General features: G+C 41.3%; 3 protein-coding genes, 3 long non-coding RNA genes, 1 other non-coding gene and 1 pseudogene across 11 annotated transcripts; 2 read left to right on the forward strand and 6 right to left on the reverse strand.

Moving 5' to 3' along the window:
• Positions 1–1,000: 1,000 nt before the first annotated feature.
• On the reverse strand, positions 1,001–13,713 carry LOC115122199 (zinc finger protein 271-like). 2 transcript variants are annotated; one of them, XM_065006328.1, is made up of 2 exons: positions 13,157–13,713; positions 1,001–2,681 (listed from the first exon to the last, which is right to left on the reverse strand). In XM_065006328.1, exons 1-2 carry the CDS (start codon positions 13,473–13,475, stop codon positions 1,633–1,635), a joined length of 1,368 nt encoding a protein of 455 aa, XP_064862400.1. In that variant the 5' UTR covers positions 13,476–13,713; the 3' UTR covers positions 1,001–1,632. The 2 variants fall into 2 exon arrangements, with proteins under 2 accessions (XP_064862400.1, XP_064862401.1); XM_065006329.1 differs by lacking the exon at positions 1,001–2,681 and adding an exon at positions 10,397–12,390.
• A 31,172-nt stretch (positions 13,714–44,885) lies between these two features.
• Positions 44,886–47,575, reverse strand: LOC135563495 (zinc finger protein 239-like; annotated as a pseudogene).
• A 14,490-nt stretch (positions 47,576–62,065) lies between these two features.
• LOC115122201 (zinc finger protein OZF-like) lies at positions 62,066–68,063 on the forward strand. Its single transcript, XM_065006324.1, has 2 exons — positions 62,066–62,673; positions 64,675–68,063. Exons 1-2 carry the CDS (start codon positions 62,307–62,309, stop codon positions 65,802–65,804), a joined length of 1,497 nt encoding a protein of 498 aa, XP_064862396.1. The 5' UTR covers positions 62,066–62,306; the 3' UTR covers positions 65,805–68,063.
• Positions 68,064–68,071: 8 nt separating this feature from the next.
• On the reverse strand, positions 68,072–71,230 carry LOC135563545 (uncharacterized). Its single transcript, XR_010460365.1, has 2 exons — positions 69,202–71,230; positions 68,072–68,761 (listed from the first exon to the last, which is right to left on the reverse strand). It is a non-coding gene; the product is annotated as an uncharacterized LOC135563545 (long non-coding RNA).
• Positions 71,231–71,829: 599 nt separating this feature from the next.
• On the reverse strand, positions 71,830–75,007 carry LOC135563542 (uncharacterized). 2 transcript variants are annotated; one of them, XR_010460360.1, is made up of 9 exons: positions 74,830–75,007; positions 74,678–74,739; positions 74,509–74,595; positions 74,380–74,421; positions 74,138–74,311; positions 73,373–74,058; positions 73,189–73,303; positions 72,981–73,092; positions 71,830–72,886 (listed from the first exon to the last, which is right to left on the reverse strand). It is a non-coding gene; the product is annotated as an uncharacterized LOC135563542 (long non-coding RNA). The 2 variants fall into 2 exon arrangements; XR_010460359.1 differs by having other exon boundaries at positions 74,138–74,421.
• Positions 75,008–80,800: 5,793 nt separating this feature from the next.
• Positions 80,801–91,848, forward strand: LOC115122198 (zinc finger protein 239-like). 2 transcript variants are annotated; one of them, XR_010460358.1, is made up of 3 exons: positions 80,801–81,336; positions 88,836–90,913; positions 91,054–91,848. XR_010460358.1 is itself a non-coding variant. In XM_029651391.2 (2 exons), the coding sequence occupies exons 1-2, from the start codon at positions 81,030–81,032 to the stop codon at positions 89,711–89,713; spliced, it is 1,185 nt and encodes a 394-aa protein (XP_029507251.2). In that variant the 5' UTR covers positions 80,801–81,029; the 3' UTR covers positions 89,714–91,024. The 2 variants fall into 2 exon arrangements, 1 of the variants encoding a protein (XP_029507251.2); XM_029651391.2 differs by lacking the exon at positions 91,054–91,848 and having other exon boundaries at positions 88,836–91,024.
• Positions 81,865–81,937, reverse strand: trnak-uuu (transfer RNA lysine (anticodon UUU)). The gene has a single exon. It is a non-coding gene; the product is annotated as a tRNA-Lys (tRNA).
• A 5,308-nt stretch (positions 91,849–97,156) lies between the features above and the next one.
• LOC115122202 (uncharacterized) lies at positions 97,157–103,449 on the reverse strand. 2 transcript variants are annotated; one of them, XR_003862430.2, is made up of 5 exons: positions 98,634–103,446; positions 98,112–98,159; positions 97,870–98,000; positions 97,704–97,783; positions 97,157–97,569 (listed from the first exon to the last, which is right to left on the reverse strand). It is a non-coding gene; the product is annotated as an uncharacterized LOC115122202 (long non-coding RNA). The 2 variants fall into 2 exon arrangements; XR_003862429.2 differs by having other exon boundaries at positions 97,704–98,000; positions 98,634–103,449.
• Between the last annotated feature and the right edge of the window lie 13,542 nt (positions 103,450–116,991).

Genomic DNA, 116,991 nt, shown 5'->3' on the forward strand with positions numbered 1-116,991 from the left:
ATATCACTACTAAATGTTACATGAAATGTAAATATGAAATATTTGGTTGCATAGTCATATTTTCAACGTCTTTTCAATGACATTTTGCTAGATGGGAGAGGCCACTGTCAAAATACAGTTTTAACGTGTCCAAATCAATAACCAATATGCAGAAACAGTTTGGGATACATTGAAAACCTAAACATAACATGTGCTATTTACACAAACATCTGCCACAATAATCATATTTCTTGTATTTATTTAAACAAGCTCCTTAACTGCACAAGCACCAAAAACACTGTTGTTTTGACAAGTAGCAATAAATCACTTATCGATTAGGGGGGAAATCAGGTTGTACTGAAACTAACACAACAAAAAAAAACATGGAAATGGGAAATATCTTTTACCTCACTGATTAGAGGACAACCTGCAGAAGACAGTCAGCTACATTTTGGAGTGATGCATTTAAATGTAGGGGTCACTAAACAAAGGAACACAACACTTATTTGTCATAACTCATCGATATCATGTTGAAATCAATTGTGCCAGAGGAGAGAGATGAGGTTGCACGTCCTGTTAAAACTAACAGCTCAAAAACATCCTGGTGTACCCACCAGGTACAACCCTAAATCTGTAAACAAGGGCACCCTCATAGACGTTATTCTGGCCCTATTCTGAACAACTGGCCCTCCAAATACACCTCCGCTGTCTTCAACCAGGATCTCGGCGATCACTGCCTTATTGCCTGTATCCGTTACGGGTCCGCAGTCAAACGACCACCCCCCATCCGCTACAAGACCATGGTGCTTGCCTACGGAGCTGTGAGGGGAACGGCACCTCAGTACCTCCAGGCTCTGATCAGGCCCTACACCCAAACAAGGGCACTGCGTTCATCCACCTCTGGCCTGCTCGCCTCCCTACCACTGAGGAAGTACAGTTCCCGCTCAGCCCAGTCAAAACTGTTCGCTGCTCTGGCCCCCCAATGGTGGAACAAACTCCCTCACGACGCCAGGACAGCGGAGTCAATCACCACCTTCCGGAGACACCTGAAACCCCACCTCTTTAAGGAATACCTAGGATAGGATAAAGTAATCCCTCTCACCCCCCCCCCTTAAAAGATTTAGATGCACTAGTGTTCCACTGGATGTCATAAGGTGAATGCACCAATTTGTAAGTCGCTCTGGATAAGAGCGTCTGCTAAATGACTTAAATGTAAATGTAAAAATGTAAAACCACACGGAATCTGGGAATGATGTGTACATCACTGGTTAGAGGACAATTTGTAGAAAACAGCTAGCTACATTTTGAAGTGTTGCATTTTGATTCCAGTGGGTCACCAACGTGGTAAGTGTAACAGTTCTTTTTTTGTTAGTCAATTTTTGTTAAATCATATAAATAGTACTCTTTCAATTCAGAGCCTAGAATTATCCCCTGGGGCTAATATCCATATCATGCTGAAATCAATAGAACAGGGGGCAAACGTTTAGGGTTCTACATTGTGACATCATTAAAATACTCCTTCTACAAAGTAAAAAACTTTCTAAATTGTGACATTAATTCATTGAAATCTTGAAACAACTCCTTCATGTATGTATTTTCTAATATTTGATTAGAGATCTTTAATCAGATTATCTCTGGTCACAGCTATAACCTTTAACTCCTGTGTGTTCTCTGGTGTATAGTCAGATTGCTAGATGTAGTAAAACTCTTCCCACATTGATCACAGCTATAAGGTTTCTCTCCCGTGTGTGTTCTCTGGTGTAAAGTCAGCTGGCCAGAAGTAACAAAACTCTTCCCACATTGATCACAGCTATACGGTTTCTCTCCTGTGTGTGTTCTCTGGTGTATCTTCAGATGGCTAGATGTAAAAAAAAACTTCCCACATTGATCACAGCTATACGGTTTCTCTCCCGTGTGTGTTCTCTGGTGTCGTGTCAGGTTGCTTGGCTGAGTAAAACTCTTCCCACATTGATCACAGCTATAAGATTTATCTCCCGTGTGTGTTCTCTGGTGTGATATCAGGTTGCTTAGCTGAGTAAAACTCTTCCCACATTGATCACAGCTGTAAGGTTTCTCTCCCGTGTGTGTTCTTTGGTGTACAACAAGATGGCCAGATGTATTAAAACTCTTCTCACATTGATTACAGCTATAAGGTTTCTCTCCTGTGTGTGTTCTCTGGTGTAATGTCAGCAGACCAGATCCAACAAAACTCTTGGCACATTGATCACAGCTATAAGGTTTCTGTCCTGTATGTATTCTCTGGTGCACTGTCAGATCGCCAGATTGACCAAAACTCTTCCCACATTGACCACAGCTATAAGGTTTCTCTCCTGTGTGTATTCTCTGGTGTTGAGTGAGACTGCTAGATGAGGAAAAACTCTTCCCACATTGACCACAGCTATAAGGTTTCTCTCCTGTGTGTGTTCTCTGGTGTAGAGTCAGGTGGCCAGATGTTGTAAAACTCTTCCCACATTGAGTACAGGTAAAAGGTTTCTCTCCTGTGTGGATTCTCTGATGAATTTTAATGCCTGCTGAGGAGGTGAATCTCTTCCCACAGTCAGAGCAGCAGTGAGATTTATTCCCTGTGGATCTCTGCTCGTGTTTCTTGAGGTGTTCTGATGTGGAGAGACTCTTCTCTGCCTTGTCAGCATCATGAGGTGGTTGAGGCGCCTCAGAGGACCCATGGTAGTCAGTTCTATCTCCTGTGTGAACAACAAAGTCAGACAGATGAATAAAGGCCCACAACAGCGGAAATCCATTGTAGAAGGTATGGCTAATAGCGTAGCCAGTCTGTAATGAATGTAAAAAGTATTTGACAATTGGCAAGAAGTCAAATGTGGTCTTGTTTTCACATTAGTAGTGACATCGATGATTGTAGGCTAGAAATAAGTTATTCATGTTGTTGAAACTTGAAGCAGTGTGCCAGAGGTAAACCCAGGCCCTGCATGTCCCCAGGCACCCTCATTTGTTTACTTTTGTGATCGAAAAGGCCTTGGTTTCATGCATGTCAACATCAGAAGCCTCATCCCTAAGTTTGTTTTACTCACTGCTTGAGCACACTCTGCCAACCCTGATGTCCTTGCCGTGTCTGAATCCTGGCTTTGGAAGGACACCAAAAATTCAGAGATTTCCATACCCAACTGTAACATTTTCCATCAAGATAGAACTGCCAAAGGGGGAGGAGTTGCAGTCTACTGCAGAGATAGCCTGCAAAGTAATGTCATACTTTCCAGGTCCATACCCAAACAGTTCGAACTACTAATTTTAAAAATTACTCTCTCCAGACATGTCTCTCACTGTTGCCGCCTGCTACCGACCCCCCTCAGCTCCCAGCTGTGCCCTGGACACCATTTGTGAATTGATCGCCCCCCCATCTAGATTCAGAGTTTGTTCTGTTAGGTGACATAAACTGGGATATGCTTAAAACCCCGGCAGTCCTACAATCTCACCTAGATGCCCTCAATCTCACACAAATCATCAAGGTACCCACCAGGTACAACCCTAAATCTGTAAACAAGGGCACCCTCATAGACGTTATTCTGACCAACTGGCCCTCCAAATACACCTCCACTGTCTTCAACCAGGATCTCGGCGATCACTGCCTTATTGCCTGTATCCGTTACGGGTCTGCAGTCAAACGACCACCCCTCATCACTGTCAAACGCTCCCTAAAACACTTCTGCGAGCAGGCCTTTCTAATTGACCTGGCCCGGGTATCCTGGAAGGATATTGACCTCATCCCGTCAGTTGAGAATGCCTGGTCATTCTTTAAAAGTAACTTCCTCACCATCTTAGATAAGCATGCTCTGTTCAAAAAATGCAGAACTAAGAACAGATATAGCCCTTGGTTCACTCCAGACCTGACTGCCCTCGACCAGCACAAAAACATCCTGTGGCGGACTGCAATAGCATCAAATAGTCGCCGCGATATGCAACTGTTCAGGGAAGTCAGGAACCAATACACGCAGTCAGTCAGGAAAGCAAAGGCCAGCTTTTTCAAGCAGAAATTTGCATCCTGTTGCTCTAACTCCAAGAAGTTCTGGGACACTGTAAAGTCCATGGAGAACAAGAGCACCTCCTGCCAGCTGCCCACTGCACTGAGGCTAGGTAACACGGTCACCACTGATAAATCCATGATAATCGAAAACTTCAACAAGCATTTCTCAACGGCTGGCCATGCCTTCCTCCTGGCTACTCCAACCTCGGCCATCAGCTCCGCCCCCCCGCAGCTACTTGCCCAAGCCTCCCCAGCTTCTCCTTTACCCAAATCCAGATAGCAGATGTTCTGAAAGAGCTGCAAAACCTGGACCTGTACCAATCAGCTGTCTTGACAATCTGGACCCTCTATTTCTGAAACTATCCGCCGCCATTGTCGCAACCCCTATTACCAGCCTGTTCAACCTCTCTTTCATATCATCTGAGATCCCCAAGGATTGGAAAGCTGCCGCAGTCATCCCCCTCTTCAAAGGGGGAGATACCCTGGACCCAAACTGTTACAGGCAGGGCAGGATGGATATAGGTCTAAGGTCTTCGAAAGCCTAGTCAACAAACAGATCACTGACCATCTCGAATCCCACCGTACCTTCTCCGCTGTGCAATCTGGTTTCCGAGCCGGTCACAGGTGCACCTCAGCCACGCTCAAGGTACTAAACGATATCATAACCGCCATCGATAAAAGACAGTACTGTGCAGCCGTCTTCATCGACCTGGCCAAGGCTTTCGACTCTGCCAATCACCATATTCTTATCGGCAGACTCAGTAGCCTCGGATTTTCTAATGACTGCCTTGCCTGGTTTACCAACTACTTTGCAGACAGAGTTCAGTGCGTCAAATCAGAGGGCATGTTGTCCGGTCCTCTGGCAGTCTCTATGGGGGTGCCACAGGGTTCAATTCTCGGGCCGACTCTTTTCTCTGTATATATCAATGATGTTGCTCTTGCTGCGGGCGATTCCCTGATCCACCTCTACGCAGACGACACCGTTCTGTATACTTCTTGGCCCTTCCTTGGACACTGTGCTATCTAACCCCCAAACGAGCTTCAATGCCATACAACACTCCTTCTGTGGCCTCCAACTGCTCTTAAACGCTAGTAAAACCAAATGCATGCTTTTCAACCGTTCGCTGCCTGCACCCGCACGCCCGACTAGCATCACCACCCTGGATGGTTCCGACCTAGAATATGTGGACATCTATAAGTACCTAGGTGTCTGGCTAGACTGTAAACTCTCCTTCTAGACTCATATCAAAAATCTCCAATCTAAAATCAAATCTAGAGTCGGCTTTCTATTCCGCAACAAAGCCTCCTTCACTCAAACCGCCAAACTTACCCTAGTAAAACTGACTATCCTACCGATCCTCGACTTCGGCGATGTCATCTACAAAATAGCTTTCAATACTCTACTCCGCAAACTGGATGCAATTTATCACAGTGCCGTCCGGCTCTAGGTCATCTACAAGTCCATGCTAGGTAAAGCTCCGCCTTATCTCAGTTCACTGGTCACGATGGCAACACCCAACCATAGCACGCGCTCCAGCAGGTGTATCACACTGATCATCCGCCTTTCCTTCCAGTTCTCTGCTGCCTATGACTGGAACGAATTGCAAAAATCGCTGAAGTTGGAGACTTATCTCCCTCACCAACTTTAAACATCTGCTGAGCAGCTAACCGATCGCTGCAGCTGTACATAGTCCATCGGTAAATAGCCCACCCAATTTACCTAGCTCATCCCTATACTGTTTTTATTTATTTACTTTTCTGCTCTTTTGCACACCAGTATCTCTACCTGCACATGACCATCTGCTCATTTATCCCTCCAGTGTTAATCTGCAAAATTGTAATTATTCGCCTACCTCCTCATGCCTTTTGCACACAATGTATATAGACTCTTTTTTTCTACTTGTTTACTCCATGTGTAACTCTGTGTTGTTGTCTGTTCACACTGCTATGCTTTATCTTGGCCAGGTCGCAGTTGTTAATGAGAACTTGTTCTCAACTAGCCTACCTGGTTAAATAAAGGTGAAATTAAAATAACATTTAAATAAAAAAGACAACTTTTGGTCTCCAATATAGGCCCCTTTCTGTGCTTGCTAAAATTCAATTCAAACTCAATTTACAGGTTGTGTATGAGTGCATTTCACACTACTTTGGATTATAATTGTAAGGCTCGTTTGAATGTCCTGCTTAATATAATGTTTGTGTCATCCTCGCAAATCAACTGCTTTATATTTAAAAAACACTTCAACCAGTAAAATGCTCTTTGGCTAGCTTTTCCATCAGCCTGACAATGAGGGTTTGTAAACTAAGTGTTTGCCAAATTGGCCCATAACTTCACCTAACAACAACATAGACTTACTGTAGGACCCATAACTTCACCTAACAACAACATAGACATACTGTAGGACCCATAACTTCACCTAACAACAACATAGACCTACTGTTGGGCCCATAACTTCACCTAACAACAACATATACCTACTGTAGGACCCATAACTTCCCATAACGTGGGCCTGGCTCAAGGCTAGCTGGTGGCAGCTGTCTGAGCTGTTTGACTTTTTAGCCCCCACATCCTCTGGGGTGAGATACATTTGGATTTGAAAGGCATGTGTGTTAATGAATCAAAAGTGGCCATTTTAAGAGACGCACACCCAATTCTAAAACAGCCTCATACACCTTTTTGGTTTCAAACGACCCATGCAGAGACACACACCCCCACACCTTTGTTTTTGAAACACACATATCTCCTGGCCCGGCACACCCGCACACGCACACGTCTTTTCAGAAATTAGTTTTCTCCGAGACATGCATGATGATAGAGCCCCTTTGTTAAAGGTGAGATACCTCTTTAAAACCATTTATTTAATTCAAAATATTTAGTACAGACCTTTTAAAACACGCTATAATTAACCAATTTTACTGCCCAATATTGAAACATGCAATAATGTTTTTATGTTTAAACATTGTTGTACAACAGTTATACATCATTACCAGACACATTACTACACTTTTAATAACATTTAAATGTTTATAACTATCTGTTGTAGGAAAGCCTGTATTCGTATAAAATAAGACATTGTTTTGAAACGCACATGCCCATTTTCCCAGAAAAGCCTTTCTCCGCGACAGACCGGGGCGAGAGAGAAAACGAGAGATTCCCGTTCGTTAAAGGGTGAGATACAATTTTAAAACAATAGTACAGACCTTTTAAAACATGTTATAATTAAACAGTTTTACTATTCCTTTCTTACAGATAAAGGGCCTGGTTTTGACACACGTCTGTTTCCAATTCCACCCAAGCCCCAGCTCCGTAAGTTTTCCAGGCATATAGTTGTTCACATCCAGACAGGCTTTGGAAAATTCATTCGAACTAACAGATTTTTGTAGCATCTCTACTATATTGGTCATGTTACTGTGGTCTTTTTTAAAGTCAATAAACATGTGTGTAAAGTGTACACTTTTGTTTCACAGTAGATTTGTTTAAGCCCACCAAGAAAAACCTGATTTATCCTACAGCATTAATTAATAAGAAGGTAGAAAATTAATAAGTAAAGGCCTTTCAAAAAGAGGTTGTCATGATTGACTGTGACACATATTTAACACGTATTGCTTGTTACAGAAGACTACTGTTGTACATTGAATATCCCTTCATCCCTGTTACACCTTGATGTGTTGGCTCTCTATGTCTGTACACAGTGTGAAATGCGGTTTTCCTAAAGTAATTACCCCCTGAACCTGAATCTGAAATTAACTTTGTGATCTTTTCTTAACCCTATTACTATGGGGTTCTAATCTACCTCTTTCAAAATCCCCCTGGTGTACATGCACCAAACATCCATAGGCTGGGGCCACCTGGAAGCTCGGTGCATGTACAAATAAAGATAACTAAATAGGAAACTCAACAGTGTGTTAGGCCGAGAAACATTATTTAGATGGTTGTTTTATTGTTGTTGAAGGCTTGAAATGTACACAATGAGAAGGGACCTTGTTTCTAACACCCCTGTAGACACACACACACACACACACACATACACAAACACACACACACACAATCCCCCTCCCAGACATTCCTGCTTCATAGACAACAACCATAAGGGCAATAAAATAGGGTGGGGCCATACTCTTTGAAATGTTCAAATACATCCCCCCCAATTCAATGAGGTCCCTAGACATCAATCATCATGATATCTTCAAATGAATAGATGCATTATATACATAAATTAACACACACTCTAAGGTGTGAGAACAGGATGTCCTGACAGGATGTCCATTTATGGGCATAACCAAGTGATAACTTCCCACCAGGATGTCCTGACCGGATGCCCAAATATGGGCATGCACACGTCATCCGGACATAGGGTCATAAATCAAACGTTTGACGTGTGCCATCTACTTTATTCTCTCTAGTGCATGTCAGAGCAAAAACCAAGCAATGAGGTTGAAGGAATTGTCCTTAGACCCCCTGAGACAGGATTGTGTCGAGGCACAGATCTGGGGAAGGGTACCAAAAAAATTCTGCAGCATTTGAAGGTCCCTAAGAACACAGTGGCCTCCATCATTCTTAAATGAAATACTCTTCCTAGAGCTGGTCACCCAGCCAAACTGAGCGACTGGGGGAGAAGGGCCTTGGTCACTCTGACAGAGCTCCAAAGTTCCTCTGTGGAGATGGGAGAACTTTCCAGAAGGACAACCATCTCTGCAACACTCCACCAATCAGACCTTTACGGTAGAGTGGCCAGATGGAAGCCACTCCTCAGTAAAAGGCACATGAAAGCCTGCTGGAGTTTTACAAAAGGCACCTCAAGGACTCTAAAACCATGAGAAACAAGATTATCTGGCTTGATGAAACCAAGATTGAACTCATTGGCCTGAATGCCAAGAGTCACGTCTGGAGGAAACCTGGCACCATCCCTACGGTGAAGCATGGTGGTGGCAGCATCATGCTGTGGGGATGTTTTTCAGCAGCAGGGACTGGGAGACTAGTCAGGATCGAGGGAAATATTAACGCAGCAAATTGCAGAGAGATCCTTGATGAAATACCTGCTCCAGAGCGCTAAGGATCTCAGACTGGGGCAAAGGTTCACTGTCAAACAGGAAAACGACCTTAAATTCCACCTCCTGTTTTTTTTTCTGGAGCAAGATATGGATGAGTTTTCACTTCCTACACCTTCCACTAGATGTCAGCAGTCAATAGAACTTTGTCTGATGATTCTAATGTGAAGGGGGGTCGATTGACACAGGAAATAGTCACCACAGCCATGAGTGGACCATGCTTTCACAAGGCGCGTTCACAGTGGAAGAACTTACGTTCCACCGCTCATCTGAAGTAATTCTAATTCTCCGGTTGGAACGTTATTCAAGATATATGTAAACAACATTCTAAAGATTGATTCAGTACATCGTTTGACATGTGTCTACTGACTGTTACGGAACTTTTGGACATTTCGTCACGTTATAGTGGACGCGCTTTGTGACTTTGGAATTGTTTACCAAACGCCCTAACCAAAGTAGCTAATTGGACATAAATAACGGACATTTTCGAACAATTCAAGCATTTATTGTGGACCTGGGATTTCTAGGACTGCATTCTGATGAAGTTCATCAAAAGTAAGGAAACATTTATCATGTATTTTCTGGTTTCTGTTTACTCCAACATGAAGGCTAATTTGGCTACTGTTCTGAGCGCCGTCTCAGATTATTGCATGGGTTGCTTTTTCCGTAAACTTTTTTTGAAATCTGACACAGCGGTTGCATTAAGGAGAGGTATATCTATAATTCCACGTGTATTATCATCTACATTTATGATGAGTATTTCTGTTGAAACGATGTGGCTATACAAAATTCACTTGATGTTTTTGGAACTAGTGAATCTAACGCGCCAATGTAAACTCAGATTTTCTGATATAAATATTAACTTTATCAAACAAAACATGCATGTATTGTGTAACATGAAGTCTTATGAGTGTCATCTGATGAAAATAAAATTATCTTTATTTATGCTTTTTGTGAATGCTATATTTTGAATGCTATATTTTGCTGGAAAATGGCTGTGCTTATTGTGGTTTGGTGGAGACCTAACATAATCGTTTGTAATGCTTTCGCTGAAAAGCCTATTTGAAATTGGACACTTTGGTGCGATTAACAATGCGAATAGCTTTAAAATGATATAAGACACATGTATGTTTTAGGAATTGTAATTATGACATTTCTGTGGTTTGAATTTGGCGCCCTCTATTTTCACTGGTAGTTGTCATATCGATCCCGGTAGTGGGATTGCAACCATAACAAGTCTCTCTTTGGAGAGACGTGAAAATATCTGTGCAGTGATGTTCCCCATCCAACCTGACAGAGCTAGAGAGGATCTGCAGAGAAGGATGGGAGAAACTCCCCAAATGCAGGTGTGCCAAATAAATTAGTCAAATGAAAGGGTGGAAAAAAGATTTTAATCCATTTTAGAATAAGGCTTTAAACAAAATGTGGGAAAAAAATCAAGGGGTCTGAATACTTTCCGAATGCACTGTATACAGTAACACCTCCCCCATAAGCATTCCTGCCTTTTCTGTAGATATTATATCCCTGTATTGCTACTGCTGTATCAAAGGAATTATCTCAGTGAGTTTCAGAGATGAACAGTACAGTGCATTCCAAATTCAATAGGCAGGCAAGAAAACAAAAATGTTTTCAAATCAAATCTATTCCAGAAAATGTCAAAGCTAACGCTCGTCCAAGAGACTGTCGACCAATCACGTTCACATTGCCATGCTGTGACACACAGTTCCTAAGCTAATTCTCACCAAAATCCCTTTTTAAAGTCAGGGTACGAGTCGAGAAATGCCTATTTTCCTTTAAAGTACGTAATGTTACGATTGCAAAGCTATACGATATTACAGAGAACAAGTTAATTATCTCACATCTCTGAAAATATTTGTAATGTTGTCCTTCTTGTTCACAGAGGGTAATTCATGCCAACGTTATTTTCTTTAAGCTGTTAATACAAATAGAAAGGAGTTTTCAATATCCTAATTTCTTAAAGTATTTCTGGTGATGGCAAGTGAAAGTGATACACAAGCTAAGTCTATTTTAAACATTGCCATCCCATGGCAGCATTTACCAGCCACCAGGTTCAGAAGCTTTAAAACCACATCAAAAGATATTTAAAACACAATTATATTTTTATATATTTTATATTTTATATTATCAATTATTCAAACTGAACATAATTCATGCTGGTTATTATTTTAGGCTATTTTAGTTTTGGAGTCAAAGATAGTTTTGGAATAGTTTTCAAACAGGTTTGTTATTTTATTTCAGTTTACTAAATAGTTTCCCCTAATTATTTTTTCTATAATAAGCGTGGAGGTTTCCCCTATCAACCAGTCATAAGTATTGGCGACAAAGCGCCTCGTAACCTAGCTGGGAATGGGACAGACTGAACCCTTCTGTGGTAACAGACAGGGGCGATTTGTAATCAAATCTAATTCCCAGGAATGGGGTTCATATGAACCACAGAGACTGTGTGTGGGATAATAACATGGCCGTGTCCAACCCTGCTTGTTCCCTCGACTCCGCTACCAACCACCAATCTCCAACAGGGCCCTTAACCTGTATCACTAGACACCTCATAGTGAGCTACAGGTAGGAATCAGCAATGAATCCCAATAATGAGACACCTCTGGGGAGGGGTGTCAGAAACATAAAAAAATATATATATATAGGGTTTTATGACAAAGCGTTTTTTACAAATCCGTCAAGACAACAACTTAGACTTTACCAAGAAATGCTTTACAGAGTCAGTGTGCGGGGGTACAGGCTAGTTGAGGTCATCTGTACATGAATGTAGGGGCGTAGTGATTATGCATAGGTAACAACCAGCAAGTAGCAGCTGTGCACAAAAGGATGGGGAGGTCAATGTAAATTGTCCGGTGGTGATTTTAGGAAGCTTTTGGTCCTAGACTTGGCGCTCCGGTACCGCTTGCCGTGCAGTAGCAGAGAAAACAGTCTATGACTTGGGTGACTGGAGTCTCTGACAATTTTGTGGGCTTTCCTCTGACACCGCCTATTATATAGGTCCTGGATGGCAGGAAGCTTGGCCACAGTGATGTACTGGGCCGTTCACACTACCCTCTGTAGCGCCTTAGGGTCAGATGCCGAGCAGTTGCCATTCCAGGCGATGAGGCAACCGGTCAGGATGCTCTCAATGGTGCAGCTGTATTACCTTTTGAGGATCTGGGTACCCATGCCAAATCTCCTGAGTGGGAAAAGGTTTTGTTGTGCCCTCTTCATGCCTGTCTTGGTATATACCCATGTGGGTCATTGAAAGATGAACTGAGGTCCATACTTCAGTCCAGTTGATGGTGGTAATGCACCTTAAAGTTGGTTGCCAACTGCCATATAAAGTCCAAAGAAGAAAAAGAAGCCTGAAGGAAGGAGAAATGACAAGAATCCAATTTGGTTTACCATCGTGACTGGTTACCTATTTTTATATGATATGAAAGTATTGTGTGAACTTATGTTGATGTGATATGAAAGTACAGCTATTTATGTTTCTAGAAACGTATCGCAATTGAGAATCGATTCACATTTAGATGGAATATAGAGCCAGTCTACCTCTGAAAATAACATACAGTCCTTGTACCTTGTGGGGGCAGCAATCAGCAGTAGAAACAATAACAAAGCGTACTACCTGCCTGTTTTGGTAAAAAGCTGAGGGATGGGGCTGGAGAAATGCAACCATCCATGATATCAACATGATAGTTTTAACCATGTTTTGAGGATATTGTTTGTTTATATTTACTGACAAACATTGGAGTAAAAGAAAAGCTTATATTTTGAGTTCTGATGGGGTACGACAGTTGAACTAAGCTCATAAGTCATTTATATGGGATTTCTTCAAAATAACAATGGGTACATATCATTAATGTATAAGTCCCAAAATGTATGTAACAACTGCTGATTGGCCCTTTAAGACTACATATTGGGCTAATCTAATAAGATATATTAATGACTTCAGTATTTCAGGCATTGTCATATGATACATTTGATCAATTGTTAACGTTTTGTTGATGGTCCACTCTTGATGTTCTACACGTTACAGTGTAGCTTCAGCCATTCCTACAGAACAACATTAAAGTGTAGAACCCCTTTACTGCATATTGGTTCAAAGACTGTAGAGACGGTACTTACTGGTGTTAAACAGATCTCCAACCTCCCTTTCTTCCTCCAATGTGACAGTCATCTCCCCCTCCTCCTCTTTCACTCCAAAAACGGAATCCTCCTCTTTCTCTTCTTTTACTGTATCATCCTCTTCCTCTTTCACTCTGAACGCGTCTTCCTCTTCTTTCACTGAAACGTCTTTCTCTTTTTCTTTCACGGTAACAGCCTCACCCTCTACTTGTTTTTGTATTGTAACAGCCTCCTCTTCGTCCTCCTCTTTGACGAGGGTTTCTTTCTCCGTCCAGCAGACCCCCTCTTCTTTATCAGGAGAGTAACTTAGTGAACTCATGGTCGGGGATGTTAGCTAGTTAGCATTAGCGACTAGCCTAGTTCTAAGCTAACTTAGCAAACCAGCTAGCTGACAAACAACGTAAATATATAATTAAATGGCCCAACAAGTACATACAACAGAAATGTGATTAATACACAGCGACTAATATATAACAAAACAGTGTAAAGAGCGTGAATGTGTTAGCTATGCTAGAACGCTACCGAGGTGTCTGACTAGCTGTTGTTGTTGAAGGAATGTCCCGTCCATTAGATAATACGTCACACTGGCAGCGTCGCCTGAACCTAAAAGACGCACATCGCCATCTGCTGACTGGAGTGGGCAACGCAGTTGAGGAACCAAACGTTTATTTTTCATTTATTTCATAAACGCTTAATATTATATTAAGTCGTTCAAAGAGACGCATGTGTTGATTGATTCGTGTTTAATGAGTGAGAATTTAAAATAAACTTTACACACCACTCCATATTTGCATTGAACCACACTTCTGACATGAATCATTTTGACCCCAAAGGCATATCTTTTATCATAGCCAAAATGTGGTTAATTTAATTCTTCCAATTTTTTCATGACTTTGTCAAGCAAGTTGTTCCTAATAAATCTAAATCATGGTTTAGTGTTTCTGTATCAAAATGGACTTTTAACATATTAAAATCCTTTGGGGTCATTTTGGACACTTATTTCAAATCAAAATCGTATCACATTTTATTGGTCACATACACATGTTTAGCAGATATTATTGCGGGTGTAGCAAAATGCTTGTAGTTCTAGCTCCGACTGTGCAGTAATATCTAACAAGTAATATTTAACAATTTCACAACATATACCCAACACACACAAATCTATGTATTTGAATCTAGGCTTCTCTGTAGACATGATCCATCCCACCAGAGGGTGGAGGGGCACCTGAAATAGTGGTTTTGACCAGATAGACTCCTGCAGACACACAGTATAGTATATCCAATGTACTCTCCTAAGACTGGATTGTTCTTTACCACGTATCACATGACCATGTACAAAACTGCCAAAGGTAAAAAAGTCTGCCAGTGGTCGAAAAGTCTAGTGCATTAGTACTAGCTATAGGGTGTAGGGTATTGGTATTAGTATTAGCTATAGGGTGAAGGGTATTAGTATTAGCTATAGGGATTAGGGTATTAGTATGAGCTAAAGGGTGAAGGGTATTAGCTATAGGGTGTAGGGTATTAGTATTAGCTTTACAGTGCAGGGTATTAGTATTAGTATTAGCTATAGGTGAAGGGTATTAGTATTAGCTCGAGGGTGTAGGGTATTAGTATTAGTATTAGCTATATGGTGTAGGGTCTTAGTATTAGCTATAGGGTGTAGGGTATTAGTATTAGCTATAGGGTGCAGGGAATAAGTATTAGCTATAGGGTGCAGGGTATTAATATTAGTATTAGCTATAGGTGTAGGGTATTAGTATTAGCTCTAGGGTGTACGGTATTAGTATTAGTATTAGCTATATGGTGTAGGGTCTTAGTATTAGCTATAGGGTGTAGGGTATTAGAATTAGCTATAGGGTGTAGGGTATTAGTATTAGCTATAAGGTGTAGGGTATTAGTATTAGTATTAGCTATAGGGTGTAGGGTATTAGTATTAGCTATAGGGTGTACGGTATTAGTATTAGCTATAAGGTGAAGGGTATTAGTATTAGTATTAGCTATAGGGTGTAGGGTATTAGTATTAGCTATAGGGTGTAGGGTATTAGTCTTAGCTGTTGGGTGTGTGGAATTAGTGTTAGTATTAGCTATAGGGTATTAGTATTAGCAATAGGGTGTTGGGTATTAGTATTAGCTATAGGGTGAAGGGTATTAGTATTATCTATAGGGTGTAGGGTATAAGTATTAGCTATAGGATGTAGGGTATTAGTTTTAGTATTAGCTATAAGGTGTAAGGTATTAGTATTAGTATTAGCTATATGGTATTAGTATTAGTATTAGCTATAGGGTGTAGGGTATTAGTATTAGCTATGGGTGTAGGGTATTAGTTTTAGTATTAGCTATAAGGTGTAAGGTATTAGTATTAGTATTAGCTATATGGTATTAGTATTAGTATTAGCAATAGGGTTAGGGTATTAGTATTAGCTATAGGGTGTACGGTATTAGGTATTAGCTATAGGATGTAGGGTATTAGTTTTAGTATTAGCTATATGGTATTAGCATTAGTATTAGCAATAGGGTTAGGGTATTAGTATTAGTATTAGCTATAGGGTGTAGGGTATTAGTATTAGTATTAGCTATAAGGTGTAGGGTATTAGTATTAGTATTAGCTATAGGGTGTAGGGTATTAGTATTAGCTATAGGGTGTAGGGTATTAGTATTAGCTATAGGGTGTAGGGTATTACTCTTAGCTTTTGGGTGTGTGGAATTAGTGGTAGTATTAGCTATAGGGTATTAGTATTAGCAATAGGGTGTTGGGTATTAGTATTAGCTATAGGGTGAAGGGTATTAGTATTAGCTATAGGGTGTAGGGTATTAGTATTAGCTATGGGTGTAGGGTATTAGTATTAGTATTAGCTATAGGTGTAGGGTCTTAGTATTAGCTATAGGGTGTACGGTATTAGTATTAGCTATAAGGTGTAGGGTATTAGTATTAGCTATAGGGTGTAGGGTATTAGTATTAGCTATAGGGTGTAGGGTATTCGTATTAGTATTAGCTATAGGGTGTAGGGTATTAGTCTTAGCTTTTGGGTGTGTGGAATTAGTGGTAGTATTAGCTATAGGGTATTAGTATTAGCAATAGGGTGTTGGGTATTAGTATTAGCTATAGGGTGAAGGGTATTAGTATTAGTATTAGCTATAGGGTGTAGGGTATTAGTATTAGCTATGGGTGTAGGGTATTAGTTTTAGTATTAGCTATGTAGGTATTAGTATTAGCTATATGGTATTAGCATTAGTATTAGCAATAGCGTTAGGGTATTAGTATTAGCTATAGGGTGTACGGTATTAGGTATTAGCTATAGGGTGTAAGGTATTAGTATTAGTATTAGCTATATGGTGTAGGGTATTAGCCATATGGTGTAGGGTATTAGTATTAGCTATAGGGTGTAGGGTATAAGTATTAGCTATAGGATGTAGGGTATTAGTTTTAGTATTAGCTATAAGGTGTAAGGTATTAGTATTAGTATTATCTATAGGGTGTAGGGTATAAGTATTAGCTATAGGATGTAGGGTATTAGTTTTAGTATTAGCTATAAGGTGTAAGGTATTAGTATTAGTATTAGCTATATGGTATTAGTATTAGTATTAGCTATAGGGTGTAGGGTATTAGTATTAGCTATGGGTGTAGGGTATTAGTTTTAGTATTAGCTATAAGGTGTAAGGTATTAGTATTAGTATTAGCTATATGGTATTAGTATTAGTATTAGCAATAGGGTTAGGGTATTAGTATTAGCTATAGGGTGTACGGTATTAGGTATTAGCTATAGGATGTAGGGTATTAGTTTTAGTATTAGCTATATGGGCATTAGTAGCAATAGGGTTAGGGTATTAGTATTAGTATTAGCTATAGGGTGTAGGGTATTAGTATTAGTATTAGCTATAAGGTGTAGGGTATTAGTATTAGTATTAGCTATAGGGTGTAGGGTATTAGTATTAGCTATAGGGTGTAGGGTATTAGTATTAGCTATAGGGTGTAGGGTATTAGTATTAGCTTTTGGGTGTGGGAATTAGTTAGTATTAGCTATAGGGTATTAGTATTAGCAATAGGGTGTTGGGTATTAGTATTAGCTATAGGGTGAAGGGTATTAGGTATAGGGTAGGGTAGTATTAGCTATAGGGTGTAGGGGTATTAGTATTAGTATTAGCTATAGGTGTAGGGTATTAGTATTAGCTATAGGGTGTAGGGTATTAGTATTAGCTATAAGGTGTAGGGTATTAGTATTAGGGTATTAGCTATAGGGTGTAGGGTATTAGTATTAGCTATGGGTGTAGGGTATTATTAGTATTAGCTATAGGGTGTAGGGTATTAGTATTAGCTATATGGTATTAGTATTAGTATTAGCAATAGGGTAGGGTATTAGTATTAGCTATAGGGTGTACTATTAGTATTAGCTATAGGGTGTAAGGGTATTAGTATTAGCTATATGGTGTAGGGTGATAGGGTATTAGTATTAGTATTAGCTATAGGGTGTAGGGTATTAGTATTAGCTATAGGTGTAGGGTTTAGTTTTAGTATTAGCTATAAGGTGTAAGTATTAGTATTAGTATTAGCTATATGGTATTAGTATTAGTATTAGCTAATAGCGTATAGGGTATTAGTATTAGCTATAGGGTGTAGGGTATTAGTATTAGGTATTAGCTATAGGGTGTAAGGTGTAGGTATTAGTATTAGTATTAGCTATATGGTGTAGGGTCTTAGTATTAGCTATAGGGTGTAGGGTATTAGTTTAGCTATAGGGTGTAGGGTATTAGTATTAGCTATAGGTGTAGGGTATTAGTATTAGTATTAGTATTAGCTATTATTAGTATTAGCAATAGGGTATTAGGCTATTATATTAGTATTAGCTATAGGGTGTAGGGTATTAGTTTTAGTATTAGCTATAAGGTGTAAGGTATTAGTATTAGTATTAGCTATATGGTATTAGTATTAGTATTAGCAATAGGGTTAGGGTATTAGTAGTAGCTATAGGGTGTACGGTATTAGGTATTAGCTATAGGGTGTAAGGTATTAGTATTAGCTATATGGTGTAGGGTATTAGCCATAGGGTGTAGGGTATTAGTATTAGCTATAGGGTGTAGGGTATAAGTATTAGCTATAGGATGTAGGGTATTAGTTTTAGTATTAGCTACAAGGTGTAAGGTATTAGTATTAGTATTAGCTATATGGTATTAGCATTAGTATTAGCAATACGGATAGGGTATTAGTATTAGCTATAGGGTGTACGGTATTAGGTATTAGCTATAGGGTGTAAGGTATTAGTATTAGCTTATGGTATATGGTGTAGGGTATTAGCCATAGGGTGTAGGGTATTAGTATTAGCTATAGGGTGTAGGGTATAAGTATTAGCTATAGGATGTAGGGTATTAGTTTTAGTATTAGCTATAAGGTGTAAGGTATTAGTATTAGTATTAGCTATATGGTATTAGTATTAGTACTAGCTATAGGGTGTAGGGTATAAATATTAGTATTAGCTATAGGGGGTATTAGTATTAGTATTAGCTATTAGTATTAGCTATAGGGTGTAGGGTATTAGTATTAGCTATAGGGTGTAGGGTATTAGTTTTAGTATTAGCTACAAGGTGTAAGGTATTAGTATTAGTATTAGCTATATGGTATTAGCATTAGTATTAGCAATAGGGTTAGGGTATTAGTATTAGCTATAGGGTGTACGGTATTAGGTATTAGCTATAGGGTGTAAGGTATTAGTATTAGTATTAGCTATATGGTGTAGGGTATTAGCCATAGGGTGTAGGGTATTAGTATTAGCTATAGGGTGTAGGGTATAAGTATTAGCTATAGGATGTAGGGTATTAGTTTTAGTATTAGCTATAAGGTGTAAGGTATTAGTATTAGTATTAGCTATATGGTATTAGTATTAGTACTAGCTATAGGGTGTAGGGTATAAGTATTAGTATTAGCTATAGGGTGTAGGGTATTAGTATTAGTATTAGCTATAGGTGTAGGGTATTAGTATTAGCTCTAGGGTGTACGGTATTAGTATTAGTGTTAGCTATATGGTGTAGGGTATTAGTCTTAGCTATAGGGTGTAGGGTATTAGTATTAGCTATAAGGTGTAGGGTATTAGTATTAGTATTAGCTATATGGTGTAGGGTATTAGTATTAGTATTAGCTATAGGGTGTACGGTATTAGTATTAGCTATAAGGTGTAGGGTATTAGTATTAGTATTAGCTATAGGGTGTAGGGTATTCGTATTAGTATTAGCTATAGGGTGTAGGGTATTAGTCTTAGCTTTTGGGTGTGTGGAATTAGTGGCAGTATTAGCTATAGGGTGTTGGGTATTAGTATTAGCTATAGGGTGAAGGGTATTAGTATTAGTATTAGCTATAGGGTGTAGGGTATTAGTATTAGCTATGGGTGTAGGGTATTCGTTTTAGTATTAGCTATAAGGTGTAAGGTATTAGTATTAGTATTACCTATATGGTATTAGTATTAGTATTAGCAATAGGGTTAGGGTATTAGTATTAGCTATAGGGTGTACGGTATTAGGTATTAGCTATAGGGTGTAAGGTATTAGTATTAGCTATATGGTGTAGGGCATTAGCTATAGGGTGTAGGGTATTAGTATTAGCTATAGGGTGTAGGGTATAAGTATTAGCTATAGGATGTAGGGTATTAGTTTTAGTATAAGCTATAAGGTGTAAGGTATTAGTATTAGTATTAGCTATATGGTATTAGTATTAGTACTAGCTATAGGGTGTAGGGTATTAGCCATGGGGTGTATGGTATTAGTATTAGTATTAGCTAGGGTGTTGGGTATGTATGTATGGTATTAGTATTAGTATTATCTATGGGGTGTAGGGTATTAGCTATAGGGTGTAAGGTATTAGTATTAGTATTAGCTATATGGTATTAGTATTAGTATTAGCAATAGGGTTAGGGTATTAGTATTAGCTATAGGGTGTACGGTATTAGGTATTAGCTATAGGGTGTAGGGTATTAGTTTTAGTATTTGCTATAGTGTGTAGGGTATTATATATTACTATTAGCTATAGGATGTAGGGTATTAGTGTTAGCTATAGGGTTTAGGGTATTAGTATTAGTATTAGCTATAGGGTGTAGGGTATTAGTATTAGTATTAGCTATTGGGTGTAGGTATAGTATTAGCTATAAGGTGTATGGTATTAGTATTAGCTATAGGGTATTAATATTAGCAATAGGGTGTAGGGTATTAGTATTAGCTATAAGGTGCAGGGTATTGATATTAGTATTAGCAATAGGGTGTAGGGTATTAGTATTAGCTATAGGGTGTAAGGTATTAGTATTAGCTATAGGGTGTAGGGTATTAGTATTAGCAATATGGTGTAGGGTATTAGTATTAGCTATAGGGTGTAGGGTATTCGTATTAGTATTAGCTATAGGGTGTAGGGTATTAGTCTTAGCTTTTGGGTGTGTGGAATTAGTGGCAGTATTAGCTATAGGGTGTTGGGTATTAGTATTAGCTATAGGGTGAAGGGTATTAGTATTAGTATTAGCTATAGGGTGTAGGGTATTAGTATTAGCTATGGGTGTAGGGTATTCGTTTTAGTATTAGCTATAAGGTGTAAGGTATTAGTATTAGTATTAGCTATATGGTATTAGTATTAGTATTAGCAATAGGGTTAGGGTATTAGTATTAGCTATAGGGTGTACGGTATTAGGTATTAGCTATAGGGTGTAAGGTATTAGTATTAGCTATATGGTGTAGGGCATTAGCTATAGGGTGTAGGGTATTAGTATTAGCTATAGGGTGTAGGGTATAAGTATTAGCTATAGGATGTAGGGTATTCGTTTTAGTATAAGCTATAAGGTGTAATGTATTAGTATTAGTATTAGCTATATGGTATTAGTATTAGTACTAGCTATAGGGTGTAGGGTATTAGCCATGGGGTGTATGGTATTAGTATTAGCTATAGGGTGTATGGTATTAGTATTAGTATTATCTATGGGGTGTAGATTAGTATTATTAGCTATAGGGTGTAGGTATTAGTATTAGTATTAGCTATATGGTATTAGTATTAGTATTAGCTATAGGGTGTAGGGTATTAGTATTAGCTATAGGGTGTAGGGTATTCATATTAGCTATAAGGTGTAGGGTATTCGTATTAGTATTAGCTATAGGGTGTAGGGTATTAGTCTTAGCTTTTGGGTGTGTGGAATTAGTGGTAGTATTAGCTATAGGGTATTAGTATTAGCAATAGGGTGTTGGGTATTAGTATTAGCTATAGGGTGAAGGGTATTAGTATTAGTATTAGCTATAGGGTGTAGGGTATTAGTATTAGCTATGGGTGTAGGGTATTAGTTTTAGTATTAGCTACAAGGTGTAAGGTATTAGTATTAGCTATATGGTATTAGCATTAGTATTAGCAATAGCGTTAGGGTATTAGTATTAGCTATCGGGTGTACGGTATTAGGTATTAGCTATAGGGTGTAAGGTATTAGTATTAGTATTAGCTATATGGTGTAGGGTATTAGCCATACGGTGTAGGGTATTAGTATTAGCTATAGGGTGTAGGGTATAAGTATTAGCTATAGGATGTAGGGTATTAGTTTTAGTATTAGCTATAAGGTGTAAGGTATTAGTATTAGTATTAGCTATATTGTATTAGTATTAGTACTAGCTATAGGGTGTAGGGTATAAGTATTAGTATTAGCTATAGGGTGTAGGGTATTAGTATTAGTATTAGCTATAGGTGTGGGGTATTAGTATTAGCTCTAGGGTGTACGGTATTAGTATTAGTATTAGCTATATGGTGTAGGGTCTTAGTATTAGCTATAGGGTGTAGGGTATTAGAATTAGCTATAGGGTGTAGGGTATTAGTATTAGCTATAAGGTGTAGGGTATTAGTATTAGTATTAGCTATATGGTGTACGGTATTAGTATTAGCTATAAGGTGTAGCGTATTAGTATTAGTATTAGCTATAGGGTGTAGGGTATTAGTATTAGATATAGGGTGTAAGGTATTCGTATTAGTATTAGCTATAGGGTGTAGGGTATTAGTCTTAGCTTTTGGGTGTGTGGAATTAGTGTTAGTATTAGCTATAGGGTATTAGTATTAGCAATAGGGTGTTGGGTATTAGTTTTAGCTATAGGGTGAAGGGTATTAGTATTAGTATTAGCTATAGGGTGTAGGGTATTAGTTTTAGTATTAGCTATAAGGTGTAAGGTATTAGTATTAGTATTAGCTATATGGTATTAGTATTAGTATTAGCAATAGGGTTAGGGTATTAGTAGTAGCTATAGGGTGTACGGTATTAGGTATTAGCTATAGGGTGTAAGGTATTAGTATTAGCTATATGGTGTAGGGTATTAGCCATAGGGTGTAGGGTATTAGTATTAGCTATAGGGTGTAGGGTATAAGTATTAGCTATAGCATGTAGGGTATTAGTTTTAGTATTAGCTACAAGGTGTAAGGTATTAGTATTAGTATTAGCTATATGGTATTAGCATTAGTATTAGCAATAGTATTAGCTATAGGGTGTACGGTATTAGGTATTAGCTATAGGGTGTAAGGTATTAGTATTAGCTATATGGTGTAGGGTATTAGCCATAGGGTGTAGGGTATTAGTATTAGCTATAGGGTGTAGGGTATAAGTATTAGCTATAGGATGTAGGGTATTAGTTTTAGTATTAGCTATAAGGTGTAAGGTATTAGTATTAGTATTAGCTATATGGTATTAGTATTAGTACTAGCTATAGGGTGTAGATAAATATTAGTATTAGCTATAGGGTGTAGGGTATTAGTATTAGTATTAGCTATAGGTGTAGGTCATTAGGTGTAGGATTAGTATTAGCTATAGGGTGTAGGGTATTAGTTTTAGCTACAAGGTGTAAGGTATTAGTATTAGTATTAGCTATATGGTATTAGTATTAGCTTAGCAATAGGGTTAGGGTATTAGTATTAGCTATAGGGTGTACGGTATTAGGTAGTAGCTATAGGGTGTAAGGTATTAGTATTAGCTATATGGTGTAGGGTATTAGCCATAGGGTGTAGGGTATTAGTATTAGCTATAGGGTGTAGGGTATATATAGGATGTTAGGTATTAGCTATAATGTGTAAGGTATTAGTATTAGTATTAGCTATATGGTAGTATTAGCTAGCTAGGGTGTAGGGTATAAGTATTAGTATTAGCTATAGGGTGTAGGGTATTAGTATTAGTATTAGCTATAGGTGTGGGTATTAGTATTAGCTCTATTACGGTAGCTTATGTTAGCTATATGGTGTAGGGTATTAGTCTTAGCTATAGGGTGTAGGGTATTAGTATTAGCTATAAGGTGTAGGGTATTAGTATTAGTATTAGCTATATGGTGTAGGGTATTAGTATTAGTATTAGCTATAGGGTGTATGCGGTATTAGTATTAGCTATAAGGTGTAGGGTATTAGTATTAGTATTAGCTATAGGGTGTAGGGTATTATATTAGTATTAGCTATATGGTATTAGTATTAGTATAGCTATAGGGTGTAGGGTATTAGTATTAGCTATAGGGTGTAGGGTATTAGTATTAGTATTAGCTATAGGTGTAGGTATTAGCTATAGGGTGTAGGGTATTAGTATTAGCTATAGGGTGTAGGGTATTAGTTTTAGTATTAGCTATAAGGTGTAGGTATTAGTATTAGTATTAGCTATATGGTATTAGTATTAGTATTAGCAATAGGGTTAGGGTATTAGTATTAGCTATAGGGTGTAGCGGTAGGGTATTAGTATTAGCTATAGGGTGTAAGGTATTATAGTAAGTTAGTATTAGCTATATGGTGTAGGGTATTAGCTATAGGGTGTAGGGTATTAGTATTAGCTATAGGGTGTAGGGTATAAGTATTAGCTATAGGATGTAGGGTATTAGTTTTAGTATTAGCTATAATGTGTAAGGTATTAGTATTAGTATTAGCTATATGGTATTAGTATTAGTACTAGCTATAGGGTGTAGGGTATAAGTATTAGTATTAGCTATAGGGTGTAGGGTATTAGTATTAGTATTAGCTATAGGTGTAGGGTATTAGTATTAGCTCTAGGTGTTAGTGTCTTAGCGGTATTAGTATTAGTGTTAGGGTATATATGGTGTAGGGTATTAGTATTAGCTATAGGGTGTAGGGTATTAGTATTAGCTATAGGGTGTAGGGTATTAGTATTAGTATTAGCTATATGGTGTAGGGTATTAGTATTAGTATTAGCTATAGGGTGTAAGGAATAGTTAGTATTAGCTATAAGTATTAGCTTATTAGTATTAGTATTAGCTATAGGGTGTAGGGTATTCGTATTAGTATTAGCTATAGGGTGTAGGGTATTAGTATTAGCTTTTGGTGTGTGGAATTAGTGGCAGTATTAGCTATAGGGTGTTGGGGTATTAGCTATAGGGTGAGGGTATTAGTATTAGCTATAGGGTGTAGGGTTTAGTATTAGCTATTAGGATGTAGGGTATTAGTATTAGCTATGGTAGGGTTTAGTTAGCTATAGGGTGTAGGGTATTAGCTATATGGTGTAGGGCATTAGCTATAGGGTGTAGGTATTAGTATTAGCTATAGGGTGTAGGGTATATAGTTTTAGTATAAGCTATAAGGTGTAAGGTATTAGTATTAGTATTAGCTATATGGGGTGTAGGGTGTAGGTATTAGTATTAGTATTATGGGGTGTAGGGTATTAGCTATAGGGTGTAAGGTATTAGTATTAGTATTAGCTATAGGTATTAGTATTAGTATTAGCAATAGGGTTAGGGTCTTAGTATTAGCTATAGGGTGTACGGTATTAGGTATTAGCTATTGGGTGTAGGGTATTAGTTTTAGTATTTGCTATAGTGTGTAGGGTATATGATGGGGTAGGGTATTATTAGTATTAGCTATAGGGTATTAGCTATAGGGTGTAGGGTATTAGTATTAGCTATAGGTGCAGGGTATTATTAGTATTAGCAATAGGGTGTAGGGTATTAGTATTAGCAATATGGTGTAGGGTATTAGTATTAGCTATAGGGTGTAGGGTATTCGTATTAGTATTAGCTATAGGGTGTAGGGTATTAGTCTTAGCTTTTGGGTGTTAGTGGAATTAGTGGCATTAGTATTAGCTATAGGGTGTTGGGTATTAGTATTAGCTATAGGGTGGGTAAGTATTAGCTATAGTTTAGTATTAGTATTAGCTATAGGGTGTAGGGTATTAGTATTAGCTATGGGTGTAGGGTATTCGTTTTAGTATTAGCTATAAGGTGTAAGGTATTAGTATTAGTATTAGCTATATGGTATTAGTATTAGTATTAGCAATAGGGTTAGGTATTAGTATTAGCTATAGGGTGTACGGTATTAGGTATTAGCTATAGGGTGTAAGGTATTAGTATTAGCTATATGGTGTAGGGCATTAGCTATAGGGTGTAGGGTATTAGTATTAGCTATAGGGTGTAGGGTATAAGTATTAGCTATAGGATGTAGGGTATTAGTATTAGTATAAGCTATAAGGTGTAAGGTATTAGTATTAGTATTAGCTATATGGTATTAGGGTATAGCTATAGGGTGTAGGGCTTAGCCATATTAGCTATAGGGTATTAGCAAGCTAGGGTTATTAGTATTAGCTATAGGGTGTATTAGGTATTAGTATAGGGTGTAGTATTTGCTATAGTGTGTAGGGTATTATATATTACTGTAGCTATAAGGATGTAGTATTAGTGTTAGCTATTTTAGCTATAGGGTAGGGTAGGGTATTAGTAGGGTATAGGGTATTAGTATTAGCTATAAGGTGTATTGATATTAGTATTAGCAATAGGGTGTATAGCTATTAGGTATTAGTATTAGCTATAGGGTGTAGGGTATTAGTATTAGTATTAGCTATAGGGTGTAGGGTATTAGGTATTAGTATTAGCTATAGGGTGTAGGGTATTAGTTTAAGCTATAGGGTGTAGGGTATTAGCTATTAGTATTAGTATTATTTCTATATTAGGGTGTGTTTATTATTAGCTATTGCATAGGGTGTAGGCTATAGTGGGGTGTAGTATTAGCTATAGGGTGTAGGGTATTAGTATTAGTATTAGCTATATAGGTATGTATTAGGTATTAGCTATAGGTGTATGCTATAGTATTAGTATTAGCTATAGGGTGTAGGGTATTATATTAGCTATAGGGTGTAGGGTATTAGTTTTAGTATTAGCTATAGGGTGTATGGTATTAGTATGGTATTTAGTATTAGCTATAAGTATGTAGGTATTAGTATTAGGCTATGGTAGCTATAGGGTGTATGTAATTAGCTATAGGTATTAGTGTATTAGTATAGGGTATGGGTATTAGTTTATATAGGGTGTAGGGTATTTAGTAGGGTGTAGGTATTAGTATTAGTATTAGCTATAGGGTGCCATAGGGTAGGGTATTAGTATTAGCTATAGGGTGTAGGGTATTAGCTATTGTAGGGTATTAGTTTTAGTATTAGCTATAGGTGTAAGGTATTAGTATTAGTATTAGCTATATGGTATTAGTATTAGTACTAGCTATAGGGTGTAGGGTATAAGTATTAGTATTAGCTATAGGGTGTAGGGTATTAGTATTAGTATAGGCTATAGGTGTAGGGTATTAGTATTAGCTCTAGGGTGTACGGTATTAGTTAGCTATAGGGTGTAGGGTCTTAGTATTAGCTATAGGGTGTAGGGTATTAGAATTAGCTATAGGGTGTAGGGTATTAGTATTAGCTATAAGGTGTAGGGTATTAGTATTAGTATTAGCTATATGGTGTAGGGTATTAGTATTAGTATTAGCTATAGGGTGTACGGTATTAGTATTAGCTATAAGGTGTAGGGTATTAGTATTAGTATTAGCTATAGGGTGTAGGGTATTCGTATTAGTATTAGCTATAGGGTGTAGGGTTTTAGTCTTAGCTTTTGGGTGTGTGGAATTAGTGGCAGTATTAGCTATAGGGTGTTGGGTATTAGTATTAGCTATAGGGTGAAGGGTATTAGTATTAGTATTAGCTATAGGGTGTAGGGTATTAGTATTAGCTATGGGTGTAGGGTATTCGTTTTAGTATTAGCTATAAGGTGTAAGGTATTAGTATTAGTATTAGCTATATGGTATTAGTATTAGTATTAGCAATAGGGTTAGGGTATTAGTATTAGCTATAGGGTGTACGGTATTAGGTATTAGCTATAGGGTGTAAGGTATTAGTATTAGCTATATGGTGTAGGGCATTAGCTATAGGGTGTAGGGTATTAGTATTAGCTATAGGGTGTAGGGTATAAGTATTAGCTATAGGATGTAGGGTATTAGTTTTAGTATAAGCTATAAGGTGTAAGGTATTAGTATTAGATTTAGCTATATGGTATTAGTATTAGTACTAGCTATAGGGTGTAGGGTATTAGCCATGGGGTGTAAGGTATTAGTATTAGTATTAGCTATATGGTATTAGTATTAGTATTAGCAATAGGGTTATTAGTATTAGCTATATGGGGTGTAGGGTATTAGCTATAGGGTGTAAGGTATTAGTATTAGTATTAGCTATATGGTATTAGTATTAGTATTAGCAATAGGGTTAGGGTATTAGTATTAGCTATAGGGTGTACGGTATTAGGTATTAGCTATAGGGTGTAGGGTATTAGTTTTAGTATTTGCTATAGTGTGTAGGGTATTATATATTACTATTAGCTATATGATGTAGGGTATTAGTGTTAGCTATAGGGTTTAGGGTATTAGTATTAGTATTAGCTATAGGGTGTAGGGTATTAGTATTAGTATTAGCTATTGGGTGTAGGGTATTAGTATAGTATTAGCTATAAGGTGTATGGTATTAGTATTAGCTATAGGGTATTAATATTAGCAATAGGGTGTAGGGTATTAGTATTAGCTATAAGGTGCAGGGTATTGATATTAGTATTAGCAATATGGTGTAGGGTATTAGTATTAGCTATAGGGTGTAAGGTATTAGTATTAGCTATAGGGTGTAGGGTATTAGTATTAGCAATATGGTGTAGGGTATTAGTATTAGCTATAGGGTGTAGGGTATTAGTATTAGTATTAGCTATAGGGTGTAGGTTATTAACTATAGGGTGTAGGGTATTAGTATTAGCTATAGGGTGTAGGGTATTAGTGTTAGGATTAGCTATAGGGTATGGGTATTAGTTTAAGCTATAGGGTGTAGGGTATTAGCTATAGGGTGTAGGGTATTAGTATTATCTATAGGGTGTAGGGTATTAATATTAGTATTAGCTTTCAGGTGTAGGGTATTAGTATTAGCTGTGGGGTGTAGGGTATTAGCTATAGGGTGTAGGGTATTAGTATTAGTATTAGCTATAGGGTGTAGAGTATTAGAATTAGCTATAGAGTACAGGGTATTATTATTAGCTATAGGGTATTAGTATTAGTACTAGCTATAGGGTGTAGGGTATAAGTATTAGTATTAGCTATAGGGTGTAGGGTATTAGCCATGGGGTGTTTGGTATTAGTATTAGCTATAGGATGTATGGTATTAGAATTAGTATTATCTATGGGGTGTAGGGTATTAGCTATATGGTGTATGGTGTTAGTATTAGCTATAGGGTGTAGGGTATTAGTATTAGATACAGGGTGTATGGTATTAGTATAGTATTAGCTATAAGATGTATGGTATTAGTATTAGCTATAGGGTGTAGGGTATTAGTATTAGCTATAGGGTATTAGTATTAGCAATAGGGTGTAGGTTATTAGTATTAGCTATAAATCAAATCAAATCAAATCAAATGTATTCGTCACATACACATGGTTAGCTGATGTTAATGCGAGTGTAGCGAAATGCTTGTGCTTCTAGTTCCGACAATGCAGTAATAACCAACAAGTAATCTAGCTAACAATTCCAAAACTACTACCTTATAGACACAAGTGTAAGGGGATAAAGAATATGTACATAAAGATATATGAATGAGTGATGGTACAGAGCGGCATAGGCAAGATACAGTAGATGGTTTTTAGTGCAGTATATACATATGAGATGAGTATGTAAACAAAGTGGCATAGTTAAAGTGGCTAGTGATACATGTATTACATAAAGATGCAGTAGATGATATAGAGTACAGTATATACGTATACATATGAGATCAATAATGTAGGGTATGTAAACATTATATTAGGTAGCATTGTTTAAAGTGGCTAGTGATATTTTACATAATTTCCCATCAATTCCCATTATTAAAGTGGCTGGAGTTGAGTCAGTGTGTTGGCAGCAGCCACTCAATGTTAGTGGTGGCTGTTTAACAGTCTGATGGCCTTGAGATAGAAGCTGTTTTTCAGTCTCTCGGTCCCAGCTTTGATGCACCTGTACTGACCTTGCCTTCTGGATGATAACGGGGTGAACAGGCAGTGGCTCGGATGGTTGTTGTACTTGATGATCGTTATGGCCTTCCTGTGACATCGGGTGGTGTAGGTGTCCTGGAGGGCAGGTAGTTTGCCCCCGGTGATGCATTGTGCAGACCTCACTACCCTCTAGAGAGCCTTACGGTTGTGGGCGGAGCAGTTGCCGTACCAGGCGGTGATACAGCCCGACAGGATGCTCTCGATTGTGCGTCTGTAGAAGTTTGTGAGTACTTTTGGTGACAAGCCGAATTTCTTCAGCCTCCTGAGGTTGAAGAGGCGCTGCTGCGCCTTCTTCACCATGCTGTCTGTGTGGGTGGACCAATTCAGTTTGTCTGTGATGTGTACGCCGAGGAACTTAAAACTTACTACCCTCCACTACTGTTCCATCGATGTGGATAGGGGGGTGTTCCCTCTGCTGTTTCCTGAAGTCCACAATCATCTCCTTAGTTTTGTTGACGTTGAGTGTGAGGTTATTTTCCTGACACCACACTCCGAGGGCTCTCACCTCCTCCCTGTAGGCCGTCTCGTCGTTGTTGGTAATCAAGCCTACCACTGTTGTGTCGTCCGCAAACTTGATGATTGAGTTGGAGGCGTGAATGCCACGCAGTCGTGGGTGAACAGGGAGTACAAGAGAGGGCTCAGAACGCACCCTTGTGGGGCCCCAGTGTTGAGGATCAGCGGGGTGGAGATGTTGTTGCCTACCCTCACCATCTGGGGGCAGCCCATCAGGAAGTCCAGTACCCAGTACCCAGTTGCACAGGGCGGGGTCGAGACCCAGGGTCCCGAGCTTGATGACAAGCTTGGAGGGCACTATGGTGTTAAATGCCGAGCTGTAGTCGATGAACAGCATTCTCACATAGGTATTCCTCTTGTCCAGACGGGTTAGGGCAGTGTGCAGTGTGGTTGAGATTGCATCGTCTGTGGACCTATTTGGGCGGTAAGCAAATTGGAGTGGGTCTAGGGTGTCAGGTAGGGTGGAGGTGATATGGTCCTTGACTAGTCTCTCAAAGCACTTCATGATGACGGAAGTGAGTGCTACGGGGCGGTAGTCGTTTAGCTCAGTTACCTTAGCTTTCTTGGGAACAGGAACAATGGTGGCCCTCTTGAAGCATGTGGGAACAACAGACTGGGATAGGGATTGATTGAATATGTCCGTAAACACACCAGCCAGCTGGTCTGCGCATGCTCTGAGGGCGCGGCTGAGGATGCCGTCTGGGCCTGCAGCCTTGCGAGGGTTGACACGTTTAAATGTTTTCCTTACGTTGGCTGCAGTGAAGGAGAGTCCGCATGTTTTGGTTGCGGGCCGTGTCAGTGGCACTGTATTGTCCTCAAAGCGGGGAAAAAAGTTATTTAGTCTGCCTGGGAGCAAGACATCCTGGTACGTGACGGGGCTGGTTTTCTTTGTCTAATCCGTGATTGACTGTAGACCCTGCCACATACCTCTTGTGTCTGAGCCGTTGAATTGAGATTCTACTTTGTCTCTATACTGACGCTTAGCTTGTTTGATTGCCTTGCAGAGGGAATAGTTACACTGTTTGTATTCGGTCATGTTTCCAGTCACCTTGCCCTGATTAAAAGCAGTGGTATGGGGTGTAGGGTATTAATATAGTATTAGCTGTAAGGTTAAGGGTATTAGTATTAGTATTAGCAATAGGGTGTAGGGTATTAGTATTAGCTATAGGCTGTAGGGCATTAGTATTAGTATTAGCTATAGGGTGTAGGGTATTAGTATTAGCTACAGGGTTTAGGGTATTAGTCTTAGCTATAGGTTGTAGGGTATTAATATTAGCTATAGGGTGTAGGTTATTAGTATTAGTATTAGCTATAGGGTGTAGGGTATTAGTATAGTATTAGCTGTAAGGTTCAGGGTATTAGTATTAGTATTAGCTATAGGGTGTAGGGTATTAGTATTAGATATAGGGTGTATGGTATTAGTATTAGTATTAGGATGTAGGGTATTAGTTTTAATATTAGGGTGTAGGGTATTAGTATTAGCTATTGGGTGTATGGTATTAGTATTAGCTATAGGGTGTATGGTATTAGAATTAGTATTAGCTATATGGTATTAGTATTAGCTATAGGGTGTATGGTATTAGGTATTAGCTATAGGGTGTAGGGTATTAGTTTTAGTATTTGCTATAGTGTGTAGGGTATTATTGTTAGCTATAGGGTGTATGGTATTAGTATTAGTATTAGCTATTGGGTGTAGGGTATTAGTATAGTATTAGCTATAAGGTGTATGGTATTAGTTTTAGCTATAGGGTGTAGGGTATTAGTATTAGCTATTGTAGAAAAGGCCCATGGAGTTGTTGGAATAATCCTTTAATTCATTGCCATTTACTCAGCTGGGCCAGGGGCGCTTTAATTAGGTCAGGAGGAAATGTCCGACAGATCTCAACTCCATAAAAGGAGGAAATTGAAATCGCCTGATCTCGCTGCTTTCTCTTCCTTAACTCCATCTGATCCAGAAGTTCTGTGCGTCCATGAATCCACACTACTCAGTAAATATACCACTCTATGGTTAAAGGAATTCCTGCCTCAGTCTCATCCATTCCTGTCACCTGACACGTGACTACCTGTTCACCTTCACTGTCAGTCATCCTACCTGTCCAGCTACCCACACAGATTCCACTGATCTTTCAATGGTCCTTCAAGCCGGATGATGACTGAACCAAAGACAGGTGAAAAGGAAATGGAGGCGGAGAGGGAAGAATTGTCTCCACTGGAAGGAAGAAGAGGGGAGGAGAGAGCAGCTGATGGAAAGGTCTTGGAACAAAGGAAATATCCAGGAGTTAAGCCTAAAGCAGCAAAGGCTTCATCCTCAACCACCAGCAACACCAGAATAACCAGGCAAGCACCTGGTTATCTTAAGGATTATGTGGTCGAGTTTCCGACATCAAAGGGCAAGCCCACCAGAGCTCAAAGTGTTGATGGATCAACTATACGTTTCAGCCATCAACCATCCCCTCTGAGCCAAGGACCGGAAACTGCTTTGGAGCAGGAAAGTGGTCTACATGAAGAACCTATGGAAGAGGTAACTCCCACTGCACAGGTCGACCAGCTTCGAGAGGCAGGCTCCGCTCACCCCTTAACTAATGGGAAATCGTCGAAGCACTCTAGACGGAGTGGGAGTTCGACCAGTGGATACCCCTTTGGAAGTGGCCATGGCAGCCGCCATTCACTAGCCCTCAGCGATTCACAGACCGCTGTCCTACAAGAGAGGATGAAACTATTAGCTTTGGAGGAAATTGAGTGTCAGATTGAGGAGGAACGACAGGCTGACGAACGATGTCACCAATTGGATGTGCAGGCCCGTAGAGCTCTACAGGAAAGGGAATTCATTGCCAAGGACCTGGCACAGCAGCGACGGCACCGTCAAGCCAGAAGGGAATTGGAGGAGGCACGGATGGTCTCATCCTTCCTGGAGAGGAACGAACAGGGAATTGACGTGACCACCCCTCCACATGGACCTGACCTGTCTGCCTTTCTTTCCCAATCTGCCCCTCTGGTACAGCATGGCACACAGTCCCCGGAGGCTCCGGGGTCAACAGCCAACACGGAGCATGCGAGACAGGCAGCTCCACCAATGCCCTCTATGCCAGTGACACAAGTTAGCATTCCTCCATCTGGACAAAGCATCACTCCTTCGCCTTTCCGCCAATTACCAACCAAGGCAAATCGTTCCTTTCGTCCAGGGCCAGGCCAGTCCTCAAACATCAGGTCGGAGGGCTCTCGCCCAATTCCGGCTACCACAAATGGAGGGTCTGGGACAGTAGGGGACCGGCCCAATGAGGCCACAGTGGGCTCATCAGAAGTCCCGGGTTTATCCTTCACGCAACCAGAAGAGGGAGCCAACATTATGAAACTTCTAGTAGCCTCAGCCTATGGAATTCCCAGACCCAAACTGCCATACTTTGAAAACGGAAAGGAGAGTGAATTTGTTCTTTTGGAAATGGCATTGGAGAGCCTGCCGGGTATTCACAGTCATCTGTCAGAATGCTACAAATACCAAGTACTAATGGATCATTTGCGGTTTCCCAGTGCATACAGGCTGGCCCAATCCTTTATGCACTCCGCAACACCATACACTGCAGCTCTCCAGGCCCTGAAGGCGAGATATGGTGAGCCACGTCAGCTAGTCCAGAATGAACTAAACAACATCCTGAACACGTCTCCAATTAAAATGGGAGACCATGCTGCCTTCCAAGAATTCTCCCTGGCTGTCCAATCCCTGACCTCGATGCTCCAATCCGTTGAAGGAGAAGACGGGAACGAGCTGAAATGTGGCTCCCACGTGGACAGGCTTCTTAGCAAACTTCCAGTGTACCTCAGAGACAGTTTCATTGAACATTGTTTGAATAAGGGCATCCTGAAAGAGGGCTCGAGAAGCACCTATGCTCTTAGAGACCTGGCCGCATGGTTGGAGGTGAAGGCAAAGGCGAAGAGCATCGCTCACCAGGCCACAATCTCAGCCATAGCCACCGGGGGAAGGAAGGAGTTTGAACGCCAGGAGGGACAGAAAAGGCCAAATCCCACTACTATGTACTTAAATAGTGAAGCCGGGGAGGAACCCGGGAAGAAGACCCCTCTCAAGCTCAAGAACATCAAATTCCAGACTTTTCTGCCCATATTGCAATAGTAAGGGGCACTTCCTTGGCTCATGCCCCAGAGTAAAAAAACTCACTCAAACTCAATTGAAGGCCTGGAAAGCCATGTTTCATCAGATTTGTTTACTGCCTTCCGACACCACACTGCTCTGGTTCATATGGCGAGATATGGAACGAGATGCAGAGCCCACAATCAATGAATGGCAGGTACTCCCATTTGGCACCACCTGCAGTCCTTGCTGTGCCATATACGCTCTGCAGAGACACGCACGGGAGCATCCAGCCAGTGACCCAGAAGTATTGGATTCAGTGGAAAATGCCTTCTATGTGGATAACTGCTTACAGAGCATCCCATCCACGGCTGAAGCGAAAGCACTCCTTGATAAAGTACGGAATCTCCTGTCCAAAGGGGGATTTGAGGTCCGACAGTGGGCTAGTAACAGAGCGGAGGTTATCCAGCACCTCCCGCCACAAGCTAGGTCCAGTAGCAGTGAACTATGGCTAACGCAGTCTGGTGCTAACCCAGAAGAGCCCACTCTAGGACTGAGGTGGAGCTGCATACCGGATACCCTGGGGTATAAGCACAGCTCGGCTGACCTAGTGGAACGATGGATCTGTTGGGAAACAGAGTTAACGGAGCTCTCTGATGTCCAAATGCCAAGATGTTATGTACCATCCTGTGCTGACCAACTGGGATCATGCCTGGAACTGCATGTATTCTGTGATGCTTCGGAGCGAACTTATGGGGCTGTTTCCTATCTTAGAGTGGAGGATAAGGCAGGCCACACCCATGTCTCCTTTGTCAAGGCCAGGTCCAGGGTCGCACCCAAGAAGCAGTTGTCAATGCCTAGGCTGGAACTCAGTGCTGCCCTTTCCGGAGCCCAGTTGGCCTCTACCTTGCGAGCCGAGCTCACCTTGCCAATCCAACGGGTCATCTACTGGAGTGATTCGACCACTGTATTGACCTGGCTCAAGTCGGAGTCCTGCAGGTATAAGGTGTTTGTCGGAACTCGCATTGCGGAAATCCAAGACCTAACAGAAGTCCAGGACTGGAGGTATGTTGATAGCATAAACAATCCTGCTGATGACGTTACTCGCGTTAAAACCCTTCAGGAACTGGCTCAACCCCATCTCTGGAGCTTGGGACCACCATTCTTGTCCCAACCAGAGAACGAGTGGCCGACAGCCCCCAGGCGTACGGCCCCTCCGCAACCAACTGAAGCTCATGAGTTAAGGAGGTCCGCCCAATGCTACAGCATCTCTACGGAACCAACAACGGCTCTCCCTGACCTAACACAATCCCAAACACTGACGGATCTGATCACCGCCACAAACCAGACCTCAGATGGGGTGGCTTCTATACCCACCTCCCTCGCGGCAGAGACACTACTCCTCCAGCAAGCACAAGCAGTTAGCTTCCCCGAGGAGTTAAAAGCTCTGAAAGCCGGTAGGGAAGTGGCTAAGGACAGCCGTCTTCTCTCTCTTGCCCCAGAATATGATCCAATCCTTGGTGTGATCAGAGTCGGAGGGAGGCTGCGCCAAGCAGAGGTTTTGGACCCAGATGCTATCCACCCAATTATCCTTGACTCCAGACACCCTCTTACCAGGCTCCTCATCAAGAGTTATGATAAGAGGCTTCTCCACCCAGGGCCAGAGAGGGTCTATGGGGAGATGAGACGGAAGTACTGGATAATTGGAGGACGAGGAGCCATTCGTAAGCACCAATACGCCTGCGTAGAATGTCAGAAATGGCGGGCCGGAGCTACGGTGCCCAAAATGGCAGATTTACCCCCTGCTCGCTTGCGCCTCCTTAAACCACCCTTCTGGTCAACAGGAGTAGATTGCTTTGGCCCCTTGATGATCAAGTTAGGTCGTCGTGTGGAAAAGCGCTGGGCCATTCTATTCAAATGTTTGACAACCAGATGTGTCCACCTGGACCTACTGGAGAGTTTGGATACTGAAGCCTTCCTCATGGCCCTACGGCGGTTTATCTCCCGACGGGGGAAACCCTACGAGATCCTGGCTGACAGAGGTACGAACTTCAAGGCAGGAGAAGCCAGGTTGGAGGAAGCCCCAATCCGGTTACACCGAATATGCTCTTGATGGGACGCCGAGATGCGTCACTTCCTCAAGCCAGGTATGCTGATACCAACCTCGTAGGCAGACGCCGGTGGCGACACAGCCAAATCTTAGCTGACCATTTTTGGGCCCGATTCATACCTACCAAGTCTACAGCACAGAGGGAAATGTTGGAGACAAATGGCTAGCCTGGAAACTGGCCAAGTAGTAATGATGGTGGACCCTCAGCTGCCTCGAGCCTCCTGGCCGGTGGGCCATATAACTAAGACCATGCCTGGGACCGATGGTCGTGTTAGATCAGTGGAGATCCAGGTGAAGAACCGGACATATATCCGGCCAGTTGCCCGACTAATTCCTCTCCCTGAGATGACAGAGGACGGGGAGCAATGAGCCTTTTTTGAGGAGTGTGGAATTTAACAAATTCCCGGGGTGGCTGTAGAAAAGGCCCATGGAGTTGTTGGAATAATCCTTTAATTCATTGCCATTTACTCAGCTGGGCCAGGGGCGCTTTAATTAGGTCAGGTGGAAATGTCCGACAGATCTCAACTCCATAAAAGGAGGAAATTGCCATCGCCTGATCTCGCTGCTTTCTCTTCCTTAACTCCATCTGATCCAGAAGTTCTGTGCGTCCATGAATCCACACTACTCAGTACATATACCACTCTATGGTTAAAGGAATTCCTGCCTCAGTCTCATCCATTCCTCTGTCACCTGAAACGTGACCACCTGTTCACCTTCACTGTCGGTCATCCTACCTGTCCAGCTACCCACACAGATTCCACTAATCTTTCAGCTATAGGGTATTAGTATTAGCAATAGGGTTTAGGGTATTAGTATTAGCTATAAGGTGTAGGGTATACGTATTAGTATTAGCTATAGGGTATACGTATTAGTATTAGCTATAGGGTGTAGGGTATTAGTATTAGTATTAGCTATAGGGTATAGGGTATTACTATTAGCTAAAGGGTGTAGGGTATTAGTATTAATATTAGGGTGTAGGGTATTAGTATTAGCATTAGGATGTAGGGTATTAGTATTAATATTAGGGTGTATGGTATTAGTATTAGCTACAGGGTGTATGGTATTAGTATTAGCTATAGGGTGTAGTGTATTAGTATTAGCTATAGGGTGTAGGCTATTACTATTAGCTAAAGGTTGTAGGCTATTAGCTATAGGGTGTAGGGTATTAGTATTAATATTAGGGTGTAGGGTATTAGTATTAATATTAGGGTGTATGGTATTAGTATTTGCTACAGGGTGTATGGTATTAGTATTAGCTATAGGGTGTAGGGTATTAGTATTAGCTATAGGGTTTAGGGTATTAGTATTAGCTATAGGATGTAGGGTATTAGTATTAGTATTAGCTATAGGGTGTAGGGTATTAGTATTAGTATTAACTATAGGGTGTAGGGTATTAGTATTAGTATTAGCTATTGGGTGTAGGTTATTAGTATAGTATTAGCTATACGGTGTATGGTAGTAGTATTAGCTATTGGGTGTAGGTTATTAGTATTAGCTGTAGGGTGTATGGAATTAGTATTAGTATTAGCTATATGGTATTAGTATTAGCAATAGGGTGTAGGGTATTAGTATTAGCTATAAGGTCTAGGGTATACATAGTAGTATTAGCTATAGGGTATACATATTAGTATTAGTATTAGTATTAGCTATAGGGTGTAGGGTATTAGTATAGTATTAGCTGTAAGGTGCAGGGTGTTAGTATTAGTATTAGCTATAGGGTGTAGGCTATTAGCTATAGGGTGTAGGGTATTAGTATTAGCAATAGGGTGTAGGGTATTAGTATTAGCTATAGGGTGTACGGTATTAGGTATTAGCTATAGGGTGTAGGGTATTAGTTTTAGTATTTGCTATAGTGTGTAGGGTATTATATATTAGTATTAGCTATAGGATGCAGGGTATTAGTGTTAGCTATAGGGTGTAGGATATTAGTATTAGTATTAGCTATTGCGTGTAGGGTATTAGTATAGTATTAGCTATAAGGTGTATGGTATTATTATTAGCTATAGGTGTAGGGTATTGGTATTAGTATTAGCTAGGGTATTAGTATAGTATTAGCTATAGGTTGTAGGGTATTAGTATTAGCTATAGGGTGTAGGGTATACGTATTAGTATTATCTACTGGGTGTAGGGCATTCGTATTAGTATTAGCTATGTAGTGTAGGGTATTAATTAGTTTTAGCTGTAGGGTGTATATTATTAGTATAGTATTGGCTGTAAGGAGCAGGGTATTAGTATTAGTATTAGCTATTGGGTGTATATTATTAGTATAGTATTAGCTATAAGGTGTAGGGTATTAGTTGTAGTTTTTGCTATAGTGTGTAGGGTATTATTTAGTAGTATAGGGTTTAATGTGTTAGTGTTAGTATTAGCTATAGGGTGTAGGGTATTAGTATTAATATTAGGGTGTAGGGTATTAGTATTAGCATTAGGATGTAGGGTATTAGTATTAATATTAGGGTGTATGGTATTAGTATTAGCTACAGGGTGTATGGTATTAGTATTAGCTATAGGGTGTAGGGTATTAGTATAAGCTATAGGGTGTAGGTTATTACCTATAGGGTGTAGGGTATTAGTATTAGCTATAGGGTGTAGGGTAGTAGTGTTAGGATTAGCTATAGGGTGTAGGGTATTAGTATTAGATATAGGGTATTAGTATTAGCTTTAGGGTGTAGGGTATTAGTGTTAGCTATTGTGTGTAGGGTATTAGTATTAGTATTGGCTATAAGGTGTAGGATATTAGTATTATTATTAGCTATAGGGTGTAGAGTATTAGTATTAGTATTAGCTAGGGTATTAGTATTAGTCTTAGCTATAGGTTGTAGGGTATTAGTATTAACTATAGGGTGTAGGTTATTAGTATTAGTATTAGTTATAGGGTGTATTGTATTAGTATTAGCTATAGGGTGTAGGGTATTAGTATTAGATATAGGGTGTATGGTATTCATATTAGTATTAGGATGTAGGGTATTAGTATTAATATTAGGGTGTAGGGTATTAGTATTAGCTATAGGATGTAGGGTATTAGTATTAGCTATAGGGTGTAGGGTATTAGTATTAGCTATAGGGTGTAGGGTATTAGTATTAGCTATAGGGTGTATGGTATTCGTATTAGTATTAGGATGTAGGGTATTAGTATTATTATTAGGGTGTAGGGTATTAGTATTAGCTATAGGATGTAGGGTATTAGTATTAGCTATAGGGTGTAGGGTATTAGTATTAGCTATAGGGTGTTGGGTATTAGTATTAGCTATAGGGTGTAGGGTATTAGTATTAGCTATAGGATGTAGGGTATTAGGTATTAGCTATAGGGTGTAGGGTATTAGTTTTGGTATTTGCTGTGTTATTACCTATAGGGTGTAGGGTATTAGTATTAGATATAGGGTATTAGTATTAGTATTAGCTTTTGGGTGTAGGGTATTAATATTAGCTATAGGGTGTAGGATATTATTATTAGCTGTAGGGTGTAGGGTATTAGCTATAGGGTGTAGGTTATCAGTTTTAGATATTGGGTATTAGTATTAGTATTAGCTTTAGGGTGTAGGGTATTAGTATTAGCTATTGTGTGTAGGGTATTATTATTATTATTAGCTATAGGGTGTAGAGTATTAGTATTAGTATTAGCTAGGGTATTAGTATTAGTCTTAGCTATAGGTTGTAGGGTATTAGTATTAGCTATAGGGTGTAGGGTATTAGTATTAGCTATAGGGTGTAGGTTATTACCTATAGGGTGTAGGGTATTAGTATTAGCTATAGGGTGTAGGGTATTAGTGTTAGGATTAGCTATAGGATGTAGGGTATTAGGTATTAGCTATAGGGTGTAGGGTATTAGTTTTGGTATTTGCTGTGTTATTACCTATAGGGTGTAGGGTATTAGTATTAGATATAGGGTATTAGTATTAGTATTAGCTTTTGGGTGTAGGGTATTAATATTAGCTATAGGGTGTAGGATATTATTATTAGCTGTAGGGTGTAGGGTATTAGCTATAGGGTGTAGGTTATTAGTTTTAGATATTGGGTATTAGTATTAGTATTAGCTTTAGGGTGTAGGGTATTAGTATTAGCTATTGTGTGTAGGGTATTATTATTATTATTAGCTATAGGGTGTAGAGTATTATTATTAGTATTAGCTAGGGTATTAGTATTAGTCTGAGCTATAGGTTGTAGGGTATTAGTATTAACTATGGGGTGTAGGATATTAGTATTAGTATTAGCTATAGGGTGTATTGTATTAGTATAGTATTAGCTGTAAGGTGCAGGGTATTAGTATTAGCTATAGGGTGTATGGTATTAGTATTAGTATTATCTATGGGGTGTAGGGTATTAGCTATAGGGTGTATTGTATTAGTTATTAGCTATAGGGTGTAGGGTATTAATATTAGATATAGGGTGTATGGTATTCGTATTAGTATTAGGATGTAGGGTATTAGTATTAATATTAGGGTGTAGGGTATTAGTATTAGCTATAGGATGTAGGGTATTAGTATTAGCTATAGGGTGTAGGGTATTAGTATTCGTATTAGCTATAGGGTGTAGGGTATTAGTATTAGCTATAGGGTGTAGGGTATTATTATTAGCTATAGGGTGTAGGGTATTAGTATTAGCTATAGGATGTAGGTATTAGGTATTAGCTATAGGGTGTAGTGTATTAGTTTTGGTATTTGCTATGTTATTACCTATAGGGTGTAGGGTATTAGTATTAGCTATATGGTGTAGGGTATTAGTGTTAGGATTAGCTATAGGGTGTAGGGTATTAGTATTAGATATAGGGTATTAGTATTCGTATTAGCTTTTGGGTGTAGGGTATTAATATTAGCTATAGGGTGTAGGATATTAATATTAGCTGTAGGGTGTAGGGTATTAGCTATAGGGTGTAGGTTATTAGTATTAGATATAGGGTATTAGTATTAGTATTAGCTTTAGGGTGTAGGGTATTAGTATTAGCTATAGGGTGTAGAGTATTAGTATTAGTATTAGCTAGGGTATTAGTATTAGTCTTAGCTATAGGTTGTATGGTATTAGTATTAGCTATAGGGTGTAGGTTATTAGTATTAGTATTAGCTATAGGGTGTATTGTATTAGTATTAGCTATAGGGTGTAGGGTATTAGTATTAGATATAGGGTGTATGGTATTCGTATTAGTATTAGGATGTAGGGTATTAGTATTAATATTAGGGTGTAGGGTATTAGTATTAGCTATAGGATGTAGGGTATTAGTATTAGCTATAGGGTGTAGGGTATTAGTATTAGCTATAGGGTGTAGGGTATTAGTATTAGCTATAGGGTGTAGGGTATTAGTATTAGCTATAGGATGTAGGGTATTAGGTATTAGCTATAGGGTGTAGGGTATTAGTTTTGGTATTTGCTATGTTATTACCTATAGGGTGTAGGGTATTAGTATTAGCTATATGGTGTAGGGTATTAGGAGTGGCTTCTTCGTAAGAACCATTTCAAGGTCCTGGAGTGGCCTAGCCAGTCTCCAGATCTAAACCCCATAGAAAATCTTTGGAGGGAGTTGAAAGTCCGTGTTGCCCAGCATCAGCCCCAAAACATCACTGCTCTAGAGGAGATCTGCATAGAGGAATGGGCCAAAATACCAGCAATAGTGTGTGAAAACCTTGTGAAGATTTACAGAAAACGTTTGACCTCTGTCATTGCCAACAAAGGGTATATAACAAAGTATTGAGATAAACTTTTGTTATTGACCAAATACTTATTTTCCACCATAATTTGCTAATAAATCAATTAAAAATCCTACAATGTGATTTTCTGGATTTTTTTCTAATTTTGTCTGTCATAGTTTAAGTGTACCTATGATGAAAATTACAGGCCTCTCTCATCTTTTTAAGTGGGAGAACTTGCACAATTGGTGACTGACTAAATACTTTTTTGCCCCACTGTATATACTGTATTCTATCCTATTCTACTGTATCTTAGTCTATGCATTACTCATCTCAGATGTATATACTGTATTCTATCCTATTTGACTGTATCTTAGTCTATGCATTACTCATGTCATATGTATATACCGTATTCTATTCTACTGTATCTTAGTCTATGCCGCTCTGACATCGCTCGGCCAAATATTTATATATTCTTAATTCCATTCCTTTAGATTGTGTGTATTGTTAGATATTACTTGTTAGATATTACTGGACTGTTGGAGCTAGAAACACAAGCATTTCGCTACACCAGCAATAACATCTGCTAAACAAATGTATGTGACAAATAAAATGTGATTTGATGTATATACAGTTGAAGTCGCAAGTTTACATACACCTCAGCCAAATACATTTAAACTCAGTTTTTCACAATTCCTGACATTTAATCCTAGTAAAAATTCCCTGTTTTAGGGCAGTTAGAATCACCACTTTATTTTAAGAATTTGAAATGTCAGAATAATAGTAGATAGAAGGATTTATTTCAGCTTTTATTTATTTCTTCAGATTCCCAGTGGGTCAGAAGTTTACATACACTTTATTAGTATTTGGTAGCATTGCCATTAAATTGTTTAACTTGGTAAAACATTTCAGGTAGCCTTCCAAAAGCTTCCCACAATAAGTTGGGTGAATTTTGGCCCATTCCCCCTGACAGAGCTGGTGTAACTGAGTCAGGTTTGTAGGCCTCCTTGCTCGCACATGCTTTTTCAGTTCTTCCCACAAATGTTCTATAGGATTGAGGTCAGGGCTTTGTGATGGCCACTCCAATACCTTGACTTTGTTGTCCTTAAGCCATTTTGCCACAACTTTGGAAGTATGCTTAGGGTCACTGTCATTTTGGAAGACCCATTTGCGACCAAGCATTAACTTCCTGACTTATCTCTTGAGATGTTGCTTCAATGTATCCACATAATTTCCCTCCTTATGGTGCCATCTATTTTGTGAAGTGCACCAGTCCCTCCTGCAGCAAAGCACCCCCACAACATGATGCTGCCACCCCTGTGCTTCACGGTTGGGATGGTGTTCTTCGGTTTGCAAGCCTCCCCCTTTTTCCTTCAAACATAATGATGGTCATTATGGCCAAACAGTTCTATTTTTGTTTCATCAGACCAGAGGACATTTCTCCAAAAGGTATGATCTTTGTCCCCATGTGCAGTTGCAAACCGTAGTCTGGCTTTTTTTATGGCGGTTTTGGAGCAGTGGCTTCTTCCTTGCTGTGCGGCCTTTCAGGTTATGTCGATATAGGACTCATTTTACTGTGGATAGAGATACTTTTGTACCTGTTTCCTCCAGCATCTTCACAAGGTCCTTTGCTGTTGTTCTGGGATTGATTTGCACTTTTCGCACCAAAGTACGTTAATCTCTAGGAGACAGAACGCGTCTCCTTCCTGAGCGGTATGATGGCTGCGTGGTCCTGTGGTGTTTATACTTGTGTACTATTCTTTGTACAGATGAACGTGGTACATTCAGGCATTTGGAAATTGTTCCCAAGGATGAACCAGACTTGTGGAGGTCTACAATCATTTTTCTGAGGTCTTGGCTGATTTCTTTTGATTTTCCCATGATGTTAAGCAAAGAGGCACTGAGTTTGAAGGAAGGCATTGAAATACATCCACAGGTACACTTCCAATTGACTCAAAAGATGTCAATTAGCCTATCAGAAGCTTCTGAAGACATGACATAATTTTCTGGAATTTTCAAAGCTGTTTAAAGGCACAGTCAACTTAGTGTATGTAAACTTCTGACCCACTGGAATTGTGATACAGTGAATTATAAGTGAAATAATCTGTCTGTAAACAATTGTTGGAAGAATTACCTATATCATGCACAACGGAGATGTCCTAACCGACTTGCCAAAACTATAGTTTCTCTTAAAAATAAATTTGAGGATTGGTTGAAAAACGAGTTTTAATGACTCCAACCTAAGTGTATGTAAACTTCCGACTTCAACTGTAGGTCTGGTGTTGGAGGTCATTCTACACTCTGTGTTATACAACCCAGGTCTGGTGTTGGAGATCATTCTACACTCTGTGTTATACAACCCAGGTCTGGTGTTAGAGATCATTCTACACTCTGTGGATCTCCTGCATGTATTTTCTGATGTTTAATCAGACCACTTGAATGAGAGTATCTCTTGTCACATTGATCACAGCTATAAGGCTTCTCTCCTGTGTGTGTTGTCTGGTGCTCTTCAAGGCTTTCTCCCTGAGAAAAGTTTTTCCCACACTGATCACAGGTATAAGGCTTCTCTCCTGTGTGTGTTCTCTGGTGTGATACTGTTAAAAGATTTTATCAAGGTTTAAGATAAATTATTAAATAATTCTACCTGGAAACTTAACCATTAGAGATTAGAGGTTATCTAGCATGAACAAGGAGTAATTAAAAATAATAAACAAGAGAGGAATGCATGTGTGTGTCTAACGAATACAAAGAGGGTCCTTAACCTATGTTTCAACCGACCCAGCTATAACTCTGGGGAGATAAGATAGGACAGGGAGAGCCCCTCCAGGGTTCCCTTATCTGGGGGGGACTGGAACTGTCAGCTGGGTGGTAATAAACTGTGGTGAGACTTCAGGAGAAAAATAGAGAATCCAAATGTTAGTGTGTATGTATGTGCATATGAGAATGTCATTGTATATGCACAGGAGCGCTCTCGTAAATACATTTTCGAACTATCGTAGCTGGGCCTCCGTCTGATTCATTTCAACCAGTTTCCTACAAATTCTGGGTTTCAGGCTGAGTAGTTAATTGAATTGGGTTTATGAACATCGAGAACATAATTCTCATGACAGATACCAGGTTGTTTAACTGAGTAAAACTCTTGCCACATTGATCACAGCAATATAAGACTGCTCTCCTGTGTGTGTTCTCTGGTGTGATACCAGGTTGCACGACTGAGTAAAACTCTTGCCACACTGATCACAGCTATAAGGTTTCTCTCTTGTATGTGTTCTCTGGTGTTTTTTTAGATAAATTGAATGAGTAAAACTCTTCCCACATTGATCACAGCTATAAGGTTTCTCTCCTGTGTGTGTTCTCTGGTGTCCTTTAAGGTGTCCTATCCAAGAAAAGTTTTTCCCAAGTTGCTCACAGCTATATGGCTGCTCTCCTGTGTGTGTTCTCTGGTGTGAAAGCAGGTTGGTTGACCGAGTAAAACTCTTGCCACATTGCTCACAGCTATATGGCTGCTCTCCTGTGTGTATTCTCTGGTGTGATACCAGCTTTCTTGAATTAGTAAAACTCTTTCCACACTGATCACAGCTATAAGATTTCTCTCCTGTGTGTGTTCTCTGGTGTGATAGCAGGTTGCTTAACCAAGTAAAACTCTTCCCACATTTATTACAGCTATAAGGCTTCTCTCTTGTGTGCAGTCACTGGTGTATTTTAAGTTTTGATGAATATGTGCAATGTTTCCCACAGTCAGAGCAGCAGTTAGATTTCTTCCCTGTGGGTCTCTGCTGGTGTGTCTTGAGGTGTTCTGATCTGGAGAGACTCTTCTCTGCCTCATCAGCATCATGATGTTGTTGAGGCTCCCCAGAGGACCCACGGTAGTCACGTCTCTCTCCTGTGTGAATGACAAAGTCAGACAGATGGTTAAAGGCCCACAACAGCAGAAATCCACTGTTTATGACAGTCAAGTGAGCAACAATAATCACATTTTGTCTTGTTTTCACATTAGTAGTAACATCAATGAATGTAGGGTAGAAATAAGTTAACGTTGTTGAAACTCTAAGCAGTGTGCCAGATTACTTTTGGTCTCCAATACAGACCCCTTTCTGTGTTTGTTAAAATTGTGGCACGTGTGCAATTTGGTTGTAGAAACTCCTCCATGCCAACAAGGAAACCTCTAGCTGCGTACCCCCTCTAGCTCCAGGGTCAGCGCACTCTCAAGTGTTGTTTTTTGCCATTATTGTTAGCCTGCCACACACACACTATACACTACATTTATTAAACATAAGTTTGTCACAACCCGGGTGGTGGAAATTGACAGAGGACCAGGGCACAAATAATAATATAAATCAATCATTTTGCTCTTTATTTAACCATCTTACAAATAAAACCTTCTTTGTTCATTGAAAATTGTGAATAACTCACCACAGGTTAATGAGAAGGGTGTGCTTGAAAGGATGCACATAACTCTGCAATGTTGGGTTGTATTGGAGAGCCTCAGTCTTAAATCATTTTCCACACACAGGCTGTGCCTATATTTAGTTTCATGCTAGTGAGGGCTGAGAATCCACTCTCACATAGGTATGTAGTTGAAAAGGGCATCAGTGTCTTAACAATGCAATTTGCCAAGGCAGGATACTCTGAGCGCAGCCCAATCCAGAAATCTGGCAGTGGCTTCTGATTAAATTACATTTTCACAGAACCGCTTGTTGCAATTTCGAAGAGGTTCTCTTGTTAAGATATCAGTAAGTGGACTGGAGGCAGGGCATTAAAGGGATAACGAATCCAGTTGTTTGTGTCATCCGTTTCGGGAAAGTACCTGTGTAATTGCGCACCCAACTCAGGTGCTTTGCTATAACACATTTGACATTGTCCGTAAGCTTGAGTTCAATTGCACACAACAAATCATACAATGATGGAAAGACCTGTGTGTTGTCCTTGGTAATGCAGACAGAGAAGAGCTCCTACTTCTTAATAATAGCCTCAACTTTGTCCAGCACATTGTCCAGCAGATATAGTTGCGGAGAGTCCCTGTAATCCTAGATTCAGATCATTCAGGTGAGAAAAAACACCACCCAGATAGGCCAGTCGTGTGAGAAACTCGTCATCATGAAAGCGGCCAGACAAGTGAAAGTTATGGTCGGTAAACAAAACGTTAAGCTCGTCTCTCAATTTCAAAAAAAGGTGTCAATACTTTGCCCCTTGATAACCAGCACACTTCTGTATGTTGTAAAAGCTTTACATGGTTGCTGCCCATATCATTGCATAGTGCAGAAAATACACGAGAGTTCAGGGGCCTTGGTTTAACAAAGTTAACCATTTTCACTGTAGTGTCTAACACGTTTTCCAAGCTGTCAGACATTCCCTTGGCAGCAAGAGCCCGTCGGTAGATGCTGCAGTGTACCCAAGTGGCATCGGGAGCAACTGCTTGCACGCGCGTTACCATTCTACTCTGTCTCCCTGCGCCATCAGTACAGATACCAATATGAGCAGCAGCTACGTTTGGCTACATACATTAGTGGAAATCCCGTGAGAGAGTAACGGTTAATGTGATTGGAAGTAAATTATTTGACAAGGCTACCTGTATTTGACATTGTCTTGCTAATTCGCTGAACACTAGATGGTTTAATTTGATTTTTTGCAAAGAAACGAGGCTACTCAGGTGAGAAAAAAACCTCACCCAAATGTATAGCCCCGTTGGAAAATATAAATTGACTGTGAAAATGTGAAGAAAATGTATTATTTGCACATTTAAAAAAATATGAATCACATTATTACTTGGAGTACCCCTGACGGCATACTCCGGTTTGGGAATACATGCCATAGACTTACTGTAGGACCTATAACTTCACCTAACAATAACATAGAACTACTGTAGGACCCATAACTTCACCTAACAACAACATAGAGTTACTGTAGGACCCATAACTTCACCTAACATAGACCTACTGTAGGATCCATAACTTCACCTAACAACAACATAGACCTACTCTAGGACCCATAACTTCACCTAACAACAACATAGACCTACTTTAGAACCCATAACTTTACCTAACAACATAGACCTACTGTAGGACCCATAACTTCACCTAACATAGACCTACTGTAGGACCCATAACGTCACCTAACAACAACATAGACCTACTTTAGAACCCATAACTTTACCTAACAACATAGACCTACTGTCGGACACATAACTTCACCAAAACATAACATAGACCTACTGTAGGACCCATAACTTCACCTAACAATAACATAGACCTACTGTAGAACCCATAACTTTACCTAACAACATAGACCTACTGTCGGACACATAACTTCACCAAAACATAACATAGACCTACTGTGGGACCCATAACTTCACCTAACAACAATATAGATCTACTGTAGGACCCACAACTTCACCTATTCCCACCTATTCCCACTTAGCAAAATGTAATTCAACAGACATTGAAAACAAGACTATGCCCAACATCCAATATATGTTCGGTTGTAGTTGAAAGTGAAAGTTGAAAATATGTATTTTCGCGTTGTTTTTTCAATGATTTGAAAACAACTTAATTTCAACATACTTGCAGCCTAAACACATGGACGCAGTATAATAAATTGGTCTATAATCAATTTTATTAACTATCTTACATCACTCCAGCATTTCTTTACAACATCCAAGTGCTAATTGTCTTTATTCCTCTACTGAAGAAGCATGACTCAAATCACCTCATATTTCAAACATATTTCAAACATTGGGCAGATTTAGTTGGTCTCATGGTGAGTGTCTTTTAGATCCCAGTTGTTGTTACTAGTCAATTTTCAGTTGATGCCCCCATAGTGTCTTTCAGAGCTCCTCCTAAAAAACAAGCTTATATTTTGAGTTGTATGTTACATCCAATTAATATTTGAATCAATGGCATTTCCCTAAAATGTTCATTAGTCTTTCAGTTGTTATTCTTCTGTTTTTTTTATCCTCTTATGTTTGTGTACTAAATATTTATGTTTATTTTCATTGTTTTTTCCTGTGAAGCCATTGCGTTGCATCCATGTCTGAAATGTGCTGTATAAATAAAGCTTGATTTGATTTGAACATATTGCAAAACAAATTAACCCAATGACTGACCAATCACTGACACTGACTCAACTCCAGCCACTTTAATAATGGGAATTGATGGGAAATGATGTAAAATATATCACTAGCCACTTTAAACAATGCTACCTTATATAATGTTACATACCCTACAGTATTCATCTCATATGCATACGTATATACTGTACTCTATATTATCTACTGCATCCTTATGTAATACATGTATCACTGGCCACTTTAACTATGCCACTTTGTTTACATACTCATCTCATATGTATATACTGTACTCGACACCATCTACTGTATCTTGCCTATGCTGCTCTGTACCATCACTCATTCATATATCTTCATGTACATATTCTTTATCCCCTTACACTGTGTATAAGACAGTAGTTTTGGAATTGTTAGTTAGATTACTTGTTGGTTATTACTGCATTGTCGGAACTAGAAGCACAAGCATTTCGCTACACTCGCATTAACATCTGCTACACCGCCTGGAGGTGAGTTTTGGGGTTGGAGCGAGCCGGTCGCATCCGCGCTTCGGTCTGCAGGTTGTATAACTTTTTCATTACATTTCATTACATTTCATTATAGTACAACGGTCTGATTTGTCTAATCTTAGCAATTTCTTCTTAGCTAGCTACATAGTCGTCGTTGTATCAAAGATAATTGCGTAATTATCGTATTTCGTCGTCTCCTATCTGCCCAACACGTTCACCGTCTACCGTAGCACTGTAGTAACTATCACACTCAACTGAACGACTTGATTAGTGTAGTGTTAGCTAGCTACATAGTTGTCTTTGCTGTCTTCGTATCCAAGATAATTGTGTAGTTTAGAGTATGGAGTCTTAGAGTGATAATTGCGTTATTATCGTATTTCGTCAGTCCCTCCTATCTGCCTAGCAGCTAGCCAGCTAGCATACGTTCACCGGCTACCGTAGCACTGTAGTAACTATCACACTCAACTGAACGACTTGATTAGTGTAGTATTAGCTAGCTACATAGTTGTCTTTGCTGTCTTCGTATCCAAGATAATTGTGTAGTTTAGAGTGTGTAGTCTTAGAGTGATTATCTTAATTCACCGAGGTTAGCTAGCCAGCTATTTTGTCGTCCTTAACGTAGGAGACACTCCTAGCTAGCCAATAGCCAGCCAACGTCTACTGAATAGAACTTTCGCATTCCGGTCGATTCCGCTTCGCTCCACAGGTAGTATCACATTTTCATTTCATTTCATTACAGTCCCAACGGTGTGATTTGTTTGATCGTAGCTAGCTACATAGCTAGCTACATAGCCGTCTTTGTTTCAAAGATAATTGTGTAGTCTAGAGCGATTTTCTAGGTTAGCTAGCCAGCTATTGTCGTTCTCCTAACGCAACGTAACGTAACCAACACTGCTAGCTAGCCAGCTAGCTCCCGAAAAGCAGCATTGTAGAAACTTCACACTCAACGGTACGACTTGATTAGGGTAGTGTCAACAACGCAGCTAGCCTACCCCAGCAGTACTGTATCATTTTAATCATTTTAGTCAATTAGATTCTTGCTACGTAAGCTTAACTTTCTGAACATTCGAGACGTGTAGTCCACTTGTCATTCCAATCTCCTCTGCATTAGCGTAGCCTCTTCTCTAGCCTGTCAACTATGTGTCTGTCTATCCCTGTTCTCTCCTCTCTGCACAGACCATACAAACGCTCCACACCGCATGGCCGCGCCACCCTAATCTGGTGGTCCCAGCGCACGACCCACGTGGAGTTCCAGGTCTCCGGTAGCCTCTGGAACTGCCGATCTGCGGCCAACAAGGCAGAGTTCATCTCAGCCTATGCCTCCCTCCAGTCCCTCGACTTCTGGCTCTGACGGAAACATGGATCACCACAGACAACACCGCTACTCCTACTGCTCTCTCTTCGTCCGCCCACGTGCTCTCGCACACCCCGAGAGCTTCTGGTCAGCGGGTGGTGGCACCGGGATCCTCATCTCTCCCAAGTGGTCATTCTCTCTTTCTCCCCTTACCCATCTGTCTATCGCCTCCTTTGAATTCCATGCTGTCACAGTTACTAGCCCTTTCAAGCTTAACATCCTTATCATTTATCGCCCTCCAGGTTCCCTCGGAGAGTTCATCAATGAGCTTGATGCCTTGATAAGCTCCTTTCCTGAGGACGGCTCACCTCTCACAGTTCTGGGCGACTTTAACCTCCCCACGTCTACCTTTGACTCATTCCTCTCTGCCTCCTTCTTTCCACTCCTCTCCTCTTTGACCTCACCCTCTCACCTTCCCCCTACTCACAAGGCAGGCAATACGCTCGACCTCATCTTTACTAGATGCTGTTCCTCCACTAACCTCATTGCAACTCCCCTCCAAGTCTCCGACCACTACCTTGTATCCTTTTCCCTCTCGCTCTCATCCAACACTTCCCACACTGCCCCTACTGGATGGTATCGCGCCCGTCGCAACCTTCGCTCTCTCTCCCCCGCTACTCTCTCCTCTTCCATCCTATCATCTCTTCCCTCTGCTCAAACCTTCTCCAACCTATCTCCTGATTCTGCCTCCTCAACCCTCCTCTCCTCCCTTCTGCATCCTTTGACTCTCTATGTCCCCTATCCTCCAGGCCGGCTCGGTCCTCCCCTCCCGCTCCGTGGCTCGACGACTCATTGCGAGCTCACAGAACAGGGCTCCGGGCAGCCGAGCGGAAATGGAGGAAAACTCGCCTCCTGCGGACCTGGCATCCTTTCACTCCCTCCTCTCTACATTTTCCTCCTCTGTCTCTGCTGCTAAAGCCACTTTCTACCACTCTAAATTCCAAGCATCTGCCTCTAACCCTAGGAAGCTCTTTGCCACCTTCTCCTCCCTCTTGAATCCTCCTCCCCCCCCCTCCTCCTCTCTGCAGATGACTTCGTCAACCATTTTGAAAAGAAGGTCGACGACATCCGATCCTCGTTTGCTAAGTCAAACGACACCGCTGGTTCTGCTCACACTGCCCTACCCTGTGCTCTGACCTCTTTCTCCCTCTCTCTCCAGATGACATCTCGCGTCTTGTGACGGCCGGCCGCCCAACAACCTGCCCGCTTGCCCCTATCCCTCCTCTCTTCTCCAGACCATCTCCGGTGACCTTCTCCCTTACCTCACCTCGCTCATCAACTCATCCCTGACCGCTGGCTACGTCCCTCCTGTCTTCAAGAGAGCGAGAGTTGCACCCCTTCTGAAAAAACCTACACTCGATCCCTCCGATGTCAACAACTACAGACCAGTATCCCTTCTTTCTTTTCTCTCCAAAACTCTTGAACGTGCCGTCCTTGGCCAGCTCTCCCGCTATCTCTCTCAGAATGACCTTCTTGATCCAAATCAGTCAGGTTTCAAGACTAGTCATTCAACTGAGACTGCTCTTCTCTGTATCACGGAGGCGCTCCGCACTGCTAAAGCTAACTCTCTCTCCTCTGCTCTCATCCTTCTAGACCTATCGGCTGCCTTCGATACTGTGAACCATCAGATCCTCCTCTCCACCCTCTCCGAGTTGGGCATCTCCGGCGCGGCCCACGCTTGGATTGCGTCCTACCTGACAGGTCGCTCCTACCAGGTGGCGTGGCGAGAATCCGTCTCCTCACCACGTGCTCTCACCACTGGTGTCCCCAGGGCTCTGTTCTAGGCCCTCTCCTATTCTCGCTATACACCAAGTCACTTGGCTCTGTCATAACCTCACATGGTCTCTCCTATCATTGCTATGCAGACGACACACAATTAATCTTCTCCTTTCCCCTTCTGACGACCAGGTGGCGAATCGCATCTCTGCATGTCTGGCAGATATATCAGTGTGGATGACGGATCATCACCTCAAGCTGAACCTCGGCAAGACGGAGCTGCTCTTCCTCCCGGGAAGGACTGCCCGCTCCATGATCTCGCCATCACGGTTGACAACTCCATTGTGTCCTCGTCCCAGAGCGCTAAGAACCTTGGCGTGATCCTGGACAACACCCTGTCGTTCTCAAATAACATCAAGGCGGTGGCCCGTTCCTGTAGGTTCATGCTCTACAACATCCGCAGAGTACGACCCTGCCTCACACAGGAAGCGGCGCAGGTCCTAATCCAGGCACTTGTCATCTCCCGTCTGGATTACTGCAACTCGCTGTTGGCTGGGCTCCCTGCCTGTGCCATTAAACCCCTACAACTCATCCAGAACGCCGCAGCCCGTCTGGTGTTCAACCTTCCCAAGTTCTCTCACGTCACCCCGCTCCTCCGCTCCCTCCACTGGCTTCCAGTTGAAGCTCGCATCCGCTACAAGACCATGGTGCTTGCCTACGGAGCTGTGAGGGGAACGGCACCTCAGTACCTCCAGGCTCTGATCAGGCCCTACACCCAAACAAGGGCACTGCGTTCATCCACCTCTGGCCTGCTCGCCTCCCTACCACTGGGAGGAAGTACAGTTCCCGCTCAGCCCAGTCAAAACTGTTCGCTGCTCTGGCCCCCCAATGGTGGAACAAACTCCCTCACGACGCCAGGACAGCGGAGTCAATCACCACCTTCCGGAGACACCTGAAACCCCACCTCTTTAAGGAATACCTAGGATAGGATAAAGTAATCCTTCCCCCCTCCCCCCCCCCTTAAAAGACCTAGATGCACTATTGTAAAGTGGCTGTTCCACTGGATGTCATAAGGTGAAAGCACCAATTTGTAAGTCGCTCTGGATAAGAGCGTCTGCTAAATGACTTAAATGTAAATGTAATGTAAAAAATGACAAATAACATTTGATTTGATTTGATCAACAGACTCTTGGTCCATGAGTCTCTTAGGATGAAAAACAGTATCAATCCCACTCTTCAAGCCTGCTGTTGGCATGGTGGAGTGGTAAACACCACCCCTGGCTCTACCAGGGGCTTGAGGTGGTCTTCCACAGGTCTGCTTATGTCATGTTCTGTGGCCTTGCTGTTCCATTTCTTGACTGCCCCTGCAACACAGAAAGAATCTATGGCCTCAGTTACACCTGACACCTAAATGTGACTTCTGATCACTCCAAACTGCATTAGGTCTGAATGCACAAAAGTCACAATGTGCTGCATTAGGTTTAGATCTGCCAGGATGGGCATTGTGTTCGGAATTTCAGTCAGGCCACCGAATATGCACAAGCAATGTAAAGAGATGGGGTGAATGAGTGGGGAAAAGAACATTTGACACAAATGACCTTCATAATATCAAAGAACAAATGTGTGTGCCTGAGTGGAAATGAACTTTCATACAGCCAAATGTGGTGAGAAATTACACCAATATCAGTGGACATTTTGCACTCATGTAAATAAAAATGGATGGAACATATTCCCTTTTGCTTACGTGATGAACTACTAAGGGGACATAAATATTTACCATCTAAACCATGTGTGACCTCTAGCTCTCTGGCTGTAAAACTGTTCCTCCTAACCAGTCCCTCAACAGCTCTCTGACAGCTCCACACTCACCGGGTCTTCAGAGGAGAGGAAGGCTAAGGAGCAGTGGCATTTTAGCATGTAAATCTTGGTGGGCAAACACAGCACTAAAAAATACATTAATTGCACGATAGTGGTGACAAACGGTGCCCACAGAGTGTTAAGGCCTACATAAAGCTGTCCCGACACCAGTACCAACACCTTACCACTGCTACACCTGGCTATCAGCGGAGCCTTGTCTGGCAGCGAAACAGTTCATTCAGCCTCATTTACTGCCTTAAAAAAAAAACACAGCTGATTTGGCTGACTTGCTTAAACAACATTTCTATTCTATAATTTCGATTAAGACATTAATGAGCGAGCTAGGACGGATATCGTCAATATAACTGTTTGTTTAGCACTGTTGAAATTAACAGAAACAGAATTCAGAACATGGGCCATTCTTACAGTGCCCTCCCTGTAAATCAAGTCAGAACCATAGGATAAATAAAGGGGGCATATCAGCAGACAATGAACGCTCTTACAATATTCAATGATTACATTTCTCTAAAACAGGTTATAGGCTACATGTGCACCACCAAGTCAGAACTGTAATTTTGAATATTTTTCGGCGTTGTCGTGACCACAATTTCCGGTCGATTTCTCAGCCAAACGTGAAGAACAAACGGAGCTATTTCGCCTACAAAAATAATATTTGGGGGAAAAATGAACTTTGGCTATCTACCTGGGAGTCTCGTGAGTGAAAACATCAGAATTTCATCAAAGGTAAACGATTTAATTTGATTGCTTTTCTGATTTTGGTGACAAGGTTGCCTGCTGCTAGCAAGACATAATGCTATGCTAGGCTATCGATAAACTTACACAAATGCTTGTCTAGCTTTGGCTGTAAAGCATATTTTGAAAATCTGAGATGACAGGGTGATTAACAAAAGGCTAAGCTGCGTTCCAATATATTTCACTTGTGATTTTCATGAATAGGAAGATTTTCTAGGAAGATTTATGTCCGTTGCGTTATGCTAATTAGTGTCATATGATGACAACGGTCCCGTTCACGGGATGGGGTGTCACTAGAGGTTTACTGCACCTGTTTGAACTCGTTACCTGTATAAAAGACACCTGTCCACACACTCAATCAAACTGACTCCAACCTCTCCACAATGGCCAAGACCAGAGAGCTGTGTAAGGATATCAGGGATACAATTGTAGACCTGCACAAGGCTGGGATGGGCTACAGGACAATAGGCAAGCAGCTTGGTGAGAAGGCAACAACTGTTGGCGCAATTATTAGAAAATGGAAGAAGTTCAAGATGACGGTCAATTACACTCGGTCTGGGGCTCCATGCAAGATCTCATCTTGTGGGGCATCAATGATCATGAGGAAGGTGAGGGATCAGCTCAGAACTACACGGCAGGACCTGGTCAATGACCTGAAGAGAGCTGGGAACACAGTCTCAAAGAAAACCAATAGTAACACACTACGCCGTCATGGTTTAAAATCCTGCAGCGCACGCAAGGTCCCCCTACTCAAGCCAGCGCATATCCAGGCCCGCCTGAAGTTTGCCAATGACCATCAGGATGATCCAGAAGAAGAATGGGAGAAGGTCATGTGGTCTGATGAGACAAAAATAGAGCTTTTTGGTCTAAACTCCACTCGCCGTGTTTGGAGGAAGAAGAAGGATGAGTACAACCCCAAGAACACCATCCCAACCGTGAAGCATGGAGGTGGAAACATCATTCTTTGGGGATGCTTTTCTGCAAAGGGGACAGGACGACTGCACCGTATTGAGGGGAGGATGGATGGGGCCATGTATCGCGAGATCTTGGCCAACAACATCCTTCCCTCAGTAAGAGCATTGAAGATGGGCCGTGGCTGGGTCTTCTAGCATGACAACGACCCCAAACACACAGCCAGGGCAACTAAGGAGTGGCTCCGTAAGAAGCATCTCAAGGTCCTGGAGTGGCCTAGCCAGTCTCCAGACCTGAACCCAATAGAAAATCTTTGAAGGGAGCTGAAAGTCCGTATTGCCCAGCGACAGCCCCGAAACCTGAAGGATCTGGAGAAGTTCTGTATGGAGGAGTGGGCCAAAATCCCTGCTGCAGTGTGTGCAAACCTGGTCAAGAACTACAAAAACGTATGATCTCTGTAATTGCAAACAAAGGTTTCTGTATCAAATATTAAGTTCTGCTTTTCTGATGTATCAAATCATGTCATGCAATAAAATGCAATTGAATTTCTTAAAAATCATACAATGTCGATTTTTGTTTTAGATTCAGTCTCTCACAGTTGAAGTGTACCTATGTTAAAAATTACAGACCTCTACATATTTTGTAAGTAGGAAAACCTGCAAATTCGGCAGTGTATCAAATACTTGTTCTCCCCACTGTATATATATATATTTTTTTTTATTTTTTTTATTTTTATGTTTGACACCCCTCCCCAGAGGTGTCTTATTATTGGGATTCATTGCTGATTTCTACCTGTAGCTCACAGTGAGGTGTCTAGTGATACAGTTTAAGGGCCCTGTTGGAGATTGGTGGTTGGTAGCGGAGTCAAGGGAACAAGCAGGGTTGGCCACATTATTATCCCCACACAGTCTCTGCGGTTCATATGAACCCCATTCCTGGGAATTAGATTTGATTACAAATCTCCCCTGTCTGTTACTACAGAAGGGTTCCCACACCGTAGCACTTAGCAGCATAGCCATTTTTATAGATGACGTCCCACACTGTTGCAAATATCAGTGTAGCCTTTATGTCATTATTATAGATGATATCCCACACCGTAGCAGCATAGCCTTTATGTCAATATTGTAGATGACATCCCACACCGTAGCATGTAGCAGCATAGCCTTTATGTCATTATTATAGATTACAACCCATACCGTAGCACGTAACAGCATAGCCTTTATGTCATTATTATAGATGATATCTCAAACCGTAGCAGCATAGCCTTTATGTCATTATTATAGATGACATCCTACACCGTAGCAGCATAGCCTTTATGTCATTATTGTAGATCACGTCCCACACCGTAGCACGTATCAACATAGCCTTTATGTCATTATTATAGATAGCGTCCCACACCGTAGCACGTAGCATCGTAGCCTTTATGTAATTATTATAGATAGCGTCCCACACTGTAGCAGCATAGCCTTTATGTCATTATTATAGATGACATCCCACACCATAGCAGCATAGCCTTCATGTCATTATTGTAGATCACGTCCCACACTGTAGCATGTGGCAGCATAGCCTTTATGTCATTATTATAGATAGCGTCCCACACCGTAGCACGTAGCATCGTAGCCTTTATGTAATTATTATAGCTAGCGTCCCACACTGTAGCAGCATAGCCTTTATGTCATTATTATAGATGACATCCCACACCGTAGCAGCATAGCCTTTGTCATTATTATAGATGACATCCCACACCGTAGCAGCATAGCCTTCATGTCATTATTGTAGATCACGTCCCACACTGTAGCATGTGGCAGCATAGCCTTTATGTCATTATTGTAGATCACGTCCCACACCGTAGCACGTATCAACATAGCCTTTATGTCATTATTATAGATAGCGTCCCACACCGTAGCACGTAGCATCGTAGCCTTTATGTAATTATTATAGATAGCGTCCCACACTGTAGCAGCATAGCCTTTATGTCATTATTATAGATGACATCCCACACCGTAGCAGCATAGCCTTTGTCATTATTATAGATGACATCCCACACCGTAGCAGCATAGCCTTCATGTCATTATTGTAGATCACGTCCCACACTGTAGCATGTGGCAGCATAGCCTTTATGTCATTATTATAGATAGCGTCCCACACCGTAGCACGTAGCATCGTAGCCTTTATGTAATTATTATAGCTAGCGTCCCACACTGTAGCAGCATAGCCTTTATGTCATTATTATAGATGACATCCCACACCGTAGCAGCATAGCCTTTGTCATTATTATAGATGACATCCCACACCGTAGCAGCATAGCCTTCATGTCATTATTGTAGATCACGTCCCACACTGTAGCATGTGGCAGCATAGCCTTTATGTCATTATTATAGATGGCACCCCACACCGTAGCACGTAGCATCGTAGCCTTTATGTAATTATTATAGATAGCGTCCCACACTGTAGCAGCATAGCCTTTATGTCATTATTATAGATGACATCCCACACCGTAGCAGCATAGCCTTTGTCATTATTATAGATGACATCCCACACCGTAGCAGCATAGCCTTCATGTCATTATTGTAGATCACGTCCCACACTGTAGCATGTGGCAGCATAGCCTTTATGTCATTATTATAGATAGCGTCCCACACCGTAGCACGTAGCATCGTAGCCTTTATGTAATTATTATAGCTAGCGTCCCACACTGTAGCAGCATAGCCTTTATGTCATTATTATAGATGACATCCCACACCGTAGCAGCATAGCCTTTGTCATTATTATAGATGACATCCCACACCGTAGCAGCATAGCCTTCATGTCATTATTGTAGATCACGTCCCACACTGTAGCATGTGGCAGCATAGCCTTTATGTCATTATTATAGATGGCACCCCACACACCATAGCAGCATAGCCTTTGTCATTATTATCGATGACGTCCTACACCGTAGCACATAGCAGCATAGCCTTTGTCATTATTAGAGATGACATCCCGCACCGTGGCAGCATAGCCTATATATCATTATTGTAGATCACGTCCCACACCGTAGCACGTAACAGCATAGCCTTTGTCATTATTATAGATGACATCCCAAACCGTAGCAGCATAGCCTTTATGTCATTATTATAGATGACATCCTACACCGTAGTACGTAGTAGCATAGCCTTTATGTCATTATTATAGAGGACATCCCACACCGTAGCAGCATAGCCTTTATGTCATTATTATACACTGGGGCAAAAAAGTATTTAGTCAGCCACCAATTGTGCAAGTTCTCCCACTTAAAAAGATGAGAGAGGCCTGTAATTTTTATCATCGGTACACTTAAACTATAACAGACAAAATTAGATAAAAAATCCAGAAAATCACATTGTAGGATTTTTCATGAATTTATTTGAAAATGATGGTGGAAAATAAGTATTTGGTCAATAACAAAAGTTTATCTCAATACTTTGTTATATACCCTTTGTTGGCAATGACAGAGGTCAAACGTTTTCTGTAAGTCTTCACAAGTTTTTCACACACTGTTGCTGGTATAGCAGATGGTATAGATGACATCCCAAATCGTAGCAGCATAGCCTTTTTTGTAATTATTATTGATGACATCCTACACCGTAGCACGTAGCAGCATAGCCTTTATATCATTATTATAGATAGCGTCCCACACCTTAGATACATAGCCTTTATGTATATATTATAGATGACATCCCAAACCGTAGCAGCATAGCCTTCATGTCATTATTGTAGATCATGTCCCACACCGTAGCACTTAGCAGCATAGCCTTTATGTCATTATTATAGATGACATCCCACACCGTAGCACTTAGCAGCATAGCCTTTATGTCATTATTATAGAGGACATCCCACACCGTAGCAGCATAGCCTTCATGTCATTATTGTAGATCATGTCCCACACCGTAGCACTTAGCAGCATAGCCTTTATGTCATTTTTATAGATGACATCCCACACTGTTGCACGTAACAGCATAGCCTTTATGTCATTATTATAGATGATATCCCAAACCGTAGCAGCATAGCCTTTATGTCATTATTATAGATGACATCCCACACCGTAGCAGCATAGCCTTCATGTCATTATTGTAGATCACGTCCCACACTGTAGCACGTGGCAGCATAGCCTTTGTCATTATTATAGATGACATCCCACACCGTAGCAGCATAGCCTATATATCATTATTGTAGATCATGTCCCACACCGTAGCACGTAACAGCATAGCCTTTATGTCATTATTATAGATGGCACCCCACACACCATAGCATTATAGCCTTTGTGATTATTATCGATGATGTCCCACACCTTAACACGTAGCAGCATAGCTTTTATGTCATTATTATAGATGACGTCCTACACTGTAGCAGGATAGCCTTTGTGTCATTATTGTAGATCACGTCCCACACCGTAGCACGTAGCAGCATAGCCTTTATGTCATTTTTATAGATGGTATCCCACACCGTAGCAGCATAGCCTTTATGTCAATATTGTAGATGACATCCCACACCGTAGCATGTAGCAGCATAGCCTTTATGTCATTTTTATAGATGACATCCCATACCGTAGCACGTAACAGCATAGCCTTTGTCATTATTATAGATGACATCCCACACCGTAGCACGTAGCAGAAGAGACTTTGTCATTATTATAGATGACTTCCCACACCGTAGCAGCATAGCCTTTATGTCATTATTATAGATGACATCCTACACTGTTGCACGTAGCAGCATAACTTTTATATTATTATTATAGATGACATCCCACACCATAGCAGCATAGCCTTTATGTCATTATTATAGATGACTTCCTACACCGTAGCACGTATCAGCATAGCCTTTATGTCATTATTACAGATGACATCCTACACCGGTGCACGTAGCAGCAAAGCCTTTATGTCATTAAAATAGATGACATCCTACACCGTAGCACGAAGCAGCATAGCCTTTATGTCGTTATTATAGATTACATCCCACACACCGTAGCAGCATAGCCTTTATGTCACTATTATAGATGACATCCCACACCGTAACACGTAGCAGCATAGCTTTTATGTCATTATTATAGATGACGTCCCACACCCTAGCAGCATAGCCTTTATGTCATTATTATAGATAGTGTCCCACACTGTTGCACATATCAGTGTAGCCTTTATGTCATTATTATAGATGATATCCCACACCGTAGCAGCATAGCCTTTATGTCATTATTATAGATGACATCCCACATCGTAGCACGTAACAGCATTGCCTTTATGTCATTATTATAGATGACATCCCACACCGTAGCACGTAACAGCATATCCTTTATGTCATTATTATAGATGACATCCCACACTGTAGCACGTTGCAGCATAGCCTTTATGTCATTATTATAGATGACATCCCACACACCGTAGCAGCTTAGCCTTTATGTCATTATTATAGATGACATCCTACACCTTAGCACGTAGCAGCATAGCCTTATGTCATTATTATAGATGGTATCCCACACACCATAGCAGCATAGCCTTTATATCATTATTATAGATAGCGTCCCACACCTAAGCTATATAGCCTTTATGTAATTATTATAGATGACATCCCAAACTGTAGCAGCATAGCCTTTATGTCATTATCATAGATGCCATCCTACACCGTAGCACGTAGCAGCATAGCCTTTATGTCATTATTATAGATGACATTCCACACACCGTAGCAGCATAGCCTTTATGTCATTATTATAGATGACATCCCACAACATAGCAGCACAGCCTTTATGTCATTATTATAGAGGACATCCCACACCGTCATGAAAAATTGTAAGAAATTAATAATTAATTAAATTGAATTGAATAAACCACATTTTGGCTATGATAAAAGATATGCCTCTGGGGTCAAAATGGTCCATGTCAGAAGTATGGTTCAATGCAAATATGTTGTGGGTGTAAAGTTTGTTTTAAATCCTAACTCATTAAAAACGAATCAATCAACATGTGCTTCTCTTTGAACGACTTAATATAATATTAAACTTTTTTTTTTGAAAAAAAAAACGTTTGGTTCCTCAACTGCGTTGCCCACTCCAGTCAGCAGATGGCGATGTGCTTATTTTAGGTTCAGGCGACGCTGCCAGTGTGACGTATAATCTAGTGGACGGAACGCTCCTTCAACAACAACTGCTAGTCAGACACCTCGGTAGCTTTTTAGCAAAAATAGTTACAACATTCACGCTCTTTACACTGTTTTTGGTGTATATTAGTCGAAGTGTATTAAACACACTTCTGTCGTATGTACTTTTTGGCCCATTTCATTATATATTTACGTTGTTTGTCAGCTAGCTGGTTTACAAAATTAGCTTAGAACTAGGCTAGTCGGTAATGCTAGCTAGCTAACATCCCCGACCATGAGTTCACTAAGCGACTCTCCTCCTGATAAAGAAGAGCAGGTGTGCTGGACGGAGAAAGAAGCTCTCGTCAAAGAGGAGGAGGAGGATGTTACAATACAAAAACAAGTAGAGGGTGAGGCTGGTACCGTGAAAGAAGAAGAGAAAGACGTTTCAGTGAAAGAAGAGGAAGACGCGTTCAGTGTGAAAGAGGAGGAGGATGTTACAGTAAAAGAAGAGGAGGAAGATGCAGTTTTCGGAGTGGAGGATGAAGTGAAAGAAGATGAAGACGTTTTTGAAATGAAGGATGAAGAGGGGGAGATTACTGTCACATTAGAGGAGGACGAAGAAGAGAAGACTGGAGAACTGATTAACACCAGTAAATACAGTGAGTACGTCTTATAAAACAGGGACATTGATCTGAATAACACCAGTAAATGCAGTGAGTACTATCTTATAAAACAGTGACAAAAACTCTGCAGTTGTTAATGTGTGAATTTAGTAATATGTGATTTTTAAAAGGGCGTTCTTCACTTGGAATATGTTTTTGTACTGTGGGGAATTGTTCATGACGTCCTCCAGTGATGTTTAAACTTTTCCTGTTGAAAAGTGATATATAAATACAGTAAAGTATAAACACACTAAAGGGAAACAAATGTTTTGAGCAAATAGTGTTTTTTTTTTGTCAACTGCAAACTGGAAGGAGTGAGTGCTGTCATAGTAAGGCATTCAAGGAGTTGGCTTGATGGGAAGTCGTGATGTCATCCAATAGGTGACTGATCTTCATGTGAATATTCATTATTCTTTTTAAAATTCTTCCTGTTCTGTCAAGTTCGTTGTTGATCATTTCTAGAAAGCCATTTTCAAGTCTTGCCATAGACTTTCAAGACAATTTAAGTCCAAACTGTAACTAGGCCACTCATGAACATTCAATCTTGGTAAGCTCCTCCAGTGTAGATTTGGCCTTGTGGTTTAGGTTATTGTCCTGTTAGGACAGTTTTTTTGTATTCAGATCTCTGAAATGCACTCTACCTACTAAATCCTAAATCATTTCAGAGTTTGCAAAATCCAATGGTTCTAACCGAGAGTCACCTTAACTTTATTGACAACACCCAAATGGATACTGTCATTAATGCAGTTCTTCAATAATTACACATAATTTTGAATACTGTAGCTGTTTAGTTAGTCACATGTTCAACTATCATCAGCTGATCCAGGAAATCATTTTCTGAATGCCAGTCAAATGACAAACATCACAACATGCAACAACAACAACAACAACCAAAGTTCTTCTGCATTCATTACTCTGGTAAAGACAGTTATGCTGTGCTCCACGTTGGATCCAACATCCCTAACAAATTGATGTTGATAATGTGTTATTGTCTGCTTGATTTATAGTAGGGTCTCGTTAGTCTGTTTGGAGACAGAGATACTTTGCTCATAATGTGTGGAAAACTGTTCCTTGATGGATAGGTGAAGTTATGGGTCCTGCAGTAGGTCTATGTTGTTAGGTGAAGTTATGGGTCCTACAGTAGGTCTATGTTATTGTTAGGTGAAGTTATGGGTCCTACAGTAGGTCTATGTTGTTGTTAGGTGAAGTTATGGGTCCTACAGTGGGTGTATGTTGTTGTTAGGTGAAGTTATGGGCCAATTTGTTAAACACTTAATGTGCAAAGCCTCATTGTCAGGCTGATGGCAAAGCTAGCCAACGAGATTTTTAGTGGTTGAAGTTTTTAAAAAGTATAAAGCAGTTGATTTGCGACAATAACACAAACATATTAAGCAGGTGTTTCAAGCGAGCCTTACAATTATAATCCAAAAGTAGTGTGAAATGCACTCATAAGCAACTTGTAAATGGAGGCTATTTTTGCTGTCAGCCTATGAGAACTCCTGTGAGTTTCCCCTATGGTGGTGAATTAGTGAATAGACACAGAACTTTATGTGAGTATCCTTGAGTAGCACTCTTAATATTCAGAATACATTGTGAAAATCTAAAATATTCGCTCAACATTTTTGCTCCAGGCAGATATACTACATACAAAGCTAGCAGTTTCCTCATTAGCAGGGAGGAGTTTCTGCAACCAAATTGTGTGCGCATTGCCCTGGTGCCACAATTTTAGCAAACACAGAAAAGGGGCCTAATATTGGAGACCAAAAGTCGTCTGGCACACTGCTTAGGATTTCAACAACTTGAATAAATTATTTCTAGACTACAATCGTCGACGTTACTACTAATGTGAAAACAAGACTAAATCTGACTATTGTTGCTATCTTGACTGTCTTAATTTTCAAATTTAACAGATGTCAATTGTTGTACAACTTCATGGGTACGCTCTGGGCAACACCTTTTACCTCAAATAAACAATTGATTTCTTTGTCGTTCACACAGGAGAGAGACGGGACAATCGTGGATCCTCTGGGGAGCCTCAACAACATCATGATGCTGACGAGGCAGAGAAGTGTCTCTCCAGATCAGAACTCCTCAAGAAACACCAGCATAAACCCACAGGGAAGAGAACTCATTGCTGCTCTGACTGTGGGAAAAGATTCAACTCTTCATCAAACCTTAAAATACATCAAAGAATTCACACAGGAGAGAAATCTTATGGCTGTGATCAATGTGGGAAGAGTTTTACTCTGCTTCACACCCTGAAATCACACCAGAGATCACACACAGGAGATAAATCTTATAGCTGTGATCAATGTGGGAAGAGTTTTACTACATCTATCAATCTAACTATACACCAGAGAACACACACAGGGGAGAAACCATATAGCTGTGATCAATGTGGGAAGAGTTTTACTACATCTAGCTATCTAACTATACACCAGAGAACACACACAGGAGAGAAACTTTACATCTGTGATCAATGTGGGAAGAGATTTATTCTGCTACAAACCCTGAAATCACACCAGAGAATACATTCTGGAGAGAAACCTTTTGGCTGTGATCAATGTGGGAAGGGTTTTACTACATCTAGCTGTCTAACTATACACCAGAGAACACACACTGGAGAGAAACCTTATATCTGTGATAAATGTGGGAAGAGTTTTACTACATCTAGCAATTTAACTATACACCAGAGAACACACACAGGGGAGAAACCTTATAGCTGTGATCAATGTGGGAAGAGTTTTACGACTTCTAGCTATCTAACTATACACCAGAGAACACACACAGGAGAGAAACCTTACGCCTGTGATCAATGTGGGAAGAGATTTATTCTGCTACAAACCCTGAAATCACACCAGAGAATACATTCTGGAGAGAAACCTTTTGGCTGTAATCAATGTGGGAAGAGTTTTTCTCACCCAAGCAGCCTGATAGTACACCAGCGGGGACACACAGGAGAGAAATATTTTAGCTGTGATCAATGTGGGAAGAGTTTTTCTACATCTTGCAATCTAACTATTCACCTGAGAACACACACAGGAGATAAATCTTATAGCTGTGATCAATGTGGGAAGAGATACTCTGATAAAAGATCTCTGATTAAACATCGGAAAATACATACATGAAGGAGTTGTTTCATGATATCAATGAAATAATGTCACAATGCAGAATGTTTTAACATTGTAGTAGCAGTATTTGAATGAATGTCAGAATGTAGAATGAACCCTAAACGTTTGCCCCCTGTTCAGTTGATATTAGCCTCAGCGGGAAAATCAAGGCTCTGAATTGAAAGAGTACTATTTATGTGATTTAACATAAAGGGACAAAATAAATTGTGTTACACTTACCACGTTGGTGACCCACTTGAATCAAAACGCAACACTTCAACATGTTTAGGTTTTCAATATATCCCGAACTGTTTCTGCATATTGGTTATTGATTTGGACATGTTACAACTATTTTTTGACATTGTGCTGTTCCAATTTAGCAAAATGTAATTGAAAAGACGTTGAAAATAAGACTATGCCCGACGTCCAATATATGTTCGGTTGTTGTTGAAAGTTGAAAAGATGTCTTTTTGGGTTGTTTTTTCAATGACTTGAAAACAACATAATTTCAACATATGGACGCAGTATAATACATTGGTCTATAATCAATTTGATTAACAATCCTACATCACTCCAGTATTTCTTTACAACATTCAAATGCTACTTGTCTTTATTCCACTACTGAAGAAGCATGTCTCAAATCACCTCATATTTCAAACATTCAGCCTGACAAAAGATACATGTTTTATTATTCCATGCCTCACCATTAAGTTATTATTGCCAATACACATTAACAAAGGGGTGTACTTTTGGTTTTGATATTTCATATTTACAATTCATGTAACATTTAGTAATAATTATTTATGCAAACAACTGACAATTTTTGGGAACAATTATATTGACATTGTTATCCTGCTTTTAGACTATCAGGGTTCATTCTCAGATTCTCAGTGCCAAACCAAATGTACTAGAGCATGACATTGGGGACTGGGTCCTGATCCAACAACATGCCTATCGAGTGAACCCTGAAAAGAGAGAGAAGCTCCGCAGTGAGGTTGAAAGTTACTACAGGTATTGCAGGAGTTTCCTCTTGAAATCAGACATGTCTTTGGTAAGGACAACTTGGTTGCTGATTGTCTCAAGGGTGGGCAGTCAAAAATATTTGTGTTTTGCATTTATCCAGTGTGTTACCATGGATACCAATTTATTTTGACATGTTTTTTCCGTGTTGGAGATTAGTTTTATCTCTTATTCTTTTCTGCACTGTTGGTTAGGGGGCTCGTAAGTAAGCATTTCACATGTTGTATTCCAGCATTTCACTGTTAGGTTTACACCTGTTGTATTTGGCGCATGTGACTACAATTTGATTTGAGTTTTGTTTGGGCTCTTCCAAGGGGATGAGAGCTTCTAAAAAGTTTTAGGAAGAAAAGTGTTCAAGAAGCTTGTGGGTTCTAGAAGCTCGTGAATTGTAGGACTTGATAGAAAGAAAATGGGGGAAAAAATTATACGATTGTATGTTATTATTTAGAAATACTGTTTTTTTCTTGTTTTTAATTGTTGACAGCAAGTTGTGTTTTGTTGGTGGTGAGAAAACATGTCCAACAAAAATATAGGATATATTTGTTGTCTTAAAGGGGAAGGTGTTACAGGCTTTGGTTTTTCCATTTATATTTTCAGGTTGGACCTTAGCGCGTTGGAAAGGGGGATACCTAGTCAGTTGTACAACTGAATGCATTCAACTGAAATGTGTCTACGGTGCACGTCTGGCTTGTTAGCACGTAGGACGCACTGATTGGTGTCACCTCGTTAGTCAGTATGTGTTACACCTGTGCTGGCTTGTCCATCTCGTTATTGGGAAGGTGTTTCACCTGAGCTGATCCAGGTTATATTTAAGTGTCTGGCCCAGTGCTTCAGTTGTCTTGATAGATGTGGAGAGTCAACACATTTTGTTGCTCCACTTCCTATCTTTAAGTTTTGTGTGGGTTTTTCTTTTGTTTGCCTCTTCTTGGGCAGATTTAGTGGGTCTCATGGTGGGTGTATTTTAGATCCCAGTTGTTACTGGTCAACATTCAGTGGACACCCCCATAGTGTCTTTCAGAACCCCTCTAAAAAACAAGCTTGTTTTTTGGGTTGGATATTGCATCCTATTAATATTTTAATCAATGGAATTTCCTTAGGGTGCCCATTAGTCTTTCAGTTATTAGTCTTCTGTTTGTTGTGTACTAAATATTTATTTATTTTAATTATTTTATTTGTTTTTTTTTTTCCTGTGAAGCCATTGTGTTGCATCCATGTCTGAAATGTGCTGTATAAATAAAGCTTGATATGATTTCAACAACAAAATGTTATTTTTTATTTCACCTTTATTTAACCAGTTAGGCCAGTTGAGATAAAGCAATTTACAACTGCGACCTGGCGAAGAAAAAGCAAAGCAGTGCGACAAAAACAAAACTGAGTTACACGTGGGATAAACAAAAGTAGTCAATAACACAACAGAAAATCTATATACAGTGTGTGCAAATGGAGTAAGGAGGTAAGGCAATAAATAGGCCATAGTGGCGAAATAATTACAATTTAGCAATCACTGGAGTGAAAGATGTGCAGAAGATGAATGTGCAAGTAGAGATACTGGGATGCAAAGGAGCAAAAATAAATAACAATCCAGGGATGAGGTAGTTGGGTGTGGCTATTTACAGATGGGCTGTGTACAGGTGCAATGATCGGTAAGCTGCTCTGACAGCTGATGCTTAAAGTTGAGGTAGATATTTATATATGAACCCAATGACCGAACAATCGAAAGACTCTTGGTCCCTCTTTAGTATGAAAATCAGTAGCAATCCCATGTCAAATGATTCAACTACTGAAAACAGAAACAAACGAATGGATCAAACAGATCAATCCCACTTTTCAAGCCTGTTGAAGGAGTGGTGGAGTGGTAAACACCACCCCCGGCTCTATCAGGGGCCTGAGGTGATCTCCCACAGCTCTGCTTATGTCATTTTCTGTGGCCTTGCCGTTCCATTTCTTGACTGCCTCTGCAACACATTTAGTCATATTATATAAAACACTCAAAGTGATGGATATGGCGCATGTATGGCGTCAGTTACACCTGGCACCGAAATGTGACTTCTGTCATCTGATCTCGCCAAGCTGCATTAGGTTCAGATCTACCAGGATGGGCCTTTGACATAGTCTGGATGCAGTCAGGCCACTGAATATGCATCAGCAATGTAAAGAGATGGGGTGAAATGTGCATTCTACACAAATTACCTTCATAATATCAAAGAACAAATGTTTGTGTCTGAAGGGAAATTAACTTTCATACAGCCAAAGGGGGCGAGAAATTACACCAATATCAGTGGACAACTTGCACTAATGTAAATAAAAATGGATGGAATATACTCCCTTATGGTTACGTGATGAACCACTAAGGGGACATAAATATTTACCATCTAAACCATGTGTGACCTCTCACCTCTCTGGCTGTAGAAGTGTTCTTCCTAACCAGTCCCTCAACAGTTCTCTGACTGAGCTCCACCCTCACTGGGTCCTCAGAGGAGAGGAAGGCTGAGGAGGGATGAAAGGATGAATGGATCAGTCAGTCAATAAAGTGTAGAGCTGCTGTCTATGCTGTCTGACAAAATCACTATTTTAGTAGTTCAATAAAGTAATTAAGGCTTTATGAATGCTGAATACCAACGATCAAACACTTAGATAATGTATTTTCAGGTAGATACATCCTTGGGACGTCCCTAGCCGGTTGAAGTTGACATTTAAAATGGTTAAGGTTAGGGGTTAAGGTAGGGATGTCCGAAGGATTCCAGAGAGCATTTACCATCATGCATTCTTCTGTTTCTGTTACATAGCAGGTGTAAAATAAACAATAAACAGACAAGGCAAGTAGACACGCAGTGCATTATGGTCATTGTAGTTAAAAAAAATAGCATCTGTATGTGGGGTTGATAGAGAAGAATGTGATTGACAGCCCTAACAATCCATTCTAGCACCTCATCATGCTCTGAAAAAGGCTTCATTGATGACGTGTTCCATCTATTCCAGGGCACAGCAGAGGAACTTAATCGATTCCACTCCATCAATACAAGCAGTGAACATCTGACATTCACCCTCACCTTTGATGTGTATGAAACAAGTTATCTGGACATTTTGATTAAGAGGGAGGGGGGTGGCTTTAGCACAGACCTATACAGGAAGCAGACGGACAGGAATTCCCTGTTACGCGGAGACAGCTTCCACCCTGCACCCCTAAAAAAGAATCTCCCCATCAGCCAATACAGTCGCATACACAGGATTTGTAGTACACAGAGTGACTATGACAAACAAGCCGGATGTCTGGATGAGTGTTTCAGACGGCGGGGTTACTCAGAGGAATGGCTGGATGAGTGTTTCAGACAGCGGGGTTACCCAGAGGAATGGCTGGATGAGTGTTTCAGACAGCGGGGTTACCCATAGGAATGGCTGGATGAGTGTTTCAGACAGCCAGGTTACCCAGAGGAATGGCTGGATGAGTGTTTCAGACAGCTGGGTTACTCAGAGGAATAGCTGGATGAGTGTTTCAGACAGCGGGGTTATCCAGAGGAATGGCTGGATGAGTGTTTCAGACAGCGGGGTTACTCAGAGGAATGGCTGGATGAGTGTTTCAGACAGCGGGGTTACTCAGAGGAATGTCTGGATGAGTGTTTCAGACAGCAGGGTTACCCAGAGGAATGGCTGCATGTCGCAAGGGATCGTTATAAAAATACAGTGTTGGAAAAAGTACCCAACTGTCATACTTGAGTAAAGAAACATTTAAAATGTCATTTTAATTTTGTAAATATAAAACAAAAACATAACTGTTTGTACTTATTGGTAACCAAACCGTGGCTACAACTCAGTCACTAAGTCTTTAATCAAAACCATCTTATGGCTAAGTTCACAGTTAGAACCATTGGATGCCTTAAGATGCGTTTGGGAAACCGGGCCCAGATATCCAGTTTCCTCCTCTTCTTATCCTCCTTTTTCGATGTAACAGTCAGCTCCCCCTCCTCCTCTTTCACTCCATCCTCCTCTCCTTTTACTTTAACATCCCCCTCCTCTTTCACTCTTAACGCGTCTTCCTCTTATTTCACTGTAACAGCTTCACCCTCTACTTGTTTTTGTATTGTGACAGCCTCCTCTTCCTCTTTCACGACAATGTTCACCCACAAACCCTCTTCCTCTGTCCAGCAGATCTCCTCTTCTTTCGCAGGAGGAGAGTAGCTTAGTGAGCTCATGGTCTGGGATGTTAGCTAGCTAGGCTAATGCTAACTTAGCCAGCCCGCTAGTTGACTAATAACTACAACCCCGTAAATATGAAATTAAATCGGATAACTAACTAGACGACAGAAGTAGGTTTAAAACACGGTGGCTGATATACACGAAAGCATCTAAAGAGCTTTATTGGGTCGGCTAATTTGTCTAGCAAGCTACCGAGGTGTCTGATAAACTGTTGCTGCCTGTTGAAAGAAGCGTTCCGTCCACTAGATTATACGTCACACTAACAGCATTGCCTTAAAGCCGCACATGATGTATTGTTACACCATGTAGGAAGAGTATAGACCTAGTCTGTTCATTATATACATCTAAATGATGTATTGTTACACCATGTAGGAGCAGTATAGACCTAGGGCCTGTTGCACAAAACTAGGATAAGGGATTAAGCCAGGATATCTTGGTGATCCTGGCTCAATTGATCCGTAATCCGGTTGCACTAAAGATGGATAGGGGGCAGGAGGATATGTTATGGTATAAATTACCATGGAGATTTATTCTGTGGAGCTAGCCTGCTCCAGACCAGGCTAAATTCCAGGATCTATTTAATCTCATCCCTAATGTCAGTCAGCAGTCACCACAAATGGAAACCAATAGTTATTTCACTGCTCACTATACATTGTTATCACATATAACTAGACCCATTGTTATGATTTAAACGTTTGTGATCATTAATTTCAATGATTTTGGATAAAAAATGATTTTTAGATGATGTTGCTATCATTAGATAATTTACAGTTTCCCATAGACTATAAGGCTATATATAAAATGATAGAATATTAGGGCCACAGAGGGGAAAAAAACACAAGTCATAATATTGTAACCAGTTGTTTTAAAGGAGGACAGTTGTTAAAATGACAGATGTGGGGCATTTCGTGAAATTGTACTTCAGTATGGTTTCATAAACAAAGACATGCTGATGTGCCAGAATATTAAGTATCACATTGTCATAAGTATCAAAACTGTAAAAACAATATGTAGCTTTTCTGCAGAAAGAACCAGCCTCATAAATGTATGACTTTATCCTTTTTCTTCAGTGTGGCCCTAGTACTCTGTCATATAAACAAATACACATTCCATATGAATATAAAAACACAATGTGTAACATTATGTTCCTTTATTGAATAAGGACAAAACAAAGCAGGTAAACCATCAGCTCCTTCCGAAACTGAAGTCACAGTGACTCTACAAGATGGAAAGCACAGAATCCAAGCATATTATACAAAATGATACATACACATTCAAAGGTCTGTATATAACACACCCTGCATGTCTGCACACTAAAATAAATGCAGGACAAATCCATACACATCAACTGAACAGACAAATGAATGGATGCAGTAGCCTCCCTGCAGCCTTGTATTACACACAGTATACCGCACAAACATCATAAGAGGCCAAATTCGTCAAAAAACGAACCCAAAAAAACCCAAATTCCTCTGCCACCGCAGGACATATTTAACCAAAATTGAAAGCACACATACTAACTAAAATAATTCAACAGATATTGGTCCCTCAGCAGCCGACCACTGTCGTCATCAGGGAAGATTGCCAGATTGTCCCAGTCCATGGCTGGTGGCACTCTGGGGGCCCTCTCCTTCCTCAGGCAGGCCACATTGTGGAGGACAGCACAAGCCACAGTAATATCACATGCCCTAACAGGGCTGACCCTTAATTTGTGAAGGCAGTGAAAGCGTGCCTTCAGGAGGCCAAAGGTCATTTCAACTCTGGCCCTGGTCCTGGCATGGGCATGGTTGTAGGCCTGCTGTGCTTCCTGGGGGTCTGTGAAAGGTGTCAGGAGAAAAGGCTGGCAGCCATACCCCTGTCTCCCAGCAACACACCAGAGAATTCACCTGTCAACACAAAATCTCATCATTACTACCTCATAAACACAGTGATATTCTTGACACAGCCATGATGGTTATAAATAGGGGTTGTGTGGCTTACCTTGTGATAGGCACTGATAGATTTCAGAGGCCCGAAAGATTCTGGAGTCATGGACTGAGCCAGGCCATTTTGCCACAACATTGCTGATCACACAGTCAGCATTGCAGACCATCTGAAATCATAAGATGAGGAATATTACACCAATCAATGCACATCACTGGCAATGCAGAGTGTTCGTCAATGGACAATATCAAAAAGTTATGTTCACCTGAACATTAATGCTGTGAAAGGATTTCCTATTCACAAAATCGGCCTCATGGGCACCTGAGGGGCTTTTATCCTTATGTGTGTGCAGTCCACTGCACCAATGACATTGGGGAAACCTGTCACACAAAGTAATGAGTATCCTACTATGTGTTAACAGTTGTCCTGTAATTTGTAGATCCTCTTACCTGCAATCCTATAGAACTCCTCTTTGATGTCACAGAGTCTTCTGTGGCCAGGGAAGGAGATGAAGACATCTGCTAATGCTTTGATAGCCAGACACACACTCCTTATTGTGCGGCAAATTGTGGCCTTGTTCAGCTGTTCTGCATCCCCCACTGAGTACAGGAAGGCTCCACTAGCAAAAAAGCGCAAGGCCACACAAACCATTTGCTCCACACTCAGTGCATGGCTCCGTGCAGTGCGGTGCTTAATCCTGGGACCCAGTAGTCTGCATAGATACCTGATGCCATCTGCAGAAAACCTGTATCTTTCATATAGATGGTCATCAGGGAAGGCCAGTGGGTCCAACCGGTCCCTGAAGACCCTTTCTCGCCTGAAGGCTCTCCTCAGCACAAGTGCTTCTTCATCCACCACATCTCGCACGAATGGGCATGCCATTGTCAGAGCAGAAAGGAACACACAATTTTGGGCCTTCATATAGGCTAGTGGCCACACCTGGTGCTGGGGGTGGGCAAAAGAGGGCGATGCCTTATAACGATGACTTGGTTGTACTGATTGCTGGGAAAATAAAAAAACCTTAGAAAGATGCCACCGTCCTGTGTGCTCACAATAAGAGCTCATATGTCATGGCTCACTTGACTTTACGAGAATATACCTAATTTTTATTTTGAGCTGTGTCATCTTCTTGGAGCTGGGGGAGGAAAGAAAAATAATGATTAATACATTTGTGTTACAGTTAGCATACAGTGTACATTGAAGGCATATCTCACCTCCCTCTCAAGTTTTTTTATTTCAAGGTCCAGTTTCCTAATTGTCCTCTTTTTTATTTCGGACTCCAGTGCAAGATTTTCCATCTTTTTCTTCTTGTACTGAATGTCTATGTCTGCCGGTTCTATTTGGCGCCGGAGGTGGTTGCCATACAACTTTCTGATAGCTTGTGAGCTCTGTGAACACAATACAATTAGCGCAGCTGGAATTTGGCAGGATGTGGTGTCCTTTTATTAATACGCACTATGTTGCCAGGCTGGTTTTCCCACTGTATAGCATCTGGGTCCTGTAAAAGAAATTCAATTTTTTGATTTTGATGAGGACTCCTCACCATTGTAGAGCAAATAGTACTTTCACAGTCTTAACATGATACCTCATGCCTTCTGGAATCCAGAGAGATGGTCTCCTCCTCATCATCGTCTCCATCATGTGCTGTTGCTGCTGCACTGGGGCCTTCACCCTATCACATTTAATCGGATTCATATTGAAGCTAGTAGACAAGACATGCCAGGCCTACAGTATGCCTTTGATGGAGTACTCACTGGATCAGCATCGTCTGGTGCTTGTGCTGGTGGCTCTAACAGGAACACAGTGCTGCCAGGCACTGCAAGGCAATAGGTAAACCAAAGTCAGACAGTCCAAATTGATTCAATATGAATGTGGTTGTATCCCATGTAGAGATGGAAGGACATACCTTGAATGAAGCGGGTGGCATCTTGGGAGGAACCTATGCTCGTCTCTTTCCCCCAGGGATCCCCTCTAAGACGGGCCTGCCTTTATTTAGCTCCAAGGCCATGTCCTCTGCTGGGGTAAGGTCAGCCTTTGGTGACCCACCACCCGTGCCTTGTCTGTGGGTATTCTTTTCACTGCTAAAACAGTACAGACAATGTGTGAGCAGGCACCTTCTGGGTACAATATATGCTTGTGCTTTGTTAAATATTAGTCAGGGACCATACCATTCTGCAGAATGTTCTTGTATTTGATTTTGACCTGCTGCCATGTCCGTTTTGGCCCGTTCATGTTTAATCTACACACACACACACACACACACACACACACACACACACACACACACACACACACACACACACACACACACACACACACACACACACACACACACACACACACACACACACACACATTTAATGGAGTCACACTGCAAAAAATTACTTGGTATTTTTGTCTTGTTTTCAGTAAAAATATCAAAAAATGTATCATAGCTTTATACAGTGTGATGGAGTTACTTTACACAATTTCACTCATATCTGCAGTGCATTTCAATTAAAATTTTAACCGTTTCATAATTACAGTACAACTGCATTTTTGGAGATGTGAATTAAATATTTGAATTGTAATTGTGATGTTTCAGCGGAGCGGTGAGTGTGTAATTGTGCACTACTTACGCATTCAGGCGGTCTGCAATACTTTGCCACGCTTTTTCTCTTTGCTTTATCACTGTGGCGGTGTTGCCTTTCTTCTTAATTATATCTTTTACCTCCTCGTATGCCTCCATGAGGATTTGTGCTTCCGACGGGGAAAAGTACGCGGCTCTAGTTGCCATGGTAAATCAGTTAATCTGTGATCTGTGGCGGGGTCTATTTGAGTGAGCCGTGAGCGCGCACCTATCCAGGATTGGTTTCACCTGGCTTAATGAATCCGTGTCTGCTCATCCTGGCTTGGTCTTTGTGCAACCAATTAAGCCTGGACGCACATGTTTTGGCTTCATTGAGCTCAGCTGAGTCATTTATCCCGGATGTCTTAATTCTACTTTTGTGCAACAGGCCCCTAGTCTGTTCATTATATACATATACATGATGTATTGTTACACCATGTAGGAGCAGTATAGACCGAGTCTGTTCATTATATACATCTACATGATGTATTGTTACACCATGTAGGAGCAGTATAGACCGAGTCTGTTCATTATATACATCTACATGATGTATTGTGACGTCGCTGCTTATTTATTATTTTCTGTTAGTTTGACTGAATTAATCAGAAACTTCCTTAAAAATGCAGATGTCAAGTTGATGTAAAGTTTGATTCTCAGTTTAAAATCTGCACTAATCAACACGTGCATCTGTTAGTCTCAATGTAATTTACTTTTCCCTCCACTGCGTCGGCAGGCGCGTCTGCAGATGGCGATCTGCGGTCTTTCAGGCGACGCTGGTAGTGTGACGTATAATCTAGTGGACGAAACACTTCAACAACAACAGCGAGTCATCCACCTCGGTAGCAAACACAGCTGAACGATTCAATCTGTTTAGACTGTTTCGGTGTATATTATCCACTATGTTTTAAACACACTTCTGTCGGCTTATGCCGTTTAGCTAGTTACCCCCTTTAATTCCATATTTAGCTTTCTAGTAGCTAGCTGGATGGCTAACATCCCCGACCATGAGGTCAGTAAGCTACTCTCCTCCTGCTAAATAAGAGGTCTGCTGGACGGAGAAAGAGAGCCTGTGGCAGAACATTGTTGTGAAAGAGGAGAAGGAAGAGGAGGCTGTTACAGTGAAATAAGAAAACGACGTTACAGTGAAAGAAGAGGCGGAGGAACAAGTCCTACTCTTTATTATGTTGTTTATAATGTAGGAATTGGTTAAGCTAAACTGTAACGTGTGTATACCATCAAAGAGCGTGCCACCAACAAAAACGCATTAATCATGCATCCAATATATTATTTTAGTTAAATACTGTAGTACACAATATCTATTATTATAGCTGTCTCTACAGCCTAAAAACTTCCCAAATAAATCAGACTTGTCATCAAATGTTTTTGGTTGCTTACACATATTTTGCAGATGTTATCAGAGGTGCAGCGAAATGCTTGTGTTTATCGCTCCAACAGTGCAGCAGTACCTACCAATACTTATCAATACACACAAAATCCCCAAAATAACAAGAAAAAATTTAAGAAATATCAGAACTATGTCACACTGCGGAATATAAATATTTAAGCAGGGCCTCCCAAGTGGGGCAGCATTCTAAGGCACTGCATCTCAGTGCAAGAGGAGTCCCTACAATCCCTGGTTCTAATCCAGGCTGTATCCCAATTGGCCCGGTGTCGTCCATGTTAGGGGAGGGTTTGGCCGGCCGGGACGTCCTTGTCCCATCGTGCTCTAGCGCCTCCTTGTGGCGGTCAGGTGATTGAGGGATCTAGTGTAGATAAAACGTCATAGGAAGTTTATCATGTGAGGTTTCATTCAGGTCTCTGTTTAATTAAATAATATGTTGGTCTTTGACAGGAGAGAGACCAGACTCTCCTTCTGATAGCAGGAAGAGTCCTTCAGGGGAACTAGACCCTGAGAGGTCCAAACCAGCAGGACGACATCACTGCTCCCAGTGTGGAAAGAGTTTTACTCAGTTAGGGAGCCTGAAAACACATAAGAGAAGACACACAGAAGAGAAGCCTTACCACTGCTCCTTGTGTGGAAAGAGTTTTAGGTGGTTGGGGAGCGTGGAAAGGCATGAGAGGACACACACAAGAGAAAAGCCTTTCCAATGTTCCCATTGTGGAAAGAGTTGTACCCAGTTAGGGAGCCTGAAGGAGCATGAGAGAATACACACAGGTAAGAAGATGTACCGCTGCTCCCAGTGTGGAAAGAGATTTACCCGGTTAAGGTACCTGAAAGAGCATGAAAGAATACATACAAATACACAGGAGGAGAAGACATACAACTGCTCTTATTATGGAAAGACATTTTCCCAGTCAGAAGACATGAAAACACATGAGAGAATAGAGAGACTGTGTTTTGACTTGTGTTTTTGACTGAGAATCAGTGTTTTTGTTTGGGCTGTCAGACTTGAAATACCTTTGTAATGTTAGTGCACAATTTTTAAATTGCGATTAATCCATTGTCTGAAAGCGTTGAAAATACACCGAAAGCATCCAAAATACCGCTAAAATCTACAATGCCATTTTGACACGTCCACTGTGGGGCGCTGTTGAGTCATAATATCCATAACAACTAGAGGTCAAACAGGGAAATGGCTCCAATCATTTTTCCACCATTCATTTTTCCCATAGTGCTGTGTTTTGTTTAGGCTCACCCTGGTGTGACGTTTTGACAACCATGTAAATCTCTCTAGGACAAGGTGACTGAGGGCACACCATGTGTTATGAATGTATTGTAATTGAAAGATTAGTGGAATCTGTGTGGGTAGCTGGACAGGTAGGATGACTGACAGTGAAGGTGAACAGGTGGTCACGTGTCAGGTGACAGAGGAATGTATGAGACTGAGGCAGGAATTCCTTTAACCATAAAGTGGTATATTTACTGGGTAGTCTGTGCTGCATCACAAAGGAAACAAATAACATGTATACAATCAAATTCATAATCAAAGACCAAATCATATCATTCATTATTAACATAAATTAGGGAATTCAACAGTCCAGTTCATTAAGAAGTCAATAGTAATCATCCGCGAGTCATTTAGGCTCACAACTATTTATCATAAATCATGAGAATACAAACAGTGAATGGTTATACAATCTATAATCCCCATGATCAAAGTCAATCAGTTAGCAAACAATGACGTTTCTCATTTCACGCTTTCAACAGTCTTCATGTGTACATATAATTAATTTCAATACACATGAACCATATCGATTGTGTAATTGGCCTATGAGGATCTGTAGGGCCGTGATCATTGACAATTCACATTACACAATATGTTTGAAGCTTGCGCTCCAAGCCGCGCTCCGCGGTGATAACTATAAACAATAACTGAATGGCCCACTCTCCCGATCGCCACAGATAATTCAGAAAGGTAACATGAAAGGTAACAGAGTCGGTGGACTTACGTGGATTCATGGACGCACAGAACTTCTGAATGAGATGGAGTTAAGGAAGAGAAAGCAGCGAGATCAGGCGATGGCAATTTCCTCCTTTTATGGAGTTGAGATCTGTCGGACATTTCCACCTGACCTAATTAAAGCGCCCCTGGCCCAGCTGAGTAAATGGCAATGAATTAAAGGAGTATTCCACCAACTCCATGGGCCTTTTCTACAGTAATGTTTTTAATATTGTATAACTGCCTTTATTTTGCTGGACCCCAGGAAGAGTAGCTGCTGCCTTGGCAGGAACTAATGGGGATCCTTTATTCACGGATTTCAATAATGCTAATTAGCATCAAAGTAGAGGACATGCAAGACTACAAATAATAATAATAATAAACTTGATGGAGGCCACTAAGACTACAAATCCCTGCAGCTCCACGGATTTAGACTACAAATAATAATAATAACAAACTTCTTCCATTAAGAATGATGGAGGCCACTAAGACTACAAATCCCTGCAGCTCCACGGATTCAGACTACAAATAATAATTATAGCAAACTTCTTCCATTAAGTATGATGGATGTCACTGTGTTCCTGTGGACCTTCAATGCTGCAGAAATGTTTTTGTACCCTTCCCCAGATCTGTGCCTCGACACAATCCTGTCTTGGAGCTCTACTGACAATTCCTTTGACCTCATGGCTTGGTTACCTGTGGGACCATATTTCGACAGGTGTGTGCCTTTCCAAATCATGTCCAATCAATTGAATTTACCACAGGTGGACTCCAATCAAGTTGTAGAAACATCTCAAGGATGATCAATGGAATCTGGGTGCATCTGAGCTAAATTTCGAGTCACAGAGCAAAGGGTCTGAATACATGCATAAATGTAAAAAAACTATTTTTGGTTTGTCATGATGTGGTATTGTGATGTCATTATGAGGTATTGTGATGTCATTATGGGGTATTGTGTGTAGATTGATGAGGGAAAAAAATCTTCAATTTTAGAATAAGGCTGTAACGTAACAAAATGTGGAAAAAGTGAAGGGGTCTGAATACATTACGAAAGCACTGTATACTCCTGGTAGACTTTTCTACCACTGGCAGAGGTTTCTACCGTTGGCAGATTTGTACACAGTCATGTGACACGTGGTATAGAAAATCCAATCTTAGGAGAGTACATGGGAGGCACTATACTGTGTGTCTGTAGGTGTCTATCTGGTCAAAACCACTGATACAGGTGCCCCTCCACCCTCTGGGTGTGTATTGGGTATATGTTGTTAAATTGTTAGATATTACTTGTTAGATATTACTGCACTGTCGGAGCTAGAAACACAAGTATTTCACAACACCCGCAATGACTTCTGCTAAACACGTGTATGTGACCAATAAAATGTGATTTTGATTTGAATTAAACATCCTATTTATCAAAGGTGCTTTTGCCTGGGGTGAAAATGACTCCAAAGGATTTGAATTTGTTAAAAGTCCATATTGATACAGAAACACTAAACCATATTTAGATTTATTAAGAACAAGTTGATTGACAAAGTCATGAAAAATTGGAAGATATGAATGAACCACATTTTGGCTATGATAAAAGATATGCCTCTGGGGTCAAAATGATCCATGTCAGAATTATGGTTCAATGCAAATGTGTAGTGGGTGTAAAGTTTGTTTTAAATTCTCACTCATTAAACACGAATAAATCAGCACATTCTTCTCTTTGAACGACGTAATATAATATTAAACTTTTATGAAATAAATGAAAAATTAAAGTTTGGTTCCTCTACTGCGTTGCCCACTCCAGTCAGCAGATGGCGATGTGCGTCTTTTAGGTTCAGGCGACGCTGCCAGTGTGACGTATAATCTAGTGGACGGGACGCTCCTTCAACAACAACACCTCGGTAGCTTTCTAGCAAACATAGCTACAACATTCACACTCATTACACTGTTTTTGGTGTATATTAGTCGCTGTGTATTAAACACACTTCTGTCGTATGTACTTTTTGGCCCATTTCATTATATATTTACATTGTTTGTCAGCTAGCTGGTTTGCTAAGTTAACTTAGAACTAGGCTAGTCGCTAATGATAGCTAGCTAACATCCCCGACCATGAGTTCACTAAGCTTCTCTCATGATAAAGAAGAGGAGGTCTGCTGGATGGAGGAAGAAGCTATCGTCAAAGAGGAGGAGGAAGAGGAGGATGTTACAATACAAAAACAAGTAGAGGGTGAGGCTGTTACAGTGAAAGAAGAAGAGAAAGACGTTTCAGTGAAAGAAGAAGAAGACTCGTTCAGAGTGAAAGAGGAGGAGGATGTTACAGTAAAAGAAGAGGATGCAGTTTTTGTAGTGAAAGAGGAGGGGAAGATGACTGTCACATTGAAGGAAGAAGAGGAAGTTGAAGATAAGTTTAACACCAGTAAGTACCGTCTCTGCAGTCGTTGAACCAATATGCAGTAAAGGGGTTCTACACTTTAATGTTGTTCTGTAGGAATGGCTGAAACTACACTGTAACGTGTAGAACATCAAGAGTGGACCATCAATAAAACGTTAACAATTGATGAAATGCATCCAATGACAATGCCTGACATACTGTAGTCCTCAATATCTCCTATTAGATTAGCCCAATATGTAGTCTTAAAGGGGCAATCAGCAGTTGTTACATCCATTTTGGGACTTATACATTAATGTGTGGCGTGCAGTAGCAGAGAAAACAGAAAACAGTCTATAACTTGGGTGACAGGAATCTCTGACAATTTTGTCAAGGTGGGTTGATATTGGAACGCCTGCGCCAGAAAGGTTAAACCTGGAGGTTCAGATTAAAAATCCTAAAGTCTTCAGACTAAACTGTTTTGGCTCTGGGAGTGTATAGTCTACAGGTGAACATGTCATTTAAAGTTAAAGTATAGAAAGACTGCCTAAAGAAGGAAGGTGAACAGAAAAGCAACACCCGAACAGGGACTTGAACCCTGGACCCTCAGATTAAAAGTCTGATGCTCTTCCAACTGAGCTATCCGGGCTCTGCATTTACTAATTTTCATACATCTAACCTGCCGGGCAGAGGCACGGACTGATGAGGGGGCATTGTCAGATGGTACATTTCCCCAGAGAACCAGGCCTCCGTTTCAAATGATACAGTCAACTAAATCTGAACTAGTCATCCCCTCCAAAGATGCAATTTGTCCAAGACCTCGTGGCGCCTTGGTTGCACGGCTGACTCCACATCAGAAGGAGTGTTCAAATCACGTTATGGTCAGGGTTTTTATGTGTTTAATCTCTGCCTTCTTTACACAGCGAAGTCAATTAATCAGCACAAGTACAAATCTCGCACTCAAACAACCAAACCAATGCTGCTTTAGATGGCAATTGTCTCTCACAAAAGCCTGGCTCACTGCAAATTCCTAAATCAGATGATGCTGTGTGATTGACAGACGTAAATCATTCTTCGAAACAGGGAGTTTAAATTCGTTTTTAAAAACTTTAATTTAGCTAATTTATTTGGCACGCCTGCATTTGTGGAGTTTCTCCCATCCTTCTCTGCAGATCCTCTCTAGCTCTGTCAAGTTGGATGGGGAACATCACTGCACAGCTATTTTCAGGTCTCTCCAGAGATGTTAGATCGGGCTGAAGCCCGGGCTCTGGCTGGGCCACTCAAGGACATTCAGAGACTTGTCCCGAAGCCACTCCTGTGTTGTCTTGGTTGTGTGCTTAAGGTCGTTGTGCTGTTGGATGGTGAACTTTCTTCCCCAGTCTGAGGTCCTGTGCACTCTGGAGTAGGTCTTTCATCAAGGATCTCTCTGCACCTTGCTCCGTTAATATTTCCCTCGATCCTGACTAGTCTCTCAGTCCCTGCTGCTGAAAAACACCCCCACAGCATGATGCTACCACGACCATGCTCCACCGTAGGGATGGTGCCAGGTTTCCTCCAGACGTGAATCTTGGCATTCTGGCCAATCTTGTTTCTCATGGTCTGAGAGTACTTGAGGTGCCTTTTGGCAAACTCCGAGCAGGCTGTCATGTGCCTTTTACTGAGGAGTGGTTTCCATCTGGCCACTCTATCATCAAGGTTTGATTGGTGGAGTGCTGCAGAGATGGTTGTCCTTCTGGAAGGTTCTCCCATCTCCACAGAGGAACTTTGGAGCTCTTAGTTGCTCTAAACTTCTTCCATTTAAGAATGATGGAGGCCATTGTGTTCCTGGGGACCTTCAATGCTGCAGACATTTTTTGGTACCCTTCCCCATATTTGTGCCTCGACACAATCCTGTCTTGGAGCTCTACGGACAATTAGTTTGACCTCATAGCTTGTTTTTTGCTCTAACATGCACTGTCAACTGTGGGACCTTATATCGACAGGTGTGTGCCTTCCAAATCATGTCCAATCAATTGAATTTACCACCGGTGGACTCCACTCAAGTTGTAGATACATCTCAAGGATGATTAATGGAAACAGGATTCACTTGAAGTCTCATAGGGTCTGAATACTTACGTAAACAAGGTATTTGTTTTTAATTTTTAATAAATAAGCAAACATTTCTAAAAACCTGTTTTAATTTTTGGCTATTTTGTGTAGATTAATGAGGATTTATTTTAATTGTAATAATTATTAGAATACGACTACCAAAACAAATGTGGAAAAGGGGAAGGGGTCTGAACTGGTTGATTCGAACCAGGGTGTCTGTAGTGACGCCACAAGCTCTGAGCTGCAGTGCCTTAAACCGCACCTAAAATATATCTTGGTCAACCAAGAGTCGTCTGTTCATTCTTCCAAACAATTGGTTGAAATGTTATAACGTGTATTTTTCCATATATAGACACACCCCATGTGTTTAATAAAATCAACTATCTAAATGGAAATTATACAAATCTAAAGGTCATTTTGTATTGTAAACATAAATAAAGCAAATAAAAACATTGCAGCCTGCAGTTAAATATCCTGTTAAAAATAAATGTCCTTTATAAATCACATTATTGGATGCACTTGGCCTGTCTACAACCAACTTGAAACATTGTATCAACTGGGTCTCCAAAACTAGCAATAGCAAGCTTGCAACATTGTATAAAATATTCTGGGCCCTCAAGTTTAGTTTTGTACAGACACAGCTGTCGGCTATTTGTGCAAAGAATAAAAAGTAATCAGGGATTTTATGACATTTCCACTGGATCAGAGCATTTCCTTTTCAATGCCGAGTGGTTATCGAGAGTTGGAAATATTTTTCAAATACTTTGAGCAACTATTGTCATTCGTAATTGATTCTAATAGGACTTCGTTTACTTGCTGTTTGAGTTGAAGAAAAAATTACTTTGAGAAATCCTAAATAATTTCAGTTTGCTAAATCCAATGGTTTTAACCGAGAGTCACCTTAACTTTATAGACAAGGCCCAAATGGATACTGTCATTAACGCGGTTCTTCAATAATTACACATCATTCATAATACTGTATCTGTTCAGTTAGTCACATGTTCAACTATCCTCAGCTGATCCAGGAAATAATTTTCTGAATGACAAACATCACGACATGCAACAACAACCAAAGTGTTTCTTCATTCATTACTCTGGTAAAGACAGTTATGCCGTGCTTCACGTTGGATCCAACATCCCTAACAAATTGATGTTTATAATGTGTTATTGTCTGCTTGATTTACAGTCGGGTCTCGTTAGTCTGTTTGGACACATAAGATACTTATCTCATAATGTGTAGAGAACTGTTCCTTGATGGACAGGCTATTAGACAACACACAGAGCTATTTTCCTTAATTCATGATATTTAGAATGACAACACATTACAGAGTAGCCTAGTGGGATTATTCACAAAATTATCTGGTGATCAAGTATTGAAATGTCATGACAAAAACATTTTAGTTTCCATATTTCACCAGAAATATTAACTGATTTATAGTCTGAGGTCTATGTTGTTGTTAGGTGAGGTTATGGGTCCTACAGTAGGTTTATGTTGTTCAGTGATGTTATGGGTCCGACAGTAGGTCTATGTTGTTGTTAGGTGAAGTATTGGTCCTACAGTAGGTCTATGTTATTGTTAGGTGAAGTTATGGGTCCTACAGTAGGTCTATGTTGTTGTTTGGTGAAGTTATGGGTCCTACGGTAAGTATATGTTGTTGTTAGGTGAAGTTATGGGCCAATTTGCGTACACTTAGTTTACAAACGCTCATTGACAGACTCGTAGCAAAGCTAGCCAAAGAGCATTTTACTGGTGGAAGTGTTTTTTTAAGTATAAAGCAGTTGATTTGCGACAACATATTATATAAAGCAGGACATTCAAAGGAGCCTAACAATTATAATCCAAAGTAGTGTGAAATGCACTCATAAGCAACCTGTAAATGGAGGCTATTTTTGCTGTCAGCCTATGAGAACTCCCCTGAGTTTTCCCCCACGGTGGTGAATTAGTGAATAGACACAGAGCGTGAGTTTCCTTGAGTAGCAACTCCTGATCTTGCACTGTAATATTCAGAATACATTGTGAAAAACCAAAATCTTTGCTCTCCATTTTTGCTCCAGGCAGATATACTACATTCATAACTAGTGGTTTCCTCATTACCAGATATACTACATCCATAACTAGTGGTTTCCTCATTACCAGATATACTACATCCATAACTAGTGGTTTCCTCATTACCAGATATACTACATCCATAACTAGTGGTTTCCTCACTAGCAGATATACTACATCCATAACTAGTGGTTTCCTCACTAGCAGATATACTACATCCATAACTAGTGGTTTCCTCATTTGCAGATATACTACATCCATAACTAGTGGTTTCCTCATTACCAGATATACTACATCCATAACTAGTGGTTTCCTCATTAGCAGATATACTACATCTATAACTAGTGGTTTCCTCATTACCAAATATACTACATCCATAACTAGTGGTTTCCTCATTTGCAGATATAATACATCCATAACTAGTGGTTTCCTCATTACCAGATATACTACATCCACAACTAGTGGTTTCCTCATTAGCATGGATGAGTTTATACAACCAGATAAAATGCTTTGTGGAAGTATTCACTCCCTTGGCATTGTTCCTATTTTGTTGCATTACAACCTGTAATTTAAATAGATTTTTAGTTGGATTTCATAAAAAAATGAAAAAGTGGTGCCTGCGTATGTATTCACCCCATTTGCTATGAAGCCCCTAAATAATATCTGGTGCAACCAATTATTTTCAGAAGTCACATAATTAGTTAAATAAAGTTCACCTGTGTGCAATCTAAGTGTCACATAATCTCAGTATTAATACACCTGTTCTGAAAGGGCCCAGAGTCTGCAACACCACTAAGCAAGGGGCACTACCAAACAAGTATCACCATGAAGACCAAGGAGCTCTCCAAACTGGTCAGGGACAAAGTTGTGGAGAAGTACAGATCAGGGTTGGGTTATAAAAAAATGTCAGAAACTTCCCACAGAGCACCATTCAATTCATTATTAAAAAATGGAAAGAATATGGCACCAAAACAAACTTGCCAAGAGAGGGCCGCCCACCAAAACCCACGGACCAGGCAAGGAGGGCATTGATCAGAAAGGCAACAAAGAGACCAGAGATAACCCTGAAGGAGCTGCAAAGCTCCATAGCGGAGATTGGAGTATCTGTCCATAGGACCACTTTAAGCCGTACACTCCACAGAGCTGGTCTTTACGGAAGAGTTGCCAAAAAAAGCCCCTGCTCAAAGAAAAAAATAAGCAAACACGTTTGGTGTTCGCCAAAAGGCACGTGGGAGACTACCCAAACATATGCAAGAAGCTACTCTGGTCAGATGAGACTAAAATTGAGCTTTTTGGCCATAAAGGAAAACGCTATGTCTGGCGCAAACCCAACACCTCTCCTCACCCCCAGAACACATGAAGTATCATGCTGTGGGAATGTTTTTCATCTGCAGGTACTGGGAAACTGGTCAGAATTGAATGAATGATGGGTGGCGCTAAATACAGGGAAATTCTTGAGGGAAACCCGTTTCAGTCTTCCAGAGATTTGAGACTGGGATGAAGGTTCACCTTCCAGCAGGACAATGACCCTAAGCATACTGCTAAAGCAACACTCGTGTGGTTTAACTTCATTGGGATAGGGGGCAGTATTTTCACCTCCGGGTGGAAAGCGTGTCCAAAGTAAACTGCCTGCAACTCAGGCCCAGAACCTACGATATGCATAGTATTAGTAGATTTGGATAGAACTGTTTGAATGATGTCTGGGAGTATAACAAAACTTATTTGGCAGGCGAAACTCAGAGGACAAACGATTCAGATTTGTTTTTTTAGGTCACGCTTTTCAATGAGCTTTCATTGGGATTCCAGATTTCTAAGGGGCAGGCTTGCAGTTCCTATCGCTTCCACTGGATGTCAACAGTCTTTAGAAATTGGTTGAGGTTTTTCCTTTGAGAAATGAAGAAGTACCACTGTTCAGAATGAGGCTCGAGGGAAGTGTACTCTTTGTTAGAGGCGCACGATCTGAACAGCACACTCCGCTTTCTGTTCCTCCGGTATGGAACACAGTTTATCACGTCATTAAATTTGATAAATTATTTAGTTAAAAAATACCTAAAGTTGTATCAGGAAAGTTGTTTGAAATGTTTGGACAAAGATTACAGGTAACTTTTGAGATTTTTTAAGGTCATGTCGCGCGTTTTGGAACCAGTGTTTTTCAGAATCAAGCGTGCCAAATAAATTGACATTTTGGATATATATCAACAAAATTAATCGAACAAAAGGACCATTTGTGATGTTTATCGGACATATTGGAGTGCCAAGCGAGGATGATCTTCAAAGATAAGGCACGAATTATATCATTATTTCTGTGTTTTGTGTCGCGCCTGGCGGGTTGAAATATGATTGTCTGTGTTTGTTTGCGGAGGTGCTACACTCAGATAATAGGATATTATGCTTCCGCCGTAAAGCTTTTTTGAAATCTGACATGCTGGCTGGATTCACAACAAGTGTAGCTTTAATTTGGTGTATTGTATGTGTGATTTCAATGAAAGTTTAATTTTTGTAGTAATTTATTTGAATTTGGCGCTCTGCATTTTCAATGGATGTTTGCCGTTTCCGTCCCACCTATCCCAGAGAGATTAAGGGGAAACATTTAAATGTCTTGGAATGGCCTAGTCAAAGCCCAGACCTCAATCTAAATGAGAATCTGTGGTATGACTTAAAGATTGCTGTACACCAGCTGATCCCATCTAACTTGAAGGAGTTGGAGCAGTTTTGCCTTGAGGAATGGGCAAAAATCCCAGTGGCTAGATGTGCCAAGCTTATAGAGACACACCCCAAGAGACTTGCAGATGTAATTGCTGCAAAAGGTGGCTTTACAAAGTATTGACTTTGGGGGGGGTGAATAGTTATGTTTTTTTTGTTTTTTTGTCTTATTGTTTTTCAGAATAAAACATATTTTGCATCTTCAAAGTGGTAGGCATGTTGTGTAAATCAAATGATACAAATCCCCCCAAAATGTAATTTTAATTCCAGGGTGTAAGGCAACAAAATTGGAAAAATGCCACGGGGGGTGAATACTTTTGCAAGCCACTGTATACTACATCCATAACTAGTGGTTTCCTCATTAGCATGGAGGAGTTTCTGCAACTAAATTGTATGTGTATCACCCTAGTGTGGCAATTTTAGCAAACAAAGAAAGGGGCCTATATTGGTGACCAAAAGTTGCCTGGCACACTGCTTAGGGGTTCAGCAACTGTAATAACCTTTTTCTAATCTAAAATCATCGATGTTACTACTAATGTGAAAAAAATACAAAATATTGTTGCTCACTTGACTGCCATAAGACAAATGTAACATTCATTACAGACGTCAATTGTTTACAACATCATGGCTACGCTGTTGGCATCACCTTTTATAGTGGATTTCTGCTGTTGTAGGCCTTTAACCATCTGTCCGGACTTTGTTCACACAGGAGAGAGAAGTGACTATCGAGGATCCTCTGGGGAGCCTCAACAACCTCATGATGCTGACGAGGCAAAGAAAAGTCTCTCCAGATCAAAACACCTCAAGAAATACCAGCAGAGACCCACAAGGAAGAAAACTCATCGCTGCTCTGACTGTGGGAAGAGTTTTGTTTCTTCAGGACATTTAAAATCACACCAGAGAACACACATGGGAGTAAAACCTTATAGCTGTGCTCAATGTGGGAAGAGATGCACTCAGTCAACAGACCTTAAAAAACATGAGAGAATACATACAGGAGAGAAACCTTATAGCTGCTCTGACTGTGGAAAGAGTTTTGTTTTTTCAGGGCAGTTAAAATCGCACCAGAGAACACACACCGGAGAGAAACCTTATAGCTGTGCTCAATGTGGGAAAAGATTCACTCAGTCAACAGACCTTAAAAAACATGAGAGAATACATACAGGAGAGAAATTTTATAGCTGCTCTGACTGTGGACAGAGTTTTGCTTATTCAGGACAGTTAAGATTACACCAGAGAGCACACACGGGAGAGAATCCTTATAGGTGCGCTCAATGTGGGAGGAGTTTTACTCAGTCAAGCAGCTTGATAGTACACCAGAGAACACACACCGGAGAGAAACCTCATAGCTGTGATCAATGTGGGAAGCGTTTTGTTACATCTAGCACTCTGACTACACACCAGAGAACACACACGGGAGAGAAACCTTATAGCTGTAATCAATGTGGGAAGAGTTTTTCTCAGCCAAACGGCCTGATAGTTCACCAACGAGTACACACAGGAGAGAAACCTCATAGCTGTGATCAATGTGACAAGAGATACTCTGATAAAAGATCTCTGATCAAACATGGGAAAATACATACATGAAGGAATTGTTTCATGATATCAATGAATTAATGTCACAATGTAGAATGTAAATTTAAATGCATCACTCCCAGATGTAGCTGACTGTCTTCTGCAGGTTGTCCTCTAATCAGTGAGGTAGAATATATCTCCCATTTCCATATGTTTTTTTTAAGTTGTGTTAGTTTCAACAGCACATACAACCGGATTTCCCCCCTAATTGATATCAGTGATTTATTGTGACTTATGCAGCCAACTGACAATTTTTGTGTACAATTATATTAACATTGTTGCCCTGACTTTAGAATATCAGGTTCATGTATCAGGTTCATTCTTAGATGTGCCAACCCAAATGTACAAGAGCATGACATTGGGGACTGGGCCCCGATCCAACAACATGTCTATCGAGTGAACCCTGAAAAGAGAGAGAAGCTCTGCAGTTAGGTGGAAAGTTACTGCGGATATTGCAGGAGTTTCCTCTTGAAATCAGACATGTTCGTGGTAAGGACAACTCGATTGCTGATCGTCTCAAGGGTGGGCAGTCAAAAAGATTTGTATTTTATGTTCCAAGGGGACAAGAGTTCTAGAAGCTAGTGAGTTTTAGGAAGACGAGAGTTCTAGAAGCTAGTGGGGAAAAAAATATAGTTTTTTCTTGTTTTTAATTGTTGCCAGCCAGTAGGCACCATGTTTATATTGATGAAGCATTGTAGTTGATTTGTGAAATGGAAGTTGTTTTCTGTTGGTGGTAAGCAAACTTGTCCAACAGAAATATAGGATATATTTGTTCTCTTAAATTGTTCTCTTTTTCCATTTATGTTTTGAGGTTGGACGTTAGTACGTAGGAATGGGGGATACATAGTCTGTTGTACAACCGAAATGTGTCTTCGGTGCACTGATTGGTGTCACCTCGTTAGTCAGTATGTGTTACACCTGTGCTGGCTTGTCCACCTCGCTAGTGGGAAGGTGTTTCACCTGAGCTGGTCCAGGTTCTATTTAAGAGTGTCTGGCCCAGTGCTCCAGTTGTCTTGATAGATGTGGAGAGTCAACACCTTTAGTTGCTCCACCTTTTTGGATAAAGATGTTTTCATTTCAGGTTGAAGTTTTCGTACTGAAGAGAGCCTTATTTTGAAGAAGAAAAAAAAATGAATCCAAACAAGCAAACCAGGTCGGTTCCGGGGATAGGCATTGGTTAGGTATGACGGGGAGGGACGATGCTCCCCTGAGGTTTGTTTTTGTTTGGTGATTTGGTTTTGTAAATATAAATTAAGAATGAATGAGAGATATGATTTTGTAAAGTGTGAATGGTATTGATTGTAAATAAATTATTTTAACCACCTTTTTGGATAAAGATGTTTTCTTTTCAGGTTGAAGTTTTCGTACTGAAGAGAGCCTCATTTTGAAGGGAAAAAAATGAATCCAAACAAGCAAACCAGGTCGGTTCCGGGGACTGGTATAGCAAATACCGTAAGATTTTCATGGACTGAAAAGGAGATGGTGCCTTGGGGCAGGGAAACTTTTGGAAGGACCATATTGATGGGATGCCTCAAGATAGAGGTGAAGGAAGTGCTCTGCCTCCAAGGCAACCCAAATGAAAAAGGTTTTGATGTGACATTTTACAAGGAAGAGAAACATGATGACATATTGAAGATGGCAAAGGAAGCGGGAAAAAAAGGACCCCTGTGCCATTATGCGGTGACCAGCCTGGCAAAGAACAACTTCAGGGTGGTCACCGTAAACATGTACAATCCGCATGTGAAGGATGAAGAAGTGAGGGCCTTTCTGGGGAGATACATGGACAATGTCTCCTCAGCGAGGTACCTCAGGGACTCCCTGGGTTTCTGGGACGGGAGAATAGGTTTCCATGCGTTACTCAGGGAGTCCCCGAAGAGTGAGGATGGCTACCGCCATCCTCCGGCGATGTTCTCCCTGGGGGCTGACAGGGGAACACTCTACTATGCACGTCAGCCCCCGTTCTGCAGGCGTTGTATGGCCTACGGCCATACCGTGGCCTCGTGCAGCGCCAAGAGGTGTCGATTTTGTGGGTCGGAAGAGCACGAGGCCAGGGAATGTGACGAGTCCAAGGCTTGCCACGGGTGTGGCTCAAGAGCACACCTGTGGCGTGATTGCCCGGCTCGTCACAGGTCATACGCGTCTGCAGCTGGGGGAGCGGGGGATGGGGGAGGAAAGAGAGGACGAATGCAGATTGCACGGATGGCACAGGGGAAAGGACGGAGAAGGATGAAGAAGGGAAGAAGGAAGAGGCGAAAAGAAAGAGGAGAGAAGATGGAAAGAAGGAAAAAGAAGGAGAGATTAAAAAGGTGGAAGAACGTGGAGGAACAGAGAAGAGGGAGAATGGGACAGTGGTACGAGAAGGAGTGGAAGAGGGAACGGGGACAGTGACGGAGAAGGAGGGAGGAGTGGAGGTGGGGGGAGATGGGGGGAAGGAGTGGGGGGACAGCCTGCCAGGCTTCCTCGAGGTCGAAATGAGGGATTTGGTTTGCCTCAGCCCCTTGCATTTTAGTGGATGACTCCAGTGAGGGGTCGGTGGGCTGTTTGCTAGAGGGATCCCAACTCCTGTTTGAGCTTTCCTGGAGCGTGCGCATAGTGGCTTTCTAGAACATAATGAGACTTGTTCCGCTATGTTCTTTAAGTCGGTTAGGGCCAGGCAGAGTAGGAAGGTAATGCATGGAGTTAGAGAAGAAAATGGTAGTATAGTAAGTAAACCAGAGGAAATGGTCATGGTGACAACTGATAATTTCCAAGGTTTATTTAAGGAAAGGGAAATAGATGTAGAGCAGGGAAACGTGTTTTTAGAACACTTGTCCCGGCGGTTGCCAGAGGACATTAGAGACGTGATGGAGGCCCAGATCTCACTAGAAGAGGTTGAGAGCGCTCTTAGGAGGATGGAAAAGGGAAGGTGACTGGGATGGATGGGCTGCCGGCTGAGTTTTACCTCAAGTTTTGGGGTATACTTGGACCAGTGGTTCTCGAAGTCTTGAAGGCCATCCTTGAGACGGGGTCCCGGGGGGATCAATGGCTGTTGGTGTGCTGTCACTTCTTTATAAGAAGGGGGAAGCAACTGACCTTGGCAACTGGCGGCCATTGACCATGCTGTGCGTAGATTACAAGATTCTTGCAAAGGTTTTAGCAGACCGGTTGCGCACAGCCCTTCCCTACGTTGTCCACGAGGATCAGACGTGCGGGGTAGAGGGCCGCTCTATAAGATGGAACCTACAGTTGATCAGGGATTCCATCGCTTGGGTTGAAGATAGAGGGCTGCCTTTAATGGTAGCAGCGCTAGATCAGGCGAAAGCTTTTGATCGCGTGAATAGATCTCTTCTATTCAGGGTGTTAGGTAGATTAGGATTTGGGGAGAAGTTTATAGGATGGATCCGTACTTTATATGTCGGAGCGGGGTGTCGAGTTAGTGTAAATAGTCACTTAGGTGACGTTTTTGACCTCTCGTCTGGGGTCAGGCAGGGATGCCCACTCTCGGCTCTCCTCTTCGTTCTGTACATGGAGCCTCTGGGGGCTGCCATTAGGGCAGACACAGGGGTGGAAGGCTTGTTGATCCCTGGAAGTGGTGGGCTGCGTGTTAAGATGACGCAGTACGCCGACGACACTTCCTTGCTCTTGTGCAAGGACTCGTGCCTGACAAGGTCCCTTGCCATCTTTGGGGATTTCACCCGAGCGTCGGGAGCAGTTCTGAAACCATATATTATTTGTCTGGTATGGGCAAAGTCCTGGTCCTAAAGGTGGATGTGTTGCCGTCTCTTTTGTATTTGGCGTACATCTACCCATTGCCGGCTTGTCTGAGGAGGCCTCTAGTGAGGCTTGTGTTTCAGTTTATGTGGAGTGGCAGGTGCGAGTGGGTCGCCAGGGCACGCATGATCTGTCCCATCGGGGAGGGAGGTAGGGGGGTACCACATTTCCCCCTCAAGCTGGACTCAATTTTTGTTTCTTTCTTGTTAGCGGAGCTTGCTCAGCCAGTGATACACCCGTCCGGTTACCTCCTGCGGGTGTTCTTCTCGTACCAGGCGAGAAGCGTAATGGTGTGGTCTAACGCGGGTCCTCGGGCGGAACAGCTGCCGTGGCACTTTGGCCATGCGGCAAAGTGGCTGCGTGCGCACCCCGAGGTTGAAGTATGCCCGAGTAGGTTTAGATCACAGGCACCTGTACGAAGAGGTCAGGCAGGCAGGGAGTCCTGCGCCCGTAGCGGGCATCTCGTCAGTGGTCTGGGAGGGAGTGCAGGCGCGGGGCCTGGACAACAGGCTCAAGGACCTGAATTGGTTGAGCCTTCATAAGTGTTTGCCGGTACTTTCCATCTTGTACCGGTATAGTTTGGTGCAATCCCCCACCTGTCCAAGATCCTCTTGTGGCAGGGAGGAGACTGTGCGCCATGCCTTCTGGGACTGTGCCTTTGCCGGACTAGTCTGGGCTAGGGCACGGGTGATGCTAGGTGTGGCTAGGAGTGATTTTGTTTTGACATAGGCTAGAGAGAGGCGTAGGGAGAGCAAAGGGAACGGATAGGGACCGGTTTCTGCTCTGGCTTCTCATGAGTCTCTTTAAAAAGGGACTGTGGGAAGCCAGGCAGAATTTAGTCAAGACAGGGAGAAATTGGGGGGTGGAAGGGATAGTGAGAAGGGTGGAAGGTGATTTGAGGGGGAGGATGAAGAGGGAGGAGAGGAAGTGGGGGAAGCATGCGGCACGGGAGAGGTGGAAGGGGGGATTAGGGCTGGGAGTGTTAGAGTGAGTTTTGTAAGGGGATAGATTAGGGAAGGGGAGATAGGGAAAGGGTTAGGTATTGGTTAGGTATGACGGGGAGGGACGATGCTCCCCTGAGGTTTGTTTTTGTTTGGTGATTTGGTTTTGTAAATATAAGTCATTAAGAATGAATGAGAGATATGATTTTGTAAAGTGTGAATGGTATTGATTGTAAATAAATGATTTTAACCACCTTTTTGGTTTGTTTCCTGTCTTTTAGCTTTGGTGTGGGTTTTTCTTTTGTTTACCTCATCTTGGGATAATTTAGTGGGTCTCATGGTGGGTGTCTTTTATGTCCCAGTTGTTACTAGGCAACTTTCAGTGGACACTGAGAGCAAAATTGAAAGATTATGTTATAATACTTTTATTGCATCAAATGGTTGTTTTATGCAACAGAATAGAGGGTTCTTAGAACTTTTGTGGCTGTGTGTTCTATTGAGGATGGGCCTCTGGGAGATAACACTGACAGGAGATTTACAATGTCTTTTGGGTGATAAAACTTAAAGAGATTGCATTCCAGAGCATGAGTTAATGTTTCTGTTCTATATGGTACCAGGGAGAGATGACCCCAGGGCCAGACCCTGGTCTCTACACAAAGAGTACTGTTTTTACAGCAGATACATGTAATTCTCAGCAGGCCGTATCTTTCATACAAATCTTAACCTTGTGACCCGTTCTATACATCTATTGTTGGTCATGTAGGTTGAAAGGGGCGTATCTTGGCTGTAAAAGACCTTTGTACTTTTGTCTTGTGGCTCTCAACGAATCATCTAGGGGTGATTTGTCAACCAGCCATCATTATCATAGAGCACTCAATTGATTCACTTTGTGTGTGTTGTATTGACCTGCTCCCTTATTAATAAGTGAATAAATATTTAGTTTCAGAATAACTCTGACTTGTGTGATAAGTTTGTCTCATTTGATATTAAAGGAATTAACCACATTTGGCGACCGGTCCTGACGATCTGGGTAAATGGTGCACGAGGGATCCCTTTAACTTGGGATCTCAGGGAGACCACACTTCGGGAACGGAGCAGATGGACCTACCTTTGATCAGAGAGGCAGCGAGCCGAGTGGAGTTTTTAGAAAAGCCTCGTAGGCTCGGAGTGTGTATTCCTGTGTGGAGGTGTAAACAGGACCCAGTCAGCTATCTGTGTGAACTGGATGAAAACTAGAATCTGTGTTTACTAGTTAAGACCATTTATGATATAGTAGAAGATAGTAAGGTGCACCTGTAATTGTTTTAAACCTGGAACCCATTTTAGAGGTATTGAAAGATGTAAATGTATGAGTTACATTATCCTAGGAACTAACCATGAGATAAAAATGTGAAATTATTCCTGCAGGTTAAAATATTGTTGAAAAATAACTAATTGATTAGGTATGTTTGGGAATATCACTGTGGGACTGATATGAGAGTTGTGTGACTGTGATTTGAGAGTTGTGGAAATGAGTCTTAATCTGACGTTTGGATAGTAACATATAGAAATATGCTTAATCAGATGATTGAAATTTGGATGATATTTTAGAAAGTAGCTGGGAGGCTTGATTTTGCCGTGGTCTCTGGGAGGTTAGAGAACCGTTGAGGATCCCATGGTCATTGTCCGTTAAACAAAAGTTTATTTTTGGTTCCGCTGGGAGTTTGGAGAGCTGCGTCATAGCTATGGAGAGTCCTTGAAAAAGCAAATGGAATGGTTGTCGTGAGTACATGAGAATTTTTTACATGGATTCTGTGAATATATGAAAACATGATGAATTTTATGTGTGTATAATGATTACTAGTGATATGATAAAGTAATACTGGGAATATAATTAGATACAAATTAAACAACCCATATGTAGACAAACGTATGTTTTGAGTTGGTATCTTAAATGGATAATTTGATAAAGATGAGGTTTAAGCATTATTAAACAGTCTACAAAGTCTGGGCAGTTGTCTCAGAAACTGATGGGAGTGTGTCCACTTTAGGGTAAGTTACCCTAAATGTAACGATAAAACGCTTATTAGACTTTCTCTGTCCGGTTACTACATTTGAAATAAAACTGCCCTTAATGCCTAGGGGGTTCTTCCCAGTATGAGAGGAGTTGCTAGACTTATTGAATAAACCTTTTTCCATAAAGTTAGAGTGAACCAAGGTGGCTGACTTGCTGTTGATGTTGAAGAAGCGTCCCGTCCACTAGATTATACGTCAAAGTGGCAGAATCACCTGAAAGACACACATCGCCATCTGCTGACTGGAGTTGGCATCGCAGTTGAGAAAATACTCAAAAGCGACTGCCCTTAAAAACCAACGACTCTCTTTGAAAACGGGCGATGTGGCACCAGAAACATTTATTATAGTGTAAAAATTTACTACAAAGTGTAGCTAAATAGAATAACTTTGGTCATACCCACTCAGCATGTGATGTCCAAGGACATTGAATTATGGGGCAATATCAGGTCTGTCTGTTGTGGCCACTATTTCGCCCCCAAAATAGTCATCCCAAATTTGGCTGTGCATAACTATGTAAATGTCTCTCGGACAAGGTGACTTTTATCAATATACACTCTAAAAAGTAAAGGTTCCTGGAGTATCCTTAAAAGTTATTTGAAGAACCGTTTGTGGGAACCCCTATAAGTTCTTTGAAGAACCTTTTGGGGTTCATTTTTTAAACTCCCTGTCCACCCTCCCTCCATTATAAAAACATATTTTAATAACAATATTGACTTAAATAATTATTTATTTAGTGGCACCACAAATGTGAATTAATATTAACAAAACAATTGACCAAACAAAACACATTACCAAATTGCGACATGTCAGACCATAACGAATAATACCACTACTTTGTTTAGTGCTTTTCATGAATTTTAAAAATACAATAATAAATCAAATAAACAATAAAACAATAAAAAACAACATACATTAAAAATGAATCATAGGTAAACGAACAATATTGTAGACTTGATGCTAAATACAGATTTTTTAAGCTTTAGTGTGTATATCATATTCACTTAGTTATGTTAGGAAGTTTGCAGGGCGTTGATGTTCTCCCCATAAAAGGCCAGCGAGATTTCACTCATGGTGAAATGGATTTCCGCCGATGTGCAGCAAAGGAGTGAAGAGCGGTGAAATCTGTGTCAACAAAAGTAAGAAAAGATTAATACACATACAATTAAAAAAGAAAATAACAAATGTTAAGCTGTAGTTTTATATAAGCATGAACACCTATGTTAATGAAGAAGCAGATGGTTTGTGCATAGGCATACCTTGTCATGGACATAAAGGCCACTCGGGACCTCTTTGAAGCGATAGGGCAAGAGCAGAATCACTGCTGTAGTCTCCAGTCCTAGTAAAGTAAAGCAATGATCTTACTACACTTGTTAAGTTTAGGACAAAATACATTAGAGAAAGGGAAGGAATAAGAGCAAATACCTTTTCTGTATTGTCCTTAAGGGACTGTCAAAATAGCAGGGTGATGTCCTCTCCCCTGCCTCGCCTCTCTACCTCTGATAGTCCTTGAATTATATTTTTGTCTATATCCATTCCATGGACTTGATTCATTTCTGAGAAGATAATTTGCACACATTTCTTTGCTAATAGATTTCAGTTTGTATTGACTGCTATGTAGGTTAAATGTATACTTCAAATGCAGATGTCCTACAACATATCTGTACCTTCTTCTTGATCCCAATTGCATTGTGTCCATGTTCTGTCCTATAAGACTTTCAAAGGAAAAGAAAATGTGTCAAAGAATAGTCTTACAAGCATTAAAACAAATATATATATATATATATTAAATAAATATTGAAAGATAAATGGCATCGACATACAATGTAATGCAAAATAGAAGAACATATTGGAGAAAGCAATAGCCAATACAGTAACAGTACTGACATTTATTTAACCTGGCCAGGATAAAGCAAAGCAGTTCGAGACAAATCAATTTAATTTATATAGCCCTTCGTACATCAGCTGATATCTCAAAGTGCTGTACAGAAACCCAGCCTAAAACCCCAAACAGCAAGCAATGCAGGTGTAGAAGCACAGTGGTTAGAAAAAGCTGCCTAGAAAGGCCAAAACCAAGGAAGAAACCTAGAGAGGAACCAGGTAATGTGGGGTGGCCAGTCCTCTTCTGGCTGTGCCGGGTGGAGATTATAACAGAACATGGCCAAGATGTTCAAATGTTCATAAATTACCAGCATGGTCAAATAATAATAATCACAGGCAGGACAGTTAACTGGAGCAGCAGCACGGCCAGGTGGACTAGGGACAGCAAGGAGTCATCATGTCAGGTAGTCCTGAGGCAAGGTCCTAGGGCTCAGGGCCTCCGAGAGAGAGAAAGAGAGAATTAGGGAGAGCATACTTAAATTCACACAGGACACCGGATAGGACAGGAGAAGTACTCCAGATATAACAAACTGACCCTAGCCCCCCGACACATAAACTACTGCAGCATAAATACTGGAGGCTGAGACAGGAGGGGTCAGGAGACACTGTGGCCCCATCGGCTGATACCCCCGGACAGGGCCAAACAGGAAGGATATAACCCCACCCACTTTGCCAAAGCACAGCCCCCACACCACTAGAGGGATATCTTCAACCACCAACTTACCATCCTGAGACAAGGCCGAGTATAGCCCACAAAGATCTCCACCACGGCACAAACCAGGGGGGCGCCAACCCAGACAGGAAGATCACATCAGTGACTCAACCCACTCAAATGATGCACCCCTCCTAGGGACGGTATGAAAGAGCCCTAGTAAAGCCAGTGACTCAGCCCCTGTAATAGGGTTAGAGGCAGAGAATCCCAGTGGAAAGAGGGGAACTGGCCAGGCAGAGACAGCAAGGGCGGTTCATTGCTCCAGAGCCTTTCCGTTCACCTTCACATGAGTTTGGAGCTCTATAGGAGAAAGCCCTGCTCCAGCTGTTTGCTTAGAAATCTAGGGACAATTAGGAGGCCTGCATCTTGTGACCGTAGCGTATGTGTAGGCATGTACGGCAGGACCAAATCAGAGAGATAGGTAGGAGCAAGCCCATGGAATGCTTTGTAGGTTAGCAGTAAAACCTTGAAATCAGCCCTTGCCTTGACATGAAGCCAGTGTAGAGAGGCTAGCACTGGAGTAATATGATCAAATTGTTTGGTTCCAGTCAGGATTCTAGTAGCCGTATTTAGCACTAACTGAAGTTTATTTAGTGCTTATCCGGGTAGCCAGAAAGTAGTGCATTGCAGTAGTCTATCCTAGAAGTAACAAAAGCATGGATAAATTTTTCTGCATCATTTTTGGACAGAAAGTTTCTGATTTTCGCAATGTTACGTAGATGGATAAAAGCTGTCCTTGAAAAAGTCTTGATATGTTCTTCAAAAGAGAGATCAAGGTCCAGAGTAACACCGAGGTCCTTCACAGTTTTATTTGAGACGACTGTACAACCATTAAGATAATTGTCAGATTCAGCAGAAGATCTCTTTGTTTCTTGGGACCTAGAACAAGCATCTCTGTTTTGTCTGAGTTTAAAAGTAGAACATTTACAGCCATCCACTTCCTTATGTCAAACACATGCTTCTAGCGAGGGCAATTTTGGGGCTTCACCATGTTTCATTGAAATGCATTATGTGTGTCATCCGCATAGCATTGAAAGTTAACATTATGTTTTTGAATGACATCCCCAAGAGGTAAAATATATGGTGAAAACAATAGTGGTCCTAAAACAGAACCTTGAGGAACACCAAACTTTACAGTTGATTTGTCAGAGGACAAACCATTCACAGAGACAAACTGATATCTTTCCGACAGATAAGATCTTAACCAGGCCAGAACTTGTCCGTGTAGACCAATTTGGGTTTCCAATCTCTCCAAAAGAATGTGATGATCGATGGTATCAAAAGCAGCACTAAGGTCTAGGAGCACGAGGACAGATGCAGAGCCTCGGTCTGATGCCATTAAAAGGTATTTTACCACCTTCACAAGTGCAGTCTCAGTGCTATGATGGGGTCTAAAACCAGACTGAAGCATTTCGTATACATTGTTTGTCTTCAGGAAGGCAGTGAGTTGCTGCTCAACAGCCTTCTCGAAAATGTTTGAGCGGAATGGAAGATTTGATATAGGCCGATAGTTTTTTATACTTTCTGGGTCAAGGTTTGGCCTCGAGAGGCTTTACTGCCACTTTTAGTGAGTTTGGTACACATCCGGTGGATAGAGAGCCGTTTATTATGTTCAACATAGGAGGGCCAAGCACAGGAAGCAGCTCTTTCAGTAGTTTAGTTGGAATAGGGTCCAGTATGCAGCTTGAAGGTTTAGAGGCCATGATAATTTTCATCATTTGTCAAGAGATATAGTATTAAAACACTTGAGTGTCTCTCTTGATCCTAGGTCCTGGCAGAGTTGTGCAGGCTCAGGACAACTGAGCATTGAAGGAATCTGCATATTTAAAGAGGAGTCCGTAATTTGCTTTCTAATAATCGTGATCTTTTCCTCAAAGAAGTTCATGAATTTATTACCGCTGAAGTGAAAGCCATCCTCTCTTGGGGAATGCTGCTTTTTAGTTAGCTTTGCGACAGTATCAAAAAGGAATTTCATATTGTTCTTATTTTCCTCAATTAAGTTGGAAAAATAGGATGATCGAGGAGCAGTGGGGGGGCTCTTCGATACTGCATGGTACTGTCTTTCCAAGCTAGTCGGAAGACTTCCAGTTTGGTGTGGCGCCATTTCGGTTCCAATTTTCTGGAAGCTTGCTTCAGAGCTCGGGTTTTTTCTGTGTACCAGGGAGCTAGTTTCTTATGAGAAATGTTTTTAGTTTTTAGGGGTGCAACTGCATCTAGGGTATTGCGCAAGGTTCAATTGAGTTCCTCAGTTAGGTGGTTAACTGATTTTTGTCATCTGGCGTCCTTGGGTAGACAGAGGGAGTCTGGAAGGACATCAAGGAATCTTTGTGTTATCTGTGAATTTATAGCACGACTTTTGATGTTCCTTGGTTGGGGTCTGAGCAGATTATTTGTTGCAATTGCAAACGTAATAAAATGGTGGTCGGATAGTCCAGGATTATGAGGAAAAACAATAAGATCCACAACATTTATTCCATGGGATAAAACTAGGTCCAGGATATGACTGCGACAGTGAGTAGGTCCAGAGACATGTTGGACAAAACCCACTGAGTCGATGATGGCTCCAAAAGCCTTTTGGAGTGGGTCTGTGGACTTTTCGATGTGAATATTAAAGTCACCAAAGATTAGAATATTATCTGCTATGACTACAGGGTCCGATAGGAATTCAGGGAACTCAATGAGGAACGCTGTATATGACCCAGGAGGCCTGTAAACAGTAGCTATAAAAAGTGATTGAGTTGGCTGCATAGATTTCATGACTAGAAGCTCAAAAGACGAAAATGTCTTTTTTTTTGTTGTAAATTGACATTTGCTATTGTAAATGTTAGCGACACATACAACAACACTGAGTTACACATGGAGTAAAACAACCATACAGTCAATAATACAGTAGAAAAATAAGTCTATATACAATGTGAGCAAGTGAGGTGAGATAAGGAAGGCAAAAAAAAGGCCATGGTGGCGAAGTAAATACAATATAGCAAGTAAAACACTGGAATGGTAGGTTTGCAATGAAAGAATGTGCAAAGTAGAAATAGAAATAATGGGGCGCAAAGGAGCAAAATAAATACAGTAGGGGAAGAGGTAGTTGTTTGGGCTAAATTATAGATGGCTATGTACAGGTGCAGTAATCGGTGAGCTGCTCTGACAGCTGGTGCTTAAAGCTAGTGAGGGAGGTAAGTTTTTCCAGTTTCAGAGATTTTTGTAGTTCGTTCCAGTCATTAACAGCAGAGAACTGGAAGGAGAGGCGGCCAAAGGAAGAATTGCTTACATACAGACCTAATATCATATTTCAAGATATCTTGGTACACAAATGGTTCAATATTTTATCAGGCTGACTTGAAAGATTATACGCAACATTTTGCAAATCTGCATAGAAAACTGTCCAAATTATATATATATTAGGTTTGTGTATAGAGGTGACGTTAAATAGAGGCTGTGTTTTAACATATAAAGGACACGATTATGGATGTTGGAAATTCAATGAGAATTTCATACGAATGAATGTGGTGATAGATGAACCGAATCTGCATGTAAAATGTCCTATTGATACGTTGTGTACGATCGAATAGGTCTTTCTTGTGGAGGTGTGGTTATAGTTGAATTATAGATGAACCGAATCTGCATGTAAAATGTCCTATTGATACGTTGTGTACGATCGAATAGGTCTTGTGGAGGTGTGGTTATAGTTGAATTATAGATGAACCGAATCTGCATGTAAAATGTCCTATTGATACGTTGTGTACGATCGAATAGGTCTTGTGGAGGTGTGGTTATAGTTGAATTATAGATGAACCGAATCTGCATGTAAAATGTCCTATTGATACGTTGTGTACGATCGAATAGGTCTTGTGGAGGTGTGGTTATAGTTGAATTATAGATGAACCGAATCTGCAAGTAAAATGTCCTATTGATAACGAATAGGTCTTGTTGAGGTGTGGTTGGATTGAATGAATCTGCATGAAAAATGCCCTATTAAAAAGCTGTCTACTATTTAACAGGTTATGTAAGAGGTGTAGTCGAGTAGATATAGGATATGTAAGTTTGGCGTTCCACTAGACAGAGATCGGGAATGATGTGACCATTGCACATCAAACAATAACATAATATAACCAGAGTTGACGTTCCATGATTTTGAGACCGGGGAAATTAAATTGAGAGAAACATTTGAGATACGTACCTGGGCTATTATGCACACGTGCTGATAGACAAAGCTACTTTAGTAGCCAAATCGCCGTGCAACCTTGATTGACAGCCGCTGGCCTCGAACACTGATTTTCGCTTTTTTCATTGCTGTTGATATTGCCTAAAGTTTAAAATTGTTCTGACAATTGTTATAGAATCGCTTGAATTTACTGATATAGGTTCATAAAGGCAGTTACTGAATTATTTACAGAAAGTATTTAAATAATTCGCAGAACATTTTGTGAGTTCTTCTATATTTCCTACAGGGCTAGAATTACTCTGATGATTGTTATAGAACCGCATATATTCACTGATATATTGTTCCAAAAGGAAATCGCTGAATCATTTCTAGAAAATACTTAACTAAATCACTGAACAAATTCAAATTACTGCCGGAGAGGCACACACGTAACCGCCACATTACTGATCTGTGCAAGGGTGGGGGCGCATGGGAGAACTCTGAGCTAGCACTATAGTACATCCCAGGTCTCGAACAGAGACGGGCTGAGTATACAAAGATAGAAATAAGCCACACAAAGGACTGACTAAAACTTAGATAAACGCATTATACACATTATCAGACGAATTAGATAAAATGTCTGCAGCCACCACGCCCAAACAAATGATAGCAGAAGAAACTCAAGACCAAGGGGAGCAGCCAGATATCACTCAGATCGTAGCACAGACTGTCTCTCAGATGATCCAACAGCAGGCAGCCCCACCACCCCAATATCCTCCCCCACAGCAGTCTATCCTGCAACAGCAATGGCCTCAACGGGGCCCCTACACAGGACCATACAGACGGGGAAACTACCAGTGTTATAACTGCGGAATTCCCGGTCACTATGCCAGATATTGCACGAAACCACTCTCCCCACATCAACAACAATGGAGAGAAAGAGGACGTGGAGGAAGAGGGAGAGGAAGAGGAGGAGCCTCTCCTAATCACATGCAGCAGCAACAGCAAGATTACAACCAACCACAGTTCCAAAGTATGGCAGGGAACACCATGCCCTGGCCATGTAGATGCCCACCACCCACGGCAGGAGAAGGGAGACAACATTTTCAACAGCACACTGAACCAAATATGATGTGTGAAGTTGAGGGTGTCCCCCATCAGTTCCTGGTAGACACAGGATGCACCTATTCTACTATCAAGTTCCCTCAAATACTACTGAAAGTGGAGTGGAAGTATCCACCAACCCTCCCTCTTCAACACCTGATCGCCCAGCAAGAATTATGATGATGCCACTCCAGCCGACGCCCACGCTGTCTGAAACCCAAGAAGTGTACTGGCTAAAATGCCTACCCACAGGGCCTACCACCCTCACATCCAGTTTAAGTTCAACCAACTGAAAACTCAAATCTACACTCTGCACCCATACAAGACTCCCCAAGCTGAGACACTGATGGCTGCCCCTACACTGCAGACTGGGACGAAGACATGATGCACCTGACCCCACCTATCAGGTGTTGTACTATTGTGTGAGGCCCAGAGGGGGTGGCAGCACCGGTCATCCTACGACCAAGGAACCTCCATGCACCCCTGGCCTGGACGGCTGAAGCATCAACAGCCATAGCACTCCTGAAAACAGATCTATCAGCGGCAGCAGCTCTGACTGCACCTGACTACAAGAACAAGTTCCATTTGGATGTTTCTGAAAAGGAAGGATTCACCTCATCCGTCCTATTCCAGAAACAAGAGGGGGAGAGAAGGGTCTTGATGTACTACTCTTCCAAACTTGACCACATTGAGGTAGGACAGACAACATGCTCCAGATACGTTGCTGCAGTAGCAAAAGCTATTGAAAAAACAGCTCACCTCGTGATGTCACCCTTCAATCAGGCATCTTCCCTCAACCAGCACCTGCCCATTTAGCTGAAATCATCGGATAGACGCAGGCCCTCATCAGAGGAAAAGGAAAGACTGTGAATATCTATACAGACTCAGCCTATGCCCATGGAGCAGTCCACACTGATGGACCCAGAACTTTTACGTGAAGCACATAGCCACACACATGAAGGCAAACTAAAGACCCTCCAAAAGACTTCGCACATCTGGTGGCACCCTCACATAAAAAATATGACTGACTTATTTTATGACGATGATTTCTTTTGTAACGAATGCAACATATGTGGCAGCCACAACCTAAAGAAACCATATCAAAACACCAATGGGCTCATACCCATTACCTAATGCATGTTTTCAGGATATTAGTATAGATTACACCGACATGGGCCCCGACAATGTATTCTAAAGATAAACGCTATCTCCTAGTTATGATAGATAGGTTCTCCAAATGGGTAGAAGCAATACCAACAGCGAAGGAGGATGCTAGGTCAGTCGTTAAGTGGCTACAAACCAAACTAATACCCAGGTATGGCATCCAAAGAAAAATCAAATTTGACAAATGGCTCACATTTAACAAACACCTGAGACAGGTGGAAGAAAGATTTGGCATAACACACAGATTTGGTTCTGTGTACCACTCCCGGTCCCAAAATCTGGTGGAACGTTAAACCAAAAGCTGAAAGCTAAGATAGCTAAAGTATGTGCAGGTACGAAGTTGACATGGGTTGAAGTCCTGCCTCTGGTGTTGATGGCCATGAGAGCCTCACCAGGAGCAGGCACCCATCTCTCTCCTCATGAGATAATGACTGGTAGAGTCATGCCTGGTCCACCAAGGGAGGGAGGTCATATGCCCGCCCTTGATGTACAACAAATTGTAATGTCTAATTATGTGAAAAAACTGACGGTTCTCTCTGCAGCACTCTCTACCCAGGTTCACAAGGTCCAGGAGGGGGAGTCTGCCGGGGGACACGCAACCACTGAAGGTAAAGGTTGGTGACTGGGTGAGGGTTAAAAGTCCACAAGAAAAAGTGGCTGGAACCCAGGTGGACTGGACCGTACGAAGTGAAGGAGGTTACTTCACACTCAGTCCAGGTCAAAGGTAAATCAGGCGCACCTTGGCACCACCTTACACATTGCACCCCAGCCCCAACTCCTTCCAGAACACTGACTGAAGTCAGAGCTGATTTGAGCGGCCTAAATTCGATTCCAAATGAAGACACTCCTTCCTCAGGTGTTGCGGCATTAAACTCCGCCTCCTCTGAAAAAGGAACCTCGCCCAGATAGAGGGACATTACTCCCTCCCTGGGTGGGGCTGGGGATATCTGGCCCTTTGTTTGTGATATTCCTACTGATCTTTGGGGTGTCCTTAGGCACTCTCACATGGTTAATAGAACAACAAACACATACTAAAGCATCAACCCCTCTCACCCCAACCCCTATCCCTGATAACATTCCTAGCACCACTCCCTTCAATCTCACACGCACCAAACGTAGGACTACACCTACAGACCCACCATGCACACCAGACAAGGTTAGAAGTACCACCTTTCTGCTATAGTTTTCACGTCTAGTAGATGTGAAGAGGGGGATTTGTCATATATATATATATATATATATATATATATATATATATGTAAACATTCATACACATAGCTCATATATATTATACAGCGCCAAGCCAAACTGCCTGACTCAAGTCATCTTACCTACCCCTGTTAAAACAGGAACTAGCTCACACAGCCAGCAATAAAACTAACCCCCTAACATTATCCCCTCAGCTTTGTTGTCTCCCGACCCCAGGAAACAAAGACATTCCATCGCAAGAACACATACACCCAGCCATAAAACTGACCCCCTCTACTGGTCAGGGAGCTCAGAGAACAAGACTCTGCTATGCACCAATGGGGCCCGCTCTGGCTAGAGCAAGGCCCGCCTCCAACTCTTTGTGACCAGTCAGAAGACCAAAACGACAAGACTCCACCTACTTTATTCTATGTATAAAAATGAATGTAACCTTTGTATAAGGCCTCTTTTTCACCTGACTCCTTGCCGAGTTATATGAATTAGATCCGTGCACGTAAAACTGCGGGACAAGATATCTTTGACTCATTAAAACTGTCTTTTGTTACAACTGAAATCCACTCTGTCCAGCGTCTGTGATTTGGTCTCAACTCTCCAATATATAAACACCAATCATAACATGAGTTAATAGTATTGCATGCTGTAGCAGGCTATATAAAGAGGAAGACCTCCATTGACGATTCAGTTCGTTGTAACATCTCGTCTGGACAGGTCACCGTCCTTAGTTAGTTAGTTAACGTTAGCTAGTTCATTCTCAGAAAAGTGAGAACTGCTCTAGATTGGAAACTTACATTAATGAGCATAAAGCCATGTTGGCTTTATGGAAACTATTTAAAATATATGGGAAATAATATATTTGAGGGAAATAATCCAAACCTAGTTGTGCATTACTGCTTAGTAAGAGCACAGTAACTAATATAAACAGATGTAGATCCCAGATGTTATATTATTATAATAAATTATTTTGAGACATATTCCGAGCCAAACATCAACCCAACTTAACCTTTTTAACTGTTGCCGCATCCAAACTTGTCACCATCGTTTTCAGTTGTAATTGCGAAGTTCCCGGAAGAAGTCCAGCAGCAACGGAGGTTCCTCGATGAACCCACCTTCTAACAAGTTCTTTGAAGAACCTTTTGGGGCTGTTTTTCATTGACCAAGAATCCTACGGTTCTGAGGGGATCTGAGAACAACTCCAGTTGAACCCTTCATTTTTAGAGTGTAGTCGGCTCTATTTACTCTCAGATTCAAAACATGCTGATTAGCATCAACGATCAAGTCAGTTGCTGCTGCTCCAATACAGTATGAGGTGAGATGGTGGACTGACGTTGAATCAGAATGATTAAGTTAATTAGTGAAACTGTTAAAAGTGTATGGCATATTAAATATATTACGCTATTGTTATCATATAGGAACATCATGGAATATTTTACATTATATTAGCATCAACATACATTATTGTTTCATTCAATTTCACATAAGGATATTTTGTATTTAAAAGTACAGAAGTCAGAACCCATCACCTGCTATGTAAAAGAGACAGAAGAATGCACAATGGTCAATACTATCTGGGATCCTTGGAACATCCCTACCCTAAACCCTAACCATTTTAAACGTCAACTTCAATGGGCTAGGGAAGTCCCAAAGATGTATCTCTACCTGAAAATACAAGTGATAGATAGTTGGTATTCAGCAGTCATATAGCCTAATTTACTTTAATGAACTACTAAAATTGTGATTTTGTCAGACAGCAGCTCTCCACTTTATTGACTGACTGATCCTGCCATCCCTCCTCGGTCTTCCTCTCCTCTGAAGACCCAGTGAGGTTGGAGCTCAGTTAGGGAGCTGTTGAAGGACTGGTTAGGAAGAACACTTCTACAGCCAGAGAGGTGAGAGGTCGCACATGGTTAATATTTATGTTCCATCTATGTTTATTTACATTTGTGCAAATTGTCCACTGATATTGGTGTAATTTATCATCCCTTTTGGCTGTATGAAAGTTAATTTCCCCTCAGACTCACACATTTGTTCTTTGATATTATGAAGGTCATTTGTGTCAAATGTACTTTTCCCCACATCTTTACATTGCTTATGCATATTCGGTGGTCTGACTGCGTCCAGAATATGTCAAAGGCCCACCCTGGTAGATCTGAACCTAATGCAGCTTGGAGTGATCGGATGACAGAAGTAACATTTAGGGACCAGGTGTAACTGAGGCCGTATATGCTCCATATCCATTACTTTGAATGTTTTATATAATATGACTAAATGTGTTTCTGTGTTACAGGGGCAGTCAAGAAATGGAACAGCAAGGCCACAGAACATGACATAAGCAGAGCTGTGGGAGACCACCTCAAGCCCCTGGTAGAGCCGGGGGTGGTGTTTACCATTCCACCAAGCCTTCAGCAGGCTTGAAAACCGGGATTGATACTGCTTTTCATACTAAGATGGTCCAAGAGTCTGTTGATTGGTCAGTCATTGGGTTAATTTGTTGAAATCAAATCAAGCTTCATTTATACAGCACATTTCAGACATGGATGCAACACAATGGCTTCAAAGGAAAAAACTAATGACAAAAATTAAATATTAAAAATATTTATTACACAACAAACAGAAGACTAACAACTGAAAGACTAATGGGCAACCGGCACAGCCAGAAGAGGACTGGCCACCCCTCATAGCCTGGTTCCTCTCTAGGTTTCTTCCTAGGTTTTGGCCTTTCTAGGGAGTTTTTCCTAGCCACCATGCTTCTACGCCTGCATTGCTTGCTGTTTGGGGTTTTGGGCTGGGTTTCTGTACAGCACTTTGAGATATCAGCCTCCCGGGTGGCGCAGTGGTTAAGGGTGCTGTACTGCAGCGCCAGCTGTGCCATCAGAGACTCTGGGTTCGCGCCCAGGCTCTGTCGGGAGGTCTGTGGGGCGACGCACAATTGGCATAGCGTCGCCCGGGTTAGGGAGGGCTTGACAGGTAGGGATGTCCTTGTCTCATCGCGCACCAGCGACTCCTGTGGCGGGCCAGGCGCAGTGGGCGCTAACCAAGGTTGGCGCAGTGGGCGCTAACCAAGGTTGCACGGTGTTTCCTCCGACACATTGGTGCGGCTGGCTTCCGGGTTGGATGAGCGCTGTGCGGCTTGGTTGGGTTGTGTATCGGAGGACGCATGACTTTCAACCTTCGTCTCTCCCTAGCCCGTACGGGAGTTGTAGCGTTGAGACAAGATAGTAGCTACTAAAACAATTGATTGGTCATTTGGGTTCATTTGTTGAAATCAAATCAAGCTTTATTTATACAGCACATTTCAGACAATGGCTTCACAGGAAAAAAACAGAAATAAAAAACAATAACTGAAAGACTAAGGAAATGCCATTGATTAAAATATTAATTGGATGCAATATCCAACCCAAAATACAAGCTTGTTTTTTAGGAGGGGCTCTGAAAGACACTTATGGGTGTGTCCACTAAATGTTGACTAGTAACAACAACCGGGACCTAAAAGACACCCACCATGAGACCCACTAAATCTCCCCAAGAAGAGACAAGAAAAACCCACACCAAACTCAAAGATACAAAGATACAACGTCCCATCCCCGCTAACCCCCCCACCAATTCCCTTGTCTCGTCCTCGAGGAAGCTTGGCAGGCTGTCCCCCACTCCTTCCCCCATCTCCCCCTCCCACCCCTCCCCTCCCACCTCCACACCTCCCTCCGTCCCCGTTCCCTCTTCCACTCCTTCTCGCACCACTGTCCCCTTCTCCCTCTTCTCTGCTCCTTCCCGTTCTTCCGCCTTCTTTTTCTTCTCTCCTTCTTTTTCCTTTGGTCCATCTTCTCTCCTCTTTCTTTTCGCCTCTTCGTTCTTCCCTTCTTCGTCCTTCTCCGTCCTTTCCCCTGTGCCATCCGTACAATCCTCATGCGTCCTCTCTTTCCTCCCCCCCATCCCCCCGCTCCCCCAGCTGCAGACGCGTATGACCTGTGACGAGCCGGGCAATCACGCCACAGGTGTGCTCTTGAGCCACACCCGTGGCAAGCCATGGGCTCGTCACATTCCTTGGCCTCGTGCTCTTCCGACCCACAAAACCGACACCTCTTGGCGCTGCACGAGGCCAGGATATGGCCGTAGGCCATACAACGCCTGCAAAATGGAGGCTGACGGGCATAGTATAGGGTTCCCCTGTCAGCCCCCAGGGAGAACATCGCCGGAGGATGGAGGTAGCCATCCTCACTCTTCGGGGACTCCCTGAGTAACGTCTGGAAACCTCTTCTCCCGTCCCAGAAACCAAGGGAGTCCCTGAGGTACCTCGCTGAGGAGACATTGTCCATGTATCTCCCCAGAAAGGCCCTCACTTCTTCATCCTTCACATGCGGATTGTACATGTTTACGGTGACCACCCTGAAGTTGTTCTTTGCCAGGCTGGTCACCGCATAATGGCACAAGGGTCCTTTTTTTCCCGCTTCCTTTGCCATCTTCAATACGTCATCATGTTTCTCTTCCTTGTAAAATGTCACATCAAAACCTTTTTCATTTGGGTTGCCTTGGAGGCAGAGCACTTCCTTCACCTCTATCTTGAGGCATCCCATTAATATGGTCCTTCCAAAAGTTTCCCTGCCCCAAGGCACCATCTCCTTTTCAGTCCATGAAAATCTTATGGTATTTGCTATACCAGTCCCCGGAACCGACCTGGTTTGCTTGTTTGGATTCATTTTTTTTCTTCTTCAAAATGAGGCTCTCTTCAGTACGAAAACTTCAACCCAAAAAGGTGGAGCAACTAAAAGGTGTTGACACTCCACATCTATCAGACAACTGGAGCACTGGGCCAGACACTCTTAAATAGAACCTGGATCAGCTCAGGTGAAACACCTTCCCACTAACAAGATGGACAAGCCAGCACAGGTGTAACACATACTGACTAACGAGGTGACACCAATCAGTGCACCGAAGACACATTTCAGTTGAATGCATTCAGTTGTACAACTGACTAGGTATCCCCTTTCCTACATGCTAAACAAAAAAGAGCCAGAACTCTAGAACTCAAACAAAACTCATCTCCAACACGGAAAAACTTGCATTCAAAATAAATTGTGATCCATGGTAACGCACTGGCAAACAAAACTTTTTGACTGCCCACCCTTGAGACAATCAGCAACCAAGTTGTCCTTACCACAGACATGTCTGATTTCAAGAGGAAGCTCCTGCAATATCCTAAGTAACTTTCCACCTCACTGCGGAGCTTCTCTCTCTTTTCAGGGTTCACTCGATAGGCATGTTGTTGGATCGGGGCCCAGTCCCCAATGTCATGCTCTAGTACATTTGGGTTGGCACATCTGAGAATGAAAGCAGGGCAACAATGTCAATATAATTGCAACCAAATATTGTCAGTTGGTTGCATAAATAATCATGATTACTAAATATTACATGAATTGTAAATATAAAATATCAACACCAAATGTACACCCCTTTGTTCATTAAAACTAACATCTCAAAAACCACACGGAATCTGGGAATAATGTAAACATCACTGGTTAGAAGACAACTTGTAGAAAATAGCTAGCTACATATTGATTCAAGTGGGTCGCCAACACTAAGTGCAACACAACTCTTTTTTGTTATTTCTGTGTGTTATGTTATATGTTATAATTAAGTCTATGATTTGAAGAGGAGTCTGACTGAGCGATGGTAGGCAACAGCAGGCTCGTAAGCATTCATTCAAACAGCACTTTTGTGCGTTTTGCCAGCAGCTCTTCGCAAGAACAGCGCTGTTTATGACTTCAAGCCTGTCAGCCCAATGTCTGGTGTAACCAATGTGATGTGAAATGGCTAGCTAGTTAGAGGAGTGTGCGCTAATAGCGTTTCAAACGTCACTCGCTCGGAGATTGGAGTAGTTATTCCCCTTGCTCTGCAAGGGCTGCGGCTTTTGTGGAGCGATGGGTAACGCTGCTTCGAGTGTGGCTGTTGTCGATGTGTTCCTGGTTCGAGCCCAGGTAGGGGCGAGGAGAGGGACGGAAGCTATACTGTTACACTGGCAATACTATAGTGCCTATAAGAACATCCCATAGTAAAAGGTATAACTACAACCAAAAACCTCTTACCTTGGAATATTGAAGTCTCATGTTAAAAGGAACCACCAACTTTCAAATGTTCTCATGGCACATGGCACATATTGCACTTTTACTTCTTTAACACTTTGTTTTTGCATTATTTAAACCAACATGTTTCATTATTTATTTGAGGCTAAATGGATTTTTATTGATGTATTATATTAGGTTAAAATAAGTGTTAATTCAGTATTGTTGTAATTGTCATTATTACAAATACAAATTATTATTATTATTATTTTTTTAATTGGACGATTAATCGGTATCGGCTTTTTTGGTCCTCCAATAATCGGTATCGGCGTTGAAAAATCATAATTGTCGACCTCTAGTCTGGTTAGACTGTAAACTCTCCTTCCAGACTCACATCAAACATCTCCAATCCAAAGTTAAATCTAGAATTGGCTTCCTATTTCGCAACAAACCATCCTTCACTCATGCTGCCAAACATACCCTAAAACTGACCATCCTACCGATCCTCGACTTCGGCGATGTCATTTACAAAATAGCCTCCAGCACCCTACTCAACAAATTGGATGCAGTCTATCACAGTGCCATCCGTTTTGTCACCAAAGCCCCATATACTACCCACCACTGCTACCTGTATGCCCTCGTTGGCTGGCCCTCGCTTCATACTCGTCGCCAAATCCACTGGCTCCAGGTCATCTACAAGACCCTGCTAGGTAAAGTCCCGCCTTACCTCAGCTCGCTGGTCACCATTGCAGCACCCACCCGTAGCACTCGCTCCAGCAGGTATATCTCACTGGTCACCCCCAAAGCCAAATCCTCCTTTGGCCACCTCTCCTTCCAGTTCTTTGCTGCCAATGCTTGGAACGAACTACAAAAATCTCTGAAACTGGAGATACTTATCTCCCTCACTAGCTTTATGCACCAGCTGTCAGAGCAGCTCACAGATCACTACACCTGTACATAGCCCATATATAAATAGCCAAAACAACTACCTCATCCCCTACTGTATTTATTTATCTTGCTCCTTTGCACCCCAGTATTTCTACTTTGCTCACTCATCTACTGCAAATCTACCATTCCGGTGTTTTAATTGCTTGCTATATTGTATTTTCTTCGCCACAATGGCCTATTTATTGCCTTACCTCCCTTATCTCACCTCATTTGCTCACATTGTATATAGACTTTTCTACTGTATTATTGACTGTATGTTTGTTTACTCCACGTGTAACTCTGTGTTGTTGTATGTGTTGAACTGCTTTGCTTTATCTTGGCCAGGTCGCGGTTATGAGAACTGAGAACTTGTTCTCAACTTGCCTACCTGGTTAAATAAAGGTGGGGGAAAAAAATCATACTATGGCCAATAAGCATACTGTATACTCAATGTACTTCACAAATAGTACAGTTAGTATGAGTATTCTAACACAGCTAATGACTTAACACCTTTACAGTTTTAACAATTTGACCCCCACAGGAAATCTACACTGGCAGTTTTAGAAAGACCCATTTACTATATAACCATTGATTCTTGAAGAATATAACTTCAAATCAAATGTATTTGTCAAATACACATGGTTAGCATATGTTAATGCTAGTGTAGCGAAATGCTTGTGCTTCTAGTTCCGACAATGCAGTAATAATCAACGAGTAATCTAACCTAACAATTCCAAAACTACTACCTTATACACACACAAGTGTAAAGGGATAAATAATATGTACATAAAGATATATGAATGAGGGATGGTACAGAACGGCATAGGCAAGTTGGAGTAGATGGTTTAGAGTACAGTATGAGATGAGTAATGTAGGGTATGTAAACAAAGTGGCATAGTTTAAATGCCTCAAATGTTTCAACTGTATTACCCCACCAGAAACCAAAACATAAGCTCTTATAACGCCACTGTTTGTAAACAAGCACTGCATAACCTCAGAATCTGGTTAAAACTATCATGTTGACCTCATGGACAGCCAGTCCTTGTATTTATACTGTAGTCAATTCAGGGGGTAGCCCAGAGCTGGACTCAAACCTGGGTCCAGGAACTGTCAAGTCAACACCTTATAACTGTTATGCCAAGAAGTCTGAACTTCTTGATGGGGTACCTAGGTGTAGGGTTATGGTGGCTACAATAGCTTTCTCTATGAATTTGAGAGTGGTTACATTTCTCCAGCCCCCATCCCTCAGCTGTTTACAAAACAAAGTCTCAGGGCTGACATTTAGTTGCTGTTTAAATCCTAAGTGGCCCCTTTAAAAAAGCCACACAATCAACCAACCAATCTGCAATAGAAACCATAACAAAGCTGTCATTCCACCTGTGTTTTGGTAATAAGATGATGATGGGGCTGGAGAAATGTAACTACTTTCAAAATCATTGACAGACCTATGGATGGAAGGACTGACCATCCATGATATCAGCATTATAGTTTTAACCATTTTGAGGCTATACAATGTTGGTTTACATTGTTTCTAAATATTGGAGTAAAAAACCAAGCTTTTTTGGGGTTCTGATGGGGTACAACAGTTGAACTAAGCTCATGAGGCATGTGTTATATTCTTCAAGAATCAATGGCTATAAATAAACACATTTAAAAGGTCAAAATATGGATGTAGCTATTGCATATTTCCCCTTTAACACCACACATCAGTTCAACAACTGCAGAGTTCATGCCTCTGTTTTTAAGACAGTACTTACTAGTGTTAATCAGGGCCCAGTCACAGTTAGAACCATTGGATGTCTTAAGATGCGTTTGGGAAACCGAGCCCAGATATCCAGTCATCTCCTCCTCTTTCACTCCAAAACATGCAGCCTCCTCTTCTTTCACTCTGAACACGTCTTCCTCTTCTTTAACTGTAACGTCTTTCCCTAGTTATTTCACTGTAACAGCCTCACCCTCTACTTGTTTTTGTATTGTGACAGCCTCCCCTTCCTCTTTCACAACAACGTTCAGGCACAGACCATCTTTCTCCGTCCAGCAGATCTACTCTTCTTTAGCAGGAGGAGAGTAGCTTAGTGAACTCATGGTCGGGATGTTAGCTAGCTAGGCTAATGCTAACTTAACCAGCCCGCTAGCTGTCTAATAACAACACAGTAAATATGAAATTAAATCGGATAACTAACTAGACGACAGAAGTGGGTTTACAACACAGTGGCTAATAAATACGAAAGCGTCTAAAGAGCTTTATTGGTTCGGCTATTTTGTCTAGCAAGCTACCGAGGTGGCTGACTAGCTGTTGCTGCTGTTGAAAGAAGCGTTCCGTCCACTAGATTATACGTCACACCAGTAGCATTGCCTTAAATTCCCACACCGCTACCTGCTGACTGGAGTGGGTAACGCAGTTGAGTAAAATGTATATTTTATTTCAGACACGTTAAAGTGTAGGAAGCATGAGTTTTTACTCACCAGAGTAACAATACAGTGTGGTTAAAGCCTTAGTAACTGAGTTGTTGTCACAATCTAGTTACCTATAAGTACAAACAGTTATGTTTTTGCTTTATTACATATTTTGTGACTTATTTCTGGATATCTTCTAAACTACCCACAATGCACAATATCTCAACGTCATGTGGAGTATCTACTCTGTGCTACCGAGTTTGTATGCTAACTTGGTATCTAGCTCAAGCTTGCTAACGTTAGCCACACCTCATGCTTTCATGCACTGTGTGATTGTGTTCTCTAGTTGGAACCCATTAGCACAGTAGAGCTTCTGGACTTCAGAACCGCGATTAGTCACCTCGAACTTGACAATTATTTTTTCTTTAACGAGTCTGATGCAAAGTACATACTGCTTTCAGGAGACCAGGCCCAAGTCCCTGTCATTCACCTGAAGAAAATGTGGAGATGAGCTGCCAGACGAGATAAATGCCTTTTATGCTCGCTTTGAGGCAAGCAACTCTGAAGCATTATTGAGAGCACCAGCTGTTCCGGATGACTGTGTGATCACACTCGCCATAGCCGATGTGAGCAAGACCTTTAAACAGGTCAACATTCACAACGTTGCGGGCCAGACGGATTACCAGGGCGTGTACCCAGATCATGCACGGACCAACTGGCAATTGTCTTCACTGACATTTTCAACCTCTCCCTGACAGAGGTCAGAGACCTGGCAGTGTGGTGCTAGGACAACTACCTCTCCCTCAATGTAAGCAGGACAGAGGAGGTGATCGTGGACTACAGGAAAAGGAGGGCCGAACAGGCCTCCATTAACATCGACGGGGCTGCTGTGGAGCTGGTCGAGAGTTTCAAGTTCCTTGGTGTCCACATCAACAAACAATCATGGTCCAACCCCC

This window comes from Oncorhynchus nerka, linkage group LG21 (assembly GCF_034236695.1).
Source record: "Oncorhynchus nerka isolate Pitt River linkage group LG21, Oner_Uvic_2.0, whole genome shotgun sequence".
Taxonomy (NCBI): Eukaryota; Metazoa; Chordata; class Actinopteri; order Salmoniformes; family Salmonidae; genus Oncorhynchus; species Oncorhynchus nerka.

Coding starts and splice junctions, on each gene's coding strand:
- LOC115122199 (XM_065006328.1), bottom strand. CDS start 13,475: ATGAGTTCACTAAGTTACTCTCCTGATAAAGAAGAGGGGGTCTGCTGG. Junction 2,682..13,156: donor TGGAGATCTGTTTAACACCA/GTAAGTACCGTC, acceptor TTGTTCACACAG/GAGATAGAACTGACTACCAT.
- LOC115122201 (XM_065006324.1), top strand. CDS start 62,307: ATGAGTTCACTAAGCGACTCTCCTCCTGATAAAGAAGAGCAGGTGTGC. Junction 62,674..64,674: donor GATTAACACCAGTAAATACA/GTGAGTACGTCT, acceptor TCGTTCACACAG/GAGAGAGACGGGACAATCGT.
- LOC115122198 (XM_029651391.2), top strand. CDS start 81,030: ATGAGTTCACTAAGCTTCTCTCATGATAAAGAAGAGGAGGTCTGCTGG. Junction 81,337..88,835: donor TGAAGATAAGTTTAACACCA/GTAAGTACCGTC, acceptor TTGTTCACACAG/GAGAGAGAAGTGACTATCGA.